We start from the raw sequence: 144,179 nt of genomic DNA, 5'->3' as shown, positions 1-144,179 counted from the left end.
CAAGTGACCTTTCAAAAAGCTATGTTTCTACTCAAGGAAATATGTATGGTGAGTATCTTGGGAGCAAAACCATCTATACTCTTGCACTAAATTATATCGCAAATATCCTCAATCAATAGAACGAGTGGGCTACTATTTAAAGGTGTTTAGTCATGTTCGATGTTTTTGGACATAAGTTCATTCTGCAGTGACTCACTTAAGAGCCTTGTAACTGGTGGTGGGGCCCATTTGTCCTTTCGGCTAGTTACACTGTAGGAACAGCTATACCCAAGGCTACAGCTTTCGCTCTCACCTGATTTCTATAGTGGCTTGAAGGATTTACCATGTGAGGTCGTTCCCAAGAGTATCGATCCCTTGGCAGGCCTCTTTTTTAAAAAGATAAAATTTGAGTGTTACTAACACTTTTCTCTTGCACCTAGGACCACGAGAGCCAAGGGAGAGGATAGTGTGTGTTAGAAGTAGGACCAATCGACCAACTCTTTTGCACAAGTGTGCCAAACACAAAATTCACTTGTTCCTTTTAACTTGTCATCGCAATGATTTTCTATCTATTTGGAGATGTTGCTCCAACAATCATGGTGTTCTTTTTAATTTTCAAAGTCAATTGTTTGAGTAAACTAGAATTTGAAAATCCTAGTCAACTTAATGAAAAACACGTTTGCATGAAGTAAAATTGGTTTAAAAAATGAGACAAGTTGATTGTGAATTTTATTTACACCAAAAATGGAAGTGTGGATTGTGAGTTTTATCTTGATGCAAGAAATAAAATTTGCCTTGTTGATTTTAAGCACCAAAAGAATTTGTTCCTAACTTTGCAAAAAATTAAATTTGCGTGTTTGTTTTTGTGATTCTTTTTAACTTTGAACAAGTGTGATTCTTTTTAGAGCTCTAAATGAAAGATGTGGTTTTTTTTAAAACTCCAAATGAATGTATAGTTGATTTTAACCCAAAAGGAAAATGAATTTATTTTATCCTAACTTGAAAGACGAAGTTAGAAATATGATCAAATTTATTTCCTAAGCTAAAATTGCTAAAAATAATCCTATTGTAGGGGTTAGTTAAAACCTACACAAAAGATAATTAGTTAGAAAAATCCACATGTTTTGGTGGGCTTCTACAAGCCTAAAATTTTTGGTTTTCGGTTACAAGGAATTTTCTTACAACTCTCTGTTACAATAGCTCTACTCTATGTGAAAACAGAAGTGCTATTTAACATGAAAGAGCAACAATATAGACAATAGCGCTAAAGTATCAATTTGCGAAGGTGCTAAATTGAGAACAAAAACGCAAGAGAATGACCTATGTGTCAATTAAAACATTCAAAAGTTAGTAGTCTTCAAAATGATTGCTCTTTGATTCACGTCGGGTTCACCAAATGATGCTCTGCAAAAGGATTAGAAAATCTGTTTGATGGCAACACACACAAGAGCACAAGAAATAAACGTTAGTGTTAGCAACAAAAGATTATCCTAAACAGGCATATCAAGAGAGATATTAAGCATGAAATAGAAAGCATATAAACATAGAATAAAATAGCTAATCAAGATGCTCATAGGTGCTCCTCCCTTGTTCCTCTCCTCTCCAAGTTCCACATGAGTGTAGCTCTTAGCTTTTAGCACTAGCCATGGACGCCATATGGAGATTCAAGATGGTTGAATATGATAAGAAAATGCTATGCAAGTGTAGATAGTGATGCTATGAGAAAGCTCTATGCTAATGCCAGTATAACAACAATACTCTAATGCTTCTTTTTTGCTTGAGGAGAAGGGTTCTATTTATAGAAGAAATGGGGAAATGAAGGGTTAAGATTGAGCAATCTTAACAAGGGTTAGGATTGAAAGATATTCAATCCATGTGAGACTTTCAACCCAATCCCATGTTGACAAGTGTCACCATGAGGAGGCTTGAGAGGAGAGATAAGGAGCATTAAATGCTTGAGGGGACATGATGGTTATCCTAGTCAAAGAAATAAATGCTTTGAAGAGACACATGGGTTACATGAGGGTTAAGTTAGGGGTCAAAGTCCTTAACCATGGGTGCAAGTGGAATTAACCATTAATGGTCATGTAAGAGCCATAAGTGGTTTGGAAGACTTTAGAGGTTAATTTGTTGAACACACAAAGCATTAATTGCTTTTCAAAGACTTTGGAGTCTTTGAGAAGTGACTCCAATTTGCTTAGGAATGTGACAATATTTAGGGGATGGATTAGGTTAATTAGGAAGGGTTTAGAAGAATCTAGAAGGGGTTTAGGCATGCAAGTGGATTTTGTAGGAAAATGCAAGTGGGAGGAATTTTGGTATTTTCAATTAAAATAAAATCATTTATTTCAATTAAATGGTTTAATTTGCATTTGGATAAATATTCAAATAAATATTAATTTATTTAAATGAGAAAAAGGAAGATAAAGCATTAAAATGCTTGAAGACTTTGAGGGAAACCATTAAAGGCTTGAAGACTTTAAGGAAAACCATTAAAGTCTTAAGAAGACTTTAGAAGGAAGCCATCAAGTTTGAAAACTTTAAAGCCATCAAGTTTTGAAGACTTTAAGGGAAACCATTAAAGGTTTCAAGTGGGTGAGGATAAATAGGATTTTAAATAAATAATTTATTTAAAATAGTTGTGCAACTTGCATTTGTAGGAAAATGCAAGTGGGTGAGGATAAATAGGATTTTAAATAAATAATTTATTTAAAATAGTTGTGCAACTTGCATTTGTAGGAAAATGCAAGTGGGTGGAGGATAAAGGTGATTTAAATAAATGATTTATTTAAAATAGTTGTGCAACTTGCATTTGTAGGAAAATGCAAGTGGGTAGAGGATAAAGGTGATTTAAATAAATGTTAATTTATTTAAATGTGAGAGGTGGGATTTTGGGGGATTTAAATAAATATTAATTTATTTAAATGTGAGAGAAGATTTAATTAAATAAATATGATTTATTTATTTAATTAATGGTCTGAATTTGGTTAAGTGAATTAAATCAAATAAATCAAATAATTTATTTAATTAATAGGAGAAGAGGGTTAAGATGAATTAATTAAATATATTAATTTAATTAATTATTAATTGATGGTTAAATAATCAAATAAATATTAAATATTCATTTAATTAAGTGGACAAATTTATGTGACTACAGTATATATTGTCATTTATAGTCATTTTGCAAAGTATATAATTTTTGAGTTATGACTTTGAAAGTAGTTTTTGTCAAACATCTCAACTAATGTCAAAAGGGGAGATTGTTACTACTTATCAAGTTTCTATTAGTTTTATATTCAAAGTCATACTATACATTCTAGCTAGTTAAGCACTACCGAATCATGCAGTCGGTATACACACAAAGAAGTCAGTATGGACAATCTAGTCGGTTACAAAAGAAAATAGTTACAGAACATAGTATACATTGAGTTGTATACCAAGTATCTTTTTGAGACTACCGAGCAGTAAAGATGACACACCGAGTTGATATTCACTGAGTGAAATGTGTTACTAGATACATTGAACTTGGACATGCATATGAAAATGTGTTACAAGATTGAGGCACATCTAACTGTTATTACATTGGAAATTGCACCAAAAGATTGTGTATGATTACAAGGACAATCTAACCAATGAAATATTTTGTTTAGTTATTCATTCGATAAATCTTGTTTGTAAGATCAAAGCAATGAATTGGATCACTGTTTTAAGAGATCTATTTATACAACATCAGTTAAGAGAAAGGTGTGTGCATGTATAAATGAAGGAAGACTGTTACAGAGACATAGAGGTCACCGAGAAGGTTTTCAGAGAATAGTCGAAGAACAAAGTAAACAGAAGGGTTTACCGAGTTACTATATGGGTTATCGAGGTATGCTATAAGCAAGGTAATCTTATTCTGAGCACATAGAATCTGCTATAACATTTTAGATGTAAAGTTGTAGATATTTGTAATGATTTTATTGTAATATTATGAAGTTGAAAGAGAAACCTTTAACAGGGTAAAAGACTCTAACCAAGTCTATAAATTGTAAAGCCTCTAACCAGGTGCAGCATTCAGAATAAATGTTGTAAAATCCTTTAGCAAGGTAGATCTAATAGATCTTGATACTCCTAACAGGGTAAGCTATTAGAAATAGCTAAATGTAGCTCTAACCGAGCATTCTTTATTATTGCAGTAGTGAAGTTGTGGGTGCCATCCCCACCACAATTTTTCTCTCTAACCAAGAGTTTCTGCATAACCAAAATATATGTGTTATGGAGTGAATCATGTATGATTGTTACCTATTTGTTTTAACTTCATTTTATGTTACTGCACTATTCGGTTTATGCATAACAATAAAGTTATTATTCAAGAAAAGTTTTGAAGTACTGATTCACCCCTCCCCTCTCAGTACATTAGCTTTCCATATTGGGCCTAACACACCTCCCAGCCTAGGCTAACTAGTAGCCACCCCCGAGCTTGGAGAACCAAGCCCTAGACATGATACACATGAAAACACAACAAGTAGGGGAAAACAATCACAACAACATATTCCCAACCAAGGCTACACTACACCACAAAATGTGATGATTTTACACGGGTGGTAGTGGACCAAATACCTTGAGGAGACTGCAAGAATGGTAAAAACACAAAGCCACCTCATGGAAAACAAGATATATCATAAGTATAATAACTCCATATCCTTATGCCCCCTAAGGCATTCATGCCTTATTTCCCTCCTTATGACCCCCAAATGCATAAACAAGCCATGTAGCAAGGGTCACATAAATATCCCTTGAGATCACTCTCATAATGAGAGCCTCTCACTCGAGGGCTGTCAAACTTCTACCACCCACAAGACCATCCTCTCTCCCAAGAGTAGGAGGTCTTGGTTACTCCCAAAACACAGAATGCATACAAGAAATAAAAGACATAACGCATAATAATTTTGACAAAATAAAATGCAAGAGAACAACTTTTTCCACACAAACAATCTTTCCAAAATAACATGCAACATGAAAGAAAACAAGAAGAGGTTAAACCAACCTTCAATCTTCCCAAAGGTATGCTAGTCTAGTTGAGGATGAGCAGCCCAATTCCATAATCCTTGTTTCTCTACCCTTAGCCAAATTCCTATACCAAATCTTTTCTTTTTAAAATTGCACTGTCTCCAAAAATGGAGAGTGGATGATTACCCACAAAATCTCTCATTCTTGCCTAAGAAGACCTTAGTGAGAGTTCTCACAGGTTTCTAAAATTGAAAAAGGAAAAAGTCTAAAAAAGATCAAAAGGGATCTCTCATCAAAAAGGAAAGTTAACTAACCTAGATGATGCCTTCTAAATTCAATTTTCTCACATCTTAGAAAACTCACTTTTTAGGGTGACTAAACAGCCACATGGGAGTTGTCACATGCCTAAAATTACTCCTAACCATTAGGTATACCTTATGGGCTTTAGGAAACACCTTTAAACTACCCCTATGAGTCCATTTAACCTCTTTTAAACCCATCTGAAGTTAATTTTCGGGTCAAACCTAAGTTGACCACCCCAAAGATTATCTACCCAAGGAAAATATAGAACCACATTAAATTATTTGAAAAAGATATGGTTAAAACAACTCCCTCCAAGAGACAATTCAAAAATCAAGACATAAATCAACACATGTCAAGTGACACAATAAAAATACTTTTACAAAATTACACATGAAATTTTGTCTCTTGTTGGATTTACACAATTTAATAAATTCAATTTAACATACATGCCACATTCACTTTCACAAATAAAATACGATACAAATGGGGTGTTGTCTCTCCAAATAGACAAACCTTGGTTTTACAAATGTACATAGGTATAGGTTTGGTTCTCCATAATGTTTCCATGGTCACATGGATAATTTTCGTGCGCATCTCAATTACACATTAGTAATTTCAAATAACTTCATATAATATAAAACACATGAATAAGAATACACATCAAACACTCTGCATACAATATACATTTAAACAAATCAATACATCTTAAATCCAAATAATTCTACATAAGCAATTATCCTAAACCCCATAATTTTAATCCATACGTAAAACATGCATCCTATTTCTATCATCATAGTAAAGTCCTGCAAATCCAATAATGACATATATCATCTCAAATTTATCCTTTTCTAGAATCATATAGAGTTCTATATCATAAAGCATATAAATGAAGCATCAACACACATCTATTTTATCCAAATCATGGAATCATATAAGTTCTAAATCCATAATAGTCTCCACATGAAAAATACTGAAATGCTAGGATGAGTTGGGGTAGGGCCTCACAAAAATTTTGCACCAGTAGAAAGACTGGAAGGTGTCTAAACATTACTTGCATTTGCAGCTCATAAGAAGTTCAAGGTATACCAGATGGATGTTAAGTCTGCGTTCTTGAATGGGATATTGGAAGAAAATGTTTATATAGAGCAGCATGATAGTTATGCATTGACAAATAAGGAAGACATGGTATGAAAATTACATAAAGTCTTGTATGGTTAAAGCAGACACCCAGAGCATGGTATGAATGGATTCATACTCATTTGATGAAGATAGGATTTTCTAGAACCAGTGATGAGAACAAAATTTATCTCAAGTCTGAAGGAGATGAAATACTGGTCAGTGAAGTATTTGTTGATGACATTATATTTGGAGGTAATGATGACATGAGTAATTATTTTGTAGATGAAATGAAGAATGAATTTGAGATGTCATTAGTAGGGGAAATTAAAAAAATCATAGGCTTACAAATACAACAGATGAAGAATGGTATTTTCATTACTCAATCTAAGTATGTGAAAGAGGTTTTGAAGACTTTTGGTATGACTGATTGTAAACCAGTTAGAACCCCAATGGTTGCAGGTTGTAAATTGTCCAAGGAAGATACATCTAAGTCTGTAGATGAAAAGGAATATAGGTCAGTGATTGGAAAATTACACTATGTTGTTCACAGTCAACTGGATATTGCCCATGTAGTTGGTATTGTTGCTAAATTTCAGAAGAATCCAATGGAGGCACATCTGATGGCAACCAAGAGAATTTTTAGATATCTGAAAGGTACTATTGACTATGGGTTATGGTATCCATATGGTGGAAATTTTGATTTGAAAGCATACATAGATGCTGATTGGGTAGGAAATATTGATGACTAGAAGAGTACTACCGGTGGAGAATTCTTTCTAGGATGAAGGCTATTTTCATGGAGTAGTTAAAAGCAGAGTTGTACTTCACAATCTACTATTGAAGTTGAGTATGTAGAAACTTATATGAATTTCACACAATCTATGTGGATGAGGCATATTTTGGAAGGTTTGAAGATGGAAATCTCAGAACCAATAAAGATTTTGTGTGATAATACAAGTGCAATAAAAATTTCAAAAAATTTTATTTTGCACGCAAGGACTAAGCACATTGAATTGAAATATCACTTCTTGAGGGAAAAAGTTCAAAGTAAAGATGTTACCTTGGAGCATGTTTCTACCAAGGAACAACTTGCAGATATCTTTACCAAACCTCTACCTAAGACCACTTTCGAGTATCTTAGAAGTCAATTGGGGGTTGTCCCTCTTCATGAAGTTAGTTGAGCATGATGCTAATTACATCAGTCTGTGAACCACTTGAAAAATTTTACATGGATTGATGAAGAAGTGGATGTATTCCACAGGGGGAGCATCAAGTTGCAGAATGTTGTTGATGCACAATGAGAGCATAATTACATTTTTTTTACTTTCACTTTGACATTGTTGTCAATGGGAGAGAAGAATTATGTGTCTGATTAGGTGAACCAGCGGCAGGTTGAAGACAAATAAATCAAGGTGAATTGTTGGTAATGTAAACTAAGATTCCTATTCACCAATCTCAGCAGCAATCAGAGGCATTGATATTTGTATTGCCATAAATGCCAAAGGGGGATATTATTGGCATTTTGAGGTTGTTGGCATTTTGCATAGAGATTGCATTAATGATATGTTGTCATTGATGTCAATTGAATCGGTAATGGTATTCATGTTATTGTTGATATTGTTGTTTTTGATATTGGCTAGTAACTAGTAAGAAGAGCTTTGTGGAAGATGTTGTAAACTGGTATGTAAAGTTTGTAAGTTGAACCGGTAAACCTGTGTAAAGGGTTAAACCTTTCTATGCAATATAACTGGTAAAACCTACAGTTGTTAAACCCTAACCGATCAAGTTTGTTGGTTTATTATCTGATGAGCAGTAATGATGGGGATACATGTGATCATTGTATGAGGACAAGTTCAAATTATTTTGGTGCATTTTTTTTTATCTAGGGAAGGAGAAAACTGGATTGCATATAGTGCACAACGCGTGATGAGTTACAAAGTCCGATGAAGAGATGATCATGGAGCGGTTGGAATTTTCTTGAAGAATGTGAAGAGATTGTCATGATTTATAATGGTCAAGATTGTACCAACTTGTTTGTAATCTTGATGATGATAATTAGGTTTTTGTTGTGTAATCGACCTAATTGATTTATGTTTAAGGTCGATGAAGTTGTTTGTAAAGGTTGTTGGCAAGATTGATAGAAACCTGTTGAGTGTGTACTTGCCTAACCAGTGAATGGATCTACACTTTGAGTGGAGGCAGACTGAAGCTTAGAAGGATCTGATTAAGCAAATGTAGTGCTACTAAGATAGATCAAGAAAACCTATTGTTTTCTAACAATTACAACAAAACTAAAATCCCTTAATCAGGTAAGCTCTAACAAGCTTGGTTACTCATTAAATCCTCTAACAAGGTGGTCCATTAGCTTAGATTCTTAAATCCTCCAGCGAGGTTACTCCTAACAGGGTATTGTGTTTTTTATCAGGTCATAGTTGTAAATCCCTTAACCGGGTGATTCCTATCCAGAATCAGTTCTTAACAGGACTTATTGGAAAGATTTAATAGGCTTGGATCCTAACAGGGTGAACTTCAGAAGAGTTTAGATAGCTATCCTTGTGAGTCTCATCTCACCATGGTTTTTCCCTATTTGGATTTTCCACGTATAAACATTTGTGTCAAGTGGTGAATGCTTTTGTGGTTATGATCTTATTTGTTGATTTGGTTAACTTCTGATAAGACATGATAACTAGAAGCATTGAGAGATGAATATGTTGAGTTATGATTAAGAATTATTGATGTTTACAAGATTAAAGTTGTTTAATATTAAGTTTTCATAACAGTTAAACCGGTTGATGTAAAGTATTCTTATGAATATTGATCTTGGCTGAGATATGTTTACTTTGTGTGATTGAATTTGATTTTGGGAACTTTGTATCAATTTTTCAATATACTGATTCACCCCCCCTCTCAGTATTCTACTTGATACTTATTCTTTCATCATACCATCAATTTCCTCATTATTTACAGTACCACACAATTCCAAAAGTGCAACTTCTTTGATTTTCCTATCCCTCTTGATAGTGTCAAGACTCTTAGCTTCAAGTTTATTATACAAGGATAAAGGTATCTCCTTCAAAATTTCAATTAATGCATTCTTATAGATGTCCAAATATAACAAAATAGCCTCTTCTAATTCACTTTTCTCATTCTCTTCTAAATCTTCATAATACTTAGATATATTTTTCAACATTCCATCTTTTATAATTTCATCAACAAGTTCAACACAAGTCATTGTGGTCTTACCGGTTCCAATATCATCACACTTCTTCTTTCTGCTTGTGGTTTCCAGTGATTGGTTTCCTCTTCTACATAGGGTTCCTTGTCGGTGGTGGAGGTGTAGTAGGCTTAGTTACCTTTTTGACAAGTCTCCTCCTAGGCTCTACCTTCTTCTGCACTACCGGTAGTTTTACCACATTCTTCATTTGTACCCTTCTGTAGCATCCTAAAATTGTGACACTTGCAATTTCGACTGCATTTGGGTCTTCACGATGACGGCGCAATGTTGAACCTGAATGGAGACCCTGAAACCTGTTTATGACACCAAAAACTGCATCTTTTTGCACCTTGGCCTGATCCTTCCTTGCACCCTACTGTCTCGGGAGGTGGGACCATGGCGCCCAGCGCCCTGGTCCTTCAGGACCATGGCGCCCAGTGCCCTGGTCCCTCAGGACCATGGCACCCAGCGCCCTAGTCCCTGGCCCTATTTTGGGCCCGGTCTCTTGTTGGGCATCGGGTCTTTAAGTTTGCAATTTGGAAATAATGCTTCTAGGTTGGCCTAAGGTCAGAAAAATCAGTCTTCTAACCCTAATTGACAAGTATATAAACTACATTTTCCCCTCCCATTTGAGGAGGCAAGGAAAAAGAGGAAAATATATGCAAGCAAGAGGCGAAAGCGATATTCAAACATTCAAACATTCAAGCATTCCTTCAAGCAATTGAGCATTCTAAGTCTCCATTCAAGGCTAAGTGTTCCATTCAAGACAAGGATTCAACCATTGAAGAGGAGATCACTTACAACATACAAAATACAACATTCATTACACCTTCACATGTAAGAATACAAACATTCTTACAACAAGGTATCAGTACTTGTTTACATTACAAACATTTACATTTACAACATTCTCATTTCTTGGTTAATTCCAAAACCGGGGTTTGACCTAAAGGCAAACCCCTAATCCCTAACCCCCCAATCGTCCTCTCTTTTTTGTGTGTAGGTTGTAGGTACACAGCTGTAATTGAAGATCTGGAACCCTTGTGCAGAGACAAACAGATCCCCCTTCATTTCGCGGATTTTTCGGAGGACTGTGTGCACACCAGGCGCCATCATCCCGTCAAATTTTGCTCGAATTTGTAGAACAGCATCATCTCGACAGTTTACTGCTAATTCCAGGTCCGCAGCTTCATCCCATATCCCTATCTCTGTTTATAAGCGAATCTTTCTTGCTTCTACATGCATTCCTAGTTCAATCATTCTATCTACGATCTTTACAAAAGAGGGTATCCTTGATATCTCAACCCTTGAAACTCATTTAGAATCCAATCTTGCATTGTGTGGGATTGGATCTTGTGGGTTTCAACCCCTCTTTTGAATGTAAAGTCCCTCCTAAGTGAAAATCGCCAATCCTAGTGACCCCCTTTCTCCTTGGAGTGGGGGAGAACACCTAGGGTTCGATTTTCCGCTTTACATTTTGGTGAACCCGACGTGAACATCCTAATTCTAATTATTCATGGTTAGATCTAAAAAATTTGCTCCCTTAATTACATTTCCATGTTTGATCTTTTGCAAATTTTAGAGGTTAATTGCACAAAACCCTAAATTTTCTTTTTAATAATTGAGCTTGCGAAATGTTTAATTGTTAATGCTTGTTTCAAATCTACCCTTCTACTGCAAATTGTCAAATCATATCTGTGCTTTATTTTTGAAAATTAAGTGGTTAAGTGTCAAAACCCTAATTTTTAAAACCCTCTTGATTCAGCCGTTGACTGATGATTTCACTGATTAAAACACCTCCAAATTGGCTGTAACTTTGGATTCCGCAACAAAATCATAATATCTCTCATCCCTAAAAATTTGGAAAAAATTTGTGAGGACTGTGTGCACCCCGAGCGCCATCATCCCTGACATTTTTTCTGAAATTTTGGGAGCTAGATCTTACTGTATTTTTCTGCTAAAATCCAGAATTTTGGCTGATTTCATCAATTCTAACACTTTCAAAATTACAGTCAAAGTTGGTCTAGGGATTGCTTGGATTAAGGCTTCTAATCATTCAAAAAATTATTGAAATTGAAATTCATGTCAAAATTGTGCTTCTTACTATCCTAAATCTGAAAAGTGTGTTGGCATTCATTCGAAATTTCAGTGCTTTATTCAAATTTTTGCAATTTGTGACTTTTGAAATTAAATGTTTAATTGCAACAACCTTGATTTCCACTTTCAAAATTGAATTTTGCATGAAATTGAGTCAATTTTTAAATTTCGAAACCTGCATTGCTTTTAGTATTCCCTCTAAAATCATAAAATTCAAAATTTTAGTTTCCCTCTCTTTTTCAAAATACAAATTTTGCATTTTTCAATAATCTTGGTAGGGTTCAATTTTGAGATTGCAACTTTAATTTGGCCTATCTACAGATCGTAAAATCACTCAATTTTTTCAGGTTAGCTTTAAAATCATCATAACTTTCATCCCTGAAAATTTTGAAAAAAGTTGTGAGGACCGTGTGCACTCCGTTCGCCACGGTCCTAGACATTTTTTCTGAAATTTCGGGAGATTGTCCTGATTGTATTTAATAGCTTAAATCTAGGAGATTTGCTGATTTTACTGAAATTTGCTACCTCTAAATTCAAAATTTTCTCTCTCTCCCTAGTGCATGAGTTTTACAACAATAAGCCCTACTTACACTATTCCCGTTAGACGAAGCCTTAGAATTAAGTCTTTCCAAGGTTTAATTACTGAGGAGATGGAACCTAATTTGAACAGCCTATTTAACGAGGACGCGGGTAATTCCTCTAATCCTCCTAATGATGAAGAAGCTCTCCATGAGGTTTCTGAAGAACAACTTTTAAAATTGGATAACCAATTTGATGATTTTCTATAATGGATGTCTCAAGAATACCTCGATAGTCAAGCTCTTCCTTTAATTGAGGGTCTAAAACATATGGTTCAAAATGATAAGAATGGAATTGATATTTTGCGTAGTATTGCACACATTGTGGATTCGAATGTGATGCCTATGAAGAGTTGTGCTGAAACTTTGGGTTATACACAACCTCCTACTCAAGTCAATCATTCTATTCCTTTGACAACTTCTATTGCTAGTATACCTACTTTCACATCAAACATAATGACTACTTCAAAACAAGACATTCCACCTATGATCACCAGTCATGGGGGCAATCCTTCTTCTTCAATTAACCCTCTTCCTTCATTCAATCCGACTTCTTCATTCATTCCTTCAATAAGTGTTCCTATTACATCTCCACAAATGAACCTGGCGCAAGTGGGCAATTCATTTAACCATTCCATTCCTCCTTGTAGTGTTCCTCCTTTCCAATCATCTCCTATGACTAACTATCATAGTGTTCCACCACCTTACTCTCAATCAATACCTTCTTTCAATAACATAATACCTCCATCACAATCTAACACGTCTAATATGAACTCTTCGACTAAAGCGACCATTAACAATCTTGCACAAACTATCTCTTCTTTACAGCAACAAATTGCCTCTATGAATCAATCTAAGTTTAGTGCGCCCACATTTGATGTTGCCAGTCCACTTTCTCTTGACATTGTTCGAGCTATTCCCCCTAAGCATGTTGAACTCCCACAACTGGAGCTTTATAATGGTAAAGGTGATCCTCTAACACATGTTAAGACCTTTCAAACAATATGTACTGATTTTGCTTATGACCAAAGGTTGCTTGCAAAACTGTTTACTAGAACATTAAGAGATAAAGCCCTACAATGGTATTGCTCATTGCCTTCTTATTCTATTACTTCTTTTGAACAACTGACAAATGCTTTTATTCAACAATTTCAAAACAATATAAGTCCTAAAGTTACTTTGATTGATTTAATGCATTATAAACAAGGTGTTAAAGAAAAAGTGACTGATTTCATTGGTAGATATAAGCATTTGTATGCTCAAATTTCTTTTCCAGTGCCTGACAATGATATTCAAAGAATCTTTATTTCTAATTTACAAAAAGATATTAGAGAAAAACTTCTGTTTTCTGAGTTTACTTCTTTCCAACAGTTGTGTGCAACTCTTCACAATTATCAACTGACTGTGAGTCAAATGGAACAAGCAAATCCTATGGCTCCGAGTGATAAGGGTGATAGTAGTCAACAACCATTTGGGAAGTTTAAACTGAACAGAGAGTCCATTAAATTCAATGAAAACATCATCAACAACAATGTGAATGCAGCATCAGGTGTGCCTCCTATTTATAAGTTTTTCAAGAAAGAAAGAAAGTTTACTCCTTTGAATGAATCATTGCATAGTATTATGAATAAGTTATTGGAACAAAATGTGCTTACTCTTCCTCCTATAAGGCAAATAGACCCTACAAAGATTAATTCACCCTATTTTGATAACAAATCTTTTTGTCAATTTCATCGTCAACCTGGGCATGATACTGAAAAATATTTTGCTTTAAAGGGTAAAATTCAAGATTTGATTGATAATAATACTATCTCTATTTCTGGTGTGAATGATAAAGGCAACACATCTGTAGCTCCTCCTAACCAAAATCTCAAGATTTTTACTGATCCGTTACCTTCTCATACCTCTAATGCGATTGATACTAATGATTCCTCTGTCTCACCTAATGATCTTGTGTCTATGACTCCGAATGTGATTAACTTTGTAGAGTAGCAGAAAATCCCTAAAGAACCTTCCATCACATTTGATTCTAGTGAAACTATCAGGGCACCTGATGGTCCTTTATATATAGTTGCAAAAGTCAAGAATACACCTTGCCGTGGAGTGCTTATTGATCCTTCTTGCATGGTTAATATCATTACTGAAGAATTTCTTTTTACTTTGCAATTGAATCAAGTGATCTATGACAAAAGAAATGTGGTTGTGAAATTATTTGATGCATTTTCTTCTCCTGCAATTGGTTCTATTACATTACCTATTGAGGTCCATAACAAATCCCTTGATGTGAACTTCGCTATTATTCCATCGTCTGAACAATTTCGTGTGAAGCTGGGCTATCCTTGGCTGTCTTCCATGAAGGCTATTGCTTCTCCTATTCACAAGTGTTTGAAATTTCCCCATAATGGTGAAGTTGTTACTGCCAATCATAGTCTCTTTAAACCAGCTGAAAGAACTTCTAGCGTTCCTATTGATTATTTTTGGCCTAAACAATTCCAATCTCTTCCACCGCGAAGTGATCATCTTTTCAAATCTTATCAAAAGTGGAAAAAAGATATGATCCTATCTCTAAGTGAACCTAGAACACCCAAACTTGATATTCCTATCGTTCTTGAGAAGGAAGTTCTTCCTTTGAAAGATAAAACTAATGTCTTTCCTCAAGAAGATTTCCAACCCATCCCTATGGATGTGATTATGTCTATGCCTAATAAACTTTCTAAAAGTAGACCTATACCTCCTCATCATGATGGACTTGGTCTCCTTCCTAAACCAAATATTCTTCCTTTATATGGAGCAGTTCCTCCTCCTTTTTATAGAGAGAAGAGACCTTCTTCTTCTCCTATTATCCAACCTAAGAGACCACAACCCAAACACCCAAGTGATAAGGATGAGAATATTCCTCCTCCTCAATCTTCTCAACTTCCTACTAAGACTAGATGAAATCGTTCTACACGTGAACGCCGACGAAAGTGTCGTCTTAGAGCTCAGGAAGCTGCTTCTCAAACTTTGCAATCCCCAAAAACACCTTCAGCTAGCATTATTCCATTTTCTCCTCAACCAGAAATTGAGCCAAAATCTCCTAAACATAAGATGCATGATGGTCTTGATCCTGTGCGAGTTAAAGATCCTATTTTTATAAATCTTGATGATGATATAGATGAAAATGTTATTCATGATGAAAATGTTACTTCTTTTCATTCTGATAGTGAATATGAATATGTTGATGTTGATAACCATTTATCTAATGAATTTTCTAAATCACTTATCCTAGCTCCTAGATGAACATAGCCCTTGTTTGGATCTTGTGATAGCTCCATCTGCTGTGTTGGATGTTCCTCCTCTAGCGTGTTCCCTACCTTCCCAAAACATTGATCAGCAAGATCGGGGGGTAGATGACGTGCTAGACTAGTTCATTAGCATAGCAGACTCTTTCCTCCTCTCTTTTGTTACTTCTTCTATGTGTTATTCTCATTCTTCTATTTGTTGTCCTTAGTGTTGTCTACTTGAGGACGATGCAAAGCATTGCGACCTCTTTTGGTCTCTCTCATGTTGACTCAAAAGACACATGTGTTCCCTTCTTCTAGGTGACCTTCCTTGATTGGGGAATGAAGAACAATTATGCATACATACATATGATATACATGAATTATCATACAACATACTGACCCCAAGGAAAGCGAAGTCACCTTGTGCTTTGTGTTTTGTGTCTATTATCCTTGGGCTTATCTCACACTTGGGGGCTAAATCCTTGTGATAACGTGCTCCTTTCCTTCTCATTTCCTATATCTATCACTACCTTAAAGCAATCACCCCCAATGAGGCATGTGTGATCACTTTAACGTAGGGGGGCATACACCCTATTCATATCTCTTCAAGATACTTGAAAATTTCTTGACAAAATTTAGCTTTGCCTTGAAAATTTTTGATATCTTTCTTGCATGACTCATAGTGAGGGAACCTTACTACTGCCAGTCATGGTTCTCCCTCATGATCTTCCCTTTTACTTTGTCAATCGAAGTGGTAATATCCTTAGTCCACTGGGGGCTTGGTGTATCTTGCCTCCTTGACGTGGTGAAAGTCTTGCAATGTTGTTTCCTTGTACTTTGCCGAAAGTATGGGCGTACGCTTATACTCCTGCTAAAGTGGGGGCTAAATGTAGCATCCTAAAATTGTGACACTTGCAATTTTGACTGCATTTGGGTCTTCACGATGGCGGCGCAACATTGAACCTGAATGGAGACCCTGAAACCTGTTTACGACACCAAAAACTGCATCTTTTTGCACCTTGGCCTGATCCTTCCTTGCACCCTGCTGTCCTGGGAGGTGGGACCATGGCACCCAACACCCTAGTCCTTCAGGACCATGGCGCCCAACGCCCTGGTCCCTGGCCCTATTTTGGACCCGGTCTCTTGTTGGGCATTGGGTCTTTAAGTTTGCAATTCAGAAAATAATGCTTCTAGGTTGGCCTAAGGTCGAAAAAATTAGTCTTCTAACCCTAATTGACAAGTATATAAACTACATTTTCCCCTCCCATTTGAGGAGGCAAGGAAAAAGAGGAAAATATATGCAAGCAAGAGGCGGAAGCGATATTCAAACATTCAAACATTCAAGCATTCCTTCAAGCAATTGAGCATTCTAAGTCTCCATTCAAGGCTAAGTGTTGCATTCAAGACAAGGATTCAACCATTGAAGAGGAGATCACTTACAACATACAAAATACAACATTCATTACACCTTCACATGTAAGAATACAAACATTCTTACAACAAGGTATCAATACTTGTTTACATTACAAACATTTACATTTACAGCATTCTCATTTCTTGGTTAATTCCAAAACCGGGGTTTGACCTAAAGGCAAACCCCTAATCCCTAACCCCCCAATTGTCCTCTCTTTTCTGTGTGTAGGTTGTAGGTACATGGCTGTAATTGAAGATCTGTAACCCTTGTGCAGAGATGAACAGATCCCCCTTCGTTTCACGGATTTTTCGGAGGACCGTGTGCACGCTGGGCGCCATCGTCCCGTCAACTTTCGCTCAAATTTGCAGAACAACATCATCTTGAAATTTTACTACTAATTCCAGGTCTGCAGCTTCATCCCATATCCCTATCTCTGTTTATAAGCGAATCTTTCTTGCTTCTACATGCATTCCTAGTTCAATCATTCTATCTACGATCTTTACAAAAGAGGGTATCCTTGATGTCTCAACCCTTGAAACTCATTTAGAATCCAATCCTGCATTGTGTGGGATTGGATCTTGTGGGTTTCAACCCCTTTTTTGAATGTAAAGTCCCTCCTAAGTGAAAACCATCAATCCTAGTGACCCCCTTTCTCCTTGGAGTGGGGGAGAACACCTAGGGTTCGATTTTCCGCTTTACACCTTCTAAAAGCCAGAGGTTCATTATCCTCCAGATCAAAGTCAGAAGTGATAGGGGAAATGAGAACTTGTGACTTCTTCACTTTTGTAGTACCAACTTGTGTCAATTTAGCTACCTATTTAGATTTAGAGCCCAACTGAGTGTCTGTCTTATAAAGCACATCTTGTACATATGCATACATCTTTTCTATTTTCTCTTCTCTTCTCTTCCTGTTAAAACTGGTTTTCACTTCAAGAGCCTTCTCTCCTTCTATACCAAAATGTTCCGTTTAATCATCTAATGGGGCATCTAACAACATCTTTACATAGAGTTAAAAAATGCTATCATCTACCTCATATCCAAGCTCAATAATCCAAATTTGCCTCGGTTCAATTGCTTCCATAAGAGTTTCATCGGTTTTTACCATAAAACGATATCGGTGTTATACTTTTCCATAATGTTCTTTGAAATTCTCCCTTTTCCTCATGTTTTCTTGAAAAGTCTTAGAATACCCCCAAAGTTTCTCATCTCTATCGGTATTTAGACCGGTGATAGCTTCCTTGATCTACATACCTAACAGTATGTCATGATCCCAATGCTTCTTCCCTATACCAGATAGCTCATTCAGGAAGTAAAGAATTAAACAAACAATCAAGTTTCCATATCTAAAGGTGTCTTTCTTGATTCCTTTGATCTTTCCAAGGTTTAACATCAACTCACTCCTCATCCAATCACATAAATCATACTTCACATTATTCCTCAACATCTGATATGTGGCATGAATGCATGAACTAGCAACAAAATTCAATCTATTGGATTGAGTTACCTTGTAACCTATGATCATTCTTACAAACTTTATATCCATGTTGGTGATTGTGCTTATCCTCATTGATATGTTGTCAGGTGTAGCACCAGTGACTTTTTTGACCTTTGTGTTGGAAATTTTCTTGCTAGGTTCTTGTCTAACCCTAGGTAAGTCAGTGATAGCTTGAATTTCCCCCTTTGTGATCATGTAAGGCCTATCTAGCCAAATAAATTTGTTGTGAACCCTTCTCAGAACGTATCTAATCACCTCATCCTTGAATTCTGGTATGTACAAAATACTGGTTAACCCTAGATCCTCAATTATTTTGAATTATGGTTTAATGGTTCTGAAGCCTCCCAGTATCACGGATTGATAAATTCTTTTGATGTCTTCAGTGCCCAAGTCCTCAAGATTGTAGTGAATGTATGCCCTCACATCTTCAACATACATTATGCCGTCAGGAACCCTAGAAAATGCTCCCGTAGAGTCTTCCTTTTTAGCAATTTTGGGAACCTCCTTAAAGACTGGCCTTAACCTATCCTTGACTTTGACAATGGTGGGATTTGCAATAAAAGTAGGGGTTGAAGTTTCAGATGCCATGTTGAGAAATACCTGAGAGTGAATGTCGGTGGAAGATTGATAATTGCTCAAAATCTTTTCACAATGCTTTTGCTCGCACTTGATTCACCTTTACTTTTCTCTGAATGCTTGAATGCTCAGTGAGTGAAAATGAATTCACTTACCCTCTTTTATCAGTGAATAAAACCCTAATTTTTTGTAATAAATGCTTCACCAACAACCCTATGGAGTTGGTTTCACAATTATGTGTTGGGTGAACCTTTATCGATGATGAACATAATTCTCCAAATCTCTCTCCAGATCTCCTTAGATCTCTTCTAGGGGAGGAATACTACAAAATTTAGCAATGACTTTGCCAACCCCTAAGGCTTATGCCTTAGTTACTAGTGGAATTTCTTGCTGGTGGAGGAATACTCTGTTCTACTGGTGGAGTTACCGGTATAGATCCATCTCCACTTGATTCTTCACATTTTCTAACCCATCTCTTGGTGTGATCTTGTTGTATTTCATCTACCTTCTGCTTTCCTTTCTCATTATTAACTGGTTGAGTCTTTCTTCTACAATAACTAGCAATATGACCTATTTTGTTGCATGCATAACATGTAACATTGTTCTTTTGAATTTCTTTGACATATCCGGTATCATTTCTTGACCTACAATGATTAACAAAATGTCCAAACTTTCCACATGCATGACATTTAACATTCATTCTGCAATCTTTTGACCTATGACCATATTTCTTGCAGTTTATGCATTGACCGGGAACAAAATTGTAGTTTTGATTTACCTTATTTGTACATTGTTTAGCCATATGCCCAAACTTATTACAAGCAAAACATCTACCATTTAATTTATAAGCATTAGATTGCCTTACCACTTTCCTCTATTCTGATGAGTTCTGCATACCAGTTGTTTGATTTTCATTTGCAATACCAGAGCTTTCATCTTGTACAAATCCAAGTCCTCTAGAATTATAAATTTGTCTTTGTCTTTTCAATAAGTCATCCAGCTATGCAACATTGATCCTAAACTTCTCTTTATGCTCACTTGTAGTAGTCAGATCATCTCTCATAGTGGTTACTTGTCTTTCAAGTTCTTATTCATTGTTCCGGGAGCGTGCCAAATCAGTTCTCAATAGATTATTCTCATGAGTCAATCTGCCACATTCATCAAATTTGTTCTTCAGAGATATAACCAGATTATCTTCCTTCTTCTTTCTATCCTCAATACCTTTTGATAACCTCATAGTCAGATCTTCCATTTCATTCTTGATGAGCATGCTTGCTTGACTTAGTTTCTGAGATTGTTCCTTAAGAGCATTTTTCTCCTCATCATCTGGTTGTTGCAAAAGTTCTTTTCTCTTGGCTTGAGCAGATGATAACCTTTCTTACTGGATAAGAATGAATTCATTTGCAGAATTCAATTCCTCTTGCAATTTCAAGTTCTTCATCCTTTTAGTATCATAATCCTCAAGAGCCATCTCAAGTTGCTTCTCCATATCCATGTTCAAATATTCTAGTTTTAGGATCTTCCTTAAGTTGTTAAACTTATTCCGAGGTACCAAGCTCTGATACCAATTGTTGGGATCCAAGAACACTGAGAGGGGGGGTGAATCAATGTTCTGCCGGAATGAACGATTTTTAACTTTCTAGATAATGCATATATATACCAATAAGAATATAACAAGAAGCAAATAAAACATCAACATAAATGTACACCATAACACACAAAGTTTATATGTGGAAAACCTCAATGAGGAAAAACCACGACAAGATTTGTGACCCATAATATCAATTCACTGGTCATATGAAAAGATATTACATATAATAGGGGTCTGCACTTGTAGGACGGCATACTGCCTAGAGCATACTGCTCATCACTAAAGAGCCTCACTGACTATAAGCTTTATGCCAAAGTAAATTACTGAAAATGAACTCAAGAATGCATCTGGTATGCAAAATATAGTTTTGTTTCTAGTTCTACTCAGTACCGATTCATAAACTCTGAACTACTATCGGTATCAATTCTCCTACAAGAATGCTTTCCAAGCTATCTATAGATCATTGTATGATATAGAATTCACATACAAAATGATCTCCATACATATATTTTACTTCATGCAGTTCTGCTATATTATCCTATATCTAGACATCATATATCTTTTTCTATATCAAAAATAACTAGCAAACTGACCTATATACCTATTACAAATGATATGCCTTATGTCGCATTACAATAAATTTAAAAAAATTTCATCCTTGACAATAATAATTACAAAATGATTTAAGTAAATCCTCCTTGATGTTAGTTTCCAAAGAAATCTTGATGTTGGTGTCAGTGATGGTGCTAGTGTAGCCCTGAACGCTCCAAAGCCGGTATCTGCTGGTATATGCTTCCTAGTGCTAGTTTATGACTTCCATCATATCTTGTTTTCATAAATGACAACAATAAATGACAACAAAATGAATCCAATGAATGTCAATTGCCAACAGAAGATCTCTATCAAAATCTTAGGAAGTCAATATTGGGAACATGTTGTTACTAAATATAACTTGCCTAGTAGGATTTTGTCAGATGATCAAAAGAAGGTGCAATAGGAGAATAATCGAGCCTTGGAGGCCATTATCAGTTCCTTGTCCGATTCAGAGTATGTTGATATCCATGGATAGGAGACTTCTTTTCAAGTGTGGAAGAAACTTGAGGATATCTATAGCAGTGATGAGCATGTGAAGATTGCCAAAGAGGAGAGTCTGAGAGGCAAATTTGATGATATGTGGATGGCTAAAGGTGAGAATATTCAACAGTATGGTCAAAGGATCAAGGAGATAGTCGGTGAGATCAAAAGTGTTGGTGGTATAGTGGAGGACACCACAGTGGTTAGCAAGGTGTTGAGAACCCTTCTATCGGTAACTCTTGACTCCATCATTGGTAAATTAACTACATTTGAATTAAATGGTTATGATGGAAGTTTTTAGAAATCGGAATTTGCATTTAAAGCCTCGATTTCAAACCCACCGATAAGGAAAAGTAGAGAAGGTAGTCACAGTCATGATTTTAGATCTAGTCGAGAAGTTGATGATGAAAATAGTCTGATTGAGCTTGAAGCATTGTTGGCCAAGTGGTTACCCAGAGGTACTAGTAAGTACAGAGGTAAATTACCTTTGAAGTGTTTTGCATGTAACCGGATTGGACATATTGCTTCTAACTGTCCAAATGGACATAATGAGTAGAAAAGTGAGAAGTATAAGAAGTACAAAGGCAAAGGTAAAAGAGATTGTCTCATTGCAATGGATGGAGGAATTACAGATGAGGAATTTGAAGAAGATGCAAATGAGGACATTGTGTTTGTTTCTATTAACGAAGAGACATCAGATTAGAAGGCATTAGTCTCTCACATGGATAGTTTTGATGATTGGATTATAGATAGTGGTTGTTCACACCACATGAATGGAGATCGAAGTAAGTTTCTTACTTTGAAGGAATTTGGTGGAGATGTTGTGAGATTTGGAAATGAATCACCCTGCATGGTAAGAAAAAGGGAACCATCTCTCTTAATGGAAAGAGAAGTGAAGATGATGTCTATTGGGTTGAAGGATTGAAACACAATATTTTGAGTGTTTCTCAACTCAATAACAAAGGTTATCCACTAGAATTTAAGAATGGGATGTGCAAAATCTATGGAAGCAAAGGTGCACTGATTGCAACCAGCAAGAAGACAAAAGGTAACTTGTTTCACCTAAGTTCTAAACTCAACAATTGTTTAATTGCAAAAGTAGAAGATAGTTGTCTTTGGCATTGGAGATTTTGTCATGTAAACTTTGATAACATTGTAATAGTCAGTACGTTGAAATCTATAAGAGGTTTGCCTTAGTTGGACAAACCCCTGAATGCTCTATGTAAGGAATGCTAGTTAGGGAAGATGACATCCTCAACCTTTAAGAGAAAATATTTCTCAGCATAACATTTACTAGATTTGGTTCATACCGACTTTTTTGGACCAATAAGGACTAGGAGTATTCAAGTGGGTCACATTCTTAAAGGACAAAAAAGAAGCCTTTAGCAAGTTTAAGGTATTCCGAGCCTTAGTTGAAAAGGAAAGTGGAAAGAAGATAAAGTGCTAAAGAACTAATCAAGGTGGTGAATTTACTTCACAGGAATTCACTAGATACTATGAAGACAATGGAATTAAGAGGTATATTTCTACACCTAGGACACCATAGAAGAATGGTATAGTAGAAAGGAACAACCGATCAATTTTTGAAGTTTCTAGGACTATGCTAATACAAGGAGGTCTAGCTAAGACATTCTGGAGAGAAGTTGTCATCACAGTTGTCTACACAATGAACTAGATATTGGTTAAAAGAGGTAAGGATAAAACTCCTTATGAATACTGGTATGGTAGATCACCTAATGTTAGTTACTTTAAGATTTTTGGAAGAAGATGTTTTATCAAGAGATGTGACTATATCAGTAAGTTTGATGCTAAGAGTGATGAAGGCATATTTCTTGGTTACTCCACCAGGAGAAAAGCCCACAAATGTTACAACAATCGAACAAAGAAGATCATTGGAAGTGATAATGTCCGAGTGGATGAGTGTCTTGAAGATTAGGGAGAAATAAATAAGGATAAGGAGGAAGATGAACCTTACATTCTAGTTTTGGAACCAGAACCGGTGAAGCCAGAAGTTGGTGAAATGAATACTGCAGCACCAATTCAACCTGAACAGGTAGATTCTGCAGAAGATGAAGAAAGTGAAGAAGAAGAAGAAGAAGAACCTAAAGACCATGACCATGTTATTCCAAGGTATGTTAGACTCAATCATAATCTTGATCTAATTATTCGAGATAAAGATGCTAGTATGTAAACCAGAAGAAGAATAAGAGAGAATTCTTGTATGATCTCCACTATTGAGCTAGAACAACAAAGGAAGCTTTTGGAGATGATCACTGGATAAAGGCTATGGAAGAAGAGCTTGACCAAATTGAGAAGAAAAATACATCGACCCTAGTATCTAGACCAATGAACAAAAATGTAATAGGTACTAAATGGGTATTCAGGAATAAACTAAATGAAGATGTAGTAGTAGTCAGAAACAAAGCCAAACTGGTATGCAAAGGTTATTCTCAAGAAGAAGGTGAAGACTATGGTGAGACATTTGTACCAATTGCAAGATTGGAAGGTGTTAGAACTCTACTTGAATTTACAGCATACAGAGGATTCAAAGTATATCAGATGGATGTGAAGTCAACATTTCTAAATGAAATATTGGAAGAGGAAGTCTACATTGAACAACCAGACAGTTATGCTTTGACTAAAGCAAAGGATATGGTGTGCAAAGTACACAAGGAACTATATGGTTTGAAGCAAGCACCTAGGGTATGGTATGAAAGACTACATTCTCACTTGGTGAAGATAGGTTTTTAGAGAACCAGTGAAGACAACAATATATATCTCAAGACTAAAGGATATAAGATATTGCTTAGTGAGGTATTTGTGGATGATACTATTTTTGGAGGAAATGATGACATGTGTGATGACTTTGCAAATGAGATGAAAAGTGAATTTGAGATGTCTCTGGTAGGAGAGATAAAATTCCTTATAGGTTTGCAAATTCAATACATGAAGAGTGGTATCTTCATCACATAGTCCAAATATGTGAAAGAAGTACTGAAGACATTTGGAATGGGAGATTGTAAACTAGTTGGAACACCAATGGTTACAGGCTCTAAACTATCTAAGTGTTGGTATTTTGGTATGGTTTGGTCATTGATGTCAACACCTACTAAACACTTATCAACTCTAGCACTTTGGAGAATCAACAACATTCACGGGCAAACAAATGACTTATGAATAGTCACTGGTATCTAGTACACCGGCGGGATATAATGATCACCGACACTTGGAATGATATGGAAATCACATGGTTATGTCAAAGACATTGTTTGGACACTTTGTATTGAAGGTTTGTTAATTGGCATATTCCTATTTGCATATTTGTTGTTACCGGCAAATAGGTCCAGGTTACACCAGCAGGTTTATCTTTTCCAAATCAGCATGGCATGTTATGGAGATGACTTATTGTTGTTGTAAATGCATTAAGCTGACATGGTGAATCAGTTATTGCATTAGGTATTAATTGATTTGTAAATTGATTTTATTGTATTATCCTTTAGAGATGACCTACTAAAATTGGTCTTAAGGTATGGTATAAATGTAAGATCTTATTTGTAAGATCAAGTGTGGAATGCGAAAAAGAATTGTGTGAAGGTATATGCGAGAATAAGCAGATCTATACATGCAGACATCATTTGAAGGTTAAAGGAGGGTTTTTGTGAAGACAATTAGAACTACACCGGTACTAAATCTAGCATATGAAGATGCTATTTTGAGCAGTACATTCTTATTGGATTTGACCATCCAATTGTAGTTAGTGTGACTCCCATTTTGTGTTTGAGCAGTGAGCTCTAGGCGCTTGGCCTTTCTACATGTGCAGACCCCATTTGTATACACTTACTATCTGTAGTAGTATCATCTGATTGTGGGTAAGGTTTCCCACCATTTTTCCCCTTACAAGGTTTCCACATACAAATACTGGTGTTATGTGTTGTGGATGACTTTGTCTTTTTGTTTCATGCATTAATCTTTACCGGTATTGCAATTATCTGATAAAACTGTCCACCGGTATAACAGACTGTTTCACCAGTATTAAGCAGAAAGTTGATTAAGTTGTTTTTGGTTTAAATTCATTTGACAGCTGATTCACCCCCCCCGCTCTTATTTGTCTCTGGGACCTAACAATTGGTATCAAATCCTAGTAATCTTTTTGTAGAAGTTTAACAGCTTGAGGAGATCCAATGTCTACTAACTATTTCAGGAAGGACACTCCTAAACTTGATGGAACCAACTATGGCATATGGAAGATCAAAATGGAGACACGTCTAAATTGTATTGGAAATGACATCTGGGATGTTACAAAGAATGGTTATACTGGTCCTACTCCTGGTCAGCCTAATCCACCTACCTTGGGAAAAGATGAAGAAAATGATTGCAAAGCAAGAGAAGCACTTTTGAGCGCATTAACAGATCAGCAAATCATGGGACTATCAGATAGGTCTACTGCTAAAGCTATTTGGGATCATTTGGAAACACTGAATGAAGGAGATTCCACAGTCAAAATTGCAAAACTTGAAAGCTTCCGGTTCAGGTATGAACATTTGAAAATGGAAGAAGATGAAAGGATTTCTGCTTTTATGGAAAGAGTTAATGAAATTGTTTTGGGTATTAAATGTTGTGGAGGAACCTTAAGTGAAGATGAAATTGTTTCAAAAGTTTTAAGAGGATTGCCACCGGCATATAAAATGAAGGTTACTACTATAAATGAGTTAAGAACAATGCCTAATACATCAGTAACTAGGGATACATTGATTGGAAAACTTTCATCTTTTGAATTGAGGAATTGGTCCTATTGCTACTATAAAGACATATTTAGCCTTTAAAGCATCTACATCATCTGCACCATCATTTGAAAAATCTGATTGGAAAGCCTTTTATGCAAGAGAAATTGAAGAAAGCAGGAAAGAAAATGAAGAACTTGAAGCACTATTTGCAAGGAAAATGCCTAAAGGTCTAGTTGGAAGTAAGTATGAAGGTAAAACACCCTTTAAATGTTTTAACTGTAATAAGATTGGTCATATGGCTTCAAGATGCCCTGATAGACATGCTAGACTAAGAGAAGAAGCTAGAAGGAAATACAAGCCTAACCCTAAATATCAGAGATACAGATTGAAGAAGAATAAAGACAAATCTTGTTATCTTGCTAATGGAGGAGTGACTGATGATTCTGATGAGGATCTGGCAGACAATGGATGGGTTTTTGTTTCTATAACAGAAGATCAACTGGCACCTATAGTCCAATCGGTAGAGCAGGCCTTGGCAGCTAAAATTGAAGTAAAGGATGAGTAGATCATTGATTCTGGATGCTCACATCATATGAAAGGAGATAAAGGTAAATTCTTAAACTTTCAAAAATATAATGGAGGCTTAGTGAGATTTGGAGATGATAAAGCTTGTTTGATCAAAGGTAAGGGTACAATATCTCTTGATGGTAAGAATAATACTGACAATGTCTACTATGTTGAAGGTTTAAAGCATAATCTTTTGAGTGTTGGTCAATTAGTTGAGAAAGGATTTCAGTTACAATTCAAAAATGGAAAATGCAAAATCATGAATAGAATTGGTTTGGAAATTGCAACCGGTAATCAGACTAGAGGCAATATCTTTCATTTGAATAACAATGAAAAGACATGCTTGATTGCACATATTGATGAAAGTTGGCTATGGCATAAGAGACTCTATCATGTAAACTTTGATTGCATGGTGAAAATCAATACTACTAAGGCAGTTAGAGATTTACCTAAAATTGTCAAACCTCACAATACAGTGTGTAAGGAATGTCAATTTGGAAAACAAGTTAGAGCCAATTTCAAAAGTATTCCAAAAAAATCTAATAATACTCTTGATTTAATTCATACTGATTTATCTAGAACTAAAAGATTACGAGGTGATAGATATTTCATGCTAATCATTGATAACTATTCTAGAATGTGTTGGGTTACTTTTCTCAAAGAAAAATCAGAAGCACTTGGAAAGTTCAAACTATTCAAAGCAATGGTAGAAAATGAAACCGGTAAGAAAATAAAATGTCTAAGATTAGATCAAGGTGGAGAATTTACATCTAAGGAATTTAATACATTCTATGAAGTGAATGGAATCAGAAGACAGCTATCAACACCTCGGACACCACAGCAGAATGGAGTTGTTGAAAGGAAAAATAGAACTATCTTGGATGCAGCAAGAAGTATGTTATCAGAAGCAAACCTACCACATGTATATTGGAGAGAGGCAGTAAGTACAGTGGTCTATAGATTCAAAAAAGTTCACATCAAAGGTGAAACCGATAAGACCCCTCATGAACTATGGTTTGGTATTACTCCTACTCTTAAATATTTTAGAATATTTGGAAGCAAATGTTATATCAGAAGAGATGAGTATATTGGCAAATTTGATCCTAGAAGTGATGAAGGAATATTTCTTGGTTATTCATCTAATAGTAAAGCATATAGATGTTTTAACAAAAGATTGCAAAAAATTGTTGAGAGTACAAATGTGAAGATTGGTGAACAATTTAGAGGAAATTCAAGGTATATAGACTCTGAACTAGCAATAGAAATTTTGACAAATGAGCCTACACTGAATCCACCGGTACAGAATGAAGATCCAGTTACACCGGCATCATCTAAAAATTCCACTGTAATTGAGGAACAACAACAAACAAAGACACCCCAGTATGTAAGACTAAATCATTCTGAAGATCAGATAATTGGAAACAAGTATAAAGGAGTTATGACAAGAGGAAGATTGGCAAATGAAGAGGTATGTCTTATTTCTCAAATTGAACCATCATCAGTAAATGAGGCATGTGAAGATAAATATTGGATTAAATCTATGGAAGAAGAATTAGAACAAATTGAGAAGAATAACACTTGGACATTAGTTCCCTGGCCTAAAGATAAAAATGTAATTGGAACCAATTGGCTATTCAGAAACAAACTTAATGAAGATGGCAAGGTAATCAAAAATAAAGTAAGACTAGTGTGTAAGTGATATTCACAGAAAGAAGGAATTGATTATAATGAGACTTTTGCACCAATAGCTAGAATTGAGGCAGTTAGATTATTTTTGGCTTTTGCAGCACATAAGAACTACAAAGTATATCAAATGGATATTAAATGTGCATTTCTGAATGGAGATCTTGAAGAAGAAGTTTACATTGAACAACCTGATGGATTTTCTTTGACAGATAACAAAGATATGGTTTGCAGGTTAAGAAAAGCTTTGTATGGATTGAAACAAGCTCCAAGAGCTTGGTATGCAAGATTGGATAAGTATCTTTTGAAGATTGGTTTTTCTAAAGGTAATACTGACAACAATTTATATTATAAAGTAACTAATGATGACATCTTGGTTGCAGAAGTTTTTGTTGATGATATAATCTTTAGAGGAGAAGATGGATTGTGTAAAGAATTTTCTAGTAAAATGCAGCAAGAATTTGAAATGTCTATGATTGGAGAAATAAAATTATTTTTAGGATTGCAAATTTCTCAGACTGATAAAGGTATATTCTTGAGTCAATCCAAGTACTTGAAAGAGTTACTAAAGAAATTTGGGATGGAGAACTCTAAACCGGTAAGCACACCTATGACTACAAATGACAAATTATCACTAAGGGATGAATATATACCTGTAAATTCAACAAGCTATAAATCTATGATAGGAGGTCTATGTATTTGACACAAACTAGACCTGATATTATGAATGCAGTATGTATTGTTTCAAGATTTTAGAGTAATCCTAGAGAAAATCATGAATCAATAGTAAAAAGGATTTTTCGGTACTTACAAACTTCAGACCTTGGATGATGGTATCCTAGAGATGAAAACTTTGAACTATGTGCATACACAGATGCAAATTGGGCAGGAGATTTGGATGATAGAAAAAACACCACCGGTGGAGCATTTTTTCTTGGAAGCAGACTAGTTTCTTGATTAAGTAAGAAATAGAGTTGTACATCTTTATCAACAGCAGAATCAGAATATGTTGCAGCAACAACTAACTGTACACAGGTACTATGGCTTAAACAAATGTTGAAAGATATAAAGGTAAAGTGCAAGGAACCTATAACTATCTATTGTGATAACACTACAACAATTGATATATCTAAGAATCCAGTATTACATTCTAAAACCAAACATGTTTCCATCAAACTGAATTTTCTAAGGGAAAATGTTGAAGCAAAGGAAATAAAACTGGTTTATGTGAATACTAAAGACAAAATTGCAGATATCTTCACTAAACCTCTGCCAAAGGAGACTTTTGAATATCTCAGAGACCAGCTTGGGGTCATACCCCCACTGGTAGAGACTTAGGAAGTTGATGATTGTCATCAACCGACAGAATTAACAAAGAAATCTTTTACTCCGACTTTGATGAGGAAGCTACTTCTTAGGGGGAGTAGTTGGTATACTAAATTGATTGGTATTTTGTATATGAACTTGGTTTTGTAATAACTTTGGCATTTGATGTCAAAGGGGGAGAGATTGGTATGGAAAAACATGGAACACAAGGAAACACATGTTACTCTCAGGGGGAGAGATTGTTACTTTGAGATTGAGTTTACTTATACCTTGGTAATTGTTGGTTTTTGGTATTTGGCATTTTTTTTTTGACACTTTGATGGTTTTTCCATATTTTGTTTCCATCAATGTCAAAGGGGGAGATTGTTGGTATTTTGGTATGGTTTTGTCATTGATGTCAACACCTACTAAACACTTATCAACTTTGGCACTTTGGAGAATCAGCAACATTCACCGGCAAATAAATGACTTATGAATAGTCACCGGTATCTGGTACACCGGTAGGATATAATGATCACCGACACTTGGAATGATATGAAAATCACATGGTTGTGTTGAAGACATCATTTGGACACTTTGTATCAAAGGTTTGTTAATTGGCATATTCGTATTTGCATATTTGCTGTTACCGGCAAATAGGTCCAGGTTACACCGGTAGGTTTATCTTTTCTAGATTAGCATGGCATGTTATGGAGATGACTTATTGTTGTTGTAAATGCATTAAGCCGACATGGTGAATCGGTTATTGCATCGAGTATTAATTGATTTGTAAATTGATTTTATTGTATAATCCTTTAGAGCTAACCTACTAAAATTGGTCTTAGGGTATGGCATAAATGTAAGATCTTATTTGTAAGATCAAGTGCGGAATGCGAAAAAGAATTATGTGAAGGTATATGTGAGAATAAGTAGAGCTATACATACAGACATCATTTGAAGGTTAAAGGAGGGGTTTTGTGAAGACAATCAGAACTACACTGATACTGAATCTAGCATATGAAGATGCTATTTTGAGAAGTACATTCTTATTGGATTTAACCATCCAATTGTAGTTAGTGTGACTCCCATTTTGTGTTTGAGCAGTGAGCTCTAGGCGCTTGGCCTTTCTGCATGTGCAGACCCCATTTGTATACACTTACTATCTGCAGTAGTATCATCTGATTGTGGGTAAGGTTTCCCACCATTTTTCCCCTTAAAGGGTTTCCACGTACAAATATTGGTGTTATGTGTTGTGGATGACTTTGTCTTTTTGTTTCATGCATTAATCTTTACCAGTATTGCAATTATCTAATAAAACTGTCCATCGATATAACAAACTGTTTCACCAGTATTAAGCAGAAAGTTGATTAAGTTATTTTTGGTTTAAATTCATTTGACAACTGATTCACCCCCCCCCTCTCAGTTGTCTCCGGGACCTAACACTAAGGAGGATGATTCTCCATCAGTGGATGAAAAGGAGTATAGGTATATGATAGGGAAACTACATTATGTTGTTCACAATAGACCAAACATTGCTCATACATTTGGATTAGTTTCCAGATTTCAAAAGAGCCCTAAGGAGACACACATGGTAGCAACTAAAAAAATATTCAGATATCTAAAAGGCACAATTGATTATGGATTATGGTATCCATATGCAAATAACTTTGATTTGAAAGTCTATACAAATGTAGACTAGGTAGGTAATGTTGATGACAAAAAGAGTACAACCGGAGGGGAATTATTTCTTGGAGGAAGGCTTGTGTCTTGGAGAAGAAAGAAACAAAGTTGTATATCACAATCAACTATAGAAGTTGAATATTTTGCAGCTTATATGAATTGTACTCAAGCAATCTAGATGAAACACATTCTAGAAGGTTTCAAGTTGAAGATTACAGAACCGGTAAGGATTTTCTATGATAACACTAGTATAATAAACATTTCAAAGAAACTGGTGTTGCATGCTAGAACCAAGCATATTGAGCTGAAGTATCATTTCTTGAGAGAGAAAGTGTAGAGTAAAGATGTGTCACTAGAGCATGTATCTACTAAGGAACAACTTGCAAATATCTTTACTAAACCTCTGCCTAAGACTAGTTTTGAGTATCTTAGAGGTCAGGTAGGGGTTGTACCCCTACACGAGGTCAATTAAACTGATGTGGAAGAAATCAATCTCGGAGCTTATTGAAAATATTGAAGCAAGATTGGTGTAGAGTGGAGCTACTCCACAGGGGGAGTAGGTAGTTGTAGATCGGTGAAGCATGGCATAGTTAACCAACTGATATTGGTATTCACTTTGGCATTGTTGTCAAAGGGGAGAGGAATTGTATGATTGATAGGAAGAAGAAATATATATGACTGATAGCCAGTTACCAACTGAAGACATGGAGAAATGGTTGAAGGAAAGTACGTGAAAAATGTAAACCAGGATTCCTATACTTGTGTATGTGCATTACTCCAACAGTTGAAGGAGAGTACATGGAAAATGTAAACCAAGATTTCTATACCTATGTATGTGCATTACTCTCAATTACCACAATTAAAGGGTATTGATATTTATATTGCCATCAATGCCAAAGGAGGAGATTATTGGCATTGCATGAAGATTGCATTAATGAAGTATAAGTTTTGTCATTGATGTCAATAGAAATAGGTAATGGAGTTGTATTGCAACCAGTAGTGATGCAATAATACAACCGTTAATTAAGTAGTGAAGGAAACTAGTATTACTATTTGTAGCAGTGAGATCAACCAGTAAATCCTACAAGATACAAGTCTATGATTGGAGGTCTACTATATTTGACTCAGACTAGGCCTGACATAATGAATGTTGTTTGTATTGCATCTAGATATCAAAGTGATCTTAGAGAAAATCATGAGACTGTGGTAAAAAGAATTTTTAGATACTTGCAAGGTACATCTGAATATGGTTTGTGGTACCCTAAGGATGATGACTTTACTCTATGTGCATATACAGATGCAAATTGGGTAGGTGATATTGATGACTGGAAAAGTACTTCTTGTGGAGATTTCTTTCTTGGAAAGAAGTTGGTGTCATGGACTAGCAACAAACAATCATGTACTTTTTTATCTACTACTGAAGCTGAGTATGTTGTTGCTTCTACTAACTATACACAAGTTCTATGGATGAAGCAAATGTTGGAGGATATTAATGTGCATTGCATTGGACTGATAGTTATTCACTGTGATTACTCTACTGCTATAGACATATCAAAGAATCTGGTATCTCGCTAGATAAGACAAAACACATATCTATCAAGTATATCTTTTTGAAGGAGAAGGTGGAAGAAAATGAGGTTAGTCTGGTTTATGTGAACACTAAAGAGAAGATTGCAGATATTTTCACTAAACCTTTGCCTAAAGAATCATTTGAGTACCTGAGAGACAAATTAGGGGTTTTTGCCCCTCCGATAGAGAACTGATTGATGTTATTTGACATTGGTCCGATATGCATTATTGGAGATATTATTCATTTCTTCATTGATGTGGGGATGCTACTACTCAGGGGGAGTAGTTAGCCTTGTGTTTCAATGGTTTTTATTTTTGCTTTGGTATTTTTGTCAAATTTCTGGTATTAATGACAAAGGGGGAGAGATATATGTGAAAAACAGATCTTTACAGAGATATGATTCACAGAGGGGAGTTTGGTCTTTGTTTTAGAACTTCATTGCTATATCTTTGTGTGGGGATTGTTGGTTGTTTTCCACTGGGGGGGACTTATTATTCGTTTCTCAGCACTTGGATGTTTTTCACATCTAGTGTTGCCATCAATGCCAAAGGGGGAGATTGTTGGCCATTTGGAGGAATTGATTATGTTTTGCATTGATTTTTGTCATTGATGTCAGCACTAGATGTTTTGGTTTCTTTACTGGTATCCTTATGGTCTTGATAGGTTGTTTAGTTTCTGGTTGGATTGTATCATCATGATCCGATATACTCTGGTATGTTTGGGTGATGGAATTAACTTATTTATGCTACTTAGATTCATGTTCAGTCAGTTGGTTTTGATCTGGTGATCAGATGTTATCTTGTATGCTGGTAAACTTGGTTTGTTATTCTGACGAGGGTTTCATCGATAGAGATTTGCTGAAGACCTTTGATGATATACATAAGTGGTCCTGGTGTGACTTCTAGTGGAGATTTAGGATGCTGATGGTGATCATATTCAAGACTTAGTTGATTGGGATCATTTCTTTAGCATGTGTAGACCTATATTGGGTCCTGACATTGTCTAGGTTATGGACCAACTTAAAGTAACATGTGGATTGGAATTCTTGATGTATTTATGGGATGTCTTATGGGTTGGATATTATTTGTTTGGTCTCTGGCCAACATGTTTTATAATTATGTAATTGTTTTATTGTCTGTTGGCTTACCTTATTGTTTGTGGTTGAGGGTTTGTATATATATGATGTAAAATCTCATTGTAGATTATATGATATGGGATATGTGAGGATGTATATGAGTGAATAATGTAATAATCATTCATGCATAGGATTTGGTCGATCATTGGTGATCAATTTGGGTTTATGTAAGAGGATTTAGTACTCCAGTATTGTGCTTAACTGGAACTGTATTCAGGCATAGGAGATGTTATCATTCCAGTTCATTCCTTCTTCTAGATTGTAGTCTAGAATTATATGTAATCAGTGAGACTCCTTTTGTGATGAGCAGTTTGCTCTAGGTTGTTGGCCTTATTGCAAGTGTAGGCACCTCAATTGCAATCACATACTAAAAAAGTATCATTTGACTATGGGTAGGCTTCCCATCATGGTTTTTCCCTTTACCGGGTTTTCCATGTACAAATATTTGTGTCATGTGGATCGTATTTATTCTCTAATTGTTGTCTATGCTTAATTGGTTTATGCATTCTGATATTGATCTTTTGTGTTCTGGTATTAAATTTTTAAATTTCTTAAGGTTTTGATAATCCGGTGACAACCGATTCACCCCCCCCCCTTAGTTGTCTTCCAATTATTTAAATTGTCTAACATATAGACCTAATGCATATGAAGGATATAAGTCTAGTATTTTTTATGGATATTGCTTAAATTGCAACAAGTATGGGCATAGAGCTATTGAGTGCAGGTTAGGAGTGAACAATCAGAGATCTTACATGGGTCAGAGGTCTAATGGTGAATGACAGAGATCTTACAATGACTAGAGGAAACCTACTTGGCAGAGATCTTACAATGACCGGAGGAACCCTACTTGGTAGAGACCTTATGTGAACCATTCTAGTCCATATGAAATGTTTGATAGTCTCATGTTTCACTTAGAATTTTTGAGAGAACATTTGGAGAGAAACAGAAACATAGAAGAGCTTTTGACTGCTACTTTGGTGAAGTTGATAGCGGATTGTGAAGCTTGTGGAAGAGCATTCAAACTGGAAACCCTAATTGCAAAAAAGTCTGATGATACTAGCAAGTCTGATGAAGTAGATTAATAGAAGCTAGTGATTATTGAACTAGAAGTTCAAAATGATGTTGACCATAATAGTGTGGAGGATACTCAACCAGTGGAAGATGAAGATGAATAAAAGGAACAAGAAGAGACTTCTATACTGGAACTGATTATACCTAGATATGTAAAGTTGAATCGCTTAGTAGATCAGATAATTGGAGACAGGAATGTTGGAGTTCAAACGAAAAGAAAGATTAGAAAAAGTGGTTGTCTGATTTCCATAGTTGAACCTAAGACAATAAGGGAAGCTCTCAAGGATGACGATTGGATAAAGGCTATGAATGAAGAGCTTGATCAAATAGAGAAGAACAACACTTGGTCACTTGTACCCAGACTGACTGATAAAAATGTGATTGGTATTAAGTGGGTATTTAGAAATAAACTGAATGAAGATGGTGAAGTAATTAGGAACAAGGCTAGACTAGTTTGCAAAGGATATGCACAAGAAGAAGGTGAGGATTATGGAGAAACCTTTGCACCAATTGTTAGAATTGAAGGAGTAAGAATTGTACTTGTATTTACAACATTCAAAGGATTCAAGGTTTACCAAATGGATGTTAATTCTGCATTTTTTAATGGAATTCTAGGAGGAGAGGTTTACATTGAACAACTGGATGGTTTTGCATTGACTGAAGACAAGAACATGGTGTGCAAACTTCATTAATATTTATATGGATTAAAGCAAGCTCCAAGGGCATGGCATGAGAGACTCCATTCACACTTGATAAAGATTGGATTTCAAAGAACTAGTGAGGACAACAATATTTACTTGAAGATAGAAGGAGATAAGTTATTGATTGCAAAAGTGTTTGTTGATGATATCTGTAGACGTATAAAAATGACCATATTCCTAAATGAATATTTTATGTTCATTTCTCTATTTAATTAAATCCAATTTAATTAAATTATCCACATTCTTCTATTTAATTAAGTAAATTACTCAATTTATTTAAATTAAATTCACTATACCCATTTAATGAATAAATCATTTTATTCAATTAAATCCCTTCTATCCACTTTTAATTAAATTCAAATTTAATTAAATAGTTATCCTAAATTGAATAAAGTTAATTTATTTAATTTCCCCAAATTGCAACCAAATTGAATTAAATTTAATTATTTCAATTAAATCCTATTATCCCTCCATCCACTTGCAAAATCCTAAACCCCTTTCTAATCCCTTCTAGAATCTTCTAATCGCTTCTAATTAGCCTAACCCTTCCTCTAAACTTTGTCACATCCCTAAGCAAAGGGAAGTCACTTCTCAAAACCTCAAAGTCTTTGATAACCATTAAAGGTTTCAAACCTTCAACCACTTAAATCCTCAAAGTCTTTGATAGCCATTAAAGGCTTCCAACCTTCAACCACTAAATCCCCCAAAGTCTTCAATAACCATTAATGGTTAACTCAAACCCTCTTACATGGTTAAAACATTTGTTTTAACTCAACCTTCATCCAACCTAAGAGTCTCATCAGGACTTTAATGCTTTGACCATGATTATCTCTTAATCATTTGCACAAGGGTTTATCCCTGGATTAACTCTTAATCTAATGGGTAAGCCTAACTTAAGCTTACCCCTTATCTCTAGAAAACCATAAGGTCTTCTCAGGCATTTAATGCCTCCAACCCCTTCTCTCAACCCAACCCTATGTTGACATTTGTCACCATTTCATTAGTGCAATTTGTGCACATGGATCCCCAACTTTCAAACTCAACCCTTGATTGAATCTTTCAATCCTAACCATCCATTGCCTTGTTTTTGCTATAAATAGAGCTCTCATTCTTCCATTTTAAACCATAATCCAAATTTGTAGTATCACACTTATGCTCAAATACATTCAAGCTTTCATATCATTTTATGCTCATCATTTTAGCCTCTTTGAAATCAGGAATTAGTCTAAATATGCATTTTTAGAATGATTTCTTTATCATTTAGCTCAATCATAGACTAATATATCATGTTAGGATAGTATTTATACTAATCTTGTCATCTTATCATTTAGTTTATTACATTTCTAAGATCATGCATAGCTTAGCATACCTTTCATACTAAAAACTATCAAAGCATCCCTCGTTCTTGCATTTGTCATCCCTAAACCATTTGGCTCAGTGATATGAGAGCAAAAATATTGGTTTGAGGGACATTGTGAGATAGAGAACCATGGGACCCACCTTGGGAAGCTGAGTAATACGTTATTACTCCATAGCTTGCACCAAGAAGTCCTGTGTGTGTGTGGGGACAAGTCATTTAGTCATATTTTCACATATTGAGTTCTATCAGCCCACTTTTCCCACATACATTTCTGGCGCCCACCGTGGGGCCCGACCCCAAATATCAAATTGGTTTTTTAAAACTAATCACTTTTACAGGTCCACGGGAAATAGGAATCAGCGCGTGAGAAACATTCCCTAGCACATCTGGCTAACAGTCTAGCGCATTCTGCTTACTGTTTAGCACGTGGAGTCTATATTATAGCACGTAAAGACCTTTCCTCAGCGCATGGCTCCCTCTAATATTTTCCTGTAGGTCTCAGCACGGAAGAAAACCAGAGCAGTGCATCCAATAAACATCATAGCGCATCTGGCCCACTATTTAGCGTGTGAACTCAATCATCTAGCACGTGTCGTGAATAAATTAGCGCATCAAAACACTAATTTTCGGAAGAGAACCAAAGTATCGCCTTCAGCGCACAGAGTAGCGCATCCAGAAAATAGTATAGCACATTAATCCTTAATTTTAGTGCATCAAGAATATATTGTAGTGCATACAGTCTATTCTGTATCGCATCACAGATAGAAGACTAAAATTAAAATTGTAACCAGAAAAAAATTTAGACTTGTAGAAGTCCACCAATCTCCAGATTTCTCTGACTATTTTATTGGAATTTTGCAGGGCTCTAACAATTTTCTTGCAGGTGGAGCGAGCCATTTTCTTTTAAAAAGCGATTTCTTTTGCTGACCAAAATGTCGAATTTACTTTGTTGACCAAATTCATTTTCATAGATCAGAAAATCATTGCCTTGCACGGATAAAATAAACACCATGTTTTCGTGGAGCAACATCTCCACATAGATTTTAGCAAATCAGTGAATTGAAAGGCTAAAAAGAACCAACTTGATTGCTTTCTCTCGAAAGTGGAAGGAATATGCTCTCCCCTTAATTGGGTGATCAAAAATCTAGACCACTCTTACAGCTTTCTGTACTTCAAGTATTTACATCCTTTAGTAGGCCTGCCTTCCCGAGGAGTTGCAATCAACTCTTAAAGCCATTTATGGCTGGTGTAAAGGGAACAACCTAAGTGGGGAATGACTTTGATGCCAAGAATTCCAACCCACTATAATCAAAAGTGGAAAGTGACGAAAGTCCTTTTCAACGGTTGCGCGCAGTGATTAGCCTTCCCCCAGTATCCTTGAGATACGTAAAGTATTTGTTCTAAAGGTTGGGAAGCCTCCTGAGGGAGTTTATCACTGACGGCCGAATGGGAAGCCTGATTACGAACCATAGAAATAGAAACTTTGAACCGAGTCAGTAACCAGACATTTATAACATCATAGTGCAAGGGTGGGGAAGAATCCGCCTCCAAGATTACTCACCATATATCTCCCAAGATAACTACTCAACTGTGAAGCGATTCACTTTGAGTTAATTTCTGGCAAAAGGCAAAAAAACGGGCGCCCTCTAGGGGGTGACACGGCTGTTTGAGCTGACGGAGTATCGAGACTAGTGGGCTATGACGTTATTTATGACCCTTGACTAAAGAGTCTTTTTGAAGTGTATTACTTGTATCAAAACCTGTTAAAACATTGGGGATTTGAACACATCCTCACAGAACATACACTTTTTGTTAGATTAGGCAAAATGGTTGTACTTTTTATGTCGTGTTTGCATTTATTACTTCAAAAAATCATCCATAAAACTTGAAAAATTTGCAACAAAAATTCAAAAATTTACAAAAAAATCAACCAAAGGAACAATCAGGGCAGTTTAGCGCATAAGAGCAACATCTTAGCGTGTGGGGTAATTCTATTAGTGCATCCAAACCTCTAGTTAGCGCGTTGGTTCAAAACAGTAGCGTTTCATCTTAAGGCAAAATAGTGTAAAATCCTTTAGCGCATCAGAAAAACAATCCAGTGCGTGGAAGCAACAGCTTAATGCGTGGAATCCAAACATTAGCACATAAAGTCCAACAGATAGCGCATGACAGACCCAGGATAGTGCATAGCTTTTTCAATAGCCCGAAAAACAATTTTAAAAATCCAAAAACTTTAGCGCATGTATGGGGGCAGCCTAGCGCATGTGGTTATTATTTTAGCACATAGAGTTATTTCAGTAGCGCATGTAAACTCTATTCTAGCGCGTGTTCCAAAACAGAAAAACAAAGAGCAAAACCGAAAAATTTTAAAATTTTCAAAAACATTTTTTATAGGCCTTTTTTCCATCAACATCATCTTTCATCAAAACAGAGTGACAAACAAACCATTAAAACTATTTCTTGCGTTAAATTTGTGTCAAAACAAACGTTGTCAGAATCCAAAATGAATCGAGCCATAAAGGATGTCTCTCCTATCATAATACGAAAAATTTCATCATCAGTATCAATAGAATCCTTTACCATCTTACGGATTTTTATCTCAAAACACTTGTTTAAAATTCTCAAATTGTCAAATCAAGTTTCCAGATCGGGAGACTTTTATCCATATCATTTGACACACTTTGTCATGAAGGGACATCTAAACCTTCACTTTGATAGAGTAAGATTTGAAATTTTCAAAAACAAGAATCAATTGAATCCAAACCAATCAAAGGAAACCATTGATCACTCATGCATGACTAATCCTCATATTCTGAGAAGAAAAAACCTTTATCGCAACATCACATTGAAGAAACAACAACCTAGTTTTTCCAAATTCATCAAGAGAAATAAGTTTTTATACATCAATCATCAACTCTTCAAATCTCATCGGGTATTCCTACATCACATCAAACATTATATCCAAAACAAATCTAGCGAATTTGACAAGGAACCCTTGAAAACAAGAGCATACTGTCAAAAGTCTGTTTTTATCAAACCATAAACTGCAGCAGAAAGATCAATTCAGCATTCTTGCCCGACGAGTGCATCACGTATAACACATCTCAACCAGAACCACCTACCCCCGAGCAACACATCGAAGAGGATTTTATCCCCTTCGTCACCGAAAGTTTCTACTAAAATGTCTGTTACTCGCTCTCAAAAGAACCAACAAAGCGAGACACATGCGGAATCAAGTATGAATCACAGACTGTCAAATCCTTTTGAAGTTCCACACTCAGAAGAGCCTGAAATTACTAAAGCACTTCTTCAAGAATGTCAGGAAAACCCTTCATTCCAAAATCTTGTAGAAAGGCTCATGGAAAATGACAAAGAAAAATATCTGCTCATGCTTACAAGTAAAGGCGTTAAACTTCCCGAAGATTTAGACTCAAACATCTTTTAAAGGGGATCTCAACAATATGCATACCAAGAACAACAAAGAGAAGAAGAAACCCATAACTTTGAACAACACATACCTGAGCAACGTATTCCAGAACAACGCATACCAGAAATGTGTATACCCGAACTAGAAACACCAGAGCAACATATACCATTCACCACACCTTTTTAGCTAAGAACAAATACAAGGGAAGAACTTTTCCCTCGCCAAGAAAGTATACCTTTAGCTGCCCTTACTCAACAAATGCAAATGTTGCAAAGGCAGATATAGGATATGCAACAAGGGACAACAGTGCGGTACTCTTTGAATGAAATCTGTCCTTATCCATTTGACAGAAGATTGAACATGGTGCCTTTTCCTCCAAACTCAGACGTTCCCAAATTTGATAAATATGATGGGAAAAGTGATCCCCAAGATCATGTTCGGGAATTTTGCACACTGAGCCTTGAATTTGCTCATGATGACACCTATTTGATGAGGTTATTCCCCAGAAGTTTGGGAGGGCAAACCATGAAATGGTTATCCAAAATTATGCCACCCGTGAGATCATTTGATGAGTTGGTTAACAAATTCATAACCCACTATTCCTATAACATCCAACATGCCATAACCATGCTAGATGTTTGCAACACCAAACAAAAGAACAACGAAACATTCATGGTATTCCTTCAACGCTGGCGACACATGGTCTCTAGATATCCTTGAGATATTCCCGAAAAGGAGAAAATGGAAATCTTCATCGATAACTTGAATAGTGAAATGAGTTACAGACTAAAACTTCAATGCATACCATCTTTCGCTAAATTAATTGAAAATGGCATTCAAGTGGAAGAAGCTTTTGTCAAAAAGGGAACACTCAAATTTTACAAGGAAGGAACAAACTCATCAAACTACAATAACCAGAACAACACCAACCTTGACAAATCTCGATTTTGGACTCGAAACAAAAATGAAGGCAACAATGAAACACATGATCCCAAATCTAAACAACTAGTACTTGCATTATCTGGAAATCCTCAAAATATGAAAAATCCTAATAATGCTACTCCCAGTGCTAACACATATGCACAAAACACTTATCAAGGACAACTCAACACAAACAACACCAATGATACTCAAAGAAAAAACATGAATCCAGGACCTAACAACAATTCACGCAACAACACGAACAATTTCCAAAAACATATCTTCATGCCACTGGGGCAATCATTAGAATCCGCATTTAGAGAACTTTTGGCAAACAAGATTCTTTCTTTGCCTCCAATCAGCAACTATGAGCCCCCAATCAAACCACCTTGGTGGAATGATTCACACTATTGTGATTTCCATCGCAACAAGGGTCATAGAACAAACGAGTGCATGAGATTGAAACACATAGTATAGGACATGATTGATCGAGGTGACTTAACAGTCGATGGTCTCAAAACAAATGGTGATCACGGAGCCTTCAAAAATCCTCTCCCAAATTACAACAAAGATGGAGCATCAACTTCAGATGATACACACGGAGCTCGTATTAATCACATCTACAACAACACCATCAACCACATATCAACTGAAGAGCATCAAGTAAATGTCATCACCATCCGAGATCAGCGTGATCATGAATCTGTCAATGTAACAACCCGAACTCAGAAATATGTCTTGAAAGGACATACTGCACCTACAACTACCACACCAAAAATCCAATATGACTTGGTTAGCCAACTATGTAAAACTCCAGCGCAGATATCTATACTAGAATTGCTGAAACTATCGCCAAAGCACAAAGACATATTAGAGCAAGCGCTATTGGAAACCAATGTACCTCAAAATTTGGATACAGACAGATTTCAAGCCATGGTCACCCATATGACTAGACCTCATAACCTCACCTTTTCCGAACATGATGATGTTTCCTTAATCCATCCACATAATACTCCTCTCCATATCGAAGTCATTGTTTGCAAACACCGAGTCAAAAGAGTCCTAATAGATGGAGGAGTCGGCCTTAATATATGTACTTTAAAGCTTATCCGTGCATTAGGCTTCTCAGAAGAATCCATTGATCCTTGCAAGAAGATTACCATAAAAGCATATGACGATGAGGAAAGGTCCTCTAAAGGAATTGTGATATTACCTATTCAAGTGGGATCCATACAAAAGGATACTATATGTCAGGTCTTGGACATAGACCTTACCTACAATATTTTGTTAGGACGACCCTGGATACATGAAATGCAAGCAGTACCTTCTACATATCACCAGTGTGTCAAATTTCCTTATGATGGACAAGAAATATCCATATCTGCTGATCACAATCCATTTCAACATTGCAACGCAATGGGGGCAGCCCAGGACAGTTTGGTTCCTCATAATAGAGAAAAGCAGTGATCTTCAACATCAGATCAACACACAACAAAATCTGACTCCTTATGGGGAGACTTCAAACAGAAAATGCAAATCAAAGACCAAGGTATGGGAGAATACTCTTTGGAGCCTTTATGTTTGGTTAAATTGCCAACATCACCTAGATCTCATGGATTGCCTACTACATCAACACATCTGGTCACTCAACCCATCACCAAATTTGATGGTACTTTCATCCAACTGGGCACTCTGGCACATGAATCAGAGGATAAGGATATTCTTAGCTGGTTATAGAAAGATGAGGAAGAAGATCATAGAGCAGCCGCTCTAGAAATTGTTCTACCAACACACCTGTATGGAAAAGGCTACTTAATCATGAAGCAAATGGGATATGGCGGTAAAGGACCTATTGGGAAACATAAAAAAGGAGTCACTGAACCTATAGATCTTCCTTCACAACCTAGTAGAAACAAAGCAGGATTGGGTTCTAAACTCACATTCCTATTGAAATGGCCGCCACAACTAACTACCAAACCTCAATGGAAAGTAAAGACAAAGTACAAAGAAGAATCCTGGCAGGAAGCACTCTTTGAATCAGCCAAAACAATCCGCAAGGCATGGGAACGTCAAGACCAGAAGTTACATTAGGAAAAGCTTCTAAGTCATAAGAAGGCCCTATCTGCAGCAGTAGCTCACATTCAGACACCAATATCTCAAGAACAAATAAAATCATCTCCCAATACCATTATTCCTCCCCGAGAAAGCACAGTCTATGAACAAATCCAGAAAGTAGAAAACGAATCTGACATAGAATCAACAAAAACTATCAAAATGGTATCTATCGTCAAAGATTTGTTTTCACCATACAACATACTAGTTTACAGCACAGATAGAATCTGGGATGATGCCTATGAGACTGATTCCAATGAATATGAATGGGGTACCTGCTCCAATGCTACTGCAGATATCCCTAGTGATACTGATTCTATATCTTTTTCCCAAGAAGAACATAACAAAAGAGATAGACCTATTGAATTTGGACCGCAGAATATCTATGACGCCGAGGAAAGTGAACAAGAACATTATGAGAAAGTATATGGAGAGGATAATACCATCGAAGACCTCGACAAAATCCTGGACTTCTTTAAATCCAAGAACAATCATGATGAAAACTCTATCCTAACACTCACAGTATCTGAACTTAATCCACCCAATGATTCTTTACCACTTGTCTTTCCTGACCTCATTGACTGGGATGAACCTGAAATCCATGATATACCAATTTTCCCAAATGATGAATCTATTATCCATTACCTATGTACCGTAAATCTGGAAACAGGCTCTACCAGTGAACACAATAATGATGTCTACAAACCAGGGAGTGCCAAGTCTCTCAGTCGCAAAAATGACCCAAATAAAGGATCTACTACTGAAAACTAGTCAATGTCAGCTCTAGATCACAAAAAAGTAAAAATAAAGGACACATCTGAGGGTGAAAACCTTTTTAAGGCATGTAATGATGGGAGACTTGACACTCTTCCTAAGCACTTTCATGAGCGATCATCCATATTGATTGAGCCCACTCAATCAATCAACATTGGTACCACGGAAGCGGCCAGAAACATACACCTTGTAGAATCTCTGACAGAGGGAGAAAGATCAGCATTCATCATTTTCTTTAAAGAATAGCAAATTAACTTTGCTTGGCCATATGCTGATATGCCTGGAGTGGATCCACACTTAATCATGCATCACTTGTCCATCTCTTCAGGAGTTAAACCAGTAAAGCAAAAGCTACAAAAGATGAATCCACAGGTGACACTCATGGTCAAAACTGAACTAAAGAAACTATTAGATGTCGGATTCATCCGACCCATTGACTATGCAGAATGGATTTCCAACATCGTTCCAGTATCAAAACCAGATTGTAGTATCAGAATCTGCACTGACTTCAGAGACGTCAACAAAGCTTGTCCAAAAGATGACTTTCCTTTGCCTAGTATCGACATAATTGTAGATCTCACAGCAGGCCATGCAATGCTCTCACTAATGGACGGTTTCTCAGGCTATAATCAAATCAAAATAGCCCCAGAAGATCAAGATAAAACCGCATTCACCTATCCTTGGGGAACGTATTGTTGGAATGTTATGCCTTTTGGCTTAAAGAATGCAAGGGCCACTTATCAAAGAGCAATGACCACAATATTCCATGACATGATGCACACATTTATGGAAGACTATGTGGATGACTTACTAGCTAAATCCTTCACCAGAGTAGAACATCTTGGCATCCTAACAAAGATCTTTGATCGATTGGAGAAATTCCAAGTCAGGCTCAACCCTAAGAAGTGTGTCTTTGGGGTTACATCAGGCAAGTTACTAGGCTACATTGTCTCAGCTAAAGGTATTGAAGTAGATCCCGCCAAGGTACAAGCCATTATGGACATGCCACCACCAAAGAATATCAGCCAACTCAGATCTCTACAAGGATGACTTCAATCAATTAGGCGCTTCATCGCTCAGCTAGCAGATAAAAGTTTACCATTTAACCATTTACTACACAAAAATGTACCATTCAAGTGGGAGGCCAAGTGTGCAGAATCTTTTTACCAAATCAAACAGTACCTAATGAATCCACTAGTTTTGGTACCACCAGTCATAGGAAAGCCTCTTATTTTATATATCTCAACAACAGATATATCACTGGGGGCACTATTGGCACAAGATGATCAACAAGGGAAGGAATGCGCCATATATTACATCAGTAGGACATTGAATGGCTATGAACTCAACTATACATTCATTGAGAAGGCTTGCCTAATAGTGGTCTTTGCATCTCAAAAGTTCCGACATTATATGCTAGCACACACCATCAAGCTAGTTGCAAAAATTGATCCTCTCAAATATCTACTCAGCAAGGCAGCTCTTACAGGCCGATTGGCTAAATGGGTCATGATTCTCAGTGAATTTGACATCCAATACACAGAAAGACGAGCCATCAAAGGACAAGCCATTGCAGATTAGTTGGCTGAAGCACTCCTACTAGGCAAACACACCATGGAGATTGAATTTCCAGACAGGGATGTTCTTGCTCTTTCTACTAAACAATGGACCCTATACTTTGATGGATCCTATACACAACATGGTTTGGGTGTTGGCATTCTGTTCATCACTCCTGAAGGACACACTATACCAAGATCATATCGGCTTATGTTTCCATGTACAAATAATGTGGCTAAATATGAGGCATTGGTTATAGGCATCAAAATGGCCGTAGAATGGAAAATCACAAAGTTAAAGGTCTATGGAGACTCGCAACTGGTCGTCCATCATATTAACAACAACTATCAGATAAAGGACGACAAGCTACTACCCTACAAGTGAATGGTGGATGACTTCAAACAGTATTTTGTGCACATCACCTTCGAGCAAATACCAAGATTAAACAACAAAGCAACCGATGCAATGGCTACCATCGCTTCATTACTACAAATTCTAGAGCAACAGAGTCGTTATGAGTTCCTGGTAGAGCAACTATTCTCCCCCGCCTATGACCACTCTGAATCCTAGGTTATCTATGCCTTGACTGGTTCAGATTCTCCGTTATATGGACCAATATACGACTACCTCAAGAACAATATCTTACCAATTGACCAATCCCGTAACCAAAAATGTAATTTTATCCGACAAGCTACCCGTTACACCCTTACCGCTGAGACTTTGTATCATCGAGGTCTAGATGGTACTCTTCTTCATTGCCTTGATCGTAATGATTCTGATTCTACTTTACACGAGCTTCACGCAGGTATTTGTGGCACACATTCAAGTGGTACTACTCTTGCTAAAAAGCTTCTAAGGATGGGATACTACTGGCCTACAATGGAGAAAGACTCATATCACTTAACTAAGAAATGTCCTAAATGCCAGATCCATGGTAATCTGATACATGCACCAGCACAGGAACTATAGCCATTTACAACATCTTGGCCTTTTTGTCAGTGGGGACTGGACTTAGTAGGCAAAATTCATCCTTCATCTTCAAATGGACACAAGTTCATTATAACTACAACAGAGTACTTTACCAAATGGATCGAAGCAGTTCCCATGACCACAGTGACTGGGAAACAAATTGTCTCTTTTATCCTCAATTATCTAATCTGCAGATATGGTATTCCAAGTTCAATCATCACAGATAATGGATGACCTTTCAAAAACCAAGATGTACAAGAACTATGTGAAAATTTCAAAATCCAACATAGGTTCTCTACACCATACTACCCACAGGGAAATGGTCAAGTAGAAGCATCTAACAAGACAATATTGAAAATCCTCAAGAAAATAGTGAATGATGTCGGCAAAGATTGGCATGTACAACTCAATCTAGCACTTTGGGCATACAGAACCAGCATCCGCACACCTATAGGGGAAACACCATATTCATTGGTGTATGGATCAGAAGCCATTTTACCCCTAGAGGTAGAAATCCCATCTCTCAGAGTCTCTTTGAAAGGCTTAATCCCAGATGAAGAGTATCGAGTTAACCGACTGCAAGAACTTGAACTCTTAGATGAAAGATGTTAGCATGCTTACACTCATCTCAAAGCATATCAGCGATGCATGTGCAGGAGCTACAATCATAAAGTCATCCCCCGCAACTTCAAGGTTGGTGACCTAGTCCTCAAAGAAAATCCAAGAAATCAGCAAGATCGAGAAAAGAAAGGCAAATTTGAACCTAACTGGTTGGGTCCCTATGTTATCATATCAGTCTATGGATCAGGTGCCTATCAACTCACAAATTCAGAAGGGGATGTTCTCGATGAACCAACTAACAGCATCCATCTAAAGAGGTACTACACTTAAGTGGCCTAGTGCATGGAAACAACCGAGAAAAGCAAAAAAAAAAGCAAAAAAAAAAAAAAAAGCAAAAACAAAGTACAATAAAAACAAAGGGTGAAACCCTGGTAAACAGGTGCTCTTGTGAAAGAATGGCTCCTCCATCTATATCCATACCATTTTATCCATACAAACACTATCAGCCATCGCCCGACACTTAGCAAATATCCATTCAGGACATACTTAGCGTAGTCACTATCCTGATTTGTCTATATATATCCTCTTACCACGAATCCACCATGGCTTGAAAATCACTGAACATATTCACATCAAGAGGCACACTCAGCTAGGGGCATTTAAATCATCTCAATATTGCAAACACTCAAGACATCAAGGCTATTTGCAAAACTCAACAGCTTGACATCCAACAACAAAAACTACGCTTCATCGCCAAACAAAACAAAACAAATCACAAAAATACCAAAGATGGATGATTTTCTGAAGTACTGAATGTTGCACTATAGCATAAAATCTTGACTAGTTTTGCATTTTGAACTTTTTGAATTATTGGATTCTCTTCCTTGTCTCACTAAAATGCTTCACAGCTAGAGTTCTAGGGGAACTTCCAATATTTTCTTAGTCTTCTGTCTGGGAGGTGATCGCTTGTACTGTGTGAATACATGCCTCGAGACATGATACATCAAATATCACTAAGGGCCTGATTCTGCTTCATGCATACCAATGATCTAATCTTGTCTGTTTACGCAATACGCACTCTGGTCGTCCTGGTTCAATTATACCTTGACACTTGTGCTATCTTGCAAAATCAAAAATCATGTAAATTTTTCTCAGGTCATTATGGTTCAATTCTACCATTATGCTTGTATAAATTTTCAACATATCCTAAACAAATCAATGCTCAATGATGATATCTACAAAGAAAGCAAACAAATGGCTATATCGGATGGCAAATGTAGAATGAGGATGCTACCAAAAACATAGTTACATATTATTTTTACAATTAGTTGCATATCATTAACATGTTTGCATATCAAGGTACGTTTGGCAGCATATTAAATCATACATCTCATATCAAGATACGTTTAGCAGCATATTAAATCATACATCTCATTTTCAAGATACATCTCACAGCATATAAAAGCATACATCCTGCATCATACATTACATCATACATTTAAGCATTGCATCATCACATAAAATAACCCACATAACATGCATCCATATAAACACATCACATGATCAAGGAAAATGGGGCCGTATATATATATATCTCAACAATGATCAAAATCTACAAAATGTGTCCAAACACTATGTCCAGTACAAAGAAAGCAATACTCAAAAATACAACAGAGACTATGTCTCTCAAGTATGACTATCCCCTGACGGAGATGGTCTCGCTCCAGATGCACCCGCCCCTAGATCCCCAGGAGGTTCCTATCTCAGTGGCCCTGTAACACCTCGTCTCTCAGACCGTGAACCAGTAGCTCGAGATCGACTAGATCTTGACTGTGCAAAGCTCTATACTCGCCGGTCCCTGGGTATTGCAACCTCATAATGCCACCTATAATACTCCGCCTCTTGAGCTCTCAGTGCCAACTCTCTCAGGGTGTCTCTCATCGGACCACCCATCGCTGCTCTCTACATGCTCGACACCACCTCCTCCGCTCTTCCCCTCCGCTCTATCTCAGTATCTCGCTCAGTGGTCAACTGAGCAACTTGCCACTGATGAGTCAAAATCTGTGCCTGCAGCTGCTGAACGGTCACCTGTAGAGTCCAGATCTATGCATCCTCCATATGACCAGGGATCCGAACCCATAGTGGTACCTGTGGTGGAGGAACCCCTCCCACTCGGCCTATCCTCGGTGCTAGAGGTGGGAGTACATTCATCCTCCTCCTCTGCGTTGGTCGACTAGGCTCATCATCACCCCCCACTACAGCTAGCACCTCCCCCACTCTCCCCTCTCCACTGGCTCCGATAGCCAATCCACCTCTCCCTCTATCTATCCTCCCCTGTCGCACTACTCTCTCCACACCCCTATCTCCTCTCCTCACTCTACCTCCCCACCTCCCTCTAACTCCTCTCCCTCATCCATCTCCTCCATCATCCCCATCATCTCCATCATCTCCCCCATCTCCCTCCTCCTCATCTGAATCAAACGATGGCCTCATCTCCTCAAGATTAGATATCCTGGCCACCGCCCGCGCAGCAAACAATTGAGAAAACTCATCTGTCATACTCGAATCCTGAATCTCTGGGGTATAGTCCCATATCTGCCTGGCCAACCCCACAAACTCCTCCACCGCCATGACACTATCAATGGTCGGCCCCCAATCAGCCACATCTTGCTGCCGCCATGCATATAAGCACGCTCCCTGTGGAATACCTTGCTGGTGCCCAAACTACCTCAAAACTTGGGTCACCACAAACCTCTCTATAACAAACGGGGTCCTCCTGATTAGGTACCTGGTCATAAATACAAAGGGCATCTCCAGCCCATCCTCGGCCCACACCTCACATCCTGTATATGGTTGCCAGGTGACCGTATCTATGTCATCCAACACTCTCCTCCAATGCTCTAGTTTGCCCAGCTTATGTTGGAAAACTAGACCCCTGTATCCGTAGGCATATGCTGCACCTACAGGCCTGTCTCTGTCTGCTAATGGCCTCGCTGCTGGAATGTGCTCCCAGCACCATACCTGTAATAAAGTCACGCCAACTGACAAACTGCCATAACCGAGGTATACTACCTCATGCAGACACCTATATAAATGGGCTAGCATAGCTGACCCCCATGCAAATTTCCAGCCCTGTGTAACCATCTCCTCCAACAACAGCCCCCATCCCACTGAGAATCCCTTTGACCTGCGATCAGGACAAAGGAATCCACCAATGAACCCTGCTAGTACGGATGGCAGTGGTGCGTAATCCAAATCCAGAAACTCTTGCCATGGAATCTCATAGCCGTAGACTGTATCATCTTGGAATATACGGCGTAGTGCCTCTGTCCCACCCTCCTCCAACTGCTCATAGGGTAGTAGTGGACCTACTACAGGGATGCGCAGGATCCTGTAACAGTCCTCTGGGGTGACTGTCATCTCTCTAGTGGCAAAATGGAAGGTGTTGGTGTCGTTATGCCACCTCTCTGCCAAAGCTGTCAGTAGATCTCGGTTCACAGTGAACCGAGGCATATCTAAGAGGGAAGTCAAACCACATCTCTCGATGATATCAAGATCGGCCTGCGACAATCGCGGTATCAATGTCCACGGTCTGGGGAATCTCTCCTGTCAACAAGCAAAACAAATCCAATATCAGTTTCCACATCGAATCAAAGATATCAAAATCAAACTTACATCAACAAATATGAAACAATTTGCTCATCTACATCAAAGTTCAAAATCCTATCATTTCATATCAACTTGTAAAACAACTCAAGTTTTCAAAAACCATATCAAAACTTGTAACACAACTCAAGTCTCCACAATCACATAAACTTGTAAAAAAACTCAAGTTTCCCACCCATATCAGCTTGTAACACAAATCAAGTTTCCAACCCATATCGGCTTGTAACACAACTCAGGCTTCACACATTGAACTTGAAGCAGAACACGCAAACAACTCATATTTTGATCAAAACATCACATTGATATCTATACATAACTTGAAAAAAAATTAAAAAAATCGCAAATCAAAACAAGTTATACCGACGCTCATATTGGACAAATCCATAAAAATCATGACAAACAAAGCAAACAAATTTACAAATCGGCTCATCTCGCAAAAATTTTCCAGATACGCTAAAACAAATACCCAATGCGGTAAAAAACCCCCACGTACTAGGCTGTTTTTCCTACGCGCTAATCTATTTACCCTATGCACTAGACTAACTCTACACGCTAACTCTTTCCCCCAATGCGCCACCTAACCTACCCTATGCGCTAGACTGACTCTACGCGCTAATCTACACCTCCCAAGCGCTACCCGTTTGACCCTATGCGCTAGGTTAGCCCTACGCGTTAAACCCCCTTACCTATGTGAACCCCTGCGACCCCTATGCGCTAGGTCTACCCTACGTGCTAATCTGTTGACCAGACGTGCTACCCAATGGTTTCTATGCGCTATTCTACATGTATGCGCTAACATATTTGTTTTATGCGCTATCCTATCTATTTCGAACGCGGCCCCTAATATTTGACTAAATGCGCTACTTTAAACTTCGTATGCGCTAATCTATGCCCTAGACGCGCTAAACTGTTAAACCCGAACTTTGAAAATAAAAAAATGACTAAAAATGACAAAATGAAAAGTCAAAAGAGGGTCAAAAACATTGACTTACTGGTGGTCCGCATGCTGCAGGTCTCCAGTACCTCCGAACGCGCTCGAAACGATGTCTATGATACAGAATAGGCATTTTCTCTGCAGACCAAATTCTCTTTCTCCAAAGTCAATAAAGCACAAATGAATCTAATTCAAGCCCTTTTCCCCTTTTATAGGAGGAAAATGAAATTAGGGTTAGCCGAATGGACCTGTAATATGGTCACGGTCTCCCCTATACCATAACATTTGTAACTTATCGGGAGATGAATCAATTTGCACACATTTTACATGCACAAAATCATACACATCATATGCAACTCATCAAATTAAATTAAAAATTTTCAAAATATTCATTCATCTCCCGAGGGGGCATCACCATCAAATATTGAATCTGGGGCATCACCATCAAATCAAATCTAGGGCACGACTTGCAAATCATAAGAGCGACACAAAAATTGCATTTGATCATAAATCACAAAAACACATCATTTTCTTTGAAATAACATGTGCACACATGTCACTTCAAAGAGGGGCAAAATGTAAACGTATAAAAATGACCATATTCCTAAATGAATATTTTATGTTCATTTCTCTATTTAATTAAATCCAATTTAATTAAATTATCCACATTCTTCTATTTAATTAAGTAAATTACTCAATTTATTTAAATTAAATTCACTATACCCATTTAATGAATAAATCATTTTATTCAATTAAATCCCTTCTATCCACTTTTAATTAAATTCAAATTTAATTAAATAGTTATCCTAAATTGAATAAAGTTAATTTATTTAATTTCCCCAAATTGCAACCAAATTGAATTAAATTTAATTATTTCAATTAAATCCTATTATCCCTCCATCCATTTGCAAAATCCTAAACCCCTTTCTAATCCCTTCTAGAATCTTCTAATCGCTTCTAATTAGCCTAACCCTTCCTCTAAACTTTGTCACATCCCTAAGCAAAGGGAAGTCACTTCTCAAAACCTCAAAGTCTTTGATAACCATTAAAGGTTTCAAACCTTCAACCACTTAAATCCTCAAAGTCTTTGATAGCCATTAAACACTTCCAACCTTCAACAACTAAATCCCCCAAAGTCTTCAATAACCATTAATGGTTAACTCAAACCCTCTTACATGGTTAAAACATTTGTTTTAACTCAACCTTCATCCAACCTAAGGGTCTCATCAGGACTTTAATGCTTTGACCATGATTATCTCTTAATCATTTGCACAAGGGTTTATCCTTGGATTAACTCTTAATCTAATGGGTAAGCCTAACTTAAGCTTAACCCTTATCTCTAGATAACCATAAGGTCTTCTCAGGCATTTAATGCCTCCAACCCCTTCTCTCAACCCAGCCCTATGTTGACATTTGTCACCATTTCATTGGTGCAATTTGTGCACATGGATCCCCAACTTTCAAACTCAACCCTTGATTGAATCTTTCAATCCTGACCATCCATTGCCATGTTTTTGCTATAAATAGAGCTCTCATTCCTCCATTTTAAACCATAATCCAAATTTGTAGTATCACACTTATGCTCAAATACATTCAAGCTTTCATATCATTTTATGCTCATCATTTTAGCCTCTTTGAAATCAGGAATTAGTCTAAATATGCATTTTTAGAATGATTTCTTTATCATTTAGCTCAATCATAGACTAATATATCATGTTAGGATAGTATTTATACTAATCTTGTCATCTTATCATTTAGTTTATTACATTTCTAAGATCATGCATAGCTTAGCATACCTTTCATACTAAAAACTATCAAAGCATCCCTCGTTCTTGCATTTGTCATCCCTAAACCATTTTGCTCAGTGATCTGAGAGAAAAAATATTGGTTTGAGGGACATTGTGAGATAGAGAACCATGGGACCCACCTTGGGAAGCTGAGTAATACGTTATTACTCCATAGCTTGCACCAAGAAGTCCTATGTGTGTGTGGGGACAAGTCATTTAGTCATATTTTCACATATTGAGTTCTATCAGCCGACTTTTCCCGCATACAATATCATATTTGGAGGAGATGATGACATGAGTTTAACTTTTGCAGAAGAAATTGAAAAGGAATTTGAAATTTCTTTGATAGGAGAAATCAAATTTTTCATTAGTTTGTAGGTCCAACAGATGAAAGGAGAAATATTTATCAGCTCGTCCAAATATGTGAAGGAGGTATTGAAAACCTTTGGAATGGAAGACTAGAAACCAGTTGGAACCCCTATGGTTAGTGGCTGCAGATTATCCAAGGAAGATGATTCAGATCCAGTGAATAAAACTGAGTATAGATTCATGATTAGAAAACTACACTATGTTGTTCATAGTAGAATGGACATTTCTCATGTAGTTGGTATAGTGGCTAGATTTCAGAAAAGTCCTAAAGAGATTCATATGGTGGTGGTGAAGAGAATTTTCAAATATCTTAAAGAAACTATTGATTATGGATTATGGTATCCATACAAAGGAAACTTATCTTTGAAGGTGTTCATAGATGCTGCTTGGGAACGTAATATAGATGACCAAAAGAGCCCAACCAGTGGTGCATTCTTTCTAGGAGGAAGATTGGTGTCCTAGACTAGTAAGAAACAAAGTTGCATTTCTCAGTCTACAATAGAAGCAGAGAATGTGGCTGCATCTATGAACTGTACTCAAGAAATATGGATGAGACATGTATTAGAAGGATTTAAGGAGACTATGACAGAACTGGTGATCATATATTGTGATAACACAAGTGCAATAAGTATTTCAAATAATCTTGTATTGCATGCTAGAACAAAGCATATTGAACTAAAGTATCATTTTCTGAGAGAGAGAGTGCAGGAAAAGCAAGTTAGGATGGAGCATGTGTCAAGAAACGAGTAGTTGGCTGATATCTTCACTAAGCCATTATCTAAAGCAACCTTTTGAGTTTCTCAGAGGTAAGCTAGGGGTTATACCCCTACCAAAGGTCAACTAAGATTTTGTTGTTGAATCATGAGATAGGGGCTACTCCTCAGGGGGAGAAACAGAGATGAAGAAAACCATAGTAGCAAAAGATGAATTTGACACTTTGCACCTTTGGCATTTTTGTCAAAGGGGGAGAAGTAATGAAAAGGGGGAGAATTAAAGAAAAGAGGGAGAAGTAAATTAAAGGAGGAGAAGAACAATGAAGAGAAGAAAGAGAAGAACTAATGAAAGGAGAAGATCAAGTAAAACAATCATAATAGTTAGTGTTCCAGTTTTGCATGATGAGCTTTTGGCAATCTTTTAGTATTGCTATTTTGGTGTTGCATCAATGACAAAGGGGGAGATTGTTGGCATATGGAGATGTTGATGAGATGAAGATGATTGGTAAAGTTGATGGAGATTGTTGGCTAGATGACATTGATATTGTTGTAAGTTATTTGATGACTTTATTTATGTTGTCATTGATGGCAACCATGTTTTCTTAGTCATCTAATTCATCTAGACCTACTGGTAAAGCCTAACCGATAGAGGAATGTGTTAGACAACAAAACTGCTAAGTTGTTGTAAACAGGTAAATAGGAACAGTGTGATGATTAAGTGACTGGTACAAATAATCAATGAAGAGCTAGACATTGTAGTTTTACAGGAGTGTTGAAGACAAGAACTTGCACCTATGTTCCAAACCACATCAGCAGAGTCGATGTATTGAGTGAGTTATGATTGACTATCATGAACTCTGTGAAGAAGAATGAATACCGGTAATAGATCTTTAACTGGTAATGATTTATGGTTTGGCGGTGCATCTTATCATGTTCATAACTTAGTGATGATGTGTCAAAATCCATGTGTAATGATAAGATGATGTTTGATAACATACAAGGGTTGGATTTCTTGGGAAACATCAAAGTGATTAGTAGAATGTGACAAGGGTTTTATTGCTTATCAAATCGATGTGCAGTGATGTGTGGTGATCATTCAACAGTGGAAATTGTCTAGAAATTTGTTGTAATGATTTTAAATGATTTGTAATGTAAATTCATTGTATTTTGAATGTAGTTAGGGTTATGTAGCTGACCTAACTAAAAAATGTATTTAGGGCTCTTTGGAGAAGAGATTGTGTGTCAGTAGTTTGAGAAGAAGATGTTGCCAAACCAGATTGAAGTGTCTGCATGTGTGTAGCAGAGTTGTGTTGAAAAGGATTTGTACTAGAAAGCAAGGAAGTGTTGTGATTAGATCATTTTCCCTATTGTTCCCTAATATTTATAGCAACTTGAAATCCCTTAACTGGGTAGATCCTAATAGGTCTTATATTGTAGGTCCCTTTACTGGGTGGCTCATTAACTTGAGTTTAAAACCTCTAACAAGGTTACTCCTAACAAGGTAGAGCTCGTAACAGGGCTGAGGAAAATCCATTAACTGGGTGACTCCTAATAGGGTCTTCTCTTAACTGGGCATATTGTAAGCTCTTAACTGGGATAGGCCTTTAACCAGGCGCAGTCTGAAAGTGTCCAAATATTTTGTGGATGCTAATTCCCATTGTGGTTTTTCCTATTTGGGTTTCCACATGAAAAATATTTGTGTTCATGTGGTGGTTGCATTTTTTATTTGTGCATTTGATATCTTTACATTTTTTGCATAATGATGAACACTTGAGTGAATGGTTTGGTAAATCAATTTAGCAGATTGTTCGAGTAGTTACTGGTACATTTTTTTAAAGTATTACAGAATTGTTTTACTACTGATTCACCCCTCCCATCTTAGTAGTAACCAGATCCTCATAATAACAACATCTATATGATTTACTCTTAGTAGAATAACCCAAAAATATTCCTTCATCACTTATAGGATCAAATTTTCTTAATGCATCATCTCTTTTAATGTATCATTTACTTCCAAAAATTTTGTAATATCTAATAATAGGAGTATGACCAAACCATGATTCATAAGGAGTCTTGCCGATATCACCTTTTTCCTTGTCATCATTTTCCTTATCGCATCCAATATGGTTCTATTTTTCCTTTCCACCAATCCATTTTGTTGTGGAGTTCTAGGTGTAGAAAGTTATCTTTTGATTCCATTCTTCTCACAAAAGTTGTTGAAATCACCATATATAAACTCATCGCCTTGATCTAATCTTAAGCATTTTATCTTTAGTCATGTCTTTGTCTCAACCATAGCTTTGAAGATTCCAAATTTTTCAAGACCTTCTGATTTTTCTTTTAAAAATGCAACCCACATCATTCTAGAGTAGTCATCAATAAGTAACATAAAATATCTATCACCTTGAAAACTTTTAGTCCTTGCTGGTCCACACAGATTAGTATGAATTGTGTGTGTGAAAAGTGGACCTATATCTGCAAGACACAACACTTCAATCAAGTCATTACATACATGGTTAATCAGATATAATCAATGAAAAGTGAACCATAACAAATCGATCCATTGCCTTCTAAAAGATGTGAGTATAAGATTGCTCTCAGATTTTTTAGCAATACTAGTGACTCAAGATGAAGGATTTTATCTATATGATCATGATAAATGCTAGATGGATGCAATATTAATCTAACAAGATTTAAGCAATATCAAGCTAAATGATTTAAGCAATATTAAGCTAAATGATTTAAATATGTATGCAATGAACCTAGAGCAAAAACAACATAATAACAATATATTCTCCAAAATCCTTGAATGAGAGATGAGAGCCTGAATTTATAGAAAATTTAGAAAGAAACCAAAGGCTGGGATCAAATGATGATGAGCGGTCTAAGATTTTCCAAGAGGAAGCACAATCTAGGTGGATTGATGTGATTGGATGCTTTTCTTAGTTTTAAAGGAAATTGAACTAAAATTAAGATAAAATCAAGAAAAAACTGATTTATTCTCTATTTCATTCAATTTTAATATTTAATTGTTTTAATTGCTTTCTTTGAGATTATTTATCAATTTTTATTTTGTTTTTCAAGATTATCTCCAATTGATTTCTTTCCTCAATTTTTAATTGTTTTTTGTCAATTAATTCTTTTTTTGAAGATTTGTGCTCATCATTTCCAATTCCTCTTTCTTGATTTGTTTCCTTTTTTGAAGATTTGTGGCAAATTGATTTATTTAATTAAATATGCTAGGATATTTAATAAAATAAATAAGATAATTGTTTAAAATGATTTACTTAGAATGATCAATTAATTAAATAAATATTTAATTAATATTGAGTGATTAATTTTGCCATGTGACATTTGATGTTTAAAGAATTAATTGTGTGCTCAAGATTTATTTAATTGCCTTTGGTTAGGACCTTTGTGATGTTGTCGAGATTAGGGGCTCATGGTTTAGATGACCATTTTTAGGGTATTACATTTGCCCCTCTTTGAATTAATGTGCGAGTAGCACGTTGATTCAAAGAATAGTTGATGTCTAGGAGATGCCAGTTCTGAACTTGATTGATCACGAACTAGATGAAAAGCAAGGTGTTTAGCTTGATTCGAAGTGACAAAGCTGAATGAAGTCCGATTAAAGTGATATCGATCCCAAACTTGATTGAACTTAGGAATGATAGAAAACAAAAGATACTGAACTTGAACTTGATTGATCAAGAAGCAAATCTTACTGATCTAGAACTTGATTGATCTAGACACAGTGAGTGATGATAAAAATCGATCTTGAACTTGATTGATCAAGATATGATGAAGATAAACTGTCTAGCTTGATCCAAAGCGATGAGTACCAAACACCTGCTTAGATTGAGTGTGATCAAAGAAACTCTTTAAACCCTTGATTGAGTTTAAACAAATAATCAGCTTGATGAAAAGCGATGAAACTGATTAACGTTTAAGAGATTGATTTAGACAAAGACAAATATCAGCTTGATATGAAGTGATGAAACTGATATGCCCCTAGTGATTGATTTGATTCAGATGACTAAGAAATCTCAACTTGATATAAAGCGATGAAGTTGAGATGCCCCTAGCGATGAGGTCTTATTTGATTAATTTTCTTTAGTTGAAAAAGATTTTTTTGCTCGACTTTCGATGAAGATTTGAAAATTTTCTTGACATTGAAGAATGTGAGGTCATAAGGTCATGAGTATGCCCCCTCAAGAGCAAAATCGAAAGATAGCGAGGGTTCATAATGATAGGCAATTTTTAGCGATGATAAGTTGTTTTGAGCACAAATTGAATCAGAGGAATTTTTGAAAATTTTGTGAGAAATTGAGCACAAAGTTGAAGAAAGATTGAGCTTTTGATGAAAAGAGCGCTAAGTGGTCCAAATTCTGAAATTGATTAGCAAAAATAATCTCGAATTTTGATTTCGATCCCAAAAATGGAATCAGAACAGTCAAATTAGTTAAGGGTACAATTTTTGTGTCCATTGGAGCAAGTTGAAAAATTAGGTTTTTGGCTATATATGGGACAAATGTATCATTTTCAATTCATTTTAACCCTCCAAGTTTGAAAATTAAAAAATCCTTCTTCGAAGAAAATGGTTGTCCCTACTTGTCAGCATCGATTCAAGCACCAGAGGAGACATAATCGATCCTGAAACTATGAGCCAGTGGTAAGTGATCGATCTTAAGCCTATTGATGTCTCCAATTTTGAATTTTTTTGTTCATTTTTCAAGTTTTCCGCATGTTTGAAGTTGGGCGTCACATTTTATCATGCGAGACATGATCCTGTCTTGTACAATAAACTGGCAAAATTTGTTTTGTCATTTCAGACCATTAGATTTGTCGTTCTAGGGCCATGCATGTGTCATACGACAGGTCTGTAAAAAGATTATTTTGTCATGCGAGGTCTAAAAGTTTGTTGTTTGAGCTTGGTTTGTCGTACTAGAGCTATTCCTATCTCATACGAGATGCTAATTTTCTGTGTTTTTTCATTCGAGAGACAGTGAGCATTTTTTAGGGTGTAAATGTGAAATTTTGATTTTGCATTTGACTTAGTTGGATTTACATGATGTTTTACTTCTCTTGTAGGCTCATTTGGAATGTTTTCTGATGCTTCGTTGTTGGTTTTTTTTTTTTGTAGGTTCGATAACCTCCTCTGTTATTTAGATGCATGTATCCTCCCACGATGACATTAGTGCGAGATTTATCTAAGGTTGAGCAGGCTCATGTTGATTTGTGCGGCTTGACTCATTTGTTGAGAGTACCTGATATCTGTGTGAACCATGGGATGCTCACAGAATTGGTAGAGCGGTTTCATTTGGAGCATAACACATTTCATCTGTCAGTGGGAAAGTTGATGATCACTCCTGAGGATGTATACAGAATCCTCCATATCCCTTTTGCTGGGGATAAGGTGGATTACGACTCAGGGCACCTTCCAAGATTGTAGGCAGTCAGACATGTCTTTGGTGATCTTGATATTTTGACTCGTTCCATGAGTTGGGATGTACTTATGAGTAGGTACAGTGAGGAGTATCCTTTGGCATGCATCATGGCAGGATTGATAGGCCATTTTTTTATGCTGGACAGAGGGCAGTAGGGCTTCCAGTGCAGATGGGGCCGGATGTTAGAGAGGTTGATAGAGACCCGTCAGAGACTTAGCTGGGGCTCTTGTTTATTGGCCCAAATGTATCAAGAGATGCATGAGATCGTATATAGAGATAGGCGGAGCATGGCCGTCAGGGTATATATTTTGCAAGTGTGGGCTTGGGAGCACCTTCCCATTTGTCGACCAATAGTAACTGACAACAGAGAGCTTGGGCAGCCGATCATTTATAGGTATGTTGGATATATTACATAGCCTCATCTGGGCAAGACAAATTTTTGGAGACTGTAGCTCGATGACCTGATAGCCATCGTATGGAGACCATATAGAGGTTTGGAGTCATGGGAGGACTGGCGGCTAGTTCATAGGGACCTGTTTGTTACATGCCCACTAATCAGGAGGTCACAGACCATTGTGGAGCAATTCGTCGTTTCTCGAGTGATGAGGCAGTATGGCCGGCCTCAGGGGATCTCATAGGAGTATACAACTTATGCTCGGTATGCTGATGAGGAGAGACAGGGATGGTCTCTATGGTTATCATATGCTTTGGCGATGTAGGAGTTGACAAGTTTACACCGCCTGAGGTGGGATTACTTGGACGATGTAGCAGATGCAAGGGTATTGCCCCAGTATAGAGATCATTTTTAGCAACATCCATTCTCGTATTTTATAGATCCAAGTGTGTAGGCTCCTCATATTGAGGATGTTGAGGATATGCCCCCGCACCAGCACAGGGACAAGGACAGGACCAGAGAGCCGAGGCTCCGAGGTGGATAGGTGGTGATCATGGTGCTAGCAACAGCAGGGTGCCAGCTAAGGGTGGACAACAACGGGGTGAGGGTGAATCCCTAGGAGGAGTGGGTGTGAGATTGGGTGGGACCAAGGAGGAGCAAGCAGCTCTGAGATAGGTCCAGTAGTGGTAGGATGAGCAGGGTGGAGCGAAAGGTGGAGATGGGGGTGGAGAGCCTACGAGAGAGCAGGGGACAAACGTTGGACGGTCGATGAGGGCACGTCTTACAGAGTTGCAGTCACAGTTGACAGTGGCTTAGACTCAGTTGGCAGAGTGAGATCGACAACTTGTCGAGGTGAGGGCCGAGCGAGATCACTAGATTGCTAAGGTGAGGGCCGAGCAGGATCACCAGAACACATCTTTGAGAGCAGAGATAGAGGTGCTACGATAGGAGGTCCTTCTCCAGAGTAGTAGGGCAACTTATTACGTGGCTGTATATAGTGTCGTAGTTCCTGTTGCGTAGCAGGTGATACCCTACTCATAGTACATTGCACGATCAGAGGGAGCATAGGCACCTCATCAGAATCCTGGGCATTAGGCCCCTCCTCCACTAGGCAATGAGGGAGAGGGTGCGAGCTAGATTATTTCTTTTTGTAGCTTGCATATATTTTTTTTGTAGACACACCCATTTTTTGTAGCCTATACGATTCTTGCTTCGATGGGAGTTTGTATATGTCATTCGACATCATTTTGTACTCTTATACTTGACATGATATATATATATGAGATCCTGATTTGACTTCATCGTACTTGTGTTGATTCTCTTATGAGATGTCTTTATATGCTTTATTCTATATGTATGCATTTATTTTCAGCATGAATGAATTAATGCAAATAAATATGGATGTCTTACTTTTGTTTCTTTTCATATGCAAATAAATGATGATGTAAATGAGTAACTAGAATGAGTAATGCAATTTTTTCTTCATTTTTCTATGCAATAAGATGGATGTAAATGAGTGATAGTGAATGATGCAATGTTTTCATTTTTCTATGCAATAATATGAATGCAAATGAATGATAGTGAATGTATGAATCTATATAATATGCTTATGTATGTAGCTAACATCTCAAAACACAAGTACTCGATCAGAGAAATGATGAAAAGAGACCACTTAGCGAAGAAATGATGAAACTTCCAACTCTCATTCAGTAAATGAGGAGATCATTGTTACCATACCGAAATCACTCTAAATTCACAAGATGCCAAATGAAATGCAACATGATATGCAAAATAAAATGCAACCTAAACCTAGTCACTAGATTTTGAACAGCTTAATTGTCATCCTTGAGTGTTGTACAATTATGGCAGGTAGAATAGAGTTCTTTTCTTTGCACATGCAATATTAATTATCTTGTCCGCAATGACCCTTTTTTCGTTCATATCCTTGGACAGATTACGCATGGACCCAGATTGTACAATAAAGAAATTCCCTTAAAACAGACAAAGAAATGATGGGAACCTCCCTGTTGTTGAAATGTGGCAACTAATCAGCAAAATATTATACACTCAGCACGTATCCTCGCCATTTTTGTTGATGAAAATTGACATTGTAATAAAACCCTAAAAAAGGCTGACTTTGTTTGTTGCCCTAAAAATGCATGTTATAAGTGGCTGGGATGCTTAAGGCATTGTAAGGTTGATGTACTATTTTGCTGAATAATAAGAAAGATTGGACGGCTATGTATGGCGGACGTAACCCATTCTGGGTGAACCACGTTAAATCTCTGTGTTATTGTGTCCTGTTTTATTTCTTTATCTTTTGTATTTAAATCTGCATATAATTGTTAGTTCATATTTGCTTCGGATCTGCTTGAAACCCTAACAATTGGTATCAGAGCGAGGTTTTCTATAAATTGGTAGGACTTTCAGATTTGAGTGGGAGCAACGGAGGATTCCAAATTCAAGGTCGAAAAGTTTAACGGCCAGAATTATCAGTTATGGAAAATGTAGATGGAGGATTACCTGTATCAAAAGGATTTGTGGCGGCCATTGGAAGGAAAGGCAAAGAAACCGACCACAATATCAGATGAAGAGTGGGACATTTTAGATAGGAAGGCACTGGGATCCATTCGATTGTGCCTTGCGTCGTCTGTAGCATTCAATATAACAGAAGCAAAAACGACTGTAGATTTGATGGCAACATTGGCTAAGTTGTATGAGAAACCCTCGGCTTTGAATAAGGTATTTCTTATGAAGCGTTTGTTTAATTTGAAAATGAGTGAGGGAGGATCTGTAGCGGAGCACTTAAATGAATTTAATACAATTACCAGTCAATTGTCTTCGGTAAAAATTACCTTTGCAGAAGAGGTTAGGGCTCTCTTGATTTTATGTTCTTTACCAGAAAGCTGGAATAGCTTGGTTATGGCTGTAAGTAACTCTGTCTCTGGTAAAAATAATTTGGTATTTGATGATATTGTTGGTGTTATCCTAAGCGAGTAAATACGAAGGAAAAGTACAGTTGAGACTCCAACATCATCGGGTAGTGTTTTGAATGTGGAGAACAGAGGAAGATCAAAGGAAAGAGGAAAAGGCCCTGGAAATGAGAAGTCACGAGGGAAGTCAAAGAAAGGACGCTCTCAATCTAGAGGAAAGAAAAATTGTTGGTACTGCGAAAAGCCTGGTCATCTAAAGAAAGACTGTTGGTCTCAGAAAAACAAAGAAGGAGACAAAAATGAAAATGACAGTAAGGAAGCTAATATTGCAAGTAATACTTTACAAGATGCTTTAATCTTATGTTTGGATAATGTTAATGATTCCTCGGTAATAGATTCTGGGGCTTCATTTCATGCTACACCCCATAGAAAATATTTTCTAGATTATGTTCAAGGTGATTTTGGACAGGTATATTTGGGTGATGATGAGCCCTGTCAAATTATTGGAAAAGGAAAGATAAAGATCAAGTTGCAGAATGGTAATGACTGGTTTCTGCAGGAGGTAAGACATGTTCCTAATTTAAGAAGAAATTTAATTTCTGCAGGGCAACTAGGTAGTGAAGGTTGCATAGTTACCTTCTCAGACAGTATGTGGAAGGTCACTAAAGGATCATTAGTAGTAGCTAAAGGTGTGAAGGTAGGCACATTATATCTGTGTACTGGTAACACTTACTCTACCTTAGCTGCTACAGATAAAGTTACTGCAGGGACAACAACAATAAATGTTGCAAGAACAGATTTGATAATGTGGCACCATAGGCTTGGGCACATGAGTGAGAAAGGGATGAAAATTCTTCACTCCAAAAATCTATTGCTAGGACTAAAGAAGATTGATTTAGAGTTCTGTGAAAACTGTGTTTATGGTAAATAGAAAAGAGTCAGATTTCTCAAGGTTGGGAAAGAGAAGAAGAGTGAGAAGTTAGAGCTTGTACATTCAGATGTATGGGGATCGGCTCAGGTATCATCTCTTGGTGGCTCTTGTTATTATGTTATTTTTATTGATGACTCAACCAGAAAAACATGGGTATATTTCCTAAAACAAAAATCAGATGTTTTTGAAACTTTTAAGAAATGGAAAGCTTTGGTTGAAAATGAGACAGGAAAAAAGTTGAAGTGTCTCAGATCGGATAATGGAGGTGAGTATTGCAGCAAAGCATTTGAAGATTACTGTTCCTTAAATGGGATTCAAAAGTAGAAGACAGTTCCAGGAACTCCACAGGAAAATGGTGTGTTAGAGAGAATGAATAGGACCATCATGGAACGTGCGAGGAGCATGAGATTGCATGCTGGATTGCCCTTACATTTTTGGGCAGATGCTGTACATACTACTGTCTATTTGATAAATAGAGGACCTTCAACCCCTTTGGATGGTGGTATTCCAGAGGAGGCATGGACTGGTAAAAAGGTAAATTATTCTTTTCTAAAAACTTTTGGTTACGAAGCTTTTGTCCATGTTGATAAAGAAAACAGAACCAAGCTTGATGCTAAATCTCAGAAATGTACCTTCATTGGATATGGGATAGATGAATATGGCTATTGGTTATGAGATTTTGAAAATAAGAAAATAATTAGAAGTAGAGATGTTATATTCAATGAGAAGGTTATGTATAAAGAACAGATGCAAGAAAAGAAGCATGAACAGGACAAACAAGAATATGTGGTGTTGGATGAGATTCCTGAAAATGAAATGCCACAAGTACCTGATGCTCAGCAACAACAGATTGTCCCACAAACTCCTGCAAGTGTTAGACATTCTACGAGGACAGGTAGACCCCCTGAAAGATTTTCTCCTTCTTTGTATTCTATTTTATTAACGGATTCTGGTGAACCAGAAGAATATGAAGAAGTAATGCAGGTGGATGCCAAACAACAGTGGAAACTAGGCATGAAAGAGGAGATGGACTCCTTGATGAAAAATAAGACTTGGGACTTAGTCCCTTTACCTACAGAAAAAAGAGCCTTGCCTAACAAATGGGTTTATCGGCTGAAGGAGGAGGAAGGAGGTCAGAAAAGATATAAGGCCAGACTTGTGGTAAAAGGTTTTGCATATAAAAAGGGTATAGATTATGATGAAATATTTTCTCCAGTTGTAAAAATGACTTCAATTAGAACTGTACTTAGTCTTGTGGCTGCAGATGATTTACATCTTGAACAATTAGATGTCAAAACAGCTTTTCTCCATGGAGATTTGGAGGAGGAAATTTACATGTTGCAACCACAGGGATATGAGGTCAAAGGTAAGGAGAACTTGGTGTGTAGGTTGAAGAAAAGTTTGTATGGCCTAAAGCAAGCACCCCGACAATGGTATTTAAAATTTGATAGTTTCATGGCTGAACACGGTTATCATAGATGTCATTCTGATCATTGTGTATATTTTAAGAGATTTGATAATGGCAGTTATATTATCCTGTTGCTTTATGTTGATGACATGCTTGTTGTTGGGTCTAACATGCAACATATAAATGATCTTAAACAGAAATTAGCTAGGTCATTTGCTATGAAGGATTTAGGTGCAGCTAAGCAAATTCTCGATATGAGGATTACATGGGACAGGAAAAATAGAACCTTGAATTTGTCCCAAAGTGAGTATATAAAGAAGGTGTTGAAAAGATTTAACATGCAGAATGCAAATCCAGTTAGTACACCTTTGGCTAGTCATTTCAAATTGACTAAGGAGATGTGCCCAAAGGCACAGGAAGAGGTTAATAAAATGTCTAACATCCCATATTCATCAGCTGTTGGCAGTCTGATGTATGCAATGGTATGCACAAGGCCAGATATTGCACATGCAGTGGGAGTTGTGAGCAGGTTTATGAGTAATCCGGGTATGGAACATTGGAATGTTGTGAAATGGATTCTTCAGTATTTGAACGGAACTACTACGAAGGCATTATGTTTCAAAAGATCTAATGCTGCTCTAAGTAGATTTGTTGACTCTGATCTGGCAGGTGATATTGATTCACGGAGGAGTACTACAGGGTATGTTTTTACTATAGGGGGAACTGCAGTTAGTTGGATTTCTAGGCTGCAAAAGGTTGTTGCACTTTCAACCACTGAAGCTGAGTATGTTGCTGCTACAGAAGCCAGCAAAGAGATGATTTGGTTGCAATGTTTTCTGAAGGAATTGGGTCAGACACAAGAGGATAGCCCATTGTATACTGATAGCCAGAGTGCCATTCATCTTGCGAAGAACTCTGCTTTTCATTCAAGGACAAAGCACATTCAGCTTAGGTACCACTTCATCTAGACTATTTTGGAGGAGGGTCAGTTACGGCTTGAGAAGATTCACACAAGTGAGAATCCTGCCGATATGTTCACAAAGGCAGTTCCACAGGAGAAGCTGATTTCTTCATCAGTTTCTGTTGGTCTTCTTGATTGATAATTATGGAATTTATATCAGTCAAGTCGCAGTGTTTTATCCAGCGGATGTTACATGTACAGTGGTGTCGTGTAGTATCAGTCTCCAAGTGGGAGATTGTTCGATGTGGAGCCTGATCAGTCTCCAAGTGGGAGATTGTTGAAATGTGGCGACTGATCAGCAAAGTACTGTACACTCAGCACGTATCCTCATCGGGGTCTGGGGCCGGGCCAGGCCCCGGGCAAGGGTTCGGGGGCAGCAACCCCCGAGAAAAGCGGGGGTTCGGGGACGACAGCCCTCAAGAAATTTTTTTTTGCCATTTTTGTTGATGAAAACCGACATTGTAATAAAACCCTAAAAAAGGTCGACTTTGTTTGTTGCCCTAAAAATGCATGTTATAAGTGGCTGGGACGCTTAAGGCATTGTAAGGTTGATGTACTATTTTGCTGGATAATAAGAAAGATTGGACGGCTGTGTATGGTGGACGTAACCCATTCTGGGTGAACCACGTTAAATCTCTGTGTTATTTGTGTCCTGTTTTATTTCTTTATCTTTTGTATTTAAATCTGCATATAATTGTTAGTTCATATTTTCTTCAGATCTGCTTGAAACCCTAACACCTGTAGCATTCAAATAAGTGGAGTCGAGGTATGTGAGGCGATTTCACCTTGATGTGAAGGCTCTTATCACAGACACCCAGTTGATTAGATGTTTTCAGATCATCGAAATCATTCTTACAAGTAGAAAACAAAGAAAATATTATGCCCACAATCCTTGCTCCTCTTAGTCAAGATAGACTTCCTTGAGTTACTTAGAGGGAATAATAATCGAAAACCAATATAAAAGATAACACACAAAGAAAATTTTCATGCATAGCTCAAACTGTTTAGTGATTGTTTTCCGTTTTGTTGTTTGCTTGTGTACTTAGTGATAAAACTCTTTAGTAGTCAGGAGACAGGTGACTGACTCGGAGTGGACGACTAGGTTTCATTGACGTAAGGTTACTTGGTTGACACTACTTAGGACATGTAATGTGCTCTATTGATTACCTAATACTAGAATATTGATCGGTTTGAAGCCATGAGGGTTCCAACGAACTAGGATGTCACAAAAGTGACTGAAATATGTACGAGCAAAAGCAAATATGAAGGAAAGAGAGAATGCCAACATTGCATTGATAGATGGAGTGCTTGAGTACAAGAGGCATCTGTTTGCCAAGTTTTCACCTGCTTGGCAGAGATTCATTTTTTATTTTTCTTTACCGAGGTGCCTATTTACTAGGTTTTCACCAAAGCATTTTCTCTTTTTTTCCTTTTTTTTCTTTTTTTCTTTTCTTTTTCATCATTTTTTGAATTTCTTCAGGACTTTTTCTAATTTTTTATGATTTCTTCAGGACTTTTTCTGATTTTTAGGATTTTTTTCAAGACCTTTTTTGATTTTTAGGATTTTTTAATGTTTGTCCCTAATGTCTAGCAAGGCAAAAGGAATTTTGAGTACATGAATGGATAAGAAAATGATGGTGGACACTTTCAAGGACTATCTCACAATGTTAATCCAAGCACAGGGTCTAGATATAGCAATGTAAAGAAAGGATTTTAGCAATGTAAAGCAAGGATTTTAGCAATGTAAAGCAAGGATATAGTGATGTAAAGCAAGGATTTAGTGCAACAAAGCAATGATATAGCATAACAAATCCATATGGTCCAAAGAAGTGGCCATGTCAAGAGGTTTGTGGAAAGCCTGTTTTTGCATTTTGTCCATAGTGTTGATCAAGATCAAGGGATAGATTTGGATAGGAGGCAGATATGATAATCAAGATCAAAGGTGGTAATGAAGGATGTAAGCAAGCAATGTATAGGAGCTAAAGGGTCTAGATCAAGTGTAATATATAGGACATACAAAACTTGTAAAGATCCTTAACCTTGTCAAGCTCAAAGGTGGAAAAGGGATATGAATGTAGATAGAGAGAATGAGGGATAATGGGGGATGAAGGATAATGGATGAAGAAGGATAATAGATGGATGTACATGGATTGAACTTGCCCCCAATGTAAAGTGCAAAAGGATAATGGATTACACATGACGCCTATTTGCCAGGTTTTCATCATGGTACTTGCCCAAGGCACCACAAGAAGTGGTTTTCACACAAGGACGAATTTATTTCTCCTTACTTTTTTTTCTAATTTTTTTTTTTTACTTTTTTATCATTTTTTTTTTTTTGGAAGATAATGGAGGCATGATAGGGGATGGAAGAAGGACCCCAATGTCTCGCTTCTTTGGATGGTACCTTTAGAATATGAGTTGCAATAGACCATGGCTATGAAGGTATGCTCAAAGATGTTGGTAGGATAATGAAATGAAACTAAGGCAAGGAGTTATGCAAAAGATTGGATAAGAGGGATGGAAGGGTGGAAAAGAGGTGTTGGATAATGGATGGGATGTTGGAAGAATTGTGTATGGCTAGATGGAAATGTTGGAAAGATCAACATTGCCACACATATTGAGGGATGGTGGACATATGGAAGAGAAGTGAATCTCAGATTTGGAGATTTGGATGGAGGAAAGGTTATGGATTTTTGGGCATAAGAACCCAAAATGGATGAAGGAGGTGATGAAGGAATAGAATCCGAAGGTTTGGATGGAGGAACAACAATTTTGGATGCCAATTTTGATTTTTCTTTAGACTGTTGTGCTTCAATCAGCCGCTTAGGGGTCCACATGGTTTTTGATTTTTCATGATTTTGTAGTTCCTCAAAGCGCATTGCTTGTACAAGTGCCTTAGGAACTATTGTGATGTATTCACACATCATCCCATTGCAAATGGGGACCCCTGCTTGTTGCTTTCTAGGGTTTGTTTTTTAGGTCTTTTAGGGTTTTGTCTGTAGCCTTTAACTTTCGAGTGTCACCAAGGGGATCACCTAGATAGCAGGTTCTGCTTGAGTGAGGTCAAGTTGATGAGTGATGAAGTCTGGAATGTCCTGATCCTGAAATTTGGCTAAGTCTGGAATGTCTTGATCCTAAAATTTGACTAAGTCTGGAAAACTAAAAATCCTCCAAAAACTAGATTTTGCAATATAGCTCCTGGAGGTCTGAAACCACTCTCAAACATCCTGAAAGTATATATGGAAAGAAGAAAGATAGAAGGAAATGTCACTTATACTTAAATGTTATATTCCATAAATTGATCTTGACGGAGAGTTCAAAAAGTCAAATTTCGCTCCTGACCCTTCCAGAGGGTCCAAGGTGAATTTCGCTCCTAACCCTTCCAGAGGGTCCAAGGTGAATTTCACTCCTAACCCTTCCAAAGGGTCCAAAGCGAAAATCTCCATAAACAAACCTTGATATTCCCAAATTTACGCTAAGTTCCCTAAATTAAAACATTTTGGGGATTAAATTAAATTCACATTAATTAAAGGCATTGGCAATTTAATAAATTAATTTTTTGGCCTTGAAATAAATAAAATATTCCCCTTGGAAGCCTTGTAATTAATTTTAAAATTAAAAAATAAAAGGTGAGCGCTCAAGAGCATTTATTTGCTTTTACAAGCAAGTCGGCCTCCTTTTAGATAAGATTTTATCTTATTTTATCACTAAAAACCTAGGTCGGCCTCATCGTTAATTAGGGTGAGTGCCCTATATAAGAGAGGGGTGTTGTAGCAAATGCAAATCATTCATTTATCCTTCTAAGTGCGAAATTGAGGAGCAATTTGAAGAGCAAATCCTAGCTAAGTTGGAGGCAAATTTCTTGATAAGTTGGAGGATAATTCAGAATTTGCTAAGTGTTTGGAGGCTAGTGGAAAGTGAAGCTCTTTTGAATGCTAATGGAGGCATAATTTATCCAAAGGAAGACCACAATTCAACCCTTGTCTAGCAAAATCCAGTCTTCTTTCTTCATTTTCCAAGGTTTTATAGTTAAGCATTCAAGGGAAGGTATGAAGAATCAAATTGTTTGGAATTCTTATTCAAGATTTGTTTTTCATAGGTCTAAGTCTTGAAAATCCAATTTTCATTCATAATTAATTTGTAAATTTAGAATTTTTGGATTTATCATGTCATTTTCAAATTAATGTTTTGAGCTATTCCTTTGAAAGATCTAGAATTCTATGCTTTAAGGTTTGATGCTCAAAGGCTAATTTTAATCTTTTTGTGTAGGCATCGAATGGCGACCCCGGAGTCGGAAGATCAACTACTTGGCGGACCCTCATCAAAAAAGATCAAGTCAGGACAAGGACGACCTCCTCCCATCTAGCATTGACAAGGATGGCCTTCTTCGGTCAAGCATCATCAGGAATAACCTCTTCCAATCCATCGTTCCAAGGCGAGGTACATCGTCATCTTGCACATCAAAGACAAAATAAGTCAGAGCAAGGGTTCATTGAAGAAGCAGATAGTTTTAGATGAATTAATTAAAGCTAGCTTCTCAGCATCATCGAATTGGATATCTACCAAGTTGCAAGTATCATTAAAGGTGGCATCCTAGTCATCACCCCTCCAGTCGGGTTGGTCCACCTCAGCATGTCCAGATTCAATGTACTTGACTCATTAAAGGTGGCAAAAATTTTGATGTACCTACCCCAGCTATCCATTGGTTGAATATTCCAGAGAAGACATGTGTCCAATTAATACAATTATTTCATTGGTCAGAATTGAGTTTGTTGTAAGAAACCCTAATTAGGGTTTTCATTGTAGAATCTTGGCCATTGATCTCAAATTGATCTTAGTCATTGAATTGTATTAAGGGCACTATATAAGCCCTGGCTCTTCATTTGTAAAGGCTAATAGAAAGAGTTAGTGAATAGGGAGTTGATAGCTAATAGTTAGTCAATAGTTAGAAATAGTGGATAGTCAGTTGATAGAATAGCACTTAGAGTATAATAGAGAGAGAAGGCAAAGATTGTTGCCAAGATGTTGTTGTTAAAGACTTGTAAAACTTCATTGAAGAAATGGTGAAATTTATGGGTCGATTCAACAATTTGCATGGTCTTTATACTTCTCAAATTTGATTTCATGTTATTAGATGAGTGGAAGAAATGTGTTTGATTGATGGTGAAATTTGTATTTCCATACTACTAACAGTTTGTTGATTGCAGACAAGCCTTGTGTAGTCAATTGGAATCATTCAGCTTGAGCTTAACTTCAATTGTCGCTTCTTCATTGACATGCATCAGCCTGATCGTGTCTATACCTGTAGTGATGATTTGAACATCATAAAGCTTTCCTCTGAAGATCACACTAACCTTGTGGAGATGGTCCTGGGATGTCAAAACAAGACTTAGTTAGAATTTCATCAAAGATCATTCATTGCTCCTACATTCTTAGTATCAGAATTAGATCCTTTCCTCGCCCTCGTCCTTTTTCCTTTTTTTCCAAATCTAAGCTAGTAAAATCTTGTGATTCCAACAAATCAGACGTTTAGGTCATCAAGTGTAAGTCCCCTTGTGATTCCAGCAAATCACATCATACCAGAGAGAGCTTATCCACACGTAGAGATCCTACAGCAAGGAACCTTGAAGTCATCCTGATTGATCCTTTTCATGACATCTTCAGCATTCAGAGACTTTATTCAAGAGAGGATAAGGTACCTTTAGGTATTTTATTCTGTGTTCGCATGTGCATAAAAACACATCAATAGGAACCCATATAAATTTTGACTTTTCTTCTTTCTTTGTGAGTCTTTGTGGCATTTTGTATTTTTCTTTTTATTTTTGGATCATATTTTTAATTGTTTTGACATGTCAATTAGATGGGACATGTTGATCCTTGAATACATGTGGATTACTTGATTTATGACTTTTATGCTTGGCATCCAAATTGCTTGGAGGGAGATGTGTGGATAGATATGAATGATATGGAGGTATTTTAGATGGATGGAAGGTACTCGAAGATGTGTGCCTTTGTTGATCCCGCATAAGGGATGGAGGGATATAGGGACCTAGAATGGATGGAAGCGATGATGGGGAAAGCGTATATTTGGATTTAATCGAAGAAATGTACGATTTATGAGAGATACCAACATCTTGAGAAATTTCCTTGAGGCCATGACCTTTAACACTTTCTTTAATACAGAGGGTTCTTGCTTGTGTAAATCTACCCCTTTGCCTTTATAAATATTTTGACTTATAGGATACATGTTGCTTTGGAAACAAGGCATGAGTCCATTATGAGATAGAGGTGGAATGCAAGGAATGATAGGATCACGAAGGGGATTTGTAGGCATGATGGATTCTTGAGGTGAACATGGAGGATTATGACAAGGAGATTAAGGGATACTTTGATCTTGACATGGAAGAGGACCATTGGATAGAGTAGGAAGGGTGTTTGACTCTTCATTTTGAATAGGATCATTTGAAAAGGTGGAAGAGGCATCATGATCTTGCTTAGGAAGTGGATTAGGAATGGGATTTGGAAGGATGCTTTGATCTTGAGATGGAAGGGGATCTTCTTGGAATAAATGGAAAGGTATAATGGGATCATCATGGGATTCTAGGGAAATAGGATCTTTTTCAATCATTGGATGGGATTGGAGAGTTTTGGTGTCTTGATCTTGATTTACGATAGGACTTGTTTCTTCATTTTTCAGCTTATCCTCTTGACATGAAGTCGCTTCTAAGGAAGGGATAGGATTTTGCATAGGCGTAGGAGATTCTTGGAAGGTCTTCATATTTTGGCGTGATGGGGAAGCATTTTGGAAAGGGCCTTATGCAGTGGGTATGTTTGGAATTGAAGTGTATGATGGCATAGGATCTGGGATTTTTAAATCTTTAGAGGAACTTGTATCAATATTGGCATTAACTTGGATTTCCATAGGAGATAGCCCTTGAAGGTCAACATGAGAAGTTTCATTGTTTGAAGGAGATGGATACATCATGGAAGGGATGGAGGCCACATGTGGAGCCTTGCTAGACATAGGTTCATGATTTTGATTATGCTTAGAAGTAGTTCCTTCTTTTTCTTTAGGTGAGTCATTAGGATCTTCAATTTCAATGACACCATCATCAAGGAGATCTTGAATCTTATGTTTTAATTCCATACACATTGAAGTCTTATGTTTGTTATGCCTATGATATACACAGTAACTACTCAAAATTGCACATCCCCATGTGGTCTTTTTAGGCAATATGATAAGATTGTTCTTAAAAAGCTCTTCCAAAGTTGACTCAATAGATTTCCCCAAAGGTGTAAATTGTCTATCTAGGGAATAGATGTCTTTTTGTCTTGGTGAAGGTGTCTCATGAGCTTGTTTGAGATTTGGCTTTTGATTGTCAATCATTTGTTGGTATTTGCTTGTCAAATCACATAATCATTTTAGCACTTCTTGAAGTTTATCACACTTGATATCATACATTTGTTTTTCACATGGAGTCATTGATTTATTTTGTTGGATTTCCATGTCATATATTTTTTCCTTTATATCTTGAAGCATTTGAGCATAGGCAACCATGGGAATTGGAGCTAAGGTATCCAATAGATTCTTACTTTTGTCAAAAAAATTAGAAGAGCTTTTGGTTTGAACAGACATTTTTAACCGACAGGACCGAGAATGAGATGTGTTGCAGAAGTCAAGATCAAATTATAGCTAGTAGTTCATTTAACGTAGTGATTGAGTGAAGTAACTAAGATCTAGTCTGGTTTCAGGAATGATCTATCCTGTGTAAGACATTATCTAAGTTAACTTAGGTTTGATAAGATGTTGTTTGAACTAGCTAAGAGATGATCGACAAAATCATGCAATGCAACGACAGAGGTACACTATCAAGGTTGTTTATGCTCAAGAGGATGATAACCAGTTTTAGGCTCGCTGTAGACTATTTTAGATAGGTTTGACTATTCTGGACTGGCAAAATCAGAGACTAGTATGACATGATTTCTAAGACCATACGACAGTATAATAGCTTTAGGAAAATAACAGTTTTGTTTCATACAAGTTGCTGCCTAATACCATACGACAAATGGGCATGTCCTGAATGACAAAGGATTCAGTGCAGTTATGTCTCGTACGACACAGGATTTAGCTTGAAATGACAGACTATTGGGTCTTGTACGACATATGATTGAGCTTAGACAAAAAATTAGAAGACTCGTACAAAATAGGATATGGTGCAGGATGACAAATGATTAGGTTTGTACGACTGTTAACAGGACGGAGACAAAAAATTTGAGTTTTTCAATAGCTGAGTATGACCAATTCTGAGATGGACTAATTTTTGACCAGGATGGACTAGTTCATGACATGGACAAAGTTTTGATCACTGATTTGTTGATTTGTTTGATCTTGTTTTCTTCAATTTCAGTATTCCAGTTTTAATTTGAGAGATGAAAACACAGAAAACATGCAGTATGAATAGTAACTCCAATCACAACATGCAAACCCTATGGAAGTTGGCTTAGAGAAGAAAACCTTTGCTTGCTGACTTAGGTATACACCCAATAGCTAATCAAAATATGGCCGATGAGTCTCACGCAATGGATTCTCAATGCCATATTAGCCGACTCCAAACGCTAATGGGGGCACGATATGGCAAGTGTCTTGGGAGAGTTACTATCTCTCTTGCACAAAGATTATCAACCTTTCAGAGGTGAATCAGGTAGCTTCTATCTTATAGTTTTTAGTCAGGAATTTTGTTTGAAATTACCCCTTGAAGTCACGCAAGCATGATTGAGGCCTATAACCCGACAAGGTACCGAAACAAGTTGTAGTCATGTAAATGTGATTGAGACTGCGAGGCCCTACAAAATGCTCAATATGAGAGATCTCAAAGAGAAAACTCAAATAATCCTATCCTCTGAGACTTTAATCACCAGAGGCCTATTTATTATAGTGAGTTGGAATGCTCAGGTCCAGCTGTACTCACTTGGGTCATTCTCACAGGGTGATTACTTTTTCCCACTGTGACAGGCCCACTAAAGGTACACAAATCTCAAACAAAGAAAAGCCTGAAGGGTCTAGATTTCTGATTGTCTTAGAAAGACAAGAGCATACTCTCCTACCTCTCAGAATTTTTCAAAAAAGCACAAAAGATAGATTTGTTCATTACCTAGATAGATAGTTAGGTGCCTAAAAAAATTAAATAATACACGATGTTTGATTGATTTCTCTTTTTAGGTAGCCTGCAAAAACAACGTATCAGTAGTCATGTTTTTTTTTTTTCTTTGATAGGCATATGTTTGATTGATAAATTCTTTGACAAGCGTCTTGCAAGAAACTAGTTAGGCTATGAAAATCTGAGGCAGACAAAAGACAATTTAGGGTCAGCGTCAACATAATCAAAATTTAATTCAAGAAAAACCCTAAAAATTAATTTGTTTTCCAACAAATCCTAATCTAACTCCTCCAACCTGCAAGAAATTGCTAGAAACCTACAAGAAGAAAAAGTTAGTGAAATATCAAATCTCTTGGTGAGCTTACACAAGCCTAATTTCAAATCTTGGTTACAAATTTTTCACTCCTAATGCTAAAATGCCCAGAAATTTGACTAAGTCTGAAATTTGGAGGATCCTCCAAAAACTAGATTTTGCATTATAACTCCTAGAGGTCCGAAACCCCTCTCAAACATCCTAACAATATGTATGGAATATAACTTAAAGTATAAGAAAGAGAGAAGAGAAGAGGAAATATCACTTATACTTAAATGTTATATTCCATATATATTGACCTTCCACAAGCCTTATTTCAAGCAAAATCCTAAACCAAAACTCTATGTTTTTCATACAACAAAACAGTAACTCATATGAGTATTCTCACTTGACCATACGACAATTCTCACCGAACCGAATGAGTAAAAATAGAAAAACAAAATGACAAATCAGTTACTCACATGACAGAGGATTTCTTCTCGCACGATAGAGGATTTCTACTCATACAACAGAGGATTTCTTCTTGCACGATAGAGGATTTCTGCTTGTACGACAGAGGATTTCAATTCGTACAACACCTACAATTTGTCATTTCAGCCTGTGAGAAATGTCGCACGAGGTGACGGAGAGTCTGTATGACCAAAAATCTGAAAAGTCAAAAAACTTGAAAAATAACAAAAATAAAAAGTCAGTCTTTGGAGGCCAAAAACTATAGTCTTCTGCCCCGCGGTGGGCACCAGAAATGTGTGTGTGAAAAGTGGACCTATATCTGCAAGACACAACACTTCAATCAAGTCATTACATGCATGGTTAATCAGATATAATCAATGAATAGTAAACCATAACAAATCGACCCAGTACCTTCTAAAAGATGCGAGTATAAGATTGCTCGTGGATTGTTTAGCAATACCAGTGACTAGACAACATCAAGACGAAGGATTTTATCTATATGATCATGATAAATGCTAGATGGATGCAATATTAATCTAACAATATTTAAGCAATATCAAGCTAAATGATTTAAGCAATATTAAGCTAAATGATTTAAATATGTATGTAATGAACCTAGAGCAAAAACAACATAATAACAATATATTCTCTAGAATCCTTGAATGAGAGATGAGAGCCTGAATTTATAGAAAATTCAGAAAGAAACCAAAGGCTGGGATCAAATGATGATGAGCGGTCAAGATTTTCCAAGAGAAAGCACAATCTAGGTGAATTGATGTGATTGGATGCTTTTCTCAGTTTTAAAGGAAATTAAACTAAAATTAAGATAAAATCAAGGAAAAACTGATTTATTCTCTATTTCATTCAATTTTAATATTTAATTGTTTTAATTGCTTTCTTTGAGATTATTTATCAATTTTTATTTTGTTTTTCAAGATTATCTCCAATTTATTTATTTTCTCAATTTTTAATTCTTTCTTGTCAATTAATTTCTTTTTTGATTTATTTCCTTTTTTGAAGATTTGTGCTCATCATTTCCAATTCCTCTTTCTTGATTTGTTTCTTTTTTTAAAGATTTGTGGCAAGTTGATTTATTTAATTAAATATGCTAGGATATTTAATAAAATAAATAAGATAATTATTTTAAATGATTTACTTAGAATGATCAATTAATTAAATAAATATTAATTAATATTGAGTGATCAATTTTGCCATGTGACATTGGATGTTTACAGAATTAATTGTGTGCTCAAGATTTATTTAATTGCCTTTGGTTAGGACCTTGGTGATGTTGTTGAGATTAGGGGCTCATGGTTTAGATGACCATTTTTAGGGTATTACATGAATAAGATCAATAATTTCATTAGATTTATCATGTATCCTTCTAAAATAAGTTCTAACTTTCTTACCCATTTGAAATTCTCTACATACCAGATTATAAGGTTTGACAATCTTGGGCAAATCTCTGATAGCCTGTGTTGAACTGATATTTACTATGAAATCAAAATTTACATGAAACAACATCTTATGCCATAACTAACTTTCATTAATCTAAGCAATCAAACAAGCATTCTCATTAGAGTTAAAATTAAAGATGTTTCCTTTGTTCTGGGTTTCGGAAGCAATTTCCAATCCAGTTCTATTGATGATCTTGCATTTTCCATCCTTGAATTGCAAATCCAATCCTCTATCTACCATCTGACCTACACTTAAAATATTATGCTTCAAGCCTTCAACATAATAAACATTATCAGTATTAGTCTTACCATCCAATGATATTGTTCCTTTTCCTTTGATCCCAGTGGAATCCAAGAACACTGCGAGGGGGGGGGGAGGGGGGGTGAATCAGTGTTCTGTTGGTTATAATATTTTTAGTCTTATTAACAAATCCACTTATTAATTGGTATGCATAACAGAAAGTAACGACAAGTAATATTAATGCAAACACATGAATCAACACCATAACACATATATTTATACATGGAAAACCTCAAAGAGGATAAACCACAGTGGGATTGGTGACCCACAATGTCTATCCACTGGCCAAATGAATAAATATTACAAGAGGGTCTTGCACACTGCTCATCAAAAAAGGAGTCTCACTGACTACAGATCCAAAGTACTAGATTACAAAAAAAAATTGAACTCAGAATGTGCATTTGCTATGCTGGATGAGTTCTGGTTTAAGCACTGTCTGTACCAGTTTATAATGTAATTTCCCTTACCGGTAACTTAAATCACTTCCCAAACCTCTAGACAAAAAATCAAGACCGATTACAGATATTTACATTCACATTCTAGCAATCAAGATCTCGCTCACATAACATCACATAACTTATCACATCTCTTATCTATCATATGTAAAAATGACCTAACCCGAACTCACTTATATACCCATTTACATGAATAAACACAAATTCCTTATGTTGACTTACAATCATATTTTAAAAGATAAGACACATGTCGGCCCAAACAAAATATAAACATGAAGCAATATGACTGTTGCCACTTCCACTCTTATCGAATCAATCTCCTATGTCGGCCTTAGAATACTGGTTCCAAGTTTGCTAGTTACATGCCTGTCGCTTCCTTGAATGTCGGTGAAGTGAATGTACCTTGATTGTCAGATCTTCCATGAATTGTGTTACCATCAATGACAACACCTATAACCCGGATGAGTGTCAATTGCCAATAATCTCCCCCTTTGGCATTGATGACAACACTCATGTGAAAAATATATCATTGAAGTGTTGTACCGGTTCCTATCCAAAATCCAATCTCCCAAAACTGGTCTCAAAAGGCTACTCCCCCTGAGCTATACATTACTTCTTATGTCCCTTAACATTTTTCACATCCAACCTCTCCCCCTTTGACAGCAATGCCAAAGGCCAAGGCAAAAAATAAGAAATCAATGAAATTTTGTACAAGTCCAAACTATGAATACCGGATCTAGATGTACTTGAAAATATCTAGATAATCACCCTTCAAAAATGCCAAATAAGTATCCCAGCCAGATTTTAAAGTTCCCAAAACTGATACAAACCCATTCAGAATGTAATCATATAATTCTTCTACTGTTAGGATTGCTCATGTGGGCATATTCATCTGGTCCATACATTCCTGCTTATGAAGTAACAAAGTATTAAGTTGGGGACTTACCAAACCTTTCAATTCTCTGGCCTGTTAGATTAATTTGTCCTTTTCCTTCTCCAGGGCTGAAATTTCAGACTCTAAAAGAAAAATTTGACCATCAACAGAGCTGGTCAAAGACTCAGTACCATCAAAAGTGACTACAAGTTGTTCCAACTTGTCCTTATCTTCCTTCACTTTATTATCCAGGTCTATTGTTAGTTTGTTGTGTTAGTGCAAGATAGGTATATGTGACTAGTACATTGATGAAGAGCTTCATCAATCCTTATCATCTCTTCTGTCAGCTTAGCTTTGTCAGATATGATCATATTATCATAGGTGACCTTCCTATCTGCATTATACCTTTCCACCAACTATCAGTTTGACACTTGTTGAAGAGTTTTATACTCTTTTGCAATGTGCTCAGTCAAACCTTCTAACTTACTGGATGGACTTGCAACCTGATCTATCTTACATTCTGGTGCAAGCTGCTGCAAAATTGGAATACCTTGCTCAATAACCTGCTTATCCTTTGATCCTTCCTTCCTCAATTTTTGAGTTGTAACACACTAATTCAAAACTACTTAGCTGCTCAATATTCTTATTCTCAAAACAACTAAAATCTTCTTGATTGGATGAGTCAAGTGCCAACAATGAGGGACAAATAGCCGGTGAAGGTACCACTACCTGAACTTTAGTCTATTCAACCTAACCTTTCTCCTCTACCTTCTATTCAACTACATCCTTTACGTTCTCCTCAGCACCAGTGGCTTCACCACTTGGTGCAGTTATTTTTGTTGCCTCTACCTCATGAACTTTAATTTTATCAACATCAATTACTGGAGGTAAATTGTCTACTAGTTTATTGATCTCAACATCTTGTACATGTGTTACTGTGAGAGGAATGTCCCCAGTTATTTTTTGTTCCAAAACAAGTGGATCTCCACCTAGTATACCTTTACCCTTAGCATCAACTAGGATGTATGGAATGTCAGACGTAGGAGGTATATCTAGTGATGTAAATAAACCTGGTTTATCAACAAAGAATTTAACCCAAGCCTCATGAGTTTCCTTGACAATTTCATTTACTCTTCCCATCATAAGACTTATATGTCGGTGTCTACTTTAGAAAATTATTTTGTTAGCAAAATCTAGACACTGCTGCATCTCTTCTTCAATTATAGAACCACAAATAGTCAACAATTCCTGAACCTTTATATGTTTATCTTCCTCAATAGTAGAAAATCTCCTAGCATATAACTTATTATACAAATATGTCAGTATTTCTTTCTCAATCTCAAGTAAGGCTTTCTTATATATGTCTAAGTATAACAAGATTGCTTCCTCTATCTCCTTTTTCTCTTTATCATTCATATCGACATAATAATGTTGTATATTACTCAAAATACCATCCTTTGTAATTTGATCAATTAATTGAGCAACAGAAAGAGGACAAATAACCTTAACACTTTTACTAGATTCAATAGTTTTATCTAGATCTGATTTCTTCTTCTTACCGGGGGTGAGAGAACACTCCTTGGTCAGTTTTATTTTCTCAGTAGCCTTCCTCTTCTTGAAAATTTCTTCTGAGCTGTCAGAGGAGTGACTTTGGTTTTTCGTAGCTTCCCTTCCTCGAGATTCTTCCTTTGAATTCTCATGTAGATCTTAGGAATCTTCAGGGGTTCATCCTCAGTCTCAGAACCAGATTCAGAAGGGGCAACAAATGTCTCCAATTTCTTTCTCATGTCTGATGTTTGTCCGACCTAGGGTAAACCATTGATAGCACGAATTGCCTCCTTGGTGATTTTGTAGGGCTGGTCAAGCCACATGAACTGACCATGGAATCAACTCAGCATGTACCGAATCATCTCATCCTTGAACTTGAGCATCTCCAAAATATTAGTGAAACCTTGATCCTTCAGAATTTCAAATTCTGGTTTGATTAATTCATCCTTGTTCAGCAAAGTGGACAAGTACATTCACTTAATCTCTGATGATCCCATATCCTCCAGAGTACAGTGAATATATGCTCTCACATCTTCAACATAGAGAACTCCATCAGGAACCCTATAAAATGCGATGATTGAGTCATTGAACTTTTCAATTTGGGGGCATTGCTTGAAATCTAGATGTGGATGATCCTTAATGTCCACCACAATAGGGGTAGTGATGTAAACTGAGTTGTCTCTCACTGGTTTGTGCTACCTTGTCTAGGTATCTCTTCCAAGCTACACAAGAACCATCTCATGATTCTACACATCACACCCTCCAAGCCTCTACAAGACTTAACCTCTCTAACCTTCCCAAGGTTCTTAAGATAGGATCAACACTTGTTGTTTTGTGAGTTCCCTTTTCTTGGTTAGGAGACCTTGTTTTCTCACTCCCTTTCACACTCAACCAAAGAGTTCAACCCTTCTACCACATGATATTCATTACCCACACTAAAGACATTAGGATGGATAATTTTGGAAGGATTCCCAACCCTATTCCTTATTCAAGAGCTTTGACACTTACCAGTTTGGTGTTCTACAAACAAACTACACTTTTAGGCCTAACTAAAGTCCTAATTACAGTAGCCCTATTAGCGAGGTATTTTGCATTTATCTACTAAACTTCCTTAACAACCCTATGAAATATTTTACATTCCAGACATGCTTTTGGGTTTTACATACAATATCTCAAAACTGGAGGTGGGTTTTTTCATTAACATATCTAACTCTTACCGGTTAATTAGGCCTAATTCTCCCTTCTTAGGCCTAGAAAGTAGGGATTGGTCAAAACTCCTTCACCAGTCTAATTTATTTTGTGAATTGATGTTGATTGAATGTCTGTACCTCTGCATGGTATTCCAATCCAATCATACTTCACCTCCACCCACCGGATTCACCCAATTAGGGCATGTTATCCATGATTCCTAATGCTTGCCAACTCAACGTGCCAAGCCTAGGGTATGGTGGAAAATCTTTGTTTTGACTTCCCCTGTCTCAAAACCAAAAATAAAACATAGAATACATTGCAACCTAACATTCTATAAGGTTTTAGAGAGGATATCCACCATGGAATGTTAGGTTGGAGTCATTTTTCTCTCAAAACCCTGGTTTTTAGGGCTCTTGATCCCGCCTACAACAAAATGAAGTTTATTAACAAGCTAAAACACTTCAAGACTCCAAATCAAAAAAAAATTGAAGGTAAGGCATCAGTCTAACAATCCATGTCCCTTTCATGGACTTTTCAATCCGGATAGGCCATACAAACTTGCAAAGAACAAGCGGTAGCTTAGGAAAAAACACCAAATGCGAAACCAAATTAGTTTATTTGCTTCAAATCATCAACCACAACAACAACCAATTATCATCAGTCTTTCTAAGCCTTATACTATACTTGGAGTAGTTAGACATGCTCATAACCAAGTGTGACAACCAACTAACCATTGATGTATGAAAATGTTGCAAAGTTGCTATGAGCAACTTTTGCAGTTTGTTGCATAGGTGAGCAACTTTTCTCAAACCCAAATTTGGTCACTTTCAAATGACTCATATGACCTTAAAAACTTCAAAACACATCAGCCAACCTACATTAACCTGAAAACAACTTATCCTATTAAGTGCTCTACATGGCACCCTTAAGAGCTCACATGCCAACATTGGCCAAACAAATACTCTTAGGGCCCTTACAATCATTTAAGAACACACTTAATGGCCTCTTGGCCTTATTACAAAACTAAAACATGATTCCAACATCCTGGAAACAAAATAAACAAAAATTGCTAAGTGCCCCCACACCATACTCCTGGGGTAGGAAGAACTCAAGTCCCTTGAGTGGATAGGGCTTGAACAGTGGTTCCATGTTGTAGTATATCTCCTTCAGACATCCATGTAGGTTCATATTTAGGGAGACCTATCCATTTGACCAAGTAGTCTCTATAGACTCCTTTCCTAGTCCTTTTGACAATCATGGAATCCAAAATGCAATCCAATGTCACCAGTTGGCTTGGAGGTAGGTCTTGTACCCAATCTACATCTTCAGTAGTAGTAGACTCTTCTTCGTTTGTAACTGACTGAGTTTCTTTATATTGGAACAAATCACATACAATAAAGATTGGTTATATTCCCAAGTTTTGTGGTAGTTCCACCTCATAAGCATTGTTGTCATACTTATGCACAACCTTAAGAAGTCCAATCATCTTCATGCATAGTTTTCTAGGTTGCCCCTTAGGATGTCTCTCCTTTCTTAGGTAGGTCATAACTAGATCACCTACCTTGTAGTGTAATTCTCTTCTTGTTTTGTTTTCTTGTGTCTTGTATTTCTCATTGTTTTGTTGCAATGATTTCTTGACTTGTTCATGAATCTCCTTCATATTCTCTACAAAGTTTTCACCTTGAGCACTCCTAGTCTCCATGGAACCGAGGTCTCTATGTTCTAAGATACCCCTTGGAAGACATCCATACACTATCCCAAATGTTCTTCAACCTGTGCTTCTATTGACAGAGTCATTGTAGGCATACTCTGCTTGTCCTAATACTAGATCCCAAACTTGACCATGTTGTTTGGTGAGACATCTCAGTAAATTACCCAAGGACCTATTTACTACTTCAGTTTGATCATCATATTGTGGATGGTATGTAGATGAAAAAGAAAAGTTAGTACCAAGTTTCTTCCACAAGGTTCGCCAAAAGTGGCTCACAGATTTTGTATCTCTATCACTCACAATGCTAAGTAGTAAACCATGGATCCTCACAATCTCTTTGAAGAAAAAACCTGCTATGTAGGAGGCATCATTAGTGCATTTTCAAGGCACAAAGTGTGCCATCTTGGTGAATCTATCCACTATGACATAGACACTATCATATCCTCTTGGAGTTCTAGGTAAACCAAGAAAAAAGTCCATGCTCACACACTCCCATGGCCTTGTTGGTATGATAAGAGGCTGATATAAACCTACATTTCTAGAGGTACCCTTAGCCCTTTGACAAATAGCACATTTCTCCACTAACTTCCTAACATTTGACTATAATTTAGGCCAATGGTAGAGCCTTCCAACCTACTCTAAGGTCTTGTCAAGACCAAAATGTCCAATTAGACTACCTTGATTCTTCTCCTTGATGATATTATCTCTCATAGAGAACTACGGTATGCGAAGTAGGTTTCCTTTAAACAATAAGCCTTCCTGCAACATAAAATCAAAATAGGCAACATGACAAGAATTAGCAAACTTTGAGCAAACATCATATGCTTCACCAAAATCTTTGTCACGTTGGTAGAGGTCTTTTGAGGTCACTTGGCCCAACACTTTGTAGCTTCACTTCTTGGATGGTTAGAACCCTTCTACTTAATACATCTACTACCTTATTGGTGACTCATTTCTTGTGCTGGATGGAAAAGGTGTAGGCCTACAAATATTCAACCCACTTAAGATGTCTTTGATTCAATTTCCCCTGCCCATTCAAAAAACTAAGTGCATGATTATTAGTGTAGACTATGAACTCTTTAGGTAGCAAATAATTCCACCACTTCTTGAGTTTTTGCACCATGTCATATAACTCTAGATCATAGGTAGAATAATTTTGTTTTTCTTCATTGAGCTTCTCAGAGAAAAATGCAACTAGGTGACCTTCTTGGCTCAAAACAGCCCCTATAGACAACTTGCTAAAATCACACTACACGGTGAAGAAGTGATTGAAATTAGGGAGCCTAAGATAAGGGAGTTCTGCTACCTTTTCTTCTAACAACTCAAACCCCTTGTCTGTTGCACTAGTCCACTTCAACTGATGTTTTATCCCACCTTTGATGGTGTTCAAGATAGGTGCACACACATGGTTAAATCCTCTAATGAATTTCCTATAAAAAGAAGCTAAACCATGGAAACTTCTTACATCTCCTACTGACTTAGGAGTAGGCCAATTCACTATTTCTTATAGATCCATTTTTAAAAAACCTTGAGAAACTACAAAACCAAGATACACCAATTCATTTTTGAAAAACTCACATTTATCCAAGTTGACCATCAACTTTTCTTGATGTAGCTTCCTCAAAACTTGATTCAAATGTTTGATATGCTCCTCCTTTGAGCTACTAAAAATCATAATGTCATCAAGATAAACAATGACAAACTTACCAATGAATTCTACAAGAACTTCATTCATGAGTCTCATGAAGGTGCTAGGTTCATTTGTGAGCCCAAAGGGCATCACAAACCATTCATAGAGCCCCTCATTTGTTTTAAAGGTTGTTTTCCATTCATTACCAGGTCTGATCCTAATTTGATGATAACTAGATTTCAAATCCACTTTAGAAAAGTAGCAAGCTCCTCCTAGGTAATCCATTAGATCCTCAATCCTTGGCATTGGAAACTGATATCTAATTGTGATTTTGTTTATGGCCCTTGAATCAGTGCACATCCTCCACTTGCCATCTTTCTTAGGTGCCAAAATAGTAGGCACTACACATGGACTTAAACTCTTCTTTATCAACCCCTTATCTAGCAATTCCTACACTTGCTTTTCAATTTCCTCATTTTGAGTAGGTGTCATTTTGTAAGAAGCTTTGTTTGGAAAAGTTGAACCAGGTATGAGGTCTATCTAATGGCTAACATCTCTCATAGGGGGTAAGGCATCCAGAATCTCATTGACAACTATGTCTTTGCACCGGTCTAATAAGGTCTATACTTCTTGAGTTATCATCAGTTTGGTTTCAGTCTTTGTCTCTTCTTTGGGTTTCACTATAAGAGAACATCCTTGGTTCTCTTCATGCTTTAAAAATTTCAAGAACTCTTTCCCACCAAGAAACATAACACTTGATCCAAAATTTCTTTCTTCACCCTGATCAATCAAGGGGTCCATTTGAAACTTTCTACCCTCCTTGGTGATAACATAGGAATTTGTCTCCCCATCATGTATGGATTTGACATCATACTACCAAGGGCATCCTAACAGAAAATGACATGAATCCATGGGTAATATGTCACATAGCACACTATCCTAGTAGTCTCCTATTTCAAAATCTACCCAAGTTTGATTATCTACAAGAACATGATGACATTTACTCAACCAAGATACCTTATAGGGGGTGGTATGTGGAAACCTTTTCACTTTTAGTTTGTCTACCATCTTAGCTACTACAATCTTCTCAGTAGACCCTGAATCTACTATAACTTTACAAATCTTACCATGATATCTATAGGTGGTTTTGAAAAGTGTTTTCCTTTTAGTAGGTTCTTTGGACTATGGTACCTTCAACAAGGTCCTTCTTAGCATCAAGTTCTCTCCATCTAAGATGGGTCTTGCCTTGCTGATTGGTGAGGTAACACTTTGATAGTCTTATTGCACTAATTGAGTTCTCTTGTCTCCCATGTGAGAGATTAAAGTCTTTTCAAGACACCGGCTCATGGTATGCCCCACTTGATAACAATGGTAGCATTTTCCAGTGAAAACTATGGTTCCTCTTCCCAAATTGCCAAGTCTACCTCTATAGCTATTTCTTCCTCTAGAGTTACCTCTAAACTATCCTCCTTTGTTAGGATTATCACCACCATTCTTTGATTTATTTCTTTCATCATTCTTCATGAGGTTATAACCCCTTCCAAAGGTGCCTCTTCCTCGGAAACCTATGCCACCTCTGCCCCTTTGATTATGTTCACCTTTCCTTTTGATCCTATCTTTTTCTCTCAAGGCTAACTAAAAGTATTTATGGACTGTGTTAAGTTCTATCATGTTGATCTCATCTTGAATGTTTTGTCTAGGGCCATTTAAGTACCTTGCAACCTTTACCACTTCTTTCTCTTGCTTCCTATCTCATAGGGTAAGTTTTTTTAACTCCTTTGTATAAGTACTCACATCTGTTTCTCTTTGTTTCAAATTTTGCAACTTCTTGTGCATCTGCACCTCATAATCTATAGCTAGGAATTGAGTTTTAATCATGATCTTTATTCTCTCCCAAGAGGTGATCTTCTTCTTCCCGGTTTGTTCTCTTTCATCTTGCATCATGTTCCACCATACTAGGGTTGATCCCTTCAATCTTGACTTGGCTAGATTGACCCTCTTTTCTTCTACAACTTCCTTGTATTCAAAATGATTGTTCAAGGCTTCTATCTAGTCCAATAACTCTTCTCCATTTAGGCTTCCATTGTAGATAGGTAAACCTTCTATTTTATCTTTATTGAGTGACTTGAGGGAATCCAAGAAGATCTATTGATCTTTGTCCAACTCCTTCTTTTCTGTTATGACTCCTATCACATTTGGATCTTCATCATTGGTTTCATAACCCCATTTAGTGACCTTGCCCTTGCCTTTATTGGTTTCTTGCTCCCGGGCTTCACTAAGCATGTCTTGGACCAACTTCCTGATAACCTCTTGGCTCATTTCCTTTGGTGGCATGCTTCTGGCTTTTGACTCTACCTCTAGGTCTAACATACGCTACTTTATTCAATCAATTGGCTCTAATACCAATCTGATGTAGACTGAGTTGTCTCTCACCAGTTTGTGCTACCTTGTCTAGGTATCTCCTCCAAGCTACACAAGAACCATCCAATGATTCTACACCTCACACCCTCCAAGGGTCTACAATACTTACCCTCTCTGACCTTCCCAATTTCCTTAGGCTAGGATAAGCACTTGTTGTTTTGTGAGTTCCCTTTTCTTGGTTAGGAGACCTTTTTTTCCCACTCCCTTTCACACTCAACCAGAGAGTTCAACCCCTCTACCATAGGATATTCATTCCCCAAACTACACACATTAGGATGGATGATTTTGGAATGAGTCCTAGCCCTATTCCTTATTCAAGAGCTTTGACACTTACTGGTTTGGTGTTTTACAAACAAACTATACTTTTAGGCCTAACTGGAGACCTAATTATAGTAGCCCTGTTGACGAGGTATTCTGCATTTATCTACTAAACTTCCTTAACAACCCTATGAAATATTTTAAATTCTAGAAATTTTTTTGGGGTTTATATACAATATCTCAAAACTGGAGGTGGGTTTTGTCATTAACATATCTAACCCTTACCGGTTAATTAGGCCTAATTGCCCCTTCCTAGGCCTAGAAAGTAGGGATTGGTCAAAACTCCTTCACCGGTTTGATTGCCTTTGTGAATTGATGTTGATTGAATGTATGTATCTCCACATGGTATTCCAATCAAATCATACTTCACCTCCACCCACCGGATTCACCCAATTAGGGCCTATTATCCATGATTCTGAATGCTTGCCAGCTCAACATGCCAAGCCTAGGGTATGGTGGCAAATTTGTTTTAACTTCCCCTGTCTCAAAACCAGAAATAAAACATAGAATACATTACAACCTAGCATTCCATAAGGTTTCAAAGAGGATATCCACCATGGAACATTAGGTTGGAGCCATTTTGCTCTCAAACCCTTGGTTTTTAGAGCTCTTGAACCTGCCTGCAATAAAATGAAGTTTATTCACAAACTACAACACTTCAAGACTCCAAATCAAAAAAAATGAAGGTAAGACACTAGTCTAACAATCCATGTCCCTATCTTGGATGTGTCAATCTATACAGGTCATACAAACTTGCAAAGAACAAATGGTAACTCAGGAAAAAACACCAAATAGGAAACCAAATTAGTTCATTTGCTTCAAATATTCAACCACAACAACAACTAATTATCATTGGTCTTTCCAAGCCTTATACTGGCCTTGGAATAATTACACACGCTCATAACCAACTGTGACAACCAATTAATCATTGGTGTATGAAAATGTTGCAAAGTTGCTATGAGCAACTTTTGTAGTTTGTTACATAGGTGAGAAAATTTGCTCAAACCCAAACTTGGTCACTTTCAAATGACTCATATGACCTTAACAAATTCAAAACACATCAACCAACCTACATTAACCCAAAAACAACTTATCCTATTAAGTGCTCTACCTGGCACTCTTAAGAGCTCACATGCCAACATTGGCCAATCAAAGACTCTTAGAGTCCTTCCTTAAAATCATTTGAGCACACACTTAATGGCCTCTTGGTCTTATTACAAAACTAAAACATGATTCCAACATCCTAGAAACAAACTCAACCAAAATTGCTAAGTGCCCAAATCAAAAACAAAATGAAGGTAATACACCAGTTTAACAAACTACAAGACTTCAAGACTCCAAATCAAAAACAAAATGAAGGTAAGACACTAGTCTAACAATTCATGTCCTTGTCTTGGACGTGTCAATCTATATAAGCCTTACAAACTTGCAAAGAACATACCAAATTAGTTTATTTGCTTCAAATCTTCAACCACAACAACAACCAATTATCATCGGTCTTTCTGAGCCTTATAATAGCCTTGGAGTAGTTACATACGCTCATAACCAACTAACCGTTGGTGTATGAAAATGTTGCAAAATTGCTATGAGCAAATTTTGCAACTTTTACAGTTTGTTTCATAGGTGAGCAACTTTGCTCAAACCCAAACTTGGTCACTTTCAAATGACTCATATGACCTTAGCAAATTGAAAACACATCAACCAACCTACATTAACCCATAAAAAACTTATCCTATTAAGTGCTCGACCTAGCACCCTTAGAGCTCACATGCCAACATTGGCCAAACAAAGACTCTTAGGGCCATTACAATCATTTGAGCACACACTTAATGGCCTCTTGGCCTTATTACAAAACTAAAATATGATTCCAACATCCTAGAAACAAACTCAACAAAAATTGCTAAGTGCCCTTGCACTAGGTAGGCACATATGCTAGAGCGGGAGTAGATCCAGAAGCCATTTTGATTTCATAAAAATAGCTTGAAAATAGATAAAATACCTCTCAACCTAAGCCAGTGAAAACCTTTGAAAATCGGCTCAAAACATATTGGAAATAGCTGGAAAATGCACTTAATCGCCTTGATCACCTTAAACTCTTTATGCTTTACTCTGAGTGTTGTGTGATCAGAAATGAAGCAACTTTTCCCTTTTAATCTAGGAAACCCTAATTTCTTATTAACATTAGTGCATGTTGGCATATCATACCGGATTCAAAATCCATTATCTCAGCTCCGGTTATCCTCCAAACTGACTTCACCAAGATACTAAACAAGCTTTTAGACCTCTATCGGGGGCAATGCAAAATCTGTCATTAATTTGCCTCCCCCTAAGGCTAATGCCTTAGTTACTAGATGATTTTCTTGCCAGAGAAATATTCTATTGGCCATTTAGAGGAATTGATTATGTGTTGCATTGATTTTTTGTCATTGATGTCAACACTAGTTGTTTTTTTTGCTTTACCGATATCCTTCTGGTCCTAGTAAGATGTTTGGTTTCTATTTAGTTTAGATCATGATGATCCAGTATGCTTCTGTATGTTGGGGTTATGGAATTGGCTTATTCATGCTACTCAGATTCATGTTCAGTCAGTTGGTTTTGATCTAGTGACCGGATGCTATCCTGTATACCAGTAAGCTTGGTTTGTTGTTTTGACGAGGGTTTCACCAACAGAGATTTGTTGAAGATCTTTTATGTTATGCATAAGTGGTGTTGGTGTGGCTTCTAGTGGAGATTCAGGATGCTGATGGTGATCATGTTTGAGACTTAGTTGATTGGGATCATTGCTTTATCATGTGTGGACCTGTATTGGGTCGTGGTGTTATCTTGGTAATGGACTGGCTTAATGTAACATGTGGATCAGACTTCTCTATGTGTTTCTAGGATGTCTTATGGATTAGATATTATTTGTTTGGTCTTTGGCCAACTTGTTTTGAAATTATGTAATTTATTTATTATTTGGTGGCCAACCTTATTGTTTGTGGTTGAGGGTTTGTATATATATGATGTAAGATCTCATTGTATATCATATATCTGAGAATGTGTATGTGTAAATAATGTAATAATCATTTAGGCAGAGGATTTGGTTGATCATTGGTGATCGAGTTGGGTTTATGTAAGAGGATTTAGTCTTTTGGTATTGAGTTTAACTAAAACTGTATTCAGGCATAGGAGATGCTACCTTTGCAATTCATTCTTTCCTCTGGATTGTTGTCTGGATTAATGAGACTCCTTTTGTGATGAGCAATGTGATCTAGGTTGTTGGCCTTCCAACAAATGTAGGCCCCTCAATTTTAATCAAATACTTACTATAGAAATATTATCTAACTATGGGTAGGCTTCCCACCATGGTTTTTCCCTTTATCGGGTTTTCCACACACAAATCTTTGTGTCATGTGGATGGTATTTATTCTTTGATTGTCGTTTATGCTTAATTGGTCTATATTCTATTTCAGTATTTGGATGCATTTTAGTATTGATATTTTGGGTTCCGGTATTAAAGTTTTAATTGCTTAAGGTTCTGGTAATCTGATGACACCTAATTCCCCCCCCCCTCTCTGAGTTGTCTTCTGGTTATTTGAACTGTCTAACACATTTTTCTCTATCGGTTGAGTAACCGGGGAATTTGCCTCTGTCGATTGATCATCAGACTTTCTAACCCACTATTTAGCATGGGCTTGCTGGATTTCATCAACCTTTTTCTTTCCCTTCTTGTTGGATGTGTCATTCCTTTCTAGTGTATTCCTGCTTCTGCAATATTTAGCAATATGTTCTATTTTGTTGTATGCATAGCAAGTAACATTGTTCTTTTGAATTGCCTTGTTGATTCCTTGATCATTCCTTGACCTACATTGATTATTCATATGTCCAAAATTTCCACATGCATGACATCTCACATTCATTCTACAATATTTTGTCCTATGACCATACTTTTTACAATTTGAACATTCACCAAGAACTACATTATTACTATGATTTCTCTATTCCTGCATTGAATTTCTCTATGACCAAACTTATTACAAACAAAGCATCTACCATTAAATTTATGTGCATTGGGTTGCCTTACCGGTGATTTATGATTCCAGTTGTCTGGTGGATTCCCCTGATTTGCAGTACCGGAGCTTTCTCCATGCTCCAATCGAAGACCTCTAGTGTCTCCAGTGTCTCTTTGATCCTTCAGTAATTCATCAAGCTTTGCATAAACGACCCTGAACTTTTCTTTGTATTCATTTGCAACATCCAAATCACTTCTTAGGACTGTCAGCATTATTTCCAACTCTTGCTCATTGTTCTGTGATTGCACCAATTCATTTCTTAAAACATCACTCTCATGCGCTAGCCTAATGCATTCCTCAGATCTGTCTTTCAGAGATATAGCAAGGTTTTCTTCATTTTTCTTTCAGTCTTCAATATCCTTGGATATCCTCATGGTCATGGCTTGCATTTTATTCTTTATGACATTATTCTCCTAACTCGACTTCTGACATAGTTCCTTAAGGGTATTCTTCTCTTCATCATCCAGATTTTGTAAGAGTTTCTTCCTTTTAGCTTGAGCAGATGATAACCTCTCTTGCAAGGTAAGGATGAATTCCTTTGTATAATTCAACTCATCTTCCAGCTTCAATTTCTTCAACCTTTCAGCATCATAGTCTTCAAGTGCTACTTCAAGTTCCTTCTATAGACTCATCTCCATGGATTTCGGATTCAGGATCTTCCTCAAGTTATTACACTTATTTTGAGGCACCAAGTTCTGATACCAAATATTGTAATCCAAGAACACTAAGAGGGGGGGTGAATCAGTTTTCTACCAATTATAATATTTTTAACCTTATTAACAAATCTAATTATTAATCGGTATGCACAAAAGAAAGTAACAACAAGTAATATTAATGCAACCACATGAATCAACACCATAACATAGATATTTATACATGGAAAACCTCAAAGAGGAAAAATCAGGATGGGAATGGTGACCCACAATATCTATCCACTGGCCAAATGAATAAATATTACAAGAGGGGCTTGCACATGTACGAAGGCACACTTCCTAGAGAATACTATGTTAGATAGCTTAGATAACTGGAGGACAACTGAGAGTGGGGGGGAGGGGGGCGGTGAATTAGTTATCAGTGGATTATAGAACTTTAATCATTAAAACCTTATTACCAGAATACATAAACCAAATATTGGAATAAAAATATAACAACAGAACATTTACCAACCATCCACAAAAGATAACACCAAGATTTGTATGTGGAAAACCCGGTAAACAAAAAAACCATGGTGGGAAGCCTACCCTCAATTAGATAATACTTCTGCAGTAAGTATGTGATTACAATAAGAGGGGCCTACACATGTAGGAAGGCCAAAAACCTAGAGCACATTGCTCATCACAAAAGGAAGCCTCACTGACTACAAAATAAATCTATACTACAATCCGGAAGAAGAATGAACTATAAGAATAGCATCTCCTATGCTTGAGTACAGTTTCGGTTAAGCTCAGTACCAAAGGTCTTAAACCTATTTCACAAACCCAATTCTATCACTAATGATCGACCAAAAACATTTGCATATGATTATAACTTTACTCAGACACATATAATATATAACCACATTAATCTCATGAAATCCCCATGATCTACAAAGAGATATTACATCATATTTATACCAACCCGGGACCTAAACAATTAGGTCGGCCACCTAAAAGATAATACAATAAATTCATAACTTAAAACCACAATCTAATGATCAACCAAGTTGACCTGAGACTGAAACAACATAATCCAATCAACAAACCCAACCAGTAATGCATCGGGATCATCCACCAACATAGTACATAAACTAGTACATAACCTAGCCAAATAAGATAGCATTAGGTCCGGACCCAAATCCAACACCATCGATCAACAAGAACATGAACAAGATAACCAAAAACATCCCAAAAGCCATCTATAAGTCACACCAACACCACTTATCACGTGCATCAAAAGGTCTTCAGCAAAGCTCTGTCAGCAGAACCCTTACTGGTGACCAAAAGGATTACTATAATAGATGATAGTCCCGAGTCATCAAATCCAGAACCAACTGATTGCGATGCCATCTGAATAGCATGAATGATAGATCTAAACCAAATCCACAAGCCAAAGCATACTAGAGCATACCAGATTAACATCATAAACCAACCACTCTATCAGAACCTACTGAAAGCTGGTAAACAACCAAAATAACTAGTGTTGCCATCAATAACAAAACACCAATGCAACACATAATCAATTCCTCTAATTGCCAACAATCCCCCCCTTTGGCATTGAAGGAAACACCAGATGTGAAAAACATCCAAGTGCTAAGAAATGCTGAATAAGTTTCCCCCAAAGGAAGACAGTCAACAATCTCGCAAAAGATGATATAACAATGAAGTAACAAACTCCCCCTATGAATGGTATCTCAGTTAATCTCTTATCTATCCCCTTGAATGATATTTTGTTAAGCTCTATTTTTCACATATATCTCTCCCCCTTTGACATCAATGCCAGAAATATGACATGAACATCAAAGTAAAATCATAATTCCACTGAACCACACAGCTGACTACTCCCCCTGAGTAGTAGCACCAACACATCAATCCGGAATGAATAGTATCTTTGTAAGTGCATGCTAGAGTGATGCCAATTAGCATCATTCAGGTCTCTACCGGAGGGGCAGAAACCCCTAATCTGTCTTTGAAGTACTCAAATGATTCCTTAGGAAAATTTTTAGTGAAGATATCTGCAATCTTCTCTTTAGTATTCACATAAACTAGTCTGACTTCATTTGCTTCCACCTTCTCCTTCAAAAATTTATACTTGATAGATATGTGCTTTGTCTTAGAATGAAATATTGGATTCTTTGATATATCAATAGCAACAAAGTTATCACAGTGAATAACTACCGGTTCATTACAATCCACCCTTATATCCTTCAACATTTACTTCATCCATAGGATTTTTGTACAGTTAGTAGCAACAACAACATACTCAGCTTCAACAATAGACAAAGATGTACATGACTGCTTCTTGTTAATCCAAGAAATAGGTTTCTTTCCAAGAAAGAAATCTCCATCGGATGTTCTCTTCCGGTCATCAACATCTCCAGCCCAATCAACATTTGTATATGCACATAGTGTAAAGTCATCATTTTTAGGATACCACAAACCAAGTTCAGTTATTCCCCGCAAATACCTGAAAATCCTTTTCACCACAATCTCATGATTCTCTCTAGGATCACTCTGATATCTTGATACAATACAAACTACATTCATTATATCCAATCTAGTCTAAGTCAAATATAACAAACCTCCAATCATAGACTTATACCTTGTAGGATTTACTGGTGCCGATGCATCTTTCTTAGTCAACTTCTCACTTGTAACCATAGGTGTACCAACCGGTTTAGAATCTTCCATACCAAATTTCTTCAACAACTCTCTAGCATACTTAGTTTGATAGATGAAAATACATTTATCAGTCTGAGTAATCTACATACCTAAGAAAAATTTCATCTCCCCAATCATAGACATCTCAAATTCATTCTTCATATTTTTAGAGAATTCCATGGATAACTTATCCTCACCTTCAAAAATAATATTATCAACAAAGACTTCAACAATCAATATATCATCATTAGTGATCTTATAGTATAAATTATAGTCAACATTACCTTTAGTGAAACCAAGCTTCAAAATATATTTATCCAATCTTGCATACCAAGCTCTGAGGGCTTGTTTCAATCCATATAAAGCTTTCCTTAGCCTAAAAACCATGTTTTTGTCATCTAAAAGTGAAAATCCATTAGGTTGTTGAATTTAAACTTCTTCTTCAAGATCTCCATTCAGAAATGCACACTTAACATCCATCTGATAAACCTTGTAGTTCTTATGGGTAGCATAAGCAAGAAATAATCTCACAACTTCAATCCTAGCTACTGGAGCAAACATTTCATCATAATCAATTCCTTCCTTTGAGAATATCCTTTACAAACAAATCTATCTTTATTTCTCACAACTTGTCCATCTTTATTCAATTTATTCCTACAAACCCATTTAGTTCCAATAACATTTTTATTTTTAGGTCGGGGAACTAAATTCCATGAGTTATTCTTTTCTATCTAATCCAATTCCTCTTCCATATCTTTAATCCAACTTTCATCTTTATATGCTTCAATTACTGATGCCAGTTCAATTTGAGAAATTAAACATACCTCATCAGTTTCCAAACTTCTTCTTGTCATCACTCCTTTGTTCTTATCTCCAATGATATGATCTTCCGAATGATTCAAAATTACATACTGAGGAGTCTTCTGACTTTATGTTCCTCTGCTCTGATCTTCAGTTATTGTTGAATATTTTGATACTGCCAAAGTAACTGGTTCAACATTTTGTTCTGGTGTAGGTGCTACCGATTTAGTTATGATCATCTCCACTATCGGTTCTCTCTCATAAGTTCTGATTTGTTTTATATTTTTCTCATCCACCTTGACATTAGTGCTCTCCAAAATTCACTAGAATCTTTTCTTATAACATCTATATGCTTTTCGTTCATTAGAATAACCAATAAATATCCCTTCATCACATCTAGGATCAAATTTTCCAATGGAATCATCTCTTTTGATATATCATTTACTACCAAAGATTCTGAAATACTTAATTGTAGGTGTATGACCAAACCATAACTCATAAGGTGTCTTACCGGTCTCTCCCTTGATATGAACTCTATTGAATGTGTATATCATCATGCTCACAGCTTCTCTCCAGTAGATATGAGGTATATTAGCTTCCATCATCATAATTCCAGCCGCATCCAAGATAGCTTTGTTCTTCCTTTCCACAACTCCATTCTGCTGAGGTGTCTGGGGTGCAAATAATTGTCTCCTTATCCCATTCTTTTCACAATAACTATTAAATTCACTGGATGTGAATTCTCCACCCTAATCAGACCTTAAGCATTTAATCTTCAATCCTATCGTTGTCTCAACTCTAGCTTGAAAGATTTTAAAATTATCAAATGCTTCATATTTCTCCCTTAGAAAAGTAATCCACATCATTCTAGAATAGTAATCAATGATTAGCATAAAATATCTATCACCCTGAAAAACTTTTTATTCTACAAGGACCACATAAATCAGTATGAATAAGATCAAGAACATGCTCTCTTGATCAAGAACATCATTATATTTGTCTTGTGTTGGTGCCCAAAAATGGGTTTACACTAACTCAAGGTAGAGACCAAGTTGTTTTCTTCTAAAATATCTATGGAAAGCCACTTCCAACTATTTAATATTCTTCAAACTTGGACCAACAATAACAAGGATGCGAGATCCTTCTGCACTTTAGGCTCTACAGAACCAAGGAGGGTGATCCCCATGCCAATTTGTGATTTTATGCCACACTCACAAATTATGCATGAATCAAAGTAGATAATCTCATATAAAGACTCAACAATAAGGAAGAATGCTTAGGAATGGCAAATTCCTCAATGATCCTCAACTAGTTTGGAGCATGAGATGATTAAAACACATGACAATATTCATGTAAATGAATTTTTTTTATATTCAACAGGTTATAGCAAATCAGTGGTGATTCTAAATAGTAAATGAATACCAAGGCAATCACTTAACTATGATCAGTGCCTTATTCTATTGGGTACATGAATTCATATTGCATTAAACTATACTTCTGACAGAATTTATCTAACAACATATAACCTAAGATAATATTGCCTTGCAATACATCATATTTGTAATCCCTACCCAGAACTACTTATCAAAGTCCCTGTAAATATCCCTATCACTTTGCAAGTTTATTCAAGCATTTAATTATCCCCTTAGACCAAAACATGAACAAAATGCATACACCACAACAGTGCAGCGAATGATAAAATCCTTGATAATATGCATTCAAAACATGATAGAACAATACACAGGAGAGAAGTGGGTTTGAACTATATATTTATTTAATAATTCGGTTGTCTCTGTAAGAATAAAATCCATACATAACTCCTTCAAGAACCTGTAAAATTAGACACGAGACTCTTTCTATTTTGCTCTGTAAAATAACCTTTTACAAATTTTTTTTGGTTTCACCTAAACTTTTGATATTTGGAAATAAAAATTTGGAACACTCAAGGGACCAAAAATCCAAACCTCGTCTCATAGCCCTGAATTCCCTTTTATGAAAAACAAGGGAGGAAACAAGCTTCAAGCCAGAGGAGACGCCTATCATCTCAGAATGACTACACATAACTGCATTTTGTTATACAAACATTCATCCTCGAACTTGCTCATGCAAGATCAAATTATTCAACCACCTTTTTTAAAACTCATGATGAAAATTACCATCATTTTGTTATACATGTTAAAAAATATCTGCCACTAGAAGACAAAAATAGTTATGCAAACTATTTACAACCTTTATTCATCATTTAGATACATGCTACTCCATGCACTATAGTCTTCATCGGATGGCCAATTGAAATTCATGACTTCATCATATTTTTCCCTCTATGAAATATACCTAACGGCTACTTGGTTTTCCTCTCTTTCTAAATTTTCAAAAAATAATCCTGTAGCAATTATTTTATCCATGCTATCCTCCAGCGTATCCATATTTATCCCTTCACAAATTATTTCTACCTGAGTATTGATTACTCTCTCTACCTCTTCCTTCCAAAATTGTAAAGGCTTGACTGCCCCTTCTCTATCTTCAATATCTGGCAAAAGAGTTTGTTCTAATTCACTAAAACTCTTTATCAATTCCCTTACCTTTCTTTCTATATTCTCTAGCAAAATTTGGGCTTCTTGCATTGCTTTTACCAATAAATATGTTGGTTAGAGTGCATGTGGTCTCTTGGCATGAAATTTAGAGGCCATGGACATCATTCTAAGCTCATTTCCTCTTTGCAACCATTTTATAAAAAGGGGAATTGCCACTTCTTTATCATCATTAAATTTTTGAATAGCATTGAAAAGAAAAGAATATAAGGCATGGACATTGTTTAACCTGCTATCAACTTTTTCATTCAAATGAGTTAGCACTGAGCTAACTATATCCTTTTGCTACCTAGCTGATTGATTTTCCGATTCTTTCAACTTATTTTCTATTTCAACAATCTTTTCTAGAAGCCAAGACTCATTTGGCTCAGTTGATCTTGTAGTATCAGGCTCATCATCATCATCATCACAGGGGACTAATGCCATAGTAGGGATATCAGCATATGTATCTAGTTGAACTACTTCTCCTTCCTAGACCATAGGTAGCGACTTGGGTCAATGGCTTGGATGGCCCTATAAGTGGAGGATAGGAAACCTTTATTTGTCCCTGCTCAAGGAGTTGCACTCTCATTTACAACTCCACACACATTTTATGAGATGCATTATAATCATTAAAAATCTTGTCAAACTTTCTTATCAGCTCAGCCTTTTCTAAAGCTTCCTTTTTTGCACTCTCATGTGCCAGTTTAGCAACATCAACATTTAACTTTGTAGCCTCTACACTTGATGTGTTAGATGCTCTTTTTATAATTAAGCTTCCCCTCAAGTTGGGGTTTAAATCACTAATGTTAGGCTTCCTAGGTCCTTCCTCTAGTGCCCATATTGCCAAGGTTGCATAATCATCTACAAAATATGATCCTCTTAATGCTAACCTTGCTTCTTCTTCTATATTGGAAGGCCGGCCCTTTGATTTCCTAATTGTATCAAAGGCCACTGTATCTTCTATGTCCTATTCTGGCAAGATCAAGACTCCAGCATGACTTACAATTTTCCTACCCTCATCAACAATGATTTCCTTAAATTCTTCCCTCATTTCATTCTTTACTTCCTCTTGGTTTTCTTGATCTGATCTGTTTGGCGTTTGGGCCTTGTTCTTAGTAATTCTTCTTTTGTACTCCTCAACCTTTGTCTTCCATACTAACTGCAAAAAGGCTGGGCTCCTTACAAAAGCATCATCCTCAAGGAATTTATCACATGCCTCCTTTCTTGCATCTTTGAAGGCTTTACCTTGGATATCCAAGGGAGTAATATCCAAATCCAAATTAGGAGGCAAGGTAGGAACACTGAATTGCATTTCTGCACTTGCTGCAATAAACATATCTTCCTCCATTTTTTCCTCACCCTGCCTTACTGGTGAAAAAGATACAACTGATGGTGAAGGACTTCTATCAGAATCTTCAAGATCAATGATCCTGACTCCTTGAAGATGCTTATTTTGAATCTTAGGGAAAGGCTTTTCACTCATCATCTTCTTACCCTTTCTCTATATTAATCTTCCATTGTCATTGCTACTATCCTCTTCAACTCATTTCTTCTCTTTCTCTTTTGTGAGAAGATTCCTGAATATGCCTCCTTGCTACCATACCACCTTCTCTCTAAGATAAAGGAGGTTGTGAGCTTGATTGTTGTTGGCCATGAACTTCTTCAAGTTTAGCTATCTTCTCCTTTAAAATATTTTTCAACTCATTGAAATTTTTCATAACAAAATCAATATTGGCACAAAATGAGGAAAAAATCCTTTAATGGGTCATATTTTGGATCCATCTTTTGGATAGCAGCCCATAATTTTCTGAAGATTATCCACTTCTCTTTTCTCCATTCTTGAGTCATGGAATTAAATTCATTCCCTTGGGAAAATTATGTACATGGGGAAACAAAGCTCCTTTTATTCTTCTTCTAAAAGTTTTGTAAACCCCTAAGGATTATTGTGTCTAGCTATACTCACCTCCAAATGATATGGAGAAAATAATTTGTCGAAGTGCTCATATCCTCCCTTTAGAATTACAAACTAAGGGATAATAATGTAATCCAGGAAAAAAATTCTTTTTCCCTTTCCTTTCAAATCCTTATCCTGAATGCATCCTATTTACCACATCACCTCAGCAAAACCCATTCTCAAAGGAATGTTGAAGGGTAGTACATGTGGCTATCCAGAGAAACCATAGATCCTAATAACAATACTTACAAAGTAAGTGATAAAATCCCCCCAATTATGTTCAATCCTGGCAAAAGGTAACCTTTCCTTGGCTCTCACAAAATCATGCAGTTCCTTGGGAATCCTTGGCAGATTTACTGTCAACTTTTGCCTCAACCTAGAAGCAAAATTGTTTTCAAACCTTACAAAGCTATCCTCCTGTCTATCCCAAGACATATATGTGCTCCAAAGTTGTACTAGAATCTCCTGGTTATCAATTCTCCTTTTGAGGTTCATGGTACCCTCAAAGTAATCTACATTCCTAGAAAGGAACATATACATGAGTAAAGAATACCAGGAGAATTTAGCACCAGCTACTTGATTCTTAATGTCCTGTAACCCCTCATGAATATTTTCCTCAAGGTTAGGGGCAAAGTTGAAGACTACTGTATAGTCTGGGTGTTGTATTTACATAGCCATGTACATAAAATCAGGCGGCATTACTGTAATTGGATTAAAACCCAATATTTGACATAGAGAGAAGAAAGTAACCTGAAAATAGGGAGAAAAAGTACCAATTGGGGATGGCTCCTCTGAGCTAGGGACGATATGGTATGTTGCATTCCCTGCTTTGGCCAAATGCATTGGAAGGAAATTCTTTCTAATGAATTCCTTCATCTTGTAATACTCTGTTCTTTGCTCATTCAAATATATTTGTACTAGGCTCAGAGATGGTTCATATAGGTAAAAAATCTATTGGAACTCTTCCCTTCTAATGGTTAATATAATTTCTCCATCATTCTCCCTAATAACCCTTGAAATAGGGTCATATCTATTTGCAACAGCTTTGAGTAGGTTGATGTCCATGAAAACACCCGACACTACCAACTTACCCAAATCATACTGCCAAGGACTTGATAATGGGGAATGCAAATTCCTTTGTCCATAACATGACTTGAACATTTCTAACCCAATCATTGGTATATTAGCATCCGCCAAGTGGAATTATTTATCACTTAACCCTTCCCCTAGGGTTTTTCCATTCACAAATCTCTGCCCTTGTTGTTTATCATTTGTAGAGGACTTTAGTTGGTCCAAGAAATCATCATATAGATTTCTTTTCATATAATCCATTTGTGCTGAATGTTTCCATGAGGGAGACATCTTTTGCAACTAGGGCTTTATACTATAATTCCAAATTTAGGAAGGAAATAACTAGGGCTAGTACGAGATTTTAAATTACTAGAGTAATTCAAAAAAAATTTACTACTCTCTGTCTAGCACCTAACCCCAAAACAAATTGAATTCTCTTCTTACAACTTCACGCACAATTTATAATATAATTTGTTTCAAGAAGAGATGAAGGGCTTAGATAAACTTACTGCTTTGATTTTTACCAGAGATGACAATTTTGTGTTGCAGAGAGTCATTTCAACCTTCTTCAGTAGTAGGAAAATCTTCTAGATTGCTATGAAATCTTTTGCAAATAGAGGACAACCTTTTAAGAGTCTTTAATTACTGCTTGGAAAAGAATGCAAATGTCTCGTCCGTCATTACTACTCGCGCGAGAGAAACAATGACTCCTAACTTGTATTGAAAAAAGTTTAAAACTTGGTCGTCGATCATCTTCCAAGATGGCAAATCCAACGATCATCTCTTGTTGACTCAACACTTGACTTTCTATCTATATCAATGGACCCACAAAATCACAACTAATCAGCACCACATCATCTTTCAACTAGACTATGTCATCGTCCCCACCGTAATTTTTCCTGGCCAACCTAGGACACATGGCATCATCTCGTGATGTCGCAGTCTATAACTTTCTTGCAACTTCCATCATGGGGATATGGGGGTCATCAAATCTGTTCAAACTTTACTGCCTTACACAATGCCCGTTAACTCCTCCTGAATTAAAAATCGAGCACCTTTTACCTGAGGACAAAACATCTCCATTCATTTTGAACATGTGCAAATTGATAAGACTATTAGTAAACTGACCTTTACTACTTGAGAATCGGTGACACAATGCTTTGACCAGTTATACTGCCAACCTTGTTGGTTTCCATTGAAAACACATGGCACAATCCCATGATGTCGCGGTCTTTATAATCCTTGCATTTTTTAATCATGGGGAAGCGCAAACTGTTCGATTCATTTTGTATTTAACAACCCGCTAAAATACTTAGGACTTTCAGACTTAGGAAAATATAAGCGTGGGCACAAATATTTAAAGGGAGACCGATCATAGGAAATTTTTTGCAACTTAGGGAAATAGTTTCACAAACCGGTCTAACATGAATTAATGTTTAGAGAACAAAATGGCCCTGCCAATAAAGTAGAACCCTCGGCCTTAAGTGAGAAAAAAGGAAATGACAGAATATAAAAGGATCGAAGATTTTCCTTTATACCAAGACTTAATCAAGAAAAGACATAACCCTTAAAGCCCTAAACCCATGAAAACTTGACAGAGGTAGAAATAAAACCATAACAATATAATATTAGGTCCTATCATCTTATATACTCTTAAAATAAGTTCTGACTTGCTTTCCCATTTGACATTCCTTACATACCAAATTATAGGGCTTCACAATCTTAGGTATATCTCTAACTGCCTTAGTAGAGCTGATCTTTACAATGCAATCAAAACTCACATGACAAAACCTCTTATGCCATAACCAACTCTCATCAATTTGTGCAATCAAACATGTCTTCTCACTGGAGTTGAAATGAAGGATGTTACCTTTAGTCTGAGTACCGGTTGCAATCTCCAATCCAGATCTGTTGATAGTCTTGCATTTTCCATCCTTGAACTGTAACTGAAATCCATTATCCACCAACTGTCCTAAACTCAAAATATTATATCTTAAACCTTCAACATAATAAGCATTATCAATATCATGCTTACCATCCAATGATATAGTTCTTTTTCCCTTGATCATGCATGCTTTGTCATCTCCAAATCTAACCAAACTACCATTGAATTCTTGCAAAGATAGAAACTTCCTTTTATCTCCAGCCATATGATGTGAACATACACTGTCTATCACCCATTTATCCTTTTCTTCAAGTACCAAATCATCTTCCTTGATAGCCAAAAATACCCATTCCTTTCCATTGCTGGATCTAATAGCTAAATCTTGTGTCAGCTCATTATCAAAATCAGTCACACCTTCCTCATTAGCATAGTAGCATGATCTATCTTTGTTTCTCTTGTACTTATGCTTGTTATGATAATCATGGTTAGGTCTAAAATATCTTCTAACTCTTTCCTCAAATCTTGAATTCCTTTTAGGAAATCTAGATGCAAAATGACCTATCTTATTACATGCAAAATATCTAAAAGGTGATTTTCCTTCATACTTACCTCCTGTAGGACCTTTAGGTACTTTTATAGTGAATAGGGCTTCAAATTGATCAAAATCTTGATCTTCTTTCTTCATTTGCTCCAGTTCCTTATCATATAATGTTTTCCAATCACTCTTGTTGGTAGATGATGTAGATGCATGAAAAGAAGGTTCATAGTTTACAACTCCAAAAAGACCGAATTTATCAAGCTCAAAAGTAGATAACTTCCCAACCAATGTATCCCTCTTAATAGAGGTGTTTGCCATAGTTCTCAACTTAATAATTGCAGTAGCCTTCATCTTATAAGTTGGTGCCAAAGTTCTCAATATTTTAGAAACTATTTCATCTTCACTCAGAGATCCACCACAACATTGAATTCCCATGACAATCTCATTAACTCTCTCCAGAAAAGCAGTAATACTTTCATCTTCTTCCATCTTCAGGTTCTCATATATGACCTGGTAACCATCAATTTTAGCAATTTTAATAGTAGGGTCACCTTCATTTAGAGTCTCCAATTTATTCCATAAAGAAAAAAAAGTTTACCGGCAAGAAAGAAGAAGCTACCGGAAGCAGAATAGCCTATATAACATTGAGGATGATGCCAAATATGAAGAGAGTGCATCAAAAGATGTGTTAGGACTCATTAAAATTGAGTCAATTTTTGAGGCCCACTTCAAATTTTTGCTTTGCATCTTAAAATAAGTCAGTTTGAATGGCCTAGTTAGCATGGGGGGTAAAATGGAGCCAATTGATTTTCAGGGGGTAAGGCTCGGGATTCATGTCCCACACCTTTCATTTGGCCTATTCAGTGATGTGAAACTTTTAGAATTCAGTTTGGATAAGTTTATGAGGTACCCATTTTGAGGGGAGAGTTGAAAGTGCATTTTAGGCACAAATGCAGATTTTATTGAGTAGCCTACTTTGAGCGATTACATCTTTTGCCCTGTTGAATTTCATGGATAAATTCAAAGTGGATTCAATTCTATGCATAAAAGTGAGTTACCCTACAAAATTTTAAGTCATGATGAATCCATTTGCTCAGTTTTCAAAGCCCAATTCGTTTGCAGTTTGTGTGTTTTGGCAAGTCCCTGTTTCGACAGCTAGTCGGAGCCCTATTTCACATAAGTGTAAAAGTTGCCTCAGTAAGCGTCATGCCATAATGTTTGTTCCAGGATAATTTCAGTATAAATGATGAGCTACATTTCAAATTTCAAGCCTCTACCAATCCGTTTGATCAGTTTTCAAAAGAGCTCATTTTGCCATCGTTTTTCAGTTATCTGTAATTTCAGTGCTATATCAATTAATGTAGCCATTTTTGTGAGTGCACCATTTGCATCCTGTCAGTCTGGTGATCAAACTGAGGATTTGAAGATTTAATATGTACTTCAAGGTACCTATGTTTCAAATTTGAGGCCTACGGAGGTCGTTTGATATTTTTGAGAAAGGCGTCATGTGTTGCCAGGACATTGACTTCATCAGGTCCGCGGTGTCGACAAAGCCAGTTGGGCATTTTCAAAAATTAATATCTCTTCACTCGGGACTAATCTTGAGAAACCATTTGGTAGAAGTCATCCTTGTATATCAAAGTACACGCCTGTCAGATGGTGAGCTCCAGAAAGATGTTTTGACAGGTTTGAAAATTACGTCTTCGCGATTAAATGCGAAAATTGTGGCGTAATTGCCTGAAGGTTGTAAAATGCGGATTAATGATCCGAAAGCGATGTCGATCATTTCCAAAGGTATTTTTGAGGTCCGTGAAGCATTCTAGGGGTTAGTTGCATGAAAACAAAAAAAATTTTAGTCGGACCCACTTTGGGGCCCGACCTGGCTCATGCCTGTGCCGTATTAGTTTATTGGCAACTTTGTTCACTAAGAGATTTTCAGAATATCTAAATATGGATTATAATCATAAAACATGTCATGAGAGTTGAAAAGACTTTAGACCTCTAGGAAAATTCAGATTGGTGATTTTAATACCAAATCCTCCTTCAGCGACAGAGAAGAGACATTTTCAAAAAATGCACCTAGCAGATGGTGTGGCATTTTAGAGGACAATGAAATTCAAAGAAAATTAATCATTGTATCTGGAGGAGAGGCATTTAAAAAAAGGAATACGTGCAGCATCAAATTTTGGATTTAGGAATGATCTTTCACCAAAACTCAAGGAACAAATATTGTTATACATGTGTCTCAAATTCAGAACAGAGGAGCTTCAGCATGCAAAAGCTCATGGAAGATTTTCCTTGAGCCTTTAAAACCCAAGGAATGGCAGATGGCGTTGTCTGTGAAGAAAGCTTTCTAAAATTTTAAAATGTATGCAATGTGCCAAACTCCCCTTACGTGGGCCATGAGAACCTCCAAGGCGTTGAAGACCCCAGTTTCTTCCCTCTTTGCTGTAGCTAATCACATGGCTGTATGGAAGTCAATTAACTTTAACAAATGGCAGTTTCAATAGAAGTTCTTTCTCCCTCACGTGGCATGTGGTATGGTGGAGGTGCAGCAGTATGATTTTTTTTTAATACAATTGCAATGAACAGGTCACATAGGCTATGAAAAACCTATAGGCAGTTTTAAGACCAGCATGCCCCTCTCCCCACATGGAAACTAATAAAGTTGAACCTGGAGTTTGGGAAGCATAAAAACTTCCAAGCATTTTTCAATTTGACTGGTGAAATGGTTTTTTTTTAAGTTTCAAATTAATGCAATGAGCAGCCAACTATACTCTCTCCTCCCACACATGGTGAAGAACATTTCAAGCTTTAGCAAATGTAATTGGCATTAATTCAATGTTTTCTGCAGATGGCGTGGTGGCTGAGGAAAAGACTGTGTAATAAAATTTTAAGCCAAATGCAATGATGGGAGGTCTAAAACTGATTTCCCCTCACTTTTCCTGACATGGAGGTTTTAAAATTTTCAAGCAAATCCATCAGGCAAAGTCTTAGGCAAAGCTCCAAAATGCAGTCCCAGGCTTAATGCATTATCCCACATTCACTGTGGAGGGTAACTTTTTGGTATTTAAATGTAAAACCTTACACATCTAATATGTCTAAGCCATAAAGGCTTTTGACGGATGGAGCCTATGGGCACCCAAGGTGGGCCCACATGCGAGTACGGATCCCGAGGCGATGGAGGAGGTGACTGAGCGGCGACTAGGTGGACCCCACACAGGCACGCTTCCTGAGGCTAACAGGCAAAATTTTGCAGAGAAAGGCCAACTTAACAAGTGAGCAAGTTCGAGATGGATCAACGATGTGCGCGGTTTCACAGATTGAAGATGCACGAATGTTAGACCTTGTGAAGTTGCGAAAGCTAGGTGGCGCACAGGTGGCAAGTACAGTCAGATGTCCAGCAGGTGGGTCTTGGTGAGGTGGCATAGAGGTGGCACCTAGGTGGCGATGATGTGGTGCTGAGGTGGTGTACATGTGGTGGCTAAGTGGCAGTGATAAAGCAGATGACATGGCGGTGATGAGGTGTCATCCCAGGTGGCTTCCAGTCAACCCCATCGACCAATCGGAGGCCACCATGTGGCAAAGCGTCAGGACCAAATGGAGGCAAAAATCAAAATTAAAATGAGTAAATGATATAGTTCAAACTATATTAATTTTGAAAAATTTAAATGATTGAGCACATTGGGGAATTAATTTGCCCAGGGTCTCAATTTTGGTCAAAATAGAAAGTGTTGTATATTGCCGAAAAGCTCTCGGAGTGAGGAATCTGATTATGAGGTTAATTTTGACAAATGTGGGATATTTTGGAAGTAGTTTCCATGGGAACAAAATTCAGTTAGAGAAGAGACACTTGGCAATTCAGTTGCAGATTTGATTTGGTTCCCTCTCCTTCTTATTCCCAATTCTTCTCAGTGGTAAGGGTTCTAGAAATTTGGAAAATGCTCCAGATTTGATGGCTTCCACTTTCTGAATGTCATGACCTAAATTTGTAATTGCTTTTGGTTTGTTTTAGGGTATAGAGATTGCAGGGTAGTGCTGTGAATGTGGTTTTAGTTGCAGGTCTTACTTGTGTCAAGCATGAGTAATTTCCCATGATATTGTCTCTATGTATGCATTTAATTGTTATGAATTAAATCCTCAAGGAGGCTTATAATTTGTCATCTCAGGGAGATTGTATGATTGTTTGTAGACATTCTTCAATGAAGAGTTTAAACTCTATAATCAATCATAAACAATGGAATGTGTCCCAGATCTGATAATTTTATGAATGGATTGAGTAATGCATTTGTACAAGGTATTAGTGTAGGGATATGTTGTAAGGAAAAACAAACTTGTATCTATGATTCATATTTGTAGTCTTGTGTGTGACTCTGTTGCCCAATGAACAAGTCACTGGTCTTGCAGGTTTGGGGATGGTTTCAGATATACATTTAAAAAGATAAATCTAATTTCCCTTCATGTTTAGGGGTGTTTGTGTTCCATTCTTTCCAAGCTCTATTTCATCCTATTGTTTGTACAGATCTAGCCAATCTATAATGTTTCCTAACATGTTGAGCTTGTGAAATGATCTATCTACTTAGTGTTGATGCAGTTATGTGTCTGTAATTGTTGTATTTAGTGCATCAAAAGGGTGTCCCCCCCTAGGTCTAGTAGAACCTGAATTGCAGGAGGATCAATTAGGGTCCTATGTTATGTTGTCCAAGCCCTGATGTGTTTTGTAGATTGAAATTGGCCATTTCATAGAAAGATTTGCAGGTGTTCTTGGGTTATCACTTTTGATGAACAACGAGATGACTACCATGAAGATGAAAGAGAACTTAATCTATTTATGGCACTAGATGAACCAACTATGGAAGATGAGGAAGATGACGACATTGAAGCTGAAGTGGATCTAGAAGGTGAGCTCATAAGTGCTCTTGAGGAGTTAAGTAAGACAAGAAAAGAACTCAAAAAGGTCAAGCATGCTACAATAGAAGATCAAGATCACTTGAAGAAATCTCTGGATGAGTCCAATCAAGTGATTTCTGACTTGAAACTCCAGTTGGAAGAAGCCAAGATGATATGTGAAGTTACATCCTATGATTTGATGAAAAAGGAAAAGGAGCATCAAGACCTGGAAGAATAAATAGTGAAGCTCAGAAAGGATCTTGAAAGAGTAAGGATGAACTAAAAAAGAGGATCAAATATGAGGGTAGCATAGAAGACTTGGACAAGATCTTGAGCAAACAGAAGCAATCTAAAGATACTGGTGGCTTAGGATTTGAAGAAGTACAAAGTTCAAACAGCAAAGATATATCCAATAAGGAGATATAGTTCACTTCTTCAAGTGAAGGTGAAGAGAAGAAAACATTCACAGTAAGCAAGGATACCGATCAGAAGACTTATGCAGAAGCTGTTAGGAACCGCCACACAAACTAATATACATAATCAATGAACTAGAGGCCATAATCAATGTACTATAATGTAGATCTTAGGATAAATGCAAAGTTTGATCATGAAGGGTTCACTACAGTTAGCAGCATGAAAGGAAGACCCCCGGTGAGAAAGACGTTTGCAGGAGTAAGGCAACCAAATTGGTATGTTCCAAAATTTCATGGTTATTGTTACCAGTGTAAAAAATTTGGACATAGGTTAGCTAACTATAGATTAATGAATAAGCCCACTGTGAGTTATGAAAATAGAAACTCTTTTGCTTCACTCCAAGAGATGAATGTCATCTTCTATCAATGTAATGGATCAGGTCATAGAAGTTATGAGTTTAGGAGAAGTCAACTAGTTTCCTACAATTTTTTTTCAAACTCATCATTTAGTATTAATGTAAAGTGTTATAGTTATCATGAGTTTGGACATATTGCAAAGCATTGTAAAAATATGAAAGCCAAATAGAAGAGGACAACTCATGAACAAGAATTGGTAGTCAAACCAGAGCTTAAAGTTGCAGTTGACAAGAAGAGTGAAACTCAACCGGTTTGGGTTGAGAAAGAAAAGGACAAAGCAGAATCAAGTCTAATAGTGCAGACTACCCTACATGCAGAAAGAATAAACTTGTGGTTTGTAGATAGTGGTTGTTCCAACCACATGACCGGTGATAAAAATAAATTTATCAAGCTTGAAGATTGGAATGGTGGCTCAGTGAGGTTTGGAGACAACTAATCTATCAAGATAAAGGGACAAGGTACTCTAAATATTAATTGAAAACTGAAACAACATGATGTAAATTATGTGGAAGGCTTGAAGCATAATTTTTTGAGTGTGAGTCAGATGTGTGACAAAGGTTATAAATTCACCTTTGATTCTACCGATTTCCAAATAAAGAAGGAGAGTATCGGTCAGGTTGTAGCATAAGGCAAGAGGATAGATGGAAATCTATAAAATCTGAAAGAATGTTTTGAATCCCAATGCATGTTGGGACAAGTGTATGAAAGTTGGTTGTGGCATAGAAGATTAGGACACATAAATTTTGATAATCTAGTTGTAGTAAGAAAAAAGGGTTGTGTGAGAAATATACCACACATCCTCAAACCGATAAGCACATTTTGTGGTGAATGTGTGAAAGGAAATCAAACTAAAGTGAGCTTCAAGACAAAAGAACACAACACCTCAAGATCACTTGAACTTGTACATACATATCTGTGTAGTCCGACTAGGACAAGAGCTCTTTCTGGTGAGAGATACTTTATCCTCTTCATAGATGACTATTCAAGAATGACATGGGTCACTTTCCTACAAGGTAAATCACAAGCATTTGTTAGATTAAAGATCTTGTCAAAGATGGTAGAAGAGGAAAGTGGATGGAAGTTGAAATACCTAAGATCCAACCGAGGTGGAGAGTTCACATCAAATGAGTTTGAAGATTACTATGAGAGACATGGAATCAGAAGACAATACTCAGACCCCAGGACACCACAACAAAATGGTGTGGTAGACAGGAAGAACAAAACAGTCAAGGACATGGCCAGAACCATGTTGAATGAGGAAAGTTTGTCGGATATGCATTGGAAGGAAGCGGTTCATACTGCAGCATATACTTTGAACTGCGTTCAATTGAGAACAAACAACAATATGACACCTTATGAATTGTGGTATGATCAGAAACCATTAGTCAAATACTTCAAAGTATTTGAAGGTAAATGTTTTATCAAGAGAGACATGGATGGTTTAGGTAGTTTTGATTCTAGCAGTGATGAAGGGATATTTCTTGGTTATCAACTCATATTAGGGCCTACAAATGCTACAACAAAAGACTAAGAAGAGTCATTGAGAGTGTACATATAAGAGTTGATGAGGATATTCATAAAGAAAGACAAGCACAAGTGAACCGGTATGATGATTCTGGTGATGAAGGTGAAGAAGCTTAGTTAGATAATGAACTCGAAGAAGAATCCAATAAGGTGCCTGATTGATATGTGTAGAAAGACCACCTGGAAGAGTGGATTTTAGGAAATAAGAGTGATGGTGTGCAAACTAGAAGAAGACTTTCCTAGAATGATGAACAAGTCAATTTTTGCCTCCTGACTGAAATGGAACCTAAGACATTAATGAGCCAGAAAAAGTCAAAAATGGATGGATGAAATGGAAGAAGAGTTGCAGTAGATTGAGAAGAACAAGACTTGGGAATTAGTCCCTAGGTCAGTAGACAAGATCATTATTGGAACCATATGGGTCTACTAGAACAAGATGAATGAAGACGGTAAAATTGTTAGGTATAAAGCTAGACTTGTGTGCAAGGGTTACTCTCAAGTAGAAGGCATTGATTTTGAAGAAACATTTGCACTGGTAGCTAGACTAGAAGCAATTAGGATGTTTCTAGCTTTTTTAGCCCATGAGGGTTATAAGGTATATCAGATGGATGTAAAATCTGCTTTCCTAAATGGAAATTTGGAAGAAGAAGTGTACATGGAACAACTAGAAGGGTTTATGTTAAATGATGATGAAATCTTTGTGTGTCTATTGAAGAAAGCCCTGTATGATTTAAAGAAGGCTCCTAGAGAATGATATTCAAGGATAGACAAGTACCTGAAGGAGCAAGGACTCAGAAAGGGGAGTGCTGACAACAATCTATACATCAAGGCAGATGGAAACCACATGATCATTATGGTTGTGTATGTAGATGACATTTTTTTTGGAGGCAACAAGGACACTCTTTGAAAAGAATTTGTTGATCAGATGCAGTCAAAGTTTCAAATGTCAATTCTTGGAGAGTTGACATACTTTCTTGGTTTGCAAATATCACAGCTAGATAAGGAAATATTCATCTCACAAACCAAGTATGCAAAGGACATGCTAAAGAAGTTTCAAATGGAGGACTACAAACTAGTGAGTACCCCCATGGTGACCGGAAGAAAACTCAGCAAGAATGAGGAGTCACTAATAGTGGATCAAACCTTGTATAGATCCATGATTAGCGGTTTATTGTATCTTACTACCTCTATACTGGATATAGTGCAGGAAGTATGCATGGTGGCTAGATTTCAAGAAACACCTAAGCAGTCACAATGAATGCAGTCAGCAAAATTTTTAGGTACCTACAGGGGACACTCAATTATGAATTATGGTATCCCAAACAAGGGGAATTTTCCTTGGAAGCATACATAGATTCTGATTGGGCGGGTTGCATTGATGACTGAAAGAGAACAAGTGGTAGTGCATTCTTCCTAGGTAACCATTTGGTCTCATGGCTCAACAAGAAGTAGGATTCAGCTTATCTATCTACTGCTAAGGCAGAATATATTGATGTTGCCACATGTTGTTCTTAGGTGCTATGGATGAAGCAGACCCTCAAGGATATTCAGGTAGAGTTGTTTGACCCCATTTCTATCCAGTGTGACAATTCTTGTGCAATTAACATAACAAAAAATCTATTTATGCACTCAAGGACAAAGCATATTCCCATGAAATATCATTTTCTCAGAGAGAAGGTGGCAGATCAAGAAGTCAAGGTAGAGTATGTCTCTATAGGTGACTAAAAGGCTAATATCTTCACCAAGCCTCTACCGTTAAACACTTTTGAGTATCTAAGACATAAGTTAGGAGTGGTGTCACCTACTTCATGCACTAAAATGTGTATGAAGATCTATGGTTCAGGGGGAGTGCATTGTAAAATCTCCTATCTCTTGGACCATATGTTGGAAAAAGGGGGAGATCAAGTGATTATGCTACTATATTGACATGCTTGAGTTCATGGGTAGTACTCATTGGTCCTCATTTGCAAGTTCCTTCAATGTCTATTCAATTTGTACTTTAATAAAAATCACAATTGGACCACTGGGTGAAAGGAACACTAGACAGGTGTACTGAAAGAACAAACTATGGAAGAAGGAGATTGTTGTAGGAATACCCAAGAGAATTTCATGATTATGGGAATCTACTTTCCCAATTGGTAGCACTCATAGTACAATAACATTTGATTCTTATATGTTGTTGGTTGAGCGCATAGTGGTCCAAGGGGGAGAATGCACTATATAACCAGTAGAGCATGAATTAGATGGAGGGATGCCCAACCCTTTGTCATTGTTGTCAAAGGGGGAGAATGGTCCAATGGGCTGGATGAAGGAACAAAGTGTGTTGGCATCAATGCCAAAGGGGGAGATTGTTGGCATTATGTTGTCATTGATGTCAACTAGTATGGAATGGTCACTGGTGAGTAAGTAGTGGTGACCGGTATGGGTGAAGTAAGTAATGATGTCTACCGATATGAAGGATGGAGTGTGTAAGTAGACAAACAAGGTATGTTACTGGTACACATGAAGTGTAGCATCTACCTATAAAGCAGGACCGCTAGAAAGCAAGAAAAGAAGCAAAGAAGAATAGAGGGATGTGATCACTAGTAGACAAAGAGAAGTATAATGAAATCGGTAAATGGACTCAGTGGAGGGATCAACATGTTTTGATGGAAGGCTAAGTTGACCCCCCAACAAAGAAGAAGTCAGAAAGTATGAAGGTTCACCGATGAAGTTAAGCTATACTAGTAAGGTGAGTTGAACCGATAGTGAGTCTTGGTGGGTCAAGGATGTAAAACCGACTTTGCGGTTTGTACATAGGTGGATTTCGACAAGTATGACAAATGGACATCAGGTGGTGAGCACATATAGGTTGGTGAAGTGTTCATTGATGTGGTAGTCGATGAGAAGGTTGACATTAATGAAGGACCCACAAATCATGGGATGATGACAAGATGTTGCAGATCAAGGAAGACAAAGAGGCAAGATGATTGATCTAGTCCTACAGGACAATCAGATCCTTGTGGTCGCTGGTCGAAGGAAATAACTGAAGCATTAATGGTGATGTATAGAGAAAGGTTGAAACACATGTTGCATACATCAAAAAATAGAAAACATGTATTAGAAGGAAAGGATATGGTGGTGTTGATTAATATGATGCAGATCATCATTCCAGAAAAGAAGATCCGATCAGATTTGATATAGATTGAGTTGGTAGAGGAAAACCCTAGCATACCATCATTTGAATGTTGCTTCTGGTGGGAACCCTAAAATATAAATATGTGAACTCGAGACTAAAGATATTGATGTTGGATGCGAGTTGTGAGAGAAAAGAGAGCTTGAGAAATAAAAGAGACTATATGTTTGAGAGTTCCTTTCACAGAGAGTTAGAGTGTGGAGTTAGCAGGATGAACCAGTGAGAGGTTCCATTTGGCAAAGACAAAGTAACTGATGAACTGTTAAAGTCTTAACCGTCAAGTGTACCAATAGAGATTCAATGATTAGGAAGGCATCCAAGTGTGGTATTGTGTAGGGTGAGGATCTAAGAAAGAGAAGAAAGGAAGAAAGTAAACAAAAAGTAAACAGAGAGAGAAATCTGATAACTGGCACTAGAAGGACTGCTGAAATAGAGGAAGGTGATAACTGACAAACATCAGTTGATCAGGTGTTGTAGAGATCATTTGCAACTAGGTGTTATCATTTCATTAAAATTGCATGATTGTATTACACTGAGTTGGTGCCCTAAATTAGTATGGGTTGGTACTCCTTGGGTTAGTGCCCTAAATTATTGTAACCTATTGTTTCATTGTGAGGCTGGATTGGAGCAGTAGACTCCAGCACTGAACAGTATTTCTCACCAAGGTTTTTCCCATATAGGATTTTCCTCGTACATCTGGTGTTGTGGGTTATGCATTTTTTTGTTTGCCTCTTTTGATATCCTCTCATATCTTACCAATTTGATTGCTTAGTGTTTAGGTTGTTAACCGATACTTAAAGCTTGGTTTAAAAAGAGAAGGTTTTAGGAACCACTAATTCACCCCCCTCTCACTGGTACATTGTGTTCAATAGTTTCACCATTAAATGTAATAAAACCACTAATTTTTCTTAATTACCATCACATTAGGGAGAGGTAGGAATCTGATAGATCTAAGCCTAATAGACCAAGATTCTGATTAGATATCAAGCCTCCTAAATGGGGCTCTTCCTTTCCTAAAATTGAATTGAATTTGAATTAATTAAAGATTAGGGAAAAATAGTGCATTATTGAAGAGATTATGAATAAGAAGTAAGCTACAATCCTCGTGTGGAGCCACCAACCTATATCTAGGTAGAAGATGAACGTTCAAATTTGTTCCCAAAAATTCAAATTTATTTGTCAGGTCTGTGGTGGTGGTCACCTTGGTCCTCCAAACTTTTGACTGTCAAAAGCGGATTCCATTCATCTCTATGAATCCTATGAATCCTCTAAAATGTTTCTCTATACCTATTCCTCCACATACTAAAAAAGGGAAAATTGTTGGGAATAGGGGTTTACCTTAGGTCAAACTCCAATTTTGAAATTAACCATGAAATAGAATTGAAATGTAAATGAAGTACTATAGTAAAATGTTTTCCTTTTGAGGGAAAGGCTAAAAATGAATGAAACACTAATGATATATCTTTAATGAAGTTTTGTTATTTTTTACAAGGAATTAGGGATTCATGTAGATAGTCTTCATAAAACATAGAACATGAATGTCATTTCCAATGATCAAATAGTGACTTCACTTCTACTCCAATGTTTGATATAGGATTGATTGCTTGCTCAATTGAATTTTCTAGAGTGTAGATCTTGATTCCAAAATTTGTTAGGTTTTAAAATGAGAGGGTTAGACCTCCTTTTATACTTACTAGTTGAAAAACAAATTGAATTTTTAACATAGGTCGACACGAGATCTAGGTCACTACCCAAATTGGGTGACTATTCTGAGGCCCCAAAATGGGCCCTTTTTGAGAGGACCATGGTGTTGGGCATCAGGGCTCCAGGATTAAGGGGAGAAGTGTAGGCAAGAAAAAATTAAGTTTGGTAGTTGGTATGAGTAGAATTAGAGATTCATTTAGGCCTTAGAGGATGAACACCAAAGTGAGGCCTAAGTGAAAAAAATTGTAAGCAAATACAATTTAGGATGCTACATTTAGCTCCCACTTTAGTAGGAGTATGAGACTAAGAATACTCACAATAAAGTACAAAGGTTTTGCATTGAAAAATTTCACAAGAAATCAAATAGACAAGACACACTAAGCCCCCAAGGACTTTAGAATCTTAATACTTCAATATCGAGATAAAAGGGACATCATATGAAAGAGGAAAGAGAGAGAATTATGATAGCTATCTCAGTAAGGTTCACTTACTATGAGTCATGAAAAAGAAAAATACCAAATTACAAATAAAAATGCTTACTTTGCAAAGTTACTTGAGTGTGAAAACATGTTATATTGTGTGCATAAACTGAAACACTAAGTGCAGTGTATGCCCCCACATTAAAGAGATTGCATACACCTGACCGGGAGAAATTTATTTAAGGTAGCATGCATCCAAATAAAATCACATTACCACAGTGATATTCCCTCAAGAAAGTGTTGGAATCAAGGATCACTGAGAGGGGGGTGAATCAGTGATCTACCAGTTGATATATTTTTTGACTTAACTTTAAAACACCAAAAGCATAAACATGAAATTGAAATGCGAAAGCACAAAGTAACCAACCACAAAATCATAACACCAGAATTTTTACGTGGAAACCCAAATGGTAAAAACCACAGTGGGATTTGAAGCTATAATATTATTATACTATGGCCAGTAGAAAAATAATATTACAAAATAGGGAATGAACTTGCATTCAGGCACACTGCCTAGAGCTTACAACTCATTTACAATAGGGGCTACAACCCCGGAAGGCTCACTACCTTACTAATTAATTAAAATGATGAATTACAGAAAATGAACTCCAAAATAGCATCAAAAATGCCTGGATGAGTTCTGGTTAAGTGCCAAATACACTGACTATATCACCTCTATTTTTTTGCTCTGTCCTACCATGTTCTCTACCTTCGTCAACTACGAGATCAAGAACACACACATGAAACTATGCTACAAAGGATTCTCATCACCACTCACTCATATAAAATCATACTGTACATCAAAAATATATTATGCACCGGTCTTATATATCTGCAATCACAAAATTGATCATTCAACAGGTTGGCCTGCTAATGTAATGTGTAGTCTTATGTTGGCTTGACCGGATCACCAAATTGATGATAAAATGTTGTCTCTATGTCGGCCCAATCATCCTATACATGATTCATGACACCAAAATCACCGCAAAACTTTCAAACCAAACTGCTCTATTCAACCTGAAATTTTGCTTAATTGGCTACCTGTTGACATCCACTTCTGGGTATCAAGATTCGTGATTACTATATGGGAACCTCATGAAGAGTTACTATCAATTACAACCCTAAACCATTAATCAAGCATTAGAAGCCACCGGATGAGTCTCAATTGCCAACAATCTCCCCCTTTGGCATTGATGTCAACACTCGTGAAAAATGGCTACGTGTTGAAATGCTGTATACCAGATCAAAAGAATTTCTAAGGCTCCCCCTTAGACAACAAACTCTGAAACCTTTTATTACACTCTTCTACTATACATTTTTCACCTTTACTCTCCCCCTTTGATAGCAATGCCTAAGATGGGGTGATTTCCAAAACTTATATACAAAGATATCTGTTGGAGACTTTACAAGTACTTGAAGATATCAGCAAAAATGTTCTTCAAAATTCCTAGGTGAGTATCCCACCCACTCTTCAAGTTGTCCAAAACTGTAACAAATGCACTAATAACATATGCATGAATTTCCACATCCTTCAGTTCAGATGGAACTAGTTGTCCCATAGCCTTCAAACAGTCTATCTTATTGCTCAACATGGTGTCCAACCAGGGGGCAATCAAATTCCGGAGTTCACCAAATCTCCTCAAAATTTGGTCCTTATTTGTATTGAGGCTTAAGATTTGATCATTTAGAGCTAATACTTGTCCTTCTACACTATTGGTAAGGGATGCATTAGGATCAAAATATTGTGAAATACTAGCAAGTTTACCCTAGTAAACACTTATTTGCTTGTCTATGTCTACTATGAACTTTGGCAAAATTAGACAAGACTTATATATTTTACCACCTTCAGTTAATGCATCTAAAAGAGTCTACAAAACTTTATTCAACTTTACTCTATCATCTTCAATCATTTTTTAGAATGTCTGCATTCTTACCTCCATAAATATATCCAAAACTTGCTTAGTAGTAGTCTTCTCCAAAGAATCAAAATTTATATTTACATTGTTAATCAATTGAAGTAATTTACTGGAGGGGCTAGAGTTAGGATCTAACTGTACACCTAGAGCCACCTTTTGTAACACATTAACAAACATCAAAATGAGATTTTTGTCTCCCGACTCTAATTTGACCAGATCCTGATTGGCTTGTGCTTCTACAACAGTTGAAAGCATCATCTTCTCTATCAGAGAGATTTGTCCAACATTTAGAGGACCATCAAGATTGATAGAGATTTGGGGTGGGGTCCTTGTGATTGAAGCAGTGTCATTTGTCAAATCAACAACTCCCTTCCCTTTATTGACCTTATCATCCTTCACCTCTGACTTCTCAAGTTCCTTCACCTCAGCACCATCCCCTATATCCAATGTACCGGTGTTGTCACTTGGTGCAATGTCATCTTTTTGAATCTCAGGGACTGCTTCAGTACTCACAACCAAGGGAGGATTTAAACTAGTCTCAACATCAGCGGTTGCATTTCCTTGGTCATTTGGATGCTCCTTGGTCTGAGTTTCCTTTTGGTCACCGGAGACACCTTCCTTTACTTATGGATGGGAAGTCTGAACTGCATCACTATACAGAGGATTTTTCTTCATGATTCTTCTCCAAATATTCTCACTCTCCTTCCTCACCTCTTCCACCTTGACAATTATCAACATGTTCACCCTATTTTTTCTTCTGAATTCTTTCTTGTTAGCTTCCTCAATGAGCCTTTTGGCTTCATCTTGGGAGACATGGGTGCGAACATTAATCAACTCTCTCTCCTTCATTTCCTTATCAATATTACTAGTTGTTAGCCTCCTTGCATCAATAATGTTATGTAGATACTTAGGATACTATGCCCTAATTCAATTAAAGCTTTGCTAAATTTATGTAAATACAAAACAACAACTTCTTCAACTTTTATTTGATCCGCCTCATTCATATTGTTATAATATATTCCAATATTTTTAAAATTTCCATCAACAATTATTTCATCAATCAGTTGATTTATTCTATGGAGGAACAAATGTATATTTACCTTGTTGATCACCTGACTCAAGATTTTTGTCAAATTGAGTCTTAACCTTTCTTCCTCTCTTGGGTCTTCTGATAGGACAGGTTTAGATTTGTCTTTCTTGCTTTGCTAGGCTCCACTGGACTGCGGCTTCCTCACCACCCTTACAAATTCACCTTTCTTCTTAGCCTTATCTTCCTCTTCATCAGATTCTATCTCAAAGGCCACCAGAGAAACAACAACATAATTTATTGTAGGTTTCTCCTTTTTATTCAAAACTCCCTTTCTGGATGAGCTATGTCCTATAGATGGTGCAACCAGAGTAGGGGCAAACTTGGTCTCTATTGGTTTAGCTTTAGAGGGAACTGGTTTGGCTTTAGGCTATTTGGTTTCCTCTTTAGCCTCCATCTATGCATGTTTCTCTCTATCCTACTTCATCTCCTCCTGGGTGAATCCCATCTGAACAACTACTTCCTCAGTCATATTGGAAACTTTCCTCTTCCTTCGAGGGGTTGTGAACTGTTTGTGCAACTCTAGGTCCTTCTCCTTAAAAGTGTCAAACCTTCCTTCTTTTTCATCAATCAGTTGACTCAACATATGTTGAGAATAGGCATTAAGGGTAGCAACACCAAATTCATAGCCCATAGGAAGAATCCACATAGTCCTTGGTTCAACTGCTTCCATTAAGCATTGGTCCTTATCAACCATGAAGCAAAATTGTTTCCTCATATTTCTCCACTATCTCTTTCGGGATTCTTTCTCTTCTCTTAATTGTGGCTTGAAAATTTTTTAAATAGCCCCATAGAGTAGATATCCTCATTGTAGCATCACCTATCTGATGAATACAAAGAGTGGGGGTGAATTAGTAATGCCTAATAATTTAACCAGACTTTTAAACAATTTTACTGCAGACCAATGTAATAGTTTAAACAACATATCAGTTAAACCATAAACAAGCCAAATAGAAAATAGAGCATTCACCCATAGTAGCACAATAACCATAACACAAGATATTTTGACATGGAAACCCAAATGGTAAAAACCATGGTGAGTAAAACTCACAAGTCAAATATCTGTAGAATAGTAACCAGCCTGGTTAAGGTCAGACCAGTTAAGGCCTTACAATGTTCTTCACCGGAACAGATCCTGTTAGGAATCTAGATCTCTATTAGGAGATAAGTCTTGTTAAAGACTGCCCTATTAAAGGATTTCAGATCCACAACTGTGAACCACCTTGTTAGAGGATTTACAATAGGCTTGGCTGGGCCTACCCGGTTAAGGGTTTCAGACTTGTCAAAAAGATTAGTAATCAACAAGTGAATGATCTAGAAAGTAGCACATAATTCTTGATTAGATCCTTGATAGTTCTATGTTAATGCATTGTAGCATTACTTCAATCTTCTAACCTTTGCACTCACAATCTCTATAGTGAGATACCTTTTTGCATGGACCTAATATTGTCTCAACACTCGCACATATCAACTCTCTTAAAATCCTAGACATGATGTCCTCATATAGGAATCTAATTTCATGTCGATCCAATAAGATTTGACTATAATTTCCTAGGTACAGTGCATCTAGACACATTTGGTAACATGACATAGAAACACCGCCAAAGTGTTGGTGAATGATAAATCATCACACTTTACAATTATACCAATTTAGCACAGTATACCGATTACCAGTTAACGAAGACTGGTAAACTACAACATAGTGTTCTGATAAAAAATTAACTTCTACTAGGGGTCCTCGTACCGCTTGGTGTCTTCATACTGCTTGAGGTCTTCATACCACTTGATGTCTTCATGTTGCTTGAGCTATTCATACCACTTTGACCAATAAGCATCTTTTGCAAAACATCGATAGTCTTTTACAAACAAAGACTATACATTTAATGACATATAGTACCGGTGGGAACAACACAACACATATTACCGGTTAAGAATAACTCATACATAAAACAAGTGTGTGTCCATCAATGACAATCACAACTAAACATCATCAAAATACCAACAATCTCCTCCTTTGGCATTGATGGCAACACTTAGGAAAATTTTGACATCTAAGTGCTTACAAAACAAAAAAAGATGACGTAATCAAAATTACTCCCCCTAAGCATATACACTACTCCCTTTGCAAAAATTACAAGTATGTGCATGAAATTTTCAATACTGCTCCCCATAAAATTTTAATACTACTCCCCCTTTGCCAACAACAACAAAGTAATGCAAAATAGTCCCCTTTTGCATAACATAAAAATAGAGTATATGTTCATGACAATAAAGAGTAAAACTTCTCAAAAAGAGATTTAAAGTTTTGCATAAAATTCTTCATGTCTGAAGACCATGAATCAAGAAGTGAGGCAGCAATTTCACTCTCGGTGTTCATTTAGAAGGCTAATTCTTCCATTGCATCAATAGTGTTCATCTCTTGTGTTACAATAATAGCTTCCAAGTTCAGAAAGCACTTCTAAAGAACCTGCAATTTTGGTAATAGAAGCAACTAGAGCTCCTGTAGATCTCGAGTCTGATTGCAGATCTTTGAGTCAAGCTTTGCAATCTAATGCTGGTGAGTACAAACAGGCTGTCCATACACTGTGAACAGATCATATGGCAATTTGAAGTTGTTGATATTCTTCTGTAACTCTGATTGGAGTTGACTTTTATGTTTCAGAGCATCTTCACAAAATAGGTGAGGTTGGCAAATTTTGCTCAAGAGTAGGTTACCTTCACCCATAGCTGAACTTATATCATCCTTTTTCTTAAGAAGTTTTTCTCTGTCTGCATCCATTTACTTTACTAATGAAACTTTCAGAGCTTTTTCATGCTTCTTCTCTATAGAAATCTGGGCAGCATCTTCTAAAGATTGCACTTGATCATCTACTACTGTGCAAAGAAGTTTTAGCTTAGCCAGCAAGGAATCAGTACTGGGAAGGTTAGTACCAGGGATTAGATTGGAAAGAGTGTCAACAGCAAACTGAATGACATCATGTTCTTTCTTTTTCCCGTGTTCTTTCAATTTGACCTGCGCTAGTTGAATGCTCCTCAGTAACTCACTTTCATCAACCGATTGAGTCATATAGGCAAGAGTCAAATCGGTGGGACCAATGAGATCAACCTGCTTAGCTTGATCTCTGATTGCCTTAGGTGTCTCTCCTTCCTTTTCCTTGATCTCCTCTTGTCTTTTCTTCTCCTCTTCTTCTTTTTCCTAGGCTACCTTAGCGGCCTTCTCTTTCTCCACTTCCACTCTCCTCTTCTCTTCTTCTTTCTTCTGCTCTTCTTCCCTCTTTTTCTCCTCTTCATTTTTCTTCTCTTCTTCCTCCGTATTCTTCTTTTCTTCCTTCCTCTTCTTCTCTTCTTCCTGTTGGCATTTTGGCACTAAGTTGTCATTGATGTCAACCGGTGGAGATTGAGCATGGAGGATGGTTGCTTGGTTAATGATGAAGAGGCAGACTGTTAAGATATGCAACTGGTACATGATGCTACACCTGTCAATAGGAGAAGAACACTCTACTGGCAAAGGGTTTTACTGGTATGTGTTTGCCAGACTGACTGCGTATTGTGATCTCATGTGAAGTTGAGGTGGCAAGTAAGGTATGGTTGGCGATGCTTCATCCATAGGGTTGATGGAACATATATTCGTCATTAATGAAGGAACCACAAATCAAGGGATTGCATCAAAATGAATGCGGCTCAAGGAAGAAGGAATGAAAGAGGAAGATCAAGGGAGTAGTTGGCACCTGGATCGAAGCAAGAAGATCGGATTGAAAGAATACCTCAAAAAGGAAACAACAGAGGCATTAATAGAAGTTTGATAGATGTAGATCTATATAATAGATCATGTTTCCCTTGTCTGAAAAATGTGTATTAAAAGGCGCAAAAATGACAAAGATGAATAGATGGACATCAAGGTGATCAAATCTTGCAGGATCTAATTGGATTTGGTTTGCCTTGTAGATGGTAACGAAACCGTAACCGTCAAAACTTTGAATTACTTCTTGGTGGGAAATCATCTGATAAAAGGGGGGAACTATGGACAAAAGAAGATGATGCTATTGTGAAGATTGTGCAGAGGAGAGAAGGTAGTGTAAGAAAGGAGAAAACTTGAGAAGGGGTTCTAATCAAGTTACAGTGTGAGTAACCAAGAAAACCGGTGAGAGGATTCTACTGATAGTTTCATAGACATGTAGTTGAGCCTAACCAGTAAAGTGTTGTAGAGCAGGCAACATCCTAGTGTGAAACAGTGCATTGAGAGAAAGGGAGAGAAAGATAACAAAAGTTAATTGATTCAAGAGTTGCAGAATTCATTTACAACAAGAAGCCTTAATTGTATTCAAATAGTATTTCAATATAAATTTCCAAGTTGAATCTTGGTATAGGGGTTGGTTCTCCTTGGGTAGGTGCCCTAAAAGTGCAGGGGTTGGTGCTCCTTGGGTCAGTGCCCTAAAAGTGCAGGGGTTAGTGCTCCTTGGGTTGGTGCCCAAAATATTTGTAATTCAATATTTTACTTGTGAGGATGGATTGAAATAGTAGTCTTCAACAAATTTTCTCACTGAGGTTTTTCCCATATTGGGTTTTCCTCATATATCTGGTGTTGTGAATTACTTGTGTGTGTATGGTCACTTTGGCTTTCTTTCTTGTATTACTGGTTTGACTGTTTAAGTGATTAAGTGCATAATTGATATTCTCAAGCTAGATCAGACAAGGAAAAACTTAAGAACCACTAATTCACCCCCCTCTCAGTGGTACTCTGTGTTCAATACTTCCTTCTTCTTCTTCTTCTCCTTCTCTTGTCTCACTTTCTCTGCTTGCTCTTTCTCTAGTTTCTCTTTTGTTGCTTTCTTATCTTTTTCTTTCTCCACTCTCTCATTTTCATCTTTTTCCTTATCTGGAGTGGTATCCTCAATATCTAGTGCATCAACATCAAGAGCACAAGAGCACTTGCCGATGAAAGATACAGATCTATGTGGTCCAACTAGAACAAGAGCACTTGTCGGTGAAAGATAATTTATGCTCTTCATTGATGACTACTCAAGGATGGCATGGGTCACCTTTCTACAAGATAAATCACAAGCATTTGAAAGCTTCAAGATCTTTTGAAAGATGGTGGAAAAGGAAAGTGGGTACAAATTAAAATGTCTAAGATCAGATAAGGGTGGAAAGTTCATATCAAATGAATTTGAAAATTATTGTGAAAAACATGGAATTATAAGGAAATACTCTACTCGTAGAACACCACAACAAAATGGTGTGGTAGAAAGGAAGAACATGACAGTCAAGGAGATGGCCTAAACTATGTTGAATGAGCCCAGTCTTCCGATACCTATTGGAAAGAAGTTGTTCATACTGCTGCATACACCTTGAACCGGGTTCAGTTAAGAACAAACATCAAGATGACACCTTGTGAAGTATGGTATGACCGGAAGCCATCAGTCAAATATTTCAAATTTTTTCGAAGAAAATGCTTCATTAAGAAAGATATGGATGGTTTGGGAATCTTTGACTCTAGAAGTGATGAAGGGATCTTCCTTGGTTACTTGTCAAACAAAAAGACCTACAAATGCTATAATAAAAGGCCAAGAAGAATTGTTGAAAGTGTGCATGTAAGAGTTGATGAGGATATGCACAAAGGATGTCAACCATACATTAACTGGTATGATGACTCCGATGATGAAAATATTGAAGCTTAGTCTGACACTGAACTGAGGCAACACCTCATAAGGTTCCCAATCAGTATGTATAGTTGCATCATCAAGAAGAGAAAATTCTGGGAAATAAGAGTGATGGTGTGCAGACTAGAAGAAGACTTGCCCAAAATGATGAACAAGTCAACCTATGCCTCATGACTGAAGTTGAACCCAAAAATTTCATGGAGGCTAGCAAGAGACAAGAATGGATGGATGCCATGGAAGAAGAAATGCACCAGATTGATAAGAACAAGACCTGGGAATTAGTCCCTATGCCGGAAGACAAGAACATCATTGGCACAAAATGGGTCTACCGAAACAAAATGAATGAAGAAGGTAAGTTTGTGAGGCATAAATCTAGAATGGTGTACAAAGGATACTCTCAGGTAGAAGGGATTGAGTTTGAAGAAACATTTGCACCGGTGGATAGATTAGAAGCAATTAGGATGTTTCTAGCTTACTCTGCCTAGAAGGGCTACAAAGTGTACCAAATGGATGTAAAAATATTCTTTTCTAAATGGAAATTTAGAAGAAGAAGTATACATGGAGCAACTGGAAGGATTTCTGCTGCATGATGATGAAACCTTTGTATGTCGGTTAAAGAAAGCTTTGTATGGTTTAAAGCAAGCCCCCAAAGTGTGGTACTCAAGATTGGATCTGTATCTAAAGGATTGGGGATTCAAAAAGGGAATTGTTAACAACAACTTGTACATAAGGAAAGATGGGAATCACATGATTATTGTGGTTGTGTATGTAGATGACATCATCTTTGGTGGCAACAAGGATACTCTCTGCAAAGAATTTGCTGATCAGATGTAGTCAGAATTTGAGATGTCAATACTTTGTGAATTAACTTACTTCCTTGGCTTGTAAATACTATAGAAAGATAAAGGAATCTTTATCTCACAAGTCAAGTATGCAAAGGAGATGTTGAAGAAATTCCAACTAGAAGATTACAAACTAGTAAGTAATCCCATGGTGACTAGTAGTAAATTGAGTAAGAATGATGAATCACCAGTAGTGGATCAAACTTCGTACAAATCCATGATAGGCAGTCTACTATATCTAATCGCTTCAAGACCGGATATTGTTCAAGCAGTATGCATGGTGGCCAGATTTCAAGCTGCACCAAAACAGTCACACATGAATTCTGTTAGCAGAACTTTTAGGTATCTACAAGGAACGCTCATCCATGGTTTGTGGTATCCTAAATAAGGAAATTTTATTTTGGAAGCATACACTGATGTCGACTGGGTAGGATGCACTGATGATAGAAAGAGAACAAGCAGTGGTGCATTCTTTCTGGGCAATCGGTTGGTCTCATGGCATAGCAAGAAGCAGGACCCAGTCTCCCTATCTACTGCTAAAGCTGAATACATTGCTGCTACTACATGTTGCTCTCAGGTGCTTTGGATGAAGAAAACTCTCAAAGATATCCAAGTGGACATCACTGATCCCATTCTCATCCGGTGTGACAATTTGAGTGCAATCAACATAGCAAATAATCTGGTCATGCATTCCAGAACAAAACACATTGCAATCAAATACCATTTTCTCAGAGAGAAGGTTGAAGGAAAAGAAGTAAGAATGGACTATGTTCCTATTGGTGAACAAGTAGCAGACATTTTCACCAAACCACTACCAGTAAGCATGTTTGAGTACCTCTAACATAAGTTGGGAGTTGTATCATATGCCTAGGAAGGTTTTTGTGGCTCAGGGGGAGCATATTATGGATCAAAGGGGGAATGCGCAAGTACCCTTTGTCATTATGTTAAAGGGGGGGTGTGCAAGTATCCTTTGTCATTATGTCAAAGGGGGAGAAATTTACTGGTATGGAGTGGACTGTGAGATGTTGACATCAATGCCAAAGGGGGAGATTATTGGCATTTTGACACTAAGTTGTCTTTGATATCAACCAGTGGAGATTGAGCATGGAGGATGGTTGCTTGGTTAATGATGAAGAGGCAGACTATGAAGATGTGCAACTGGTACATGATGCTACACCAGTCAACAAGAGAAGAACACTCTACTGGAAAAGGGTTTTACTAGTATGTGTTTGCCGGACTAACTACATATTGTGATGTTGTGTGAAGCTGAGGTGGCAAGAAAGGTATGGTTGGTGAAGCTTCATCCACGGGGTTGATGAAACAAATATTCGCCATTAACGAAGGAACCACAAATCAAGGGATTGCATCAGAATGAATGTAGCTCAAGGAAGAAGGAATGAAAGAGGAAGATCAGGGGAGTAGTTGGTGCCTAGATTGAAGCAAGAAGATCATATTGAAAGAATAACTCGAAAAGGAAAGAGAAGAGGCATTAATAGAAGTTTGACAGATGTAGATCTATATAATGGATCATGTTTCTCTTGTCTAAAAAACATGTATTAAAAGGAACATAAATGATGGAGATGAATAGATGGACATCAAGGTGATCAGATGTTGCAGGATATGATTGGATTTGGTTTGCCTCATAGATGGTGAAGAAACCCTAATCGTCAAAATTTTGAATTACTTCTTGGTGGGAAATCATCTGATATGAGGGGGGAACTATGGACAGAAGAAGATGATGCTATTGTGAAGATTGTGCAAAGGAGAGAAGGTAGTGTAAGCAAGGACAAAAATTGAGAACGGGTTCTAATCAAGTTACAGTGTGAGTAAGCAGGCAAACCGGTGAGAGGATTCTACTAGTAGTTTCATGGACAGGAAGTTGAGCCTAACTGGTAAAGTGTGGCAGAGCAGGCAACATCCTAGTGTGACATGATGCATTGAGAGACTGTGTGTGAAAGGGAGAGAAAGACAACACGAGTTAATTGATTCAAGAGTTGCAGAATTCATTTGCAACAAGAAGCCTTAATTGTATTCAAATAGTATTTCAATATAAGTTGCCAAGTTGAAGCCTGGTATAGGGGTTGGTTCTCCTTTGGTAGGTGCCCTAAAAGTGCAAGGGTTGGTGCTCCTTGGGTTGGTTCCCTAAAAGTGTAGGGGTTAGGGCTCCTTGGGTTGGTGCCCAAAATCTTTGTAATTCAATGTTTTACCTGTGAGGCTGGATTGAAGCAGTAGTCTTCAATAACTTTTCTCACCAAAGTTTTTCCCATATTGGCTTTTCCTCATAAATATGGTGTTGTGAATTACTTGTGTGTGTATGGTCACTTTGGCTTTCTTTCTTGTATTACCGGTTTGATTGTTTAAGTGATTAAGTGCATAATTGATATTCTCAACCTAGATCAGAAAAGGAAAAACTTAGGAACCACTAATTCACCCCCCTCTCAGTGGTACTCTGTGTTCAACACTTCCTTCTTCTTCTTCTTCTCCTTCTCTTGTCTTGCTTTCTCCACTTTCTCTTTCTCTAGTTTATCTTTTGCCGCTTTCTCATCTTTTTCTTTCTCCACTCTCTCCTTTTCATCTTTCTCCTTATCTGGAGTGGTATTCTCAATATCTAGTGCATCAAAATCAATGGGGTCATTTTGTTTTGCTACTCTTTCACCCAGATTGTCAAAGATTTCATCCAGTTTGGCTGTGGATATGTCAAGCTCTTGCTTAGCCTACTAGTTAACTTCGGATATTTTTTGCATTTTGACACCTGCCTTAACTTGTAGATGGGTGTCTTTTTCCACTTCAGAAGTTTTGCCTCTGAGTAGCTGAAGTCTTCTTCTTCACATGAAGAAGATGCCTTTGTACTTATCAATAATCTCAAACAATTATGAATTTGAGGCATCTGGAAAATATTGAGCAAAAATTTTCTCCTTGATTTCTTGTTCCTTTGCAATGGCAATGCGCCATTTATTGTCCAAAGAATCATACAAAGATTTAGAAGTAACTGATTTAGCATCGGTAGGTGATTGATCATTATTAAATAAATATTTAATAAGTTCTCATTCAACATCCTCCTTTTCACTATCATTAAAATCATCAAAATACTCTTTTAAATCATCAAGAACTTTCCTTCTAATATTCTTTATGGTCCTTTAACAATGTGTCATAGGATTGTAAGAGAAAATAGCTATATTTACCGATGCAGAGGTTGTTGGTACATTACCGGTTGAATTCATCTTCTTGCTTGATTGCCTTGTCTTCTTCATTTCTACCTTCGGTTTAGTGCCTTCTCAATCCAATGAGTTATTCCTAGTTTTTCTCTTCCTTTCAAATACCTTTGGCAGAATAGCCTCTAGTTTCTTTTTAGCTGGTGACCTCTTGGTCACTTTAGGACTGGCAGTAGATGTAATCGGTGTCGAAGCCGATGGCACTGCTTTACTCTTTTTCTGCTTTGGTACCTCAATAGGTTAGATCCTCTCGAAGTAAGTATCGGTCCTCTTCTTCTTGGGATCTAGTAGTGAAGCAAGTAGGGTTGAGGCATACCCTGTCAGTATATCATTTACCACTTCATAGCCCATAGGATTAACTTCATCTTCTCTGTGCTCAATCACTTACATTATGCAATGATCTATTTTGATTGTGAAACAGATGTCATCTTAATATTTTTTAACTAGATCACTAGATATTCTCATTCTCTGGTTCATCTTTAGTCTGAACTCATCAAAATACCTGTTTAGAGTCTTCAAATACACAGTTCCCACTACTTGCAGACTCTCCTTTATTTGTCTGGAAACTGGTAGGTCACTCGACCATTGAACATCACCAACTCCAGGAAAATACCCTTGAAAATATAAAATAAACCAACAAGTAGTTGTCCAAACTTAAACCTCAAGGTTTTGTCTACTTTGATGGACTTTAGGTTTTCCATTAGTTGCTTTTGCATGCAGATACATAAGTCACATTCTACATTCTCCTTGATCATCCTATAAGCGGCATGCACCGTAGTTGTAGGAACAGAATTCATTCTGCTAGCATAGAATACTCTATACCCGATTACCATGCACACATATTTCCCAAAATCATCTTTTATGGTTTTAACAGTCATTTCCTATTGGTTGCTCATAGATTTGATGAGCTTTGTCACTTTGGTTTTGGTGATCTTTCGAAGAATAGGTACTTCCCAAACATTGCAAAAACTGGTCACGGCATGAATTGCCTCTAGTGTAATATCATGGGTTTTCTCAAGGTACATCTTATCACCATGAACCCTACCTAGGATAATCCTAATATGTTCTATAAATTCCTCGAGAAAATATACTACATTGTGTAGTTTCTTCTTCTTGATTATGTTGTACTCAGGTTTAATCTTCTTATCATCTCCATAGAACAAACTCAGCTGGGAGTGAATCACTAGGGACCCTAGGTCTTCTAGTTTGCAATCAATATATCATGAAACATCCCCTTAGACAATGACTCCAATGGGAATTTGAGATAGGGCATTATATTTCATCTTCTTTTTAAGAAACTTAGATGATTCCTCAAGTTCGTTAGAACTAGAAGGAATTTTAGATGTAGAAGCCATATCTAGATGATTCCAAATGACAAGAATGTTTCAACAAGAAATACCTTCACAGTCCAAACTAGGGTTTTTGCCGATGTTGAGCACAACACACTTCTTTAGGAGCTTACTTTACTGATTTGATTTCCACACTGATAGCTTGAAATGGCTACAAAATCTTGTGAAAGATTTCTTTATGAATTCTTTCGAATGCAAGATAAATCTCTCTTGTTGCTTTACTCAAGCTAGAAAAATTCTTCTTTGAAATAGGTAAGTAAAAATGACAACGAAAGTCACTTTTAAATAAGCTCCTACCTACCATAATAAATGCATCACCGTTAGGTCACAAACCTTAACTTTACCTTTTACCACTTTGTTTCTTATGTCGGTTGACAGGTAACTAATACTGATAAAGGCACTTTACCGATATACTTTGGGGGTTCAAAAAATTATTACCGATATGTTCCCCCTGAGCTTTTTGAAGCTCAGTTTGTCGAATCAGGGATCTCCACACTGGGTGTGAAAATTGGTACATCTTGTGGCTTCTCTTCAGATTTCTTTTTCCAACTTTTATCCATATCTGGCTGAATGGTTTCAACATCAATCTTCCCTTCTAGGTCGACCAGTATGTCTCCTGATGGATTCTTTCTGAGTCTGCATGCTCTGACAGTGTGTCTTGGTTTTTTGCAATGATAGCATACCATTCCAGGTGTTCTCCATGGTTCGGTGTTCACATTTACATTCTTCCTTTTGCATGTTGTAGCAGTGTGACCGCTACCATGACAGGTCAAACAAGTTTCTCTCCAACTATTTGCCACTCCGTAACCATTTGACTAGTGGTCATAGGTTCTATATCATTTTGGGTTCCGATTCATAGGAGTTTTCGAGGCAACTCCTTTAGATCTTTCTACATAACTTCCAGAGTTGTTCATAACCGACCTGCACTCAAAAGCTCTATGCCCAAACTTATTACATGCATAACAACAACCATTAAATCTACCAATTCTAGCCACATTATTTTGTATGTAAGGAAAATTATTGTAAGCCTTGCTCTTAAATATATTGGTAGTATGTCCTTCCTTATGACAGTTGAAGCATACAAGTTTAAACTTTGGCTTACCTTTGCTCTTGTTGTTGTTCTTAGGTACCGGTTGCTCTTTTGGTGCATTACTCTTGGCTCTGTTAGAACCTGGAGGCAATTGAGAGGGGTGAATTAGTTGTCTAATAATTTCAACCCAAATATAACTTAATCAAACTTGATACATAATACCGGTAAACCAAACTTAATGACGGTTGACAATTTAACAATTAATAATAATACTGGTGAAGCTTAATGCATGAAATAGAAAGACAAATAATATCCACGACACATAACACAAATATTTGTACATGGAAACCCTGTAAGGGGAAAAACCACGGTGGGAAACCTTACCCACAATCAGATGATACTACTGTAGATAGTATGTGTGTACAAATAGGGCCTGGACATGCAGAAAGGCCAACTGCCTAGAGCTCACTGCTCAATCACAAAATGAGAGTCACACTAACTAAAATTGGATGGTTAAATCCAATGATAATGTACTGCTCAAAGTAGCATCTTCATATGTTGGATTTAGTACTGGTTAAGCTCTAATTGCCTTCTTCAAAACCTTCCTTTAATCTTCAAATGATGTATGTGTGATTAGCTCTGCTTATATTCGCATATACCTTATTACATTCCTCTTCTACTACCATATTAATCTCACAAATGTGATCTTACATATATACCAAAGCCTAAGACCAAATGTGTAGGTCAGCTCACTAAGAATATTACAATTAAATCAATCACAAATGAATCAATATGTGATGTATCATGTCGGCTTAATGCATTTACAATAATAACCAATCAATAAATCATCTTCATAATGTGTCATGCTAATCTAGAATAGATAACGCATGTCGGTCCATAGCCTAGATCAATTTTTCGATAATAGAAAATAAGCAAACTTGATTAGACCAATAACCAAATCACCAAAACCAAGTGCCCAAACCATGTCTTCGACATAACCAAGTAATCTCCAGATGATAACAGATCATCCTTAGTGTCGGTGAACCAAATACCAGTGATTGTGCATAAGTCACTGAACATGTCGGTGAACATAACCAGAGATCTCCAGTGATGATAAGTGTTGACAAGTGTTGACAAGTGTTGACAAGTGTTGAATTTAATGAAAAAACCAATGCAACACATCCATAATACCAACAATATCCCCCTTTGGCATTGATGGCAACACAAGATGGAAAAACCATCTAAGTGCCAAAGCAAAAATGCCAAAAACCAAAAAACCAACAATCTCCCAAAGAGATCAATTACCAGAAATCTAAATACATAATATCTCTCCCCAAAGGATAATGTGTTTTTCCATAGATATCTCTCCCCCTTTGACATCAAATGCCAAAGAAATACAAAAACTAGATATAACCAGTTCATAGAACTAATTACAAATACCAACTTATCCAACTACTCCCCCTGAGAAGTAGCTCTCCTTCATCAAAGCCGGAAAAATATTTCTCTGTAAATTTTGTCAATCTAATGCCATTCTCCAACTGTCTAAGTCTCTACTAGTGAGGGTATTACCCCAAGCTGCTCTCTGAGATATTCAAAAGTTTCCTTAGGCAAAGGCTTAGTAAATATATTTGCAATCTGCTCTTTAGTATTCACATAGACCAATTTCACTTCTTTTGCTTCAACATTCTCTTTCAAAAAATTGAATTTAATAAAAACATGTTTAGTTTTAGAGTGAAATATAGGACTCTTGGATATATCAATTGCTTTCATATTATCACAGTAAATGATTATAGGTTCTTTTAATTTTACCTTTATGTCCTTCAACATTTGATTAATCCATAATACCTGAGAACAATTAGTTGTTGCTGCAACATATTCTGATTCTGCTATTGATAATGATGTACAACTTTGTTTCTTGCTCAACCATGAAATCAATTTGTTACCAAGAAAGAATACTCCGTCGGTGGTTCTCTTCTATCATCTACATCTCCTGCCCAATTAGCATTTGTGTATGCACATAAATCAAAATTTTCATCTTTAGGATACCATAAACCAAGATTTGTTGTGCCTTATAGATACCAAAAAATCCTCTTCACTACTGATTCATGATTTTCTTTAGGATTACTTTGAAATCTTGAAACAATACATTCGGCATTCATAATAGCAGGTCTTGTTTGCATCAAATACAGTAAACCTCCAATCAAATATTTATATCTTGTCCAATTAACAGGTGTTGTATCATCCTTCAATGATAGTTTGTCAGTTGTAGTCATAGAAGTACTTACCTGTTTAGAGTTTTCCATACCAAATTTCTTTAGTAGTTATTTCAAGTACTTTGATTGACATATGAATATAACTTTATCAGTTTGTGAAATCTTCAATCCTAAAAAGAATTTTATCTCCCCAATCATAGACCTTTCAAATTCTTCCTGCATCTTATTAGAAAAGTCTTTACACAATCCATCTTCTCCTCCAAAAATTATATCATCAACAAAAACTTCAATAGTCAAGATGTCATCATTAGTCACTTTGAAATATAAGTTGTTGTCAACATTACCTTTAGTGTAACCAAGCTTCAAAAGATATTTCTCCAATATAGCATACCAAGCTCTAGGAGCTTGCTTCAATCCATATAAAGCTTTCCTTAACCTGCAAACCATATCTTTGTCATTTGTCAAAGAAAATCCATCAGGTTGTTCAATGTAAACTTCTTCTTCAAGATCACCATTCAGAAATGCACATTTAACATCCATTTGATATACTTTATAGTTCTTGTGTGCTGCAAATGCTAGAAATAGTCTGACTACCTCAAATATAGCTATCGATGCAAAGGTTTCATTGTAATCAATTCCCTCTTTCTGTGAGTATCCCTTGCACACTAATCTTTCTTTGTTTCTGATTACCTTACCATCTTCATTAAGTTTATTTCTGAATACCCATTTAGTTCCAATTACATTTTTGTTTTTAGGTCGGGGAACCAATGTCCATGTGTTATTCTTTTCAATGTGTTCCAATTCATCTTCCATAGCTTTAATCCAATGTTTATCTTCACATGCCTCAATAACTGATGCCAGTTCAATTTGAGAAATTAGACATACCTCTTCATTTCCCAATCTTCCTCTTGTCATAACTCCTTGATACTTATTCCCAATTATCTGACTTTCAGAGTGATTCAATCTTACATACCTGGGTGTATTCATTTGTTGTTGTTCTTTAGTCACTGTGGAATTCTCTGATGATGTCGGTGTGACTGGATCAACAATTTGTACTGGTGCATTCTATATAGGTTCATTTGTGATTATCTCAACTATTGATTTAGAGTCCATAGACCTTGAATTACCTCTAAATTTTTCATCAATCTTCACATTTGCACTCTCAATGATTTTCTACAATCTTTTATTAAAACATCTATATGCCTTGCTCTTAGATGAATAACCAAGAAATATTCCTTCATCACTTCTAGGATCAAATTTACTAATATAATCATCTCTCCTAATATAACATTTGCTTCCAAATATTCTAAAATATTTAAGAGTAGGAGTATTACCAAACCATAGTTCATGAGGGGTCTTACCGGTTTCACCTTTGATGTGAACTCTATTGAATGTCTAAACTGTTGTATTCACTGCTTCTCTCCAAAATACATGAGGTAGGTTTGCTTATGATATCATGCTTCTATCTGCATCCAGAATAGTTTTGTTCTTCCTTTCCACAAATCCATTTTGCTAGGGTGTTTGAGGTACTGATTGTTGCCATATGCACACTCCAATGAGACATTGTATGTGATTGAAGGTCTTGCCTTTGATGGCAACCTTGCAATACTATGGCACTGGCAAAAGCATTATACTGGCATTAGCGGATCACAGCCTACACCGGCATTCAGGACACCGGCACCGGCACAAAAGAAAGGAAGTATACCAGCACAGAGGCCGATAAGATTTTGTTATATTTTATTTTGTTTATTATTGTAAAAATGTGTAAGCCGACTTGGCAAATTATAAAATGACTCTTATATATAAAAGAGATCATTGTAGACATTTGAAGGGTGATGTAGAAGGAATATAAGGAAAATAGAAGGTAGACCTATTGTGCGAAATATAGGTCAAGGGGTATATGTAAAGAACAGAGCAGGAACCGGTACTGAATAAGGCATTGAAGATGCTATTGTAAAGCAGTACAAGTTATTGGATTTGTATAATCCTTATTGTAAGTCAGTGAGACTTCCCATTGAGCAGTGAGCTCTAGGTAGTTGGCCTTTCTGCATGTGCAGGCCTCTATTGTAAGTAATATTCTCTTATTGGCCAATGAGTGAATATTGTGGGTTACAAATCCCACCGAGGTTTTTCCCACACCGGGTTTCCTCGTTAAAATCTTGTGTTATGGTGTGCTTTTCAAGTGGATGTTCTTGATTCTGTTTATTGCATTATTTCTTGCATACCGGTACACTATTATATTATGTTTTGTATGTTTTAAGTTAAGAAATTCCATTAACCGGCTAGATACTGATTCACCCCCCCTCTCAGTATCTGTGGGATCCCTAACAATTGGTATCAAAGCTTGGTCCTCTATTTTTAGAAGCCTAACAGCTTGAGGAAGATCTTGACACTAGTAAAGATGGAAAATCTAATGAAGCAACTTGAAGGAGCTCTTACAGACTATGATGCAGAGAAATTGAAAAATATCAAATTAGAAGATGATTTAAGGGCAGCTCAGGACATCATTTAGGCACTTCAAGAAAATTTTACTATTGCAATAAATAAGAGAAGAGAACTTTGTGAAAAATTACAAAATGAGAATGATGAAAAGGAATCACTTAATGATATGATAAGCAAGTTGAAAAAAGAGATCATGACAACAAAAAATGAAATGCGGGATATGACTATGAGATTTTGCAAAGAGATTGAGGATAGGAAGAAGAATGAAGAAGAATTAACCAGAAGACTAAGTGATGCAGCAAATGAGAACACAAGACTTAGCTATGAAAATGACATGTTGAAGATAGATCTGATGCATACTCAAAATGATTCAAATGAACTGATGAGACAAAAGAAGTCTTAGAAAGAGAACTAGAAACTACAAATCAACACAAAGAAAAATTCAAGAAAAGCTCAGAGGAACTTGGCACCTTGTTGGAGAATCAAAAACCTAAAGGTGACACTTCTGGAATTGGCTTTTAAATTGGTGAAAGCTCCGGTACTGCAAATACTCAGGATCACAACAAACCGTTAAGACAACCTAATGCTTATAAATTCAATGGAAAATTCTTTAACTGTAATAAGTATGGTCATAGAGAAAATGAATGCAGATCTAGAAATTATTAGGATATCAACACACCCATCGGTCAATGTTCTAAATGCGACAAAGTAGGTCACAATTCTAAAAACTGTAGAATGAATGTGAGATGTTATGTTTGTGGAAGATTTGGACATTTATCTAATTAGTGCAGAACACAAACCGACATAGGTTATGGAAAAGCTATTTAGAAGAATAATGTAACTTGTTATGCATGTAACAAGATTGGGCATATTGCTAAATTTTGTAGAAGTAAAGGAACAACAGTAGACAACAAAAGCTCTAGCTTGAAAGGTAAAGAAAAAGTTGAAGAGGTTAAGCAAGAATTCTTTAGACAATGGATTAGGAAAGCTGATCTAAACATTGGGAATACTCCTCCACCAGTAGAACCAACCAATGCTTCACCAGCAGGATAGAGTGATGCTTCACCGGTAGGACGGAGTGATGCTACACCGGAAGGACAAAGTAGTGCTCCACTAGCAGGAAGTTCTTCATCAAATTGAAGAAAGTTTCTTTGAGGGTTTGGCAATCTAATGACACATGTATTATTATTCCCTCGGTTAGAGATAAGAAGTTGAAAATTACTTATTATCGGCAAACAATGTTAAGTGAATACTTAACCGGCATGGAATTAATGTGGTAGATGGCGAATAGACACTATAAAATTAAGGTTTTGGCTCCATTTCATTTCACCAAGATTTCAAATTTATGAAGAGCACGAAGATTCCGAGCTAAGGCATTTTGAGCAAGAAGCAAGAACACTCCAAGCAATCATCCTTCCAAGGCAGTAAAAGGTATTTAATCATGACATCCACCTCTGCAATTGAATATATAGCAAACCCTACTATTATTGAAGTGATAAAAAGACCTAGGTCTGTATTTCAGTTAGTTCCCAAGATAGCAAAGAAAGATGATACCTTAGGTGCTTTTTCTCAAATTCCTAAGGGAGTTGTTTATGCTGAAGACCCTAGAATGTACATCCATTGCAACATTGAGGAATTAGGAGATGAGGAAATTAAAACCATGTATAAAACTGTGATATGTGATAATACTGGCAATATAAAAGATGAACACAAGATCATTGAGACCCTAGGATTTACAGAGATCCTTAGCATTCCTGAATTTCCCAAGGATGTGATTAGGATAGTCTTAAGCAGGGTACATGGAGAATTTTTCTGGTTAGATGCAATCCACAAGATCACTAAGGAAGCTGTGAAAGCTATCACAGGGTTACTGGCCACCGGTAAAAGACTAGATAAAACCAAGAAGGTTACCAATGACCTAGTTATAAACCTAACTGGTGAAACATTCAACAAGAGGTCCCTAAGAGTTAATGATGTAACATATATCAATGTGAGATTCATTAGCATGATATTAGGATATAAAGCTACTCATGCAAATAGACTTAATTCAGTCTCAAGCCTATGCATTAAGAGTGCTTATGACATGGTCACAGACATTGTAAAAATTGATATATGTGAATGGTTAAAAGATGAATTAATTGACAACCTTGGAAAGATCAAGAAGGACAAGAAAGGAACTTTCAGGTTTGGAAATCTGTTAGTATGTTTGATGCTACACATAACAAAATAGGTTCCCGGTATCAGTTGCAAAGAACTTGGATATGATATACCGGTAGGCAAACAATTAACAAAACTATTTAATAATATGGGTGAGAACAAGGAAAACAGTATTCATGACTTTTTTCAAGCATTAAAGACCAAAATGAAGAAAAGAATAAGGTTATCATAGAAGATTGTATACAAATACAAAGATGAAATATGCTTTGTAATCAAGAAAGATGAAATCTGGATGGAAGCGCTCATCCCAAGGACAGTTTGGGTAACCAAGATGGGCTATGAAATAGATGATCACATAGTTGAAACATATGCTAAAGCACTTCTGGAAGCCCTCAGAGAACCTAAAGAAGAAGTATTTGGTAGTGTTGAAACCATAGAAAGTCAAATACAATCTAAGAAGAGAGTGAAAAAGGTTGAGGCAGTTGTAAGGAAAGGTTCCAAACAAGCAAAAGCCATCAAAGAAGATGTATTGAAGAAAACCGGTATAATAGAGGATGAGTTAGAAGCTCCACAACTTGAAACTCACCTATCACCGATAGGTACTTCTTCAGGAAGTGACATGCCTGCAACTTTCAAAAGAGTTGTAAGAAAAAGAGATCCCTCACCGGAAACCACACCCTCACCCAGGAGGACAAGGAAAAAGCAACAAGCAGTGAGATCTCTGGTAAGAAAGACCACACCAAAGAAGAAACTGACACCCAAGAAGAAGAAAAGGACAAACAAAGACTTGGCTCCTCTTGATATACTGCTGAATGAAATCACAGAGGAAGGTAAACTGAAGAACATAGAGAAAATATATGACACTCTAATAGGTGATGAAAAAGAGTAAGTTGAAAATAGTGTTATATTACATATGGATATGTATAAGAAGTTTTTAATGGAAGTAGTCAATGAAGTTCTAGATGAACTATTCAAAAGACTAGAAGCAAGAAGACAAGTAGTGATAGAACTGGATAAGAAAATAAAGATTGAAAAACTAATTGTTGTATATCCAGTAAACTCTCCACAAGAAATTGATGACCTAATTGCTCAAGCTAACCAGACAGTATTTTCTACTGCACACCAGCACGTTGCTTTAATGGTAGGAAGAGTTAATGAGGTAACAGAGGAGATAGAAGATGGATGGGATATATTCCTGGTTGAGAAAGAAAAACAAGAAGAGTACAGGAACCCCAAACCCATAAAAGTTTATCAAAAAGATAGAGACAAGGGGAAAAGAAAAGTTGGTGGACCACCTAGTATCAAGGTTAGAGACAACTTACCCCCACCTCCTTTAAATACTCCACCGGTAAAAACAACAACTACAGATGATCAACCGACAGCTAAGAGTATGGATGTAGGGGATAATAATCCTAATCCTGAAGTCCTATATATTGTGAATGTTGATACTCAAAAGATCAACATAGTGGTAGACAAAGATTCAACTGATAAGGCTAATATGGCTAGTGAGCCTCTGGTAGCAAGGGAAACTGATAAACTGGTAGAAGATAAAGAGAAAAAGGTAGAGATTGAGACACAAACTGAGGCAATGAAACAAATAGAGCAAAAGGCTCTGGAACAACAACAACAACAACAATAAGAACAGGTACATAAGGAAACAGTGCCATCAACAACTAGTGAAAAACTAGTGCTTAAAGAAATGCAGACACAAATAGACCTACTAGAGGTCAATACAAGCTTGGTTACTTCCATCGGTACTCAGATTGTTGGATCATCATCAGGATACAAATAAACAAATGTGAGTGAGGTGCTATTAGATTCAATCAAGAAAATAACAGACTGCAGCTCACAAGCTTACAAAGCAATTGATGATTCCATACCAATTTTGAAGGTAATTGCTCCCAATTGTAATATAGACAATAAAGATTCTTTAGGACAACTGGATACACTGTGTAAATATATCTCAGAAAACATTGAGAAAATAAAAGAAGAGTCAGTGAAGGATAAAGTAGAAGTTGAAAAACAAAATTTTTTTGATGAGCAAATAAAGAAGTGTAATAGAGATTTTGACACACTTCTACCAGAATTATGTAATTTGTTGAAAGAGTACAAAAATTTGTACAAAGATACCTATAAAACAAACTTTTTGACTGTAGATATAGACAAGAAAAAGAGCAAGGTATAGGATGAGATCAATAAACTTGCAGATAGTTTTGTCAACTCACCTGATACACTATCAGTTTTTGAGGAGAAGATAATGAATTTTGACGAAGAACTACTCAAATTGGAAAGAGAGAAAGAAAGAATAATAAGGCAAAACATTTGAGATCAAAACTAAGTCCAAGATTGGACTATCTAGCATCTCTGTAGAAGGAAGTATCTGAAGCACTAATATAGAGAAGCAAAACACTGGTACAGTGAAGAGAACAGAGACAACAATAAAAGATAGCAAGAAGTTTATGGATAGTATAAACTTGATTTTGGGAGATCTTTTTCAATTGTAACCACCCAGTTACAAGGTTGAAACTACAAACTCTACTGACATCTTGACAACCTTTGTCATTAATGCCAAAGGGGGAGTAGTGGGATGAGAAAATTCAAATCACAGGACAGGAACCATATGCTTAGGGGGAGCACACACATTTTTGGTAACATTTTTTTACTACACATTTTTGGATTTTTTTTTTGAAATTTCTCATGAGTGTTGCTATCAATGCCAAAGGGGGAGATTGTTGGCACTCTAATGAGACATTGTATGTGATTGAAGGTTTTGTCATTGATGGCAACCTTGCAATCCTATGGCACCGGAAAAAGCTTTATACTAGCATCAGTAGATCACAGTCTACACAGACATTCAGGAAACCGACACCAACACAGAAGAAAGGAAGTATACCAGCACAAAGGCCGACAAGATTTTGTTATATTTTATTTTGTTTATTATTGTAAAAATGCATAAGCCAACTTGGCAAATTGTAAAATGACTCTTAGATATAAAAGAGATCATTATAGACATTTGAAGGGTGATGTAGAAGGAATATAAGGAAAATAGAAGGAAGACCTATTGTGCAAAATATAGGTCAAGGGGTATATATAAAGAATAGAGCAGGAATCGGTACTGAATTAGGCATTGAAGATGCTATTGTAAAGTAGTACAAGTTATTGGATTTGTATAATCCTTATTGTAAGTCAATGAGACTTCCCATTGAGCAGTGAGCTCTAGGCAGTTGGCCTTCCTACATATGCAGGCCCCTATTGTAAGTAATATTCTCTTATTGGCCAGTGAGTGAATATTGTGGGTCACAAATCCCACTGAGATTTTTGCCACACTGGGTTTCCTCATTAAAATCTTGTGTTATGGTGTTCTTTTCATGTGGATGTTCTTGATTCTATTTATTGCATTATTTCTTGCATACCGGTACACTATTATATTATGTTCTGCATGTTTTAAGTTAAGAAATTCCATTAACCAGTCAGATACTGATTCACCCCCCCCCCTCTCAGTATCTATGGGATCCCTAACACTGATAACTGTCTTCTGATTCCATTCACTTCACAGGATGTATTAAATTCCTTAGATGTGAATTCACCTCCTTGATCTGATCTTAAAAATTTGATTTTCTTACCGGTTTCATTCTCTACCATTACCTTGAATAGTTTGAATTTCCCAAAAGCTTCTGATTTCTCCCTGAGAAAAGTAACCCAACACATTCTAGAATAATCATCAATGATTAGCATAAAATATCTATCTCCTTGTAAAATTCTAGTTCTTTCTGGACCACATAGATCAGTTTTAATTAAATCAAGAACATTTTTGGATTTCTTTGGAATACTCTTAAAATTTGTTCTAACTTGCTTTCCAAATTGACATTCCTTACATACTGGATTGTGAGGTTTTACAATCTTAGGTAAATCCCTTACTGTCTTAGTTGTATTGATCTTTATAATGTTGTCAAAATTTACGTGACAAAGTCTCTTATGCCATAACCAACTTTCATCAATATGTGCAATTAAGCATGTCTTCTCATTGTTATTCAAATGAAAGATATTGCCTCTGATCTGATTACCGGTTGTAATTTTCAAACCAGTTCTATTCATGATTTTGCATTTACCATTCTTGAATTGTAACTGAAATCCCTTTTCAACTAATTGACCAACACTCAAAAGATTATGCTTCAAACCTTCAACATAATAAACATTGTCAGTATTGTGCTTACTATCAAAAGATATAGTGCCTTTTCCTCTTATCAAACAAGCTTT

This window comes from Cryptomeria japonica, chromosome 9 (assembly GCF_030272615.1).
Source record: "Cryptomeria japonica chromosome 9, Sugi_1.0, whole genome shotgun sequence".
Lineage (NCBI taxonomy): Eukaryota > Viridiplantae > Streptophyta > Pinopsida > Cupressales > Cupressaceae > Cryptomeria > Cryptomeria japonica.
This window is presented reverse-complemented; position numbering follows the sequence as displayed.